At 34.7% G+C, this 144,179-nt stretch overlaps 8 protein-coding genes across 18 annotated transcripts in view; 4 read left to right on the top strand and 4 right to left on the bottom strand.

Moving 5' to 3' along the window:
• The window catches only part of LOC147381623 (heavy metal-associated isoprenylated plant protein 46-like), an 18,544-nt gene extending 2,503 nt beyond the window's left edge, over positions 1-16,041 (top strand). Inside the window, exons 1-4 of one of the 5 annotated variants that reach the window (XR_015174458.1) lie at positions 12,221-12,375; positions 12,489-12,645; positions 12,752-13,007; positions 15,732-15,872. Coding sequence is in view for 4 of the 5 variants with exons in the window: in XM_086430176.1 (XP_086286302.1) it covers positions 12,370-12,375; positions 12,489-12,645; positions 12,752-12,903 (315 nt within the window). In the remaining variant the exon portion in view is untranslated. Of the gene's footprint in view, positions 1-956; positions 1,413-12,220; positions 12,376-12,488; positions 12,646-12,751; positions 13,192-15,731 lie in introns of those variants that run through there. The other 4 variants (XM_086430176.1, XM_086430178.1, XM_086430175.1 and 1 more) reach the window with 4 other exon arrangements.
• Positions 16,042-33,371: 17,330 nt separating this feature from the next.
• Positions 33,372-43,806, top strand: LOC147381622 (heavy metal-associated isoprenylated plant protein 47-like). Of its 2 annotated transcripts, none has more exons than XM_086430173.1 (3): positions 33,372-34,001; positions 34,161-34,236; positions 43,639-43,806. In XM_086430173.1, exons 1-3 carry the CDS (start codon positions 33,996-33,998, stop codon positions 43,803-43,805), a joined length of 249 nt encoding a protein of 82 aa, XP_086286299.1. In that variant the 5' UTR covers positions 33,372-33,995; the 3' UTR covers position 43,806. The 2 variants fall into 2 exon arrangements, with proteins under 2 accessions (XP_086286299.1, XP_086286298.1); XM_086430172.1 differs by lacking the exon at positions 43,639-43,806 and adding an exon at positions 37,630-38,103 and having other exon boundaries at positions 33,455-34,001.
• Positions 43,807-47,655: 3,849 nt separating this feature from the next.
• Positions 47,656-53,153, top strand: LOC147381621 (heavy metal-associated isoprenylated plant protein 47-like). 2 transcript variants are annotated; one of them, XM_086430179.1, is made up of 5 exons: positions 47,656-47,813; positions 47,927-48,083; positions 48,189-48,444; positions 52,659-52,737; positions 52,822-52,962. In XM_086430179.1, the coding sequence occupies exons 1-4, from the start codon at positions 47,808-47,810 to the stop codon at positions 52,669-52,671; spliced, it is 432 nt and encodes a 143-aa protein (XP_086286305.1). In that variant the 5' UTR covers positions 47,656-47,807; the 3' UTR covers positions 52,672-52,737; positions 52,822-52,962. The 2 variants fall into 2 exon arrangements, with proteins under 2 accessions (XP_086286305.1, XP_086286306.1); XM_086430180.1 differs by lacking the exons at positions 47,656-47,813; positions 47,927-48,083; positions 48,189-48,444 and adding an exon at positions 52,291-52,564 and having other exon boundaries at positions 52,822-53,153.
• An 8,093-nt stretch (positions 53,154-61,246) lies between these two features.
• DECOY (decoy) lies at positions 61,247-68,578 on the bottom strand. Its single transcript, XM_086430171.1, has 6 exons — positions 68,275-68,578; positions 68,055-68,120; positions 66,440-66,514; positions 62,058-62,187; positions 61,847-61,972; positions 61,247-61,655 (listed from the first exon to the last, which is right to left on the bottom strand). Exons 1-6 carry the CDS (start codon positions 68,427-68,429, stop codon positions 61,512-61,514), a joined length of 696 nt encoding a protein of 231 aa, XP_086286297.1. The 5' UTR covers positions 68,430-68,578; the 3' UTR covers positions 61,247-61,511.
• Positions 68,579-77,103: 8,525 nt separating this feature from the next.
• LOC147381619 (vacuolar cation/proton exchanger 3-like) lies at positions 77,104-90,273 on the top strand. Of its 3 annotated transcripts, XM_086430166.1 has the most exons (14): positions 79,943-80,014; positions 81,413-81,454; positions 82,859-82,900; positions 83,727-83,987; positions 84,074-84,141; positions 84,232-84,260; positions 85,705-85,895; positions 86,012-86,224; positions 88,143-88,277; positions 88,798-88,914; positions 88,999-89,052; positions 89,443-89,559; positions 89,782-89,878; positions 89,969-90,273. In XM_086430166.1, the coding sequence occupies exons 1-14, from the start codon at positions 79,994-79,996 to the stop codon at positions 89,989-89,991; spliced, it is 1,410 nt and encodes a 469-aa protein (XP_086286292.1). In that variant the 5' UTR covers positions 79,943-79,993; the 3' UTR covers positions 89,992-90,273. The 3 variants fall into 3 exon arrangements, with proteins under 3 accessions (XP_086286293.1, XP_086286292.1, XP_086286294.1); XM_086430167.1 differs by lacking the exons at positions 79,943-80,014; positions 81,413-81,454 and adding an exon at positions 77,104-77,129; XM_086430168.1 differs by lacking the exons at positions 79,943-80,014; positions 82,859-82,900 and having other exon boundaries at positions 81,431-81,454.
• Positions 90,274-91,797: 1,524 nt separating this feature from the next.
• On the bottom strand, positions 91,798-96,243 carry LOC147381618 (putative WD repeat-containing protein C2A9.03). 2 transcript variants are annotated; one of them, XM_086430170.1, is made up of 10 exons: positions 95,991-96,243; positions 95,434-95,642; positions 95,078-95,245; positions 94,901-94,987; positions 93,912-94,046; positions 93,679-93,789; positions 93,486-93,577; positions 93,306-93,411; positions 92,789-92,875; positions 91,798-92,619 (listed from the first exon to the last, which is right to left on the bottom strand). In XM_086430170.1, the coding sequence occupies exons 2-10, from the start codon at positions 95,599-95,601 to the stop codon at positions 92,206-92,208; spliced, it is 1,368 nt and encodes a 455-aa protein (XP_086286296.1). In that variant the 5' UTR covers positions 95,602-95,642; positions 95,991-96,243; the 3' UTR covers positions 91,798-92,205. The 2 variants fall into 2 exon arrangements, with proteins under 2 accessions (XP_086286296.1, XP_086286295.1); XM_086430169.1 differs by having other exon boundaries at positions 95,434-95,628; positions 95,991-96,242.
• A 1,378-nt stretch (positions 96,244-97,621) lies between these two features.
• Positions 97,622-111,014, bottom strand: LOC147381617 (Protein phosphatase 2C family protein). Of its 2 annotated transcripts, none has more exons than XM_086430163.1 (5): positions 110,257-111,014; positions 99,812-100,174; positions 99,590-99,707; positions 99,175-99,398; positions 97,622-98,619 (listed from the first exon to the last, which is right to left on the bottom strand). In XM_086430163.1, exons 1-5 carry the CDS (start codon positions 110,593-110,595, stop codon positions 98,053-98,055), a joined length of 1,611 nt encoding a protein of 536 aa, XP_086286289.1. In that variant the 5' UTR covers positions 110,596-111,014; the 3' UTR covers positions 97,622-98,052. The 2 variants fall into 2 exon arrangements, with proteins under 2 accessions (XP_086286289.1, XP_086286288.1); XM_086430162.1 differs by having other exon boundaries at positions 99,803-100,174; positions 110,257-110,982.
• Positions 111,015-111,864: 850 nt separating this feature from the next.
• Positions 111,865-144,173, bottom strand: LOC147381616 (enhancer of polycomb-like protein 1; the record flags this gene model as incomplete). The annotated part of the gene is made up of 11 exons (XM_086430165.1): positions 111,865-112,664; positions 113,552-113,620; positions 114,135-114,185; positions 114,684-114,731; positions 114,873-114,953; positions 117,781-117,819; positions 118,138-118,203; positions 132,589-132,712; positions 135,459-135,561; positions 135,661-135,790; positions 144,159-144,173. Coding segments are annotated over 11 exons (957 nt in total), but the record flags the coding sequence as incomplete, so codon positions are not given.
• Between the last annotated feature and the right edge of the window lie 6 nt (positions 144,174-144,179).

Genomic DNA, 144,179 nt, shown 5'->3' with positions numbered 1-144,179 from the left:
TGGATAAAATCATGGAAAAATATGAGAAAAAAGAATAAGAGGAGAAGGAGGAAGAAGATGAGAGGAGGGGGAGAGGAAGAAGAAGATGACGAGGAAGAGGGAGGGGGGAGGATGTGGCGATGAAGATGGCGACGACGGCTGTGATGACGGCGACGGTGGCGGCGGTTATGACGACGACGGTGGAGGTAAGTGAGGAAGATGGGAGGAGAACGTCGTGGTAGTGATGGCGGAGGAGGTGAGGGATGGAGAAGAAGGAGAAGAAGAGAGAGAGAAAAGGTGGTCAGAGACAGAGCCGACGGCGATGACAATGACAGCGAGGTTAGTGTAATAGTGGTGGTGGTGGTGGTAGGGAAGAATTGAGGATGGAAAATATGGGTGGATTTCATTTTCCCACCTATATGGGTGGGAAAGTGAAATCCATGATTTAGTGGACTTTTTGAATGGGGTGGAAAATTAATTTCCATTTCCATGTGCAATCAAACACTTGAAAAATGTCATTTTTCATGGAAATTGATTTTCCACCCTATTTTCCATGTGCAATCAAACATACCCTAAACTCACTGAACAATGCTTGACTTTGAATCGAAGTCTACAAAATCACAATCTGAAAAATCAACTTGACCTTTATAATCGTTATCAACCTGGAATAAACATAAACCATCCCATCACATAACCAAATCGTAGATCATTTGCCTCGGGATGCATTAGAAAATTCTTTTTCATATGCATCCCGAGGCAAATGATCTACTGATCTATGAAATTGCATCATGGAATTCCCACAAAGTTAGATTCATGGGATCATACCCCTTTTAAAAGCACACACATTTCAGATATTTCAGCCAATAATAATATATATAAATAAAAAAAATAAAATTAGTTGTTTCTTAAGATGTACGTATAGTACACGTTGACCACAGTTAAAAAGTTAATTTGTGATGAAAGTTTTTGATACACAGATGTGAACTCAGTAATGTTGGATGGAGCGGAGAAAGATCAACTGGTAGTAATTGCAGATGGAGTGGACTCTGTTAAATTAACGTCACGTTTGAAGAAGAATGTTGGACATGCAACTATAATTAGTGTTGGAGAGGTGAAGGAAGAAAAACCGAAGATCAAAGATGAAAAACCGAAGATCAAAGATGAAAATCCAGCGGTTGAACAAATCCTAAACTACTACCAGGATCCATATTCAGTGGTGGTTGAAGATCCAAAACCCAGTCAATGCTGTCAAATGTGAATTTATTTAAAGAGTTAAATTCTATGAGGAGATGGTGAGTTACTGAGTTAAGGTAGTTGAGTTTAATTTAATAGGAGGGTACTTTTAATGAGTTAAAGTTGGATTAGAACTGTTTTAGTGGTCTTTATACGTATAAATCTCTTTGTAATTGATATAAATTTAAAATGAATGGATGTTGAGCTTTTACTTATAGATAGTTTTGATTTCTAACAATCGTAATTCAAATTAGGGATGCCCACCAAATCTAATTCATCATATGTCATTTGGATATATATATATATATATATATGGGAAATGTTCAACACCCTAAGCTTTACCCTACACTTTAACGAATGTGTTTTGTCCTACATGGGTTAGAAGTTTTGGAATGGGCTGATTTTTTGTGAGGATGATCTTCTATGATTTCTATGATTAGAAGATCATCCTCACTAAAAATTAGCCCATTCCGAAATTTTTAGCCCCATGTTTACAAATTGAAAAATCGTGGACTGTCCATTTTTTGTAAACCATTTTTTGATGGGGTTAGAAGTTTTGGAATGAGCTGATTTTTGATGAGGATGATCTCCTCACCATAGAGATCATCCTCACCAAAAATCAGTCTATTTCAAAACTTCTAACCCATGGAGGACAAAACATGTTTGTTAAAGTGTCTAGTAAAGCTTAGGGTGGGGAATGGGACCCATATATATATATATAGAGAGAGAGAGGGAGCGGTTCAGCAGCCACACATGGTGCCACACATTTTTTGTAAATTACTTTTGATGGGGTTACAAGTTTTGGAATAGGTTGATTTTTTGTGAGGATGATCTCTACGGTGAAGAGATCATCCTCACCAAAAATCAGCTTATTTTGAAACGTCTAACCCAAGTTTACAAGTTGAAGAATCGTGGACCATCCAATTTTTGTAAATCACTTTAGTTGAAGAGATCATCTATATATATATATATATATAGAGTCATCCAATCCTGTCCGTTCAGATGGTGGGCTCTCTTATTCTTAATTAGGATCTAACAAATACACAAACAAAGAGGATTAGAAACTAAGTGAGCCAAACAATTCAATAATATAGTTGGATCCACAAGCGCACCCATAAGCTGAACAAGTATGATCTTGAATTATGCACCAATACATTTATTGAGACTTGAGAGTATTTTAATACTTATGGAAGAAATTTTTTGGTACACAAAAATCTGAGATCCACCAATCACATGAGCCCACATCCCTAATTTACAAAATTACTCTTTCAGACTTGACGTTGTACGCACGGGAGAGTTTGTGAACACTGTGACAAAAATTCTGTGAGAAAAAAAAAAACACTTCTTATAAAATGATACATTTTGTAATATTAAAAATCTCATTGACATTTTTTTTATAGTAATTATAGCAGTTATGCATAATCAATTACTACGTACATTAAAAATATTCAATTTGAGAAAACAAAAATAGCCTTGCCTTTTTTCAATAAAGATGAGCATTTAATAAATTTCGAAGGTGTATTTACTATATCTTAACATATATCCTCAGGGCACAAGTTAACAACACCCTTTTATAAAATACATTTTTTTGAATGTTCAAATATCCTTCTTCTTTATATTAAAAGATAAAACGATAAATGCATTTCAAAATAATAAATACCATCTCTCCTTCAAATTGTTTTATCTCTACTAATAAACATTAAGCAAGACCCACTCAAAAGATGATGGCTCACCAAGCATAAATGTAAGAGTAGCACTGGGGTGACATAGGATTTACTGTGATTCTCACAATTCTGACGTGAAGATGTATACATAATCATAGATGATTTTTACTTGTACTGTGAGAACACATATTTATGGTTATGTGCACATCCCATGTCAAACTTGTGAGAATCGCAATAAATATCCTGTGTCATTCCAACATTTCCCTAAATGTAGATACCAACTACTTCGAAATTGGATCCTATAAATAAAATTATAAATATTATTGAGAATATGTAATTTTATCAACAATTTTGGGGCCTAACAATATTAAACAGTCTTTGAAGACTATCAACATCCTTAACAGTAATGTAGTACCACTATTGATTACCCCTTGGATTTCTTATAACCTAATATTGTCTAAGTTAAGATCCCCTTGGATTTCTTATAACCTAAAATTCAAAGTGATAACTTGAGAAGCATATCTAACCACTTAACAAATCCTATAAATTTTCTGGATATTTGATAGGCCTTTGCTACATAAAATCAATTACTTGCTGAAGTTTATTAATTATATGATGCTTAAAATTACAACACAAATTTGAAAGCCTCATTATATTATATATGCATGATTCATTGATTCCTAAAAATTATTTTGGATTTGGTAAGTTTAAGATGTCTAAAATAAATTATTAAACGATGGATCTTTCCTGTTAACATTGCAATCAACAAATAAAATATCATTAAAGAAGACTTCACGAAGAAAACAAAGTGTGGGTCATTGATGTATGGCTTCAACAACATCCAACCGTCAAAGGTCTTCAGTGCGTGGTGACTTTGAAGTTTATTTTGTCTTGTTAGATGACTTGCTATTGGCTTTAGATAAAATCAATTAAATTCTGGAAACTGAGTCAGTTAAATTAGGACTCACGTTTTTACCTATCTTTTGACAAAGTTTTTTAATTTAATTAATAAATCATAAATAATTTGAAAAAATAAAAATAAATAATCAATGAATGTGTCAAATAATGCGTGTATAATTCATGAATTGTTTGAAGAATTACTAATGATGAACCAACCCATCTCAATCGTTCTTACGTCTAGAAATAGTGAGATATCTCTCTAGTTGGGCCAATGGGCCATGGCATGAAGTATGACGACCCTTCAAATTCAAATACCAACTTTATTTAACCTTTCCTTTCCCAAAAAAAAAATATATATATATACTGAATGAATATATTCTTTCATCACGTGAAAGAAAGACATATAGTCTTTATCAGACAGCAAAAAATAACATATATAGTCTTTATCAGAGGGGCCAACCAAACATAAATTCCACAAAAAAGCAAATTACGTGTGACTTGGTGCACATATGAGAGAGAGAGAGAGAGAGAGAAATCTAGTGGTGTAACAACAAAAAAGACACCGAACCCCTCCATAATAGAGAGAGAGAGAGACCGAATCCCTCCAAAAGTGGACTATATATATAATATTTAAAAGAAAAATTGTGGGGGACTACGTTGTCCATTGGTCTCCATGTAGTTACGCCACTGAATGAATCAGAGGTATGATGCCATATGTATTAAAAATAAATAAGAGTGATTGATTAGGCGAAGAGAAAATTGTGTGAGACCATGGGTTGACGAATAAAGACTCTTGTTAAGGAAAAATAATGCTAAGGTGCTGAATCAATAGCACCATGACACGTGTATTGAGAAAAATAATGTTTTAAGATAACATATAGGAAATAGTGAAAAAATATGGGGGGAAAGAATCGACTTTTTGGCACTTATTTTTTTTATGTGCACCCAAGGTAGAGGATTGGAAACCCTCTTCCCACACCTCAACACATACTACATAAGTCACAAATCAAGAAATTAATGTCTAAATCGCTCTTTTTGAAAATTTCTTTGGATTGTGGCTTATGAGGCAAGTATTGAGGTATGGGAGGAGGGTTTTAATCGTCCACCTAGGTGCATACGATCTAGACTAATTTTTTAATTTGTTTTCTTGTGTAGACCCAGGTCAAGGTATTCAATTTGAAAACATAAGAGGGCATTTAAAATATTCAGCAAAATGTGGATACGCTTGATATTTTGCAAAGCTAATTGAGACTTATCTAATAGCATAAATATCTTTATATTCAATTCACAAAATTGTTATTTACACCTTTATGTTTTTTCCTTTTTTGCGGTAACCCTATTTGATTTCCTCCACTAGAAAACCCTATCGACTTGATTACGTAAATATTTTTTTAAACACAAATAATTTATGTATCCCCAAACTAAATACAAAACACCCTTGCACAATTATACCTTTGTTTCTAAAATCAGATCAAATAGTGGTTCAAGTGGGTTGAACAAAATATTATATAAAACTCATTTCAATTCCTGGAAAACCAAACCTATTTTTTGTAGAATCATTCATTTCTTCCATCGGGAGTAATTAATGGTTCAACTAAAACTTGACCAAAACTATAAGATTTTGGAGAGAAAAAAGTATTGTTAACTTTGTGAAAAAAAAATTATTAATGAATTGTATAAGATAAAATTCTTCATTTATTTTATATTATTATTTATAAGAATAATGATTTTCTAATTAGAACATCTTCACTTAGGCAATACTCGATTAATGTGACACGGACACGGAACCATAAATCTTTTTCCTCGACATACACAACTACACATCTTTTATGGGAATGTGCAATTGTGTATCTTGAGAAAAAAGGATCTATGATTTTGCATTTGTGTCACATCAACGAAGTATTGATTGATTGAGTGAAGACTTTCTAATTAGAAAATCAGCACTTTACTTATAAATAAGTGCAAATATTTTTGTAAGTTAAAAATATTAATTAATATAGATTTGTCGACGATACTCACCCTTCTATATTTTATGGAGGAAAAACTTAGGGTATGTTTGATTGCATGGAAAGTCACTTTCTATGGTATTTGAAATTCATGGAAAAATAATTGTGGAAAATAGGTAAGGTTGGAAAATCCAATTTCATTGTTTGGTTTTACTTTGAGAAAATCATGAAAAAAATATAAGAAAAAAGAATAAGAGGAGAAGGAGGAAGAAGATGAGAGGAGGGGGAAAGGAAGAAGAAGATGACGAGGAAAAGGGAGGGGGGAGGATGTGCCGACAGTGGAGGCGGCAACGGCGACGATGGTAAATGAGGAAGATGGGGGGAGAACATGGTGGTGGCGAAGGAGGTGAGGGATGGAGAAGAAGAAGAGAAAGAGAGAGAGAGAGAGAGAGAAGGTGGTCGGAGACGGAGTAAACGATGACGACGATGGTGACAACAGTGACGACGATGGTGACGACAGCAACGACGAGATTAGTGTAATGGTGGTGGTGGTAGGAAAGAATTGGAGATGGAAAATATGGGTGAATTTCATTTTCCCACCCATATGGGTGGGAAAATGAAATTCATGTTTTTGTGGACTTTTTGATTGGGGTGGAAAATGAATTTCCATTTTCATGTGCAATCAAACACTTGAAAAATGTCATTTTCCATGCAAAATTAATTTTTCACCCTATTTTTCATGTACAATCAAACATACCCTTAAATTTTTTACTCAAGGAAAATTGATTCGGATTGAAATCTAGGATTTTATAAATCCCCAATCAACCAATTGGTCCCGCATGTATTGAAGGTCTTATACGACTGGTCAATTAATGGGATTTTGTTAAATCTCATATCATCTCTCTTTATTATGAAAATCACAATACATCTTTTTTTAAAATGTATCCTGAGGCAAATGATCTACTGTTCTATGAAATTGCATCATACGGGGGTCTCTTTCAATTCCCACAAAGTTAGATTCATGGGATCATACCCCTTTTAAAAGCACACACATTTCAGATATTTCAGCCAATAATAATATAAATAAATAAATAAAATAAAATAAAATAAAACTAATTATTTCTTAAGATGTATGTATAGTATACGTTGACCACAATTAAAAAGTTAATTTGTGATGAAAGTTTTTGATACACAGATGTGGACTCAGTAATGTTGGATGGAGCGGAGAAAGATCAACTAGTAGTAATTGGAGATGGAGTGGCCTACATTAAATTAACGTCACGTTTGAAGAAGAATGTTGGACATGCAATTATAATTAGTGTTGGAGAGGTGAAGGAAGAAAAAAAAGAAGAGCAAAGATGAAAATCCAGCAGTTGAACAAATCCTAAACTACTACCAAGATCCATACTACTCATATTCAGTGGTGGTTGAAGATCCAAAATCCAATCAATGCTGTCAAATGTGAATTTTAGAGGAATAGTGCTGTAATATATATAAGTTATACTATTTAAGTTAAATCGTAGATCAAGTTATATCAAATAGTCTGAAAATATTTGTCAAACCGTTTGACAAACAGTAGAGCACCAAACAAAATCCTATATATATAATCATCCAATCCCGTCCATTCAGATCCTGATCGATGGTGGACTTTCTTATTCTTAATTAGGATCTAACAAATACACAAACAAAGAGGATTAGAAGCTAAGTGAGCCATACAATTCAATAATATAGTTGGATCTACCAGTTAATAATTATATTGTCCACCAATATATTGATAGAGACTTGAGAGTGTTTTAATACTTAAGGAAGAAATTTTTTTAGCTCACAAAAATCTGGGATCCACCAATCACATGAGCCCGCCGCATCCCTTATAGGGGTGTTAATGGATAGCCGAAATCCGAATTCGAATTTGAAAAATCGGATATAATAGAAAATTTCGAATATCGGATTCGGATTCGGATGTTATTTTAACATTTGAAAAAATTTCAGATACGAATTCGGATATTACGATATCCGATTTGATAATATCCGCTCCGATATTCATGTTACGCAACAAAAATTATTTATATACATATATGCTCTCGTGTATGCGAGTTTCACAACGATATGGAACTGGAATATTTATCTTCTCTAATCTCTCATCCGTAAATCAGAACGTTTCTAGCAACCGTGGGTTTCCACTGTATAAGCTTCCAGTCACCCTCTTCTCCGGCCGACGAAGATCGAGGTAGGTATTTCCTCTCTCTCTCTCTCTCTCTCTCTCTCTCACAGAGTAAATCTAAACCCCACTTTTTTTCAATCGTTTGAGCTCCGCAACGGCATAACCGCCATCGTCTCCACCATCATCTCCGCCATCGTCTCCGGTCGGCGAGCATCAAGTAGTTTCTTCATCTCTCTCTCTCTCTCTCTCACAGTCTCAGTAAAACCCTATGTATTATTCAAAATTTTCATAAATTTTTTTTCAAAAATCAAAGTTTATTTGATTTTAAAAAAATTTTTTTTTTTTCAGAAATCAAAGCTTATTTGATTTTAAGTCTGAAATACGTTGAAGATTAAAACTTATGAAGTTGAAAAAATTAGGAAAATCGATTTTTTTACATCGAATTAGGATTTTTATCGAATCGGATATCCGATATATTTTTTGAATTCGAATTCGAATATTGGTTAAAGATATCCGATCGGATTCGAATTCGAATTCGGATATCAATATTTTTTTTCGGATTCGAATTCGGATACAGCACTATCCGTTCGGATAGGTATCCGTTGACAGCCCTAATCCCTTATTTACAAAACTACTCTTTGAGACTTGATGTGGTACGCACGGGAGCCTCTATGAGCACTGATAAAATGATATGTTTTATAATATTAAAAATCTCATTGACATTTTTATATATATAGTAATTATAACAGTTATGCATAAGCAATTACTATGTACATTAAAAATATTCAATATGAGAAAATAAAAATAACCTTATCTTTTTCAATAAAGATGAGCATTTAATAAATTTTGGAAGTGTATTTAATATATCTTAATATATATCCTTACGGCACAAGTTAACAATACCTTTTTATAAAATACATTTTGTGATCTTTTTTCTTCGTATTAAAAGATAAAATAATAAATACATTTTAAAGTAATAAATATCATGTCATCTTCAAATTGTTATATCTCTACCGATAACACTAAGCCAGACCACTCAAAAGAAGATGGGCCACCAAGCATTTATCTAACTATCAATTACTTCAAAATTGGATGCTATAAATAAAATTATAAATATTATCAATAATATGTAATTTTATTAACAATTTGAGGCCTAAAAACATTTAATAGTCTTCACACCTTTAACAGACACATCGTACCACTATTAATTACCCCTTGGATTCTTCTAACCCAAGGAATTTAATACTTACTTGCCATTTCACACTTGACAAATACTATTTCATCATTTATATTTTGAAGTTTATTTTGTCATGTTCGATGACTTGGTATTGACTTAGATTAAATCAATTAAAAATCATAATCTGTGTATAATTCATGAATTGTTCGACGAATTAATAATGATGCATATGATGACCCAACCCATCTCAATCGTTCTTACATCTAGAAATAGCGAGATATCTCTCTTGTTGGGCCAATGGGCCATGGCATGAAGTATGACCGCCCTTCAAAATCAAATACCAACTTTATTTAACCTTCCCTTTCCGGGAAAAAAAATATTGAATGAATATGATCACGTGAAAAAAAAAAACATATAGGCCCTGCTAGTTTGCACCTTAGACAAATGCAAACATAAGTGTTTATATTTGTTTGCGGTATGTGAGTGCTTGGATGCTAAAATTCTGGTGGGCCCCACCATAAAGCAATACAAAACTTAATTAAAATTACAACGAAATCTCCACAAAGTATTGCGGAGAAAATACCTCCACAAAAATTTACGTTATGTTAAGTTTCCTCTCTCTCTCTCTCTCTCTCTCTTTCTCTCTCTAACTTCTTAAACTTCTCTCTCTCCGCTCTCTTTGACTTTCCCCAACTTCTTAAACATTTCTCAACGTTAATATAATTATTATTTAAACAAAAAATCATGAGATAGAATCCTACTTGGAGCTAGTTTCTATTTATATTTTAAAATTGTAAAAAAAAAAAAATAATAAATAAATAAAAATAAAATCATTTTTTAAATATGGACGTTTTTTTTTTTAAATATAAGAAAAACGAGCGAGCGGGATAGAATCCTACCTCGTTAATTTATATTTATTTTTAAATTAAAAAAATAATTGTGGGATAATAGTCTTACTTGTATTAATTTATATTTATTTTTTATAAATGAAAAAAATATATTTTTCATTAGATGTAGGGTATTAAAATGAGTTTGGGATGAGTTACATTTAAGCACTATTAATGATAATATTGACATATTTGGGGCAATGGGGTTGCTTTTCAAAATGAAAAATTAGCAAATAGATGTTGGTATCATGTAGTAGATGTTTAAGGTAAATTGTAAGTGATTAAAGAAATTTTGGATTTCTATTATAATCCTGATTTAAAGAGAATAGCATTGTATGACCTATATGAAAATGCTTTGTTTATAATTTTTTGATTTGTTTTAAAGTAATATGTAACTATTTATCATTTTTTTATTTAATCTTAAACAAGGTTTTAAAAAGAAAAATAATTTTTTTTTCAATTTTTTTATTTTTTTATTTTATTTTTATTTATTTTACGTTTACGTGATAATTAAGCAAATGTAAAATTTTTCATTAGACACAATCAAGCACTCTAATTACAAAACTATGTAAATTTCAGTAAACACAAAAATTTTGCAAACACAAAATTTTGTGTTTGTGGTAGTTTACGTTGCAAACAAGCAGGGCCATAATCTTTATCAGACTCAGCAAAAAAGCATATATAGGAGCCAAGCAAACATAAATTCCACAAAAATAATTAGGGTCCTTCCCATACTTCAACCAAATTCCAAAATTTGGTGAGGCCCATGAATAAAGCAAATTACGAGTGACTCGGTGCACATATGTGAGAGAGAGAGAGTTAGTAGTTAATCTAGTGGTGTAACATCCAAATACACCGAACCCCTCCATAATAAACTAACTTCATGAAAAAGATCAAATCAATTAATTAGGACTCATGTTTTTACCTATCTTTTCAATTAGAGCCGTGATAATAGGCCTTGTCACGTGGCATGGTCAATCGACTCCTTAACACGACAAGTTCGAGAATTGTAGATTTATGTGTTTCAAGATACATGATTTGCACCTCCCCTTAAAAAAAATATATTCCGAGGGAGCAGTGTATCCCAAGACATACAGATCTACAATTCCCAACCTTATCTATATAAGGAGTCAATTGAATATACCACCTGGCGAGTTATATTATCAGGACTCTTTCAATTAATGTGAATCAAAAGATTTGCCGGGTTTCACGCTTGACAAATACTACTTTATCATTTATAATTGAAGTTTAGCTCATCCATGACTCTGGCTGGATCAAATCGACAGCTGAGTCGGTTAAATTAGGACTCATATTTTGACCTGTATTTTCACCAAGTTGTTTAATTTAGAGAGTTGCTATTGCCACACCAACTGCATGCAGTTTTGGTCAGGGAGTCGATTGTGTATGCCACCTGGCGAGTCATATTATCAGGACTCTTTCAATTAATGTGAATCGGAAGAATTGCGGTTTCACACTTAACAAATACTACCTTATCATTTATGTTAGAAATTTAACTCGTCCATGACTCTGGCTAGATCAAATCAACAGTTGAGTCGGTTAAAGTAGGACTCAATGTTTTGACCAATCTTTTCACCAAGTTGTTTAATTTAGAGAGTTGCAATTCGTTGGTGATTTACATAGGAATTGGTGTGGTAATAGTAGCTTTCTTAATTTGATTAGCAAATCATATATAATTTGTAAATGATGGTGATTTTTTTTGAGGAATTCTCACATTATTCAGAAAAGGAAAATGTTGAACTGACTTGGTTGGATATTGTGTTCAACACTCTGCAGAATTAGAAGCGTAGGACATTATAATTGTATCTTGAGGAAATAAATCTATGGCTATGTGAGCACTATCAGGTCAGTACAGTGTTGAACACAGTGTCCAATGAAGTCACACGACTCTTCAGAAAATTCATGTATAATTCATGAATTGTTGGAAAAATTACTAACTATGCTTAATGACCCACCACCCAATCTCAATCGTTCTTTCATTAGCGAGACATCTCTAGTTGGGGAGGTCAATGGGCCATGGCATCAAGTATCACTCTTCAAAGTTCAAACACAAGCTTTAGTTAACCCCTCCTTTGCAAGGAAAAAAATATATTGAATGAATGAAAGTAAACATATAGTCTTTTTATAATAGAGGATAACCCCAAAACTTGAAAATTCCACGAAAGTAAGTAGGGTGGTCTTTCGCATGTTTCTAACCAAGTCCAAGGGGTCCATTACTTGGTGACGCCTATAAATAGAGCCAAGGACGTGTGACTCGGTGCACATAGTAAGAGAAGAGAGAGAGAGAGAGAGAGAGAGAGAGACAGAGAGAGAGAGAGAGAGTATAGTTAATCCGGTGTAAGTGTAACATCTAATCCCTCTATAATAAACTATCTTCACCAAGATCGACTGTTTCATTAAGAAGATGAAGGTATGAATTATAAAACACATATGAGCAGGATTCTATATTTATATATGTGTGTGTGAATTATATATGTGCTTGTCTAATTCTAAGTAGTTGATGGTAATATACTTTGGTTGCAGCAAACAATTGTGATGAAAATCTCGATGAATGGCCCAAACTCGAGGTCCAAAGTTGTGAAGATAATCCGTCGGTTGCAGCGACTGATAATGATGAAAGCTCCCATGGATGTCCCAAAGTACAGGAAAAAAGCTCTCAAGATTGCAGTTAGTGTACCTGGTAATTAATAATTAAGAATTTACATATATTTTGAATTGAGTTGACTCAGTGACTCAGTTTATGCAAATGGTGGTTTGACTTTGATAACTACTGTATGGCTTTGCAGGTGTTGAAAAAGCAGAGGTAAAAGGGGATGAAAAGAATCAAATATCAATAACTGGTAATGAAATCGATTCAATAAAGCTAACAAAGTTGATTAGGAAGAAAGTTGGATACACAGAGCTGATTAGTGTGACACTTGTTAAGGATGAAAAGTAGAAGAGTACTGAAGTAGTGACCATGGTTTGGACATCTGGTGTGCCTACTCCTTACTGCTACTATGAGGTTCCCCACTACAATAATAATAATGGTTGCGCTATCATGTGAGTTACTTACTTTCTCCCTACAAGAAATTGATCAAAGCAGTTCCCCACTCAGACTTTTGTTTTGATAAAAAAAGGATTGAATTGGATGTAGTAACTCTGAATTTTTCAAGTCTTTGGAACTTCCATGTGTTCCTACTTGAAGTTAAACAAATAGATGATCTATGGGTTCTCTTGTTTTTTATTTTTATTTTTTATTAAAGTTGTTTTCAAGGTTTTGTTCCCTCTCCAAATAGGATCGTGATTGTCAAATTGACCATCAACATCCTTAACAGCAATATCCTACCACTATTAATTACCCCTTGGATTTCTTATAATCCAATATTGTCTAATTTAAGGTCCCCTTGGAATATATGGCAAATGAGACAAGTCAAGAATTCAAGATAATTTAAGGAAAGATAGTCTCGAGGACTGTATATTTTTGTTTTTTTTAATGACTCAGCGTGTTCCCACCCCTTACGAAGTAGGACTATTCTTTGCGGGAATGAACATTGATCACTCACAAATTTTGCATGTCAATTTCATTTGAAAATAACATAAAAATTCGAAGTGATGACTTGAAAAACATATCTAACCACTTAACAAATTCTATAAATTTTCTCGATATTTGATAGGCCTTTGCTACATAAAAATCAATTACGTGTAGAAGTTTATTGATTATATGATGCTTAAAATTACAACACAAATTTTGAAAGCCTCATTATTATATATGATTCATTGATTCCTAAAATTATTTTGGATTGGTAAGTTTAAGATGTCTAAAATAAATTATTAAACGATGGATCTGTCCTGTCAACATCGCAATTAACAAATAAAATAACTTGAAAGAAGACTTCATGAAGAAAAAAAAGTGTGGGTCGTTGATGTATGGCTTCAACATATATGATTCATTGATTCTAAAAATTATTTTGGATTTGGTAAGTTTAAGATGTCTAAAATAAATTATTAACAATGGATCTGTCCGTCAACATCGCAATTAACAAATAAATAACTTGAAAGAAGACTTCATGAAGAAAAAAAAGTGTGGGTCGTTGATGTATGGCTTCAACATATATGATTCATTGATTCCTAAAAATTATTTTGGATTTGGTAAGTTTAAGATGTCTAAAATAAATTATTAAACGATGGATCTGTCCTGTCAACATCGCAATTAACAAATAAAATAACTTGAAAGAAGACTTCATGAAGAAAAAAAAGTGTGGGTCGTTGATGTATGGCTTCAACATATATGATTCATTGATTCCTAAAAATTATTTTGGATTTGGTAAGTTTAAGATGTCTAAAATAAATTATTAAACGATGGATCTGTCCTGTCAACATCGCAATTAACAAATAAAATAACTTGAAAGAAGACTTCATGAAGAAAAAAAAGTGTGGGTCGTTGATGTATGGCTTCAACATCCAACCGTCTAAGGTCTTCAGCGCGTGGTGACTTTGAATACTTGCGGTTTCACACTTGACAAATACTATTTCATCATTTATATTTTGAAGTTTATTTTGAATTGTTAGATGACTTGCTATTGGCTTAGATAAAATCAATTAAATTCTGGAAACTGAGTCAGTTAAATTAGGATTCACGTTTTTACCTATCTTTTGACAAAGTTTTTTAATTTAATTAACAAATCATAAATAATTGGAAAAAAATATAATCAATGAATGAGTCAAATAATCCGTGTATAATTCATGAATTGTTTGAAGAATTACTAATGATGCATATGATGAATCAACCCATCTCAATCATTTTTACGTCTATAAATAGCGATAGATCTCTCTAGTTGGACGAATGGTCCATGGCATGAAGTATGATGACCCTTCAAAATCAAATACCAACTTTATTCAAACTTCCCATTCCAGGAAAAAAATATTGAATGAATATCTTCTTGTTGGAATTTAGAGGGTTGAACTGGAAAACCCTTTAATATTCATTTAATTGCAACCATATGGTAAATCAATCTATTAACCATATGGTATTTAAATCCCATGTTTGCTTTATGCTTTTTACTTTATACTTTATGCTTTTTACTTTATTGCTTTATGTTTAGTTGATAGTTTTGATTTTGCCTTGAGTAATTTTTAGTTTCACATCGATTAGGAGAAGAATTGATTTGCAATTCTTAAATAGTTGTGTTTCTAATAGCTTTAAAGTGGATAGAAGTAGTGGGCGGGAGGGTCCAAGAGGAAAACCCATGGTTCTAATTGGAATTTGGATCCACCCATGATTGTCGTATACCTCAGTTTGTCTCATTCAAGATATGAATTGATCACACATGATGTCTCCAATCAAATTGATTGGTAGGCTGTTCAAATGAAACTAAACTCATCACTGAACAATGCTTGACTTGGAATCGAAGTCTACAAAATCACAATCTGAAAAATCAACTTGATCTTTATAATCGTTATCAACCTGGAATAAACATAAACCATGCCAATCACATAATCAAATCGTAGATCATTTGCCTTGGGATGCATTAGAAAATTCTTTTTCAAATGCATCCCGAGGCAAATGATCTACTTTCTATGAAATTGCATCGTGGAATTCCCACAAAGTTAGATTCATGGGATCATTACCCCTTTAAAAGCACACATATTTCAGATATTTCAGCCAATAATAATAATATATAAAATAAAATAAAATAAAAAACTAATTGTTTCTTAAGATGTACGTATAGTATACGTTGACAACAGTTAAAAAGTTAATTTGTGATGAAAGTTTTTGATACACAGATGTGGACTCAATAATGTTGGATGGAGCGGAGAAAGATCAACTGGTAGTAATTGGAGATGGAGTGGACTCCGTTAAATTAACGTCACATTTGAGGAAGAATGTTGGACATGCAATTATAATTAGTGTTGGAGAGGTGAAGGAAGAAAAAAACAAGAACAAAGATGAAACTCCAGCGGTTGAACAAGTCCGAAACTACTAACCAGATCCATACTACCCATATTCAGTGGTGGTTGAAGATCCAAAACCCAGTCAATGCTGTCAAATGTGAATTTTATTTGTTCTTATTGAAACAGTTAAATTCTACCAGGAGACCGAGGAGTTACTGAATTAAGGTAGTTGAGTTTAATTTAATAGGAGGGTACTTTAATGAGTTAAAGTTGGATTAGAACCGTTTTTAGTGGTCTTTATACGTATAAATCAAATCTCTTTGTATTGATATAAATTTAAAATGAATGGATGTTGAGCTTTACTTGTAGATAGTTTTGATTTCTAACAATCGTAATTCAAATGAGGGATGCCCACCAAATCTAATTCATCATATGTCATTTGGATTATATATATATAATATATATATATATATATATATAGGGAAATGTTCTCTATGATATATATATGGTGAGGATGATCTCTATGATTAGAAGATCATCCTCCCCAAAAATCAGCCCATTCCGAAATGTTTAACCTCATGTTTACACGTTGAAAAAATCGTGGACCGTCCATTTTTTGTAAATCATTTTTGATGGGGTTAGAAGTTTTGGAATGATCTGATTTTTGGTGAGGATGATCTCCTCACCATAGAAATCATCCTCAACAAAAATCAGTCCATTCCAAAACTTCTAACCCATGTAAGACAAAACATGTTTGTTAAAGTGTGTGGTAAAACTTAGGGTGCCGAACGGGACCCATATATATATATAAACTTAGGGTGCCGAACGGGACCCATATATATATATATATATGGGAAATGTTCAGCACCCTAAGTTTTACCCTACACTTTTACAAACGTTTTTTGTCCTACATGGGTTAGAAGTTTTGGAATGGGCTGATTTTTGGTGAGGATGATCTCTATGGTGAGGAGATCATCCTCACCAAAAATCAGCTCATTCCAAACTTCTAACCCCATCAAAATGATTTAACAAAAATGGACGGTCCACGATTTTTCAACTTGTAAACATGGGGCTAAACATTTCGGAATGGGCTGATTTTTGGGGAGGATGATCTTCTAATCATAGAGATCATCCTCACCAAAAATCAGCTCATTCCAATACTTCTAACCCATGTAGGACAAAAAACGTTTGTTAAAGTGTGTGGTAAAACTTAGGGTGCTGAACAATACCCTATATATATATATAGGGTCCCGTTCGGCACCCTAAGTTTTACCACACACTTTAACAAACGCGTTTTGTCTTACATGGGTTAGAAGTTTCGGAATGAGCTGATTTTTGGTGAGGATTATCTCTATGGTGAGGAGATCATCCTCACCAAAAATCAGCTCATTCCAAAACTTCTAACCCCATCAAAATTGATTTACAAAAAAGGGACGGTCCACGATTTTTCAACATGTAAACATGGGCTAAACATTTCGGAATGGGCTGATTTTTGGGAGGATGATCTTCTAATCATAGAGATCATCCTCACCAAAAATCAGCTCATTCCAAAACTTCTAACCCATGTAGGACAAAAAACGTTTGTTAAAGTGTGTGGTAAAAACTTAGGGTGCTGAACATTTCCCATATATATATAGGGGACGTTCACAGCCCTAAAGTTTGCCAAGTTTGGTGCCAAACATTTTTCAAAACAGGAGTTAGAAGCTTTGGAATGAGCTGATTTTTTGTGAGGATGATCTCTATGATGAGGAGATCATCCTCACCAAAAATCAGCCTATTCCAAAACTTCTAACCCCATCAAAAGTGATTTATAAAAATTGGACGGTTCACGATTTTTCAACTTGTAAACTAGGCTTAGAAGTTTCAAAATGAGCTGATTTTTTGTGAGGATGATCTCTTCACCATAGAGATCATCCTCACAAAAATCAGCCTATTCCAAAACTTTCTAACCCCATCAAATGTGATGTACAAAAAATGTTTGGCACCAAACTTGGCAAACTTTAGGGTTGCCGAACCGCTCCCATATATATATATATATATGGGGGCGGATCGTGGGATGTCTCAAAAAACGTCTGAGAAACAGATGCGTGGGCTTCGTTGGATTTTGGGATTCTAACGGTCTGGATCGCGTATTCAAGCAAGTGTGGGACAGCTGGGACGTCTCAAGTTTGCTTTAATTTTATTTGAGGTATTTTCAAATACCTCCTTCCATTTTTATTATTATTATTGAAACTCTCATTCTCTCTCACACACGTCTCCTGGTCTATACTGAAATCACAGAGAAACGAACAAAGCCCACGTTCTCACAACTCTCTCTCTCTCTCTCTCGATCTCGATCTCGATCTACGGCTTCAAAGAACCGCCCCTTATAAAATTTTCATTTTCTTCAATTTCTATTGAAGGATTACCCATCAAAGCTTCATCTTCATCTTCATCAGTGGGTTGGATTTCAAAGTCTTGATCTTGATTAGGACTGTTGGGATGGGCATGTAGCCATTTTGGGTCAAATATTGTTTGTAGCTTTGACATGCAGAATATGAATTGTGACTTAAAACTCTTATGCATTGTTCTACTTTTCTTTCAATTTGTGTTGATTTCTTTCTGTTAGGAAAGGTGGTTGGTCTGTTCTGTTGGACTGATTACTTGTACAGGGCAGTACCCATCGCGTCGAACTGAGTTAACCCTTAGAACAACTAAGGCAATTTCAACTACATTGAGAAAACATGCATCTCGTGTGATTGAACCCACGACCTTCAACTTGAGTAAAATAATCACTAGTGTTCTATATATAAATCAATTTAATCTAAGAGTAGTGTTGGTGTTTCCTAGTTTGAGTGAAATAATTGATCTAGAAATAATTAAATATAAAATTGTTCTACCCTAAGAGCAAGATCAGAAGTATGAAATCATATAAAGTAAAGAATTTATTTCTAAATAGATGAATTGAGGCATTTGTAGTACTTGCCATCATAAACGAAGGATATCGAATATGTATCTACGTTTTGCGTTTGACCGTGTCTACGTGCCAAGATCTGAATTGAGAATGGAAAAAATTCTAAGCCCCAATATCACAATAAACTCAACTGAGCTTTTCCAATTCTAAAAAATATCGAACCAAAGATAAACAATCTCTCAAAACAATGGAAGATGGTGGATAGCATTCAATATGACTGCAATCTCATCAAAAGAAACAGATCTTCTTCTAGTAGTACTGCCTCTATCTCCACTCATTCTTCCTGCAAATTCAGAGAAGCCAACAAATGGGCTCATTGGTGTTGATGGTGCAGAATTTAACGACACCACTGACTGGGGTGGAGTAAATGATGCTGGAGCAAGAATTGTTAACGTTAGATCTTCTGATGTTAAATTTGAAGCCTGAAATGTTAACACCTGAAATTTTCAAAAGCAATGCACAACTAAGAAAGAAGTTATCAAATATTGACAAACAATTTTAAATACCCACATCAAGTAATCTCACTGCCTTTTCTCTCTAATGATCTTCACAGGGGCTATTATAGATGTAGCACATCAAAAGGTTGTTCAACAGAAAAGCAAATTAAGAGATGCATAATAGATGCTCCACTACTCATCATCACTTACTCCTCAAGGCATAACCATCAAGACCCTGATCACGTCCATCCCAATAGTCTAAATCAAGAACAAAACTTTGAAACCCAACCCACTGATGAAGATGAAGAAGAAGCTTTGATGGGTAATCCTTCAAAAGAAATTGAAGAAAATGGAAATTTTATAGGGGGCGGTTCTTTAAAGTCGGAGAGAGAGAGAGTTGTGAGAGTGTGGGCTTCAATCGTTTCTCTGTGATTTGTGTGAGAGAGAATGAAAATGAGAGTTAATTTTAGAGAATGAGAGAGCTTCAATAATAAAAAAAAGATGGAAGGAGGTATTTGAAAATACCTCAAATAAAATTAAAGCAAACTTGAGACGTCTCAGCTGTCCCGCACTTGCTTAAATAGGCGATCCAGACCGTTAGACCCCCAAAATCCAACGAAGCCCATGCATCTGTTTCTTAGACGTTTTTTGAGACGTCCCACGATCCGCCCCCTATATATATATATATATGGTCCCGTTCAATGGCAAACATTTTTTCAAAACATGGGTTAGAGGTCTTGGAATTGGCTGATTTTTGGTGACGATGATCTCTACGGTGAGGAGATCATCCTCACCAAAAATCAGCTCATTCCAAAACTTCTAGCCCCAGTTTACTAGTTGAAAAATCGTGGACCGTCCATTTTTTGCAAACCATTTTTGATGGGGTTAGAAGTTTTGGAATGAGCGTATTTTTGGTGATGATGATCTCCTCACCGTAGAGATCATCCTCACCAAAAATCAGCCCATTCCAAAACCTCTAACCCATGTTTTGAAAAATGTGTTTGCCAAAATGTTTGCCATTGAACGCTACCCATATTGCGACTCACCGTTTGTCTTATATGGGCAAAAATGTTAGGAATGAACTGATTTTTTGTGAGGATGATCTTTGTGATGAGGGGATCATCTTGACAAAAAATCATCCCATTCCAAAACTTCTAACCCCATCAAAATTGATTTACAAAAATTGGACGATCTAAAATTTTTCAATTTGTAAACATGGGGCTAGAAGTTTCATAATGAGCTAATTTTTGGCAAGGATGATCTCCTCACCATAGAGATCATCCTCACAAAAAAATCAGCCCATTCCAAACATTTTTGCCCATATAAGACAAAACAGTGTGTCACAATGTGAGTCGTAATAGGGGTATACGAACCCGACCCATATATATATATATGGGAAATGTTCAACACCCTAAGCTTTACCCTACACTTTAACGAACGTGTTTTGCCTTACATGGGTTAGAAGTTTTGAAATTGGCTGATTTTTGGTGAGAATGATCTCTATAATTAGAAGATCATCCTCATCAAAAATCAGCCCATTCTGAAATTTTTAGCCCCATATTTACAAGTTGAAAAATCGTGGACCGTCCATTTTTTGTAAACCATTTTTGATGGGGTTAGAAGTTTTGGAATGAGTTGATTTTTGGTGAGGATGATCTCCTCACCATAGAGATCATCCTCATAAAAAATCAATCTATTCCAAAACTTCTAACCCATGTAAGATAAAACACGTTTGTTAAAGTGTAGGGTAAAGCTTAAGGTGGGAAATGAGACCCATATATATATATATATATATATATAGGGTCCCGTTCGGCACCCTAAGTTTTACCACACACTTTAACAAACGCGTTTTGTCCTACATGGGTTAGAAGTTTTGGAATGGGCTGATTTTTGGTGAGGATGATCTCTATGGTGAGGAGATCATCCTCACCAAAAATCAGCGCATTCCAAAACTTCTAACCCCATCAAAAATGGTTTACAAAAAAGGACGGTCCACGATTTTTCACGTGTAAACATGGGGCTAAACATTTCAGAATGGGCTGATTTTTGGGGAGGATGATCTTCTAATCATAGAGATCATCCTCACAAAAAAAACAGCCCATTCCAAAACTTCTAACCCATGTAGGACAAAAACGTTTGTTAAAGTGTGTGGTAAAACTTAGGGTGCTGAACATTTCCCATATATATATATATATGGGTAGCGTTCAAGGGCAAACTTTTTAGCAAACTTTTTGGCAAAACATTTTTTCAAATATGGGTTAGAGGTTTTGGAATGGGCTGATTTTGGTGAGGATGATCTCTACGGTGAGTAGATCATCCTCACCAAAAATCAGCCCATTCCAAAACTTCTAACCCATGTTTACCAGCTGAAAAATTGTGGACCGTCCATTTTTTATAAACTGTTTTTGATGGGGTTAGAAGTTTTGGAATGGGCTGATTTTTGGTGATGATGATCTCCTCACCGTAGAGATCATCCTTACCAAAAATCAGCCCATTCCAAAACCTCTAACTCATGTTTTGAAAAATGTTTTGCCAAAAGTTTGCTAAAAAGTTGGCCATTGATATATATATATATATATAGGGAAATGTTCAGCACCCTAAGTTTTACCACACACTTTAACAAACGTTTTTTGTCCTACATGGGTTAGAAGTTTTGGAATGGGCTGATTTTTGGTGAGGATGATCTCTATGATTAGACGATCATCCTCCCAAAAATCAGCCCATTCCGAAATGTTTAGCCCCATGTTTACACGTTGAAAAATCGTGGGCCGTCAATTTTTTGTAAATCAATTTTGATGGGGTTAGAAGTTTTGGAATGAGCTGATTTTTGGTGAGGATGATCTCCTCACCATAGAGATCATTCTCACCAAAAATCAGCTCATTCCGAAACTTCTAACCCATGTAAGACAAAACGCATTTGTTAAAGTGTGTGGTAAAACTTAGGGTGCCGAACGGGACCCATATATATATATATATATAGGGAGCGGTTAAGCAGCCACACATGGTGCCACACATCTTTTGTAAATTACTTTTGATGGGGTCATAAGTTTTGGAATAAGCTGATTTTTAGTGAGGATGATCTCTACGGTGAAGAGATCATCCTCACCAAAAATCAGTTCATTTTAAAACTTCTAACTCAAGTTTACAAATTGAAGAATCGTGGACTATCCAATTTTTGTAAATTACTTTAGTTGAAGAGATCATCTATATATATATATATATATAGAGTCATCCAAGCCCGTCCATTGAGATCCTGATCAGATGGTGGGCTCTCTTATTCTTAATTAAGATCTAACAAATACACAAACAAAGAGGATTAGAAACTAAGTGAGCCATACAAGTCAATAATATGGGTGGATCCACAAGCGCACCCATAAGCTGAACAAGTAAGGCCTTGAATTATGCACCAATACATTTATTGAGACTTGAGAGTATTTTAATACTTATGGAAGAAATTTTTTGGTACACAAAAATCTGAGATCCACCAATCACATGAGCCCACATCCCTAATTTACAAATTACTCTTTCAAACTTGACGTTGTACGCACGGGAGAGTTTGTGAACACTGTGACAAAAATTCTGTGAGAAAAAAAACACTTCTTATAAAAATTTCTGCCGCCATTTTTTTTTAATAAAAAATAAACGTAGAATCAGGAGAATTCAGAGCATTATGTTGAGACGGAGATCGAGCGACTAGAGAGAGAGAGAGAGAGAGATAAGAGAGAGTTGTAAGTATAACTGTAGTCTATGTAGGAGAAATGCAACTGTTAAAAGGGAAAGTGAAGGACCAGCCGTAAATTAACAGATATTTCGGTGATTTAGACATACCCTCCGCATTTTGATGAAAATTTGAGATACCCCCTTGTTTTGAAACTGATCACATACCCCTTGACTTTGAAATACTCTACAAGCCTAATGAAAACGAGACCTAAACGCCCTCACATCTTCATCTATTAACAAAAAAATCATCTTTGTTCTCTCTCCCCAAATCCAACCATTTTCAAGCTCTAAAGCGATTCTTTTTTTCCTCGTTTCTTCAACCTTAAGATCATATTTCTTTCAACACTCAATAGGTAAAATAAAAAATATGTAGATATTTTACGAGATAAGTATTGATTTGGTAGAAATTTGATTTAGATAAGTATATTAGTAAGAGTAGTATTTGTAAATTGTTAGGATTATGACTTTTTATTTATAAAAGAAAGTAATTCCTTTATTAATTAATAAATAATATTTATTTTAATTATTTTTTTACATAATTCTTAGTGTGTTGAATACTTGAGATTGTCATTTCTCTCATTTGAGTGGACACATTAGGAATTAAGTTCCTAATAAGTTTCATTTTGTATATATATCCTCGTCATTATGAATGTTTTGGTGTTATCTCTCGACAGACTTAATTTGGTAGCTTATATGTTTTAGAAGTTTTATTAATTTACTCAATCAAGGTCCCGCTTGAACTCCAATTACCGTCCAAAAAAAAAAAAAACTCAAAGATTTTCTATCAGAAGTTTAAAAGAGTAAAAATAATTTTCCCTGAAAGTTCACAAGCTAGACAGATTAAAAATGATGTTTTTGTCTAGGGGGGTGAAGATGAAGGCACTTATGTCTTTTTTTAGTTAGTTTTCTTGTGTAGACCGAGGTCAAAGTATTCAGTTTGAAAACATAAGAGGGCATCTAAAATATTCAGCAAAAGGTGGATGCGCTTGATATTTTGCAAAGCTAATTGAGACTTATCTAATAGCATAAATATCTTTTTAAATATTGGTTGTTATGATATTTACTTCTTGGGAAAGTTTCATAAAAACAATAATAAACAAATAATCATGCAAGTATGATAGTCAAAAACTAAGCCGGATCAATATTTTAAAAATCCAATCGAATATTTGTCGGATTGGTTGAATCACAATTGAACCCTTGTTCAATTTGATTGCGTTTATTAAAAAAATTAAAAATATACATAATTTTTTTAAATTACCTATAAGAGAACAATACTCTCAAAAAGTGGTGGTTCATTAGTTGGATTGATTTTATTGCAAAATCGATCAGACCACTGGTTTGATCCAATTTTTAAAATACTTGGTAATGGTGAAAACATGATTCAGATATGGGAAATCAAAATAATGGGGATAATTAAGGTTTTGTTGATTGATTGGTCATATTGGGAAATTGAAGTGTGCTTATACAGAAGGTCATTTGTGTTATTAAAATTATTGAGGATATAAATATAATTTTGAGATATAAACCACCTTGTATGTTGTCTTACTCTTCAGTGGAGTGAGTGGGAGGAATAATATTAATTTACGAAGTGGTTGCAGGATATTTATGTCGAATAGGATCTCTCTCCGGGTGCACCCCTATCCGCGTTTAAGCTGTTGTTATGTTATTTAGAAAGGAAAAAAAAAAAAGTTATGGCTACATTGGATATATATCATTTCTTTAACTAAAAACATTGGTCCGTTGCGTGTGTGTGTATATATATATATTAAGTTTTTTTCAAGAAGAATTGTGATAATCTGATTTATCTATGTGACATACTCAATCGACACCCTTGATTTGACATGTTCAAGAATTATAAATAAACAATTACACTCTCTTATAAAAATATTATGTCCCGAGAGAACCATATATCCCGAGGAGTGTAGATCTAAGATTCTTAAACGAGTCACGTTAGGAGTGTCAATTGAGTATGCACGTGGGTAAGTCAAATTATCATGACTCTTTCAAGAATTATCACCGATAACTCACAAAACTCTCTGAATAAGGATAAATCGATTAAATCAATAGATTGAACAGTTAGTTAATGATTTATCAGTTAAGTGGAATATAGTAACATTTTTTAATTTTTCTCCTTTAAAATTTTATTTTCTCTAATATTCAAATCTTAAGTATAAAATATAATTTTTTTTTTGTACACTCCCTTAACATTCTTTTATTTTTTATTTTTATATTCCTATGAAATTTTTTCTCAAATTTATCGGTATCAATTCAGAAGAACCCCAGCCCAATAATTACCAAATTAACTCAAACTTTTGTTATTATGCTTGTAACATAAAATTGTTTTGAAGAGAAATAGATCCATATTTGAAAACCCAACAAGAGGTCTGAAATTCTCACTTAGTGAGCCTCGACTGAAATCGTTCATAAGCTGAGTTAAGTCGCCGAGTAAGTAGTTGCTTTGAGTTTAAGGGATCATTAATTAACTAATTGGTGTTGGTTGGCGAGAGATTTTCTGAGGTGGGGGCACTTTAATTATGTTGTTTGAAAAATGAAAAATGAAAAGACAGTTGCGTCGGTTTGGAAGTTTTTTGCTTTGTGAACTTAAGAGAAACTCTCCTTTCTTTTTACAGCTGGAAAAGTAATTATAGAGCAGATTCCCCATAGCACTTTCAAATGGGTCCAATGAGAGAATAGAGAGAAATGTGGTTTCTTTCTTTTTGTTTTAAGGCCAGGAATGGTGTATAAGGTCGTACGGATCTTTGTTGCTCAAAGAAACCTTTCCTCCTTCTAGGATACTTACCTTTATTTTTTTCCTTAATTTATGGGGATATATAGACAGACTTATACAAAGGTGTAAAGGTTTGTATTTGTACATGCGAGCTCAACTGTGCATCCACTCTTTCATATACCCATCACTTTTAGTTAGCTTTACTTTAGGCCCTGTTTGAAAAACATAGAATACACTATGTGGGAGGAAATTCTCTAAGTTGACATGGAAATGATGTGTAGCACCTTGAGATCCTAGTAAAAATAAATAAATAAAAAAATTGAAGAAGTTAAAAGTATGGACTACCACAAGCATAATTCCAATATTGAGGCCAAGATCAATTCCCTTAATGTTCTTGGAGCAGTTGCATAACGTACACACATATAGTTAACCCATCATTCATGGTGAGAATCAATTACAAGTTATCCTTAGAAAAACTATTATAAAAGGAAGACAATGCTATGTTGGTAAAAGAGATAAACTCACCCCAAACTCGAAATCTTGATAGTGATCTCCTTTTGATTCTTGAAAAAAGTTTTAAATCTTGGAGGTTTTCCTACATCAAGACCTTCTGACAATCAAGTTAGCAGAAATAAACAAAGGGTGAGTTCAAAAATGAATTGAAAAGTCCTTTACCTGTGTCATTTCTTCTATATTTATAAATGGGGAAAGTTTTAATTCATTTGATAACTTCTGTCAAGATTCGAATTAATCCTTTTTTCATTTATTTATCTTTCCTTAACTGTAAAGATCGCTTTAACCGAGTGATTTAACGTTTTTACGTGTCATTCTAGCTGAGTCATATTTTGGACTCAAGGGAGTTGACACGTAGGGGTTTCAGAGGGAATCACTCATTTGTCAAATGAATTATCCTAACTCTTAATATACTACACGTGTCTACCTGACCCACTTTCCTCAAGAATTAACGGTCACATGATCCCGTCCTATTGGTCCGTGTAATCAACAAATATAATTATACACCCACCCTATTGGTCCATGTAATCAACAAGTATGTTATTTTTTTTTGTAGATTATATTCCATCACACTTGAATAGCTTGGGTGTAGGAGGATCTTTTGTAAGTAAACCCCTTGCTTTTGATGAACTCAGAAGGAAGTAGTGGAGATATAACTGTGAATCTTAAGAGGCAATGGGCGGGCTCAAGTTTGGTTTGGTCACATACTAACCTGATCCTAAAGAGGCTAGTTGTACCTTAGACCATCCCTAAATCGTTGTTGAGTCTAAATCAGCTAAGCGGGCACTAAAATGTAAAAAATGTTATTCATATATTTGTTATAAATTCATATATCCAACTATATACATATATAAAACACACACACACACACACACATATATAAGAATCGGGATCCGTATACTCAAAAAAAGTGATTCAAATTTTCACACACGATCCTGATCATGTATTTGTGAGATCTAATATATTGGTTGGGATAAAAAATGTCTCCCAAGAATAAATCGTGGATCTCTAAGATAAATCTCAACCGTTAGATCTCTCGAATACACTTCAGGATAGACTGTGCGTATATGAGTTCACTTTTTCATGTGTCTACGAACCCCAATCCTATATAAAATATAAAAATGGGTTGGACTAATCATTATTAGGTCTTAACTTGACCCAGATTTAATGTGCTAGAACATTTTTAGCCCAACCCAACCTTTGTTAGTTTAAGATAAAGGTCAACACCCTTATTTTTAGGATAGGGTGAAACTTTTAGCAGGACAAGAGGTTCAATTGATGACCTAAGAGATGATGAAGATTTATTTCTCATGGACATGGTTGATCTAGATCTCATATCATAATATATCAAATGAAATCTTTATTTGATCCCAAATCCTCAATCTAAATCCTAAATTATAAAGTTGGAATGGATTTTTGGTTTGATCGTACCCATTGACAATTAAAGACTACCAAGGGACATACTGTAGAAGCTTTAAACCCCCCCTCTTTTTTCTTTTTTTGTTGCTAGGCAAGCAATGTGATTACAAGTCAACCTGAAGGTGAGTTCAACCAGATTTGAACCTAGGTCGTGGTATCAACTCCACATGTAACCAATTTAGGTAAGTTGGCCTGACACATACTTGTCGTAGCTTTAACCTCACTTGTTAATTACCTGACAGAAACAGTACTCTTGACCCACCAAATGTTGGGTAGAATGTCTTAATTCTTGTTTGGGCTTGGGCTTCAAGAGAAGAAAAATAATAATTAAAGGATAACTTTTCCAAAACGGAATGGGTTTGGGTAAAGTCGTATAGGGCTTTTCTGTTTTGGGAAAGGGGGAAATGTTTTCTCGATTCTGTTTTATTAGATCTCTAGGCTGTAATTTCAAAGAATATAGCGTGGTTAAATTCTCGATCTGAACGGTGGACTTCGGCACACTGCCAAACCACCTAAATTCTTAGGTTTATGTGTGAATTCTCTTTTCTCTTTCCTGCGTCATTTTTCACACCAATTTGACACAAAGACTTTGTTAGACACATTCATTCAGACCTACAAGACTTGATGTACCACCATTTGTTTAAGCACTTGAATACAACTTTCATAATCATTCAAGACATGGACCTTTTTTTCCACAAAATTCACTTTATGTCTTTATCATTCATAATGAGAGAAGGGTTAGTATTGTTCCTTCCATTAGGCACACTCATACACATAAACTTAAAATTGGGTCCGTTTGGCCAAAAATCACGTTATATATTCTGAATAGGATTTTACTTGATCTTGTCGTGATAATCCTGGGTCAGCTTGACTTTCATGTTCTTTGTCTGACATTGATCTTGATATAAGTTTAATCTTTATATTGTTTGTCTAACATTGGTACAAGTCTATTCTCATGTGATAAATATTTCAAATTCAAAATTTATATTAAATTGTAGAGTGTTGATAACTGACTTAGGCATGATGCAACTCAATTGACTTATTTAACATAACAGGCTAGGAAATCATAGATGTGCTTTCCTTGAGATACATAACTACAGTTCCCCATAAAAAGGTGTCGTTTTGTATTTTGGGGAGTGCACATCTATGATTTCCGAGTCTGTCATGTCAGGTAAATCGATTGAGTATGCCACATGTTTAAGTCAGATGATCACGATTCTAAATTGTAATTTCAAAATAAAATCTTAATAGAAAAACTTATATTCTAAATAAAATTAAAAATATTTAATCATCGTGGTCTTTTAAAATCTCTGCACATTGCCTCTGAGATTTACATAACCTAAAGAAAAGAATGTAAATAAAGAATCGGTCCCATTAATCTTCGTAGAGGTGCTTGTGCAAAGAAGGTTTTGCACGTCCATGTGACACTGGTGGATGTAGAACAAAATACTTTTAAGACCTCTAATACAAAATACTTATAAAAGTGGGAGTTCTGCGACCATCTTTCTCCCAAAGTCTTTGACCAAGAAAAAAAAGTAGTAATCCAGTTTTGCTTAACTTAATCTAAGCCTGCATGAGGTGTGAAGATACTCATCATGTACAAGATGGTTTCCCATCAAAATTGGTCAAGGGAACATACATACATAAATCACTTGGCAAGCTAAATAAAAACACACACACACACACACACAAAATTGATTGAAGGGAGAACATCACTTCGTCCAACAAGAAGGTTTCTATGAATGTGGTGTGTGTTTTCTAAATAATTAAAATAAGCAAACCAGAAATTAAATTGATAAAGATATCCATTGAAAAAAAACTGGATTTTTGGATTCCCAAATACCTCTTAAATCGTTAAATCCATACAAATTCCATCTTTCAAGTTCAAGCTCTGACTATAGAGAAAAAGATAACCCACACATCCAAATAGAGAAAAATGTACATTCACACATATAGAGAGAGAGAACTTGACGAGTTCGGTTGAGAGAAAATAGAAATAAAATGTTTTTTTTTCTTTTAATCTGAAATTTTTTTTTTCTAAACTTGGGAGAGAGGAATCCTGGTATTTTTGTGAAACAAACTGAATTTTTATGGATATTACATCTTACACAGCACCTTAAATATCGTCTCTTGACAGAAACACAAGATATTACTGGAACTATATATGGTAACCTCTAATTCAGAGTATATATGCAGATTATAAAGGGTGATGTTGATGGAACCTTGTGGAAATGTATCTACTATCTACAAGGTTCAACCAAATTTAACTGCAGACTACTCGGCAAGAAAATGTGCCTCGTCACAACAGATTTCTTTTGTGATATTGAATTCCATTTTTTCATATATATATAATAATAATAATAATAATAATAATTATTATTATTACTTGAAGTTGTAGCCCACCCCAATTTGAGATTAAATAAGAGGAGGGGTGGGGGTTCCATATCCCCCAATTATAGCCAATAAAAATAAATAAATAAATATTGCATGATTGGGAAGTCATCACTCTGTCTCAAGATATTTAATTTGAAAAAGAAAGAAAGTTTTATATCTCAAATATTTCAAGACTTGGTAAATTTGGCACAGGTTAGCATAGCGTAACGATAGAATGAACTGAGCACCCCATTCCATTTCTTCTCCTAATGACTAATAGTAATAAGTAATAACTAATAAGCAGTGATAACAATAGACAACAAGGAGTAATATCCCACAAGTTTAAAACATAGACTTAGGTGCTGTTTGTTAAACTAAAAAAAAAAGTGTTGAAGAGCATTAAGTGCTGAAATTTATAAGTGTTGAATTTAAATGTTAAAAAAGTTATTTGTTTAGATGCAAAATCATGTTTGTTACATATTGTTGAAATTGGTAAATTGTCTTTTTTACCTTTACAATCATATTATACCTTGTTTGCATGTTTCAAATCCCTATTTCTTATTAAATACAATAAAAATATATTATTTCTTATAAAATTAAAGTACAATTTATTTTTAAATAATAAGTATACTCAAATTTTCAATTTATAAATAATAATTTTTATTTCTAAAAGTCCACAAATTTCAAATTAAAAAAATAATGCCATACAAGTCACCAAAATTTGAAATCAACATTGAAAGAACTTAATTTGGAATCTATAATTTTCGATGGAAATGAAGGATGTGTAATTATAAAAGCACCCATCGAATTAATAAGGACAATCCACACCATAACCAATTTTTATTTTATTTTATATAGGTTAAAGTTTTTTGAATGAACCAATTTTTGGTGAGGATGATCTATATGGTGTAGAGATCATACTCACCAAATATCAGCCCATTCTGAAATTTCTAATCACGTCAAAACTAGTTTTCAAAAAAAATAAAAAAAAGACGATTTACAATTCTTGAACTTGTTTTGATGGAGTTAGAAGTTTCAAGATGGGTAGATTTTTGGTGAGGATGATCTCCTCATTGTAGAGATCATCCTCACTAAATAGTTGTAGACGAGGGATTTCGTCATTACGATGACCATATCTACAATGGTTTGGAGTCGCCACCATTCATATTATAAGTAGGTGTGAATGGTCACCCGATGTGTATTTTTGAAAAAGTAACATTTTTGACGTTTTAGCGACTCTCGATGGATAGGAACTAATCGAACATTTAGATTCGGGATAAGCGGCTCGGTTGGAGAAAAGGGAAGGTGTTAGGCACCCTTTTCTCCCCACTAAAAAGTGGTAACCTCAACTAACTCGGTTATTTTTTATTTAAAAAAAGTGTGAAAGATAATGTGTCACGTGGGTGCATTTGTACCCTAGATAGGGGTTCATTTTCGGCTTGATCATAGGGTCATTCCATTGATGGAAATGACCCTTATAGACCTTTAGCCTTGGGGTCCATTCATCCTAAAAAATAAAATGAAGGGGAGAGGGGTGATAGAAGAGGGAGGAGGAGGAGGGTATTTGTAGATGTTGAGGAGTTATTTTAGGGATATAATGGGGTGAAGTGAAGAAAAAATGGTAGAATGGTTATGAGTTTGAGAGAGAAGTGGGTGTAATTTAGAGGAGATTGGAGGGTATTTAGGGAAGGGGGGTTAAATAGATGAGTTTTGACCCAAATGGTTTGGATCCTACCCAACCCTTTGGGTGGAGTGTTTGGTGAGGTGAGTTTAAGATGGTGGTTGTGATTAAATGGTATTTGATTTAAGAGAATGGAGGATTTAAAGAGGTGGTTGATGATATTTTGGGAGGGTGAAGGAGATGATGCCATGTGTTAAAGTGGGTGGAAATGAAGGGTTGGGATCGGTTGATGGGAGAGGTTGAGTGTTTGACTTGAGAGGATGGTGTAGGTCTAGGTTGTAGATGTAGGTTTGTAGGGACTGATGAGGGGTAGATTAGGGGAGGTATAGGTAGGGGTGTGGGTAGATGTGTTTGATTTGAGAGAAAGGTGATGGGTTGATGTGTGGTAGATGAGATTTAAATAAAATTAATGGGGTAGGTAGTTGGGTAAGGGAGGTGCGATGGGGTGATGACATGTGTCATCTTTTGATGATAAAAGAGTGATTGGTTGATGTGGGTTGTGGTTTATGGGTTAGGGTTGTGGGTTAGATAATGAATTGGATATGGTTAGTGATTTGTGGCTTTGTAGTGTTGGGCTTGGGTTTTAGAAATGGTTTTGGATTTTAGGGATGGTTGAGGCGGAGCGGTGGTAGTAGAGGAGGGGTAGGCATCCCAAGTCTCACATTTTTAATTTTTAATTTTTTAGATTTTTGCAATCATTAGTTTGATAAAAAAATGTCACGTGTTGGCGAATCGGGCTTTTTAGGCCCGTTGGTGAAATTTATGAAAAATTTGGCGTTTTTGATTTTGGAAGCGGAGCGGTGAATATTGGGAAAACGTAAGGTAGGCCGAGTCCTTTTGGTAGGCCTCCTAAACCATTGAGAGGTCTTAGAGGCCTCAGGTTGGTAAAAATGTCACTTTTCAACGACTTGGGCCCTTAAGGCCCGTTGGCCCATTTATTTGGAAAATCGATATTTTTGGGCCCTTTCGAGAAGTGGCCCGTTCAAATTGAGGTGTCTACAATAGCAACTCATTCTAAAACTTTTAATCCATATAAAACAAAATAATTTGGTCATGGTGTAGGTTTATTAATTTGTGGGGTGCTTATACACTTATTTACGGGATATAAGAGATAATATCCTTTTAATTATAAGGGCATATTTGTATATGCCTAAAAAAATGAAGGGCATATTTATCAATGTTAAAAAAAAATGAAGTGTTTACAATTTTAGCACATTTTTTCAGTATCAAGATAGTACTGATTTTTTTTTTTTTTTCACTTATTTTCAACAATAAGGACTGAAAATATGAAGTAAACAAATGTGTTATTTTGACAAAAATTACTAATTTTTTTTTTATAGCAATAAATACTAAAAAATAGCCCAAACAAACATCGTCTTAATTTTTATTCTAAAACAAGTTCCACCGGTGAACATTAACAAGTCTATTTATACTTAGAGAAACACAATAGTAAAAGGTCTTACAAGACATAAATATTGTAATAGAAATAGGATGGCTTTGTTATTAGGTTGGTAAATATGGCAGCGGGCGCACCACTATATATCCCACCCTCGAAGCGTAGGAACTTTAATTAATTCCTTTAACGTGTCTTGATCGGTACAACCATACGGAAATTTCCAACTTATAAAAAGTCTTGTTGACTTGAGCTGGACTGCATGCACCAATCCATGTTTACTCAACCCACGCCCCCATTGTCCCCCATATTTACTAGAGGCCTCCCTTCCCCCTATCTGTTTAACTTCAGATGAATGAATAAAGAGTCGTGATAATCAGACTTAGCCCATGGCATACTCAATCGGCTTATCTGACATGGTAGGCTCAGAAATCGTATATGTACTTTTCTCGGGATTCAAAACTGCATCTTTTTATGGAGAACCATAGTTTTGTATCCCAAAGAAAGTACATCTACGATTTTCAAGTCTGTCATGTTAGATAAGTAAAGTAAGTTGCATCTTGCCTAAGTCAGATTATCAGCACTCATAAATTAATAGATTTCGAACAAAATTATCGTGCGGTAGAGTTGATGATCAGTCCAACTTCGAAGCGAGTAGGCTCCTCCTCCTTGTGTTAGGACATGTTTCACACCCCTACCTCCGCTTCTAAGCTTTTTCTTATTGCTTTCAACTCAATTCCTTAGCGGTCTCATCTCCAGCCTTTGGTGGGACCTAACATTGTTTGATTCTCATAGCTAGTCAATTATTCACACAATTTTCCACGGCCTTAGAAGGTGGGTAGAATCTTCTCTCTCTCTATAAATATCATAGGTTTCTATTGTTTCTTCTCATACACTAGAAGAAAATCTTCCACCTTAGAGATCAAGGACTAGGAGAATATGAAGGTTTGTTTGTTCTATTGTTGTTAATCTTTGAAGTTTGTGTTATTTGGTGTATGAGGTTGGAGGTGATGATCTCATCATATTTGATTTTATATTTTGGAGAGATTATAGTTAAGAAATAAGTAGTAAATAATTAACAGTGTCATGATTGTGGTTGTGCAGCAAAAGATTGTACTGAAGGTTGATATGCCTTGCCAGAAATGCCGTACCAAGGCCCTCAAGATCGTTTCAAAGTTTGGTTCGTCTTTAATCATCATCAAAAAGACAAAAACTTGTTTCTTTGTGATTGTTCTATTAATGAAGTTGCTACAGAATTCCCCCACCCCCCAGTCGTGATAATCTGACTTAAGCACTTGACATACTCAATCGACACCCTTGACATGACAGGTTTGGAAATCATAGTTGTACTCTTCTCGGGATACAAAACTGCACCTTTTTATGAGGAATCGTAGTTCTATATCCCGAGGATAGTATATCTACGATTTTCAAGCCTGTCACTTCAGGGGTGTCGATTGAGTATGAGATGTGCCCAAGTCAGATTATCACTGACTCTTCTCCCCAGCCGACTGACATAGTCATTTTCGTGAACCCGGCATGCATGCATGGTGTTCCTCAATCCTAATTCATCAGCTTTGCTGTTTTTTAATTTGATTTTTATGAAAACGTTTTCTTTATGACTTGGCCTTTTTCATTCTCTTTTAATAATCTTATATATATATATATTATATATATATATATATATATATATTATATATATATATATATATATATATATATATATATATGGGTCCCGTTCGCCACCCTTAGTTTTACCACACACTTTAACAAACGCGTTTTGTCTTACATGGGTTAGAAGTTTCGGAATGAGCTGATTTTTGGTGAGGATGATCTCTATGGTGAGGAGATCATCCTCACCAAAATCAGCTCATTCAAAACTTCTAACCCCATCAAAATTGATTTACAAAAATGGACGGTCCACGATTTTTCAACGTGTAAACATGGGGCTAAACATTTCGGAATGGGCTGATTTTTGGGGAGGATGATCTTCTAATCATAGAGATCATCCTCACCAAAAAATCGGCTCATTCCAAAACTTCTAACCCATGTAGGACAAAAAACGTTTGTTAAAGTGTGTGGTAAAACTTAGGGTGCTGAACATTTCCCTATATATATATAGGGGAAATGTTCAGCACCCTAAGTTTTACCACACACTTTAACAAACGTTTTTTGTCCTACATGGGTTAGTAGTTTTTGGAAATGAGCCGATTTTTGGTGAGGATGATCTATGATTAGAAGATCATCCTCCCCAAAAATCAGCCCATTCCGAAATGTTTAGCCCCATGTTTACACGTTGAAAAATCGTGGACCGTCCATTTTTTGTAAATCAATTTTGATGGGGTTAGAAGTTTTGGAATGAGCTGATTTTGGTGAGGATGATCTCCTCACCATAGAGATCATCCTCACAAAAATCAGCTCATTCCGAAACTTCTAACCCATGTAAGACAAAACACGTTTGTTAAAGTGTGTGGTAAAACTAAGGGTGGCGAACGGGACCCATATATATATATGGGTCAGGTTCAAGGGCCATATGAGAAAACATATGTAAAAACTTTCGTTTTTAATAAAATTTTAAAATATGGGTTAGAAATTTTGGATTGAGCTGATTTTTTGTGAGGATGATCTCTATGATGGGAAGATCATCCAAAAAAAAAAAAAAAATCAGCCAATCTGAAACTTCTAACCCCATTAAAAGTGATTTAGAATGTTGACTATCGATTTTTTTACCAATTTTATTACTAATTTGTAAATCACTTTTGATGGATTTAGAAGTTTCTGATTGAGCTGATTTTTTGTGAGGATGATCTTTTCATCATAGTGACCATCCTTGCAAAAAATCAGCTCAATCCAAAACCTCTAACTCTTATTTTGAAAAACGAAAGTTTTTTCATATGTTTTCTCATATGGCCTTGAACCGCCCTATATATATATATATATATATATATATATATATATATATATATATATATATATTAAAATTTTAGTTCTTACTTACATATATTTAAAAATATAAAAGAAATAACAAACACAAAATGTAAAATGAGAAGAAATTAATCAAGTTACGTCCTTGGAGGCAATCAATCTTCTTCCCAATAACAAGCAACTCCATCTCCCTCCCCCTCAAATATATTTGGTTGAGAAATTTATCAAAAGATGATCCACTTTTGACGAAATTCTGATTTCGAATCTGTATTCATTTTAATTCCCAAAACGTGAAGTGCAAGATGATTTTTAAAGTGACAATCTCATAGATATTTTTTCCAAAGTGACAATTTCATTGGTTTTTATAATGTTAATCTCTCTAAAAGTAGTAAACTTGCAAGATTGGTACTTTTATAACTAGCGAGATTGTCACTTTGGAAAAAAAATACCTGTGAGATTGTCATTTGAAAAGTCTACGATCTCACACTCTGTATTTTTGAGAATTAAAATTAACAAAGAGCTGAAATCGAAATTTTTTCTTGTTCAACTCACGAAATGGTTATTTACACCTTTTCCCCCCCTTTTTGATCGGCAATCCTATTTGTTTTTGTCAATTAGAAAACCCTATTGACTTGATTACGTAAATATTTTTATAAACTCAAATAATTTCTCAGTGTCCCCAAACTAGATACAATACACCCATGCACAATTATACCTTTGTTTCTAAAACTAGATCAAATAATGATTCAAGTGGGTTGAATAAAATGTTATATAAAACTCATATCAATTCTTGGAAAACCAAACTTATTTTTTTGCAAAGTCATTCTTTTCTTTTATCGGGAGTAATTAATGGTTCAACTAAAAACTTGATCAAAATTATAAGATTTTGGAAAGGTTCCATTTTTAAGATAGGATTTTTGAGAAAAAAAAGTATTGTTAACTTTGTGAAAAAATATTATTAATGAATTGTAAAAGATAAAATTCTTCATTTATTTTGTACTATTATTTATAAGAATAACGATTTTCTAATTGGAAAGTCTTCACTAAGTCAATATAATTTTAGACAAATATACACTTGTGGAAGTTTTCGACCTAGACATTAATGGAATTGGGTACAGACCGCAAGGTCCATGACCATGCCAGCTAGGTGGTTGTCGTATACCTCAGTTTGTCTTATTCAAGATATGAATTGATCACACAAGATGTCTCTGATCAACTTGATTGGTGGGCTGTCCAAATGAAACTAAACTCACTGAACAATGCTTGACTTGGAATCGAAGTCTACAAAATCACAATCTGAAAAATCAACTTGACTTTTATAATCGTTATCAACCTGGAATAAACATAAACCATCCCATCACATAACCAAATCGTAGATCATTTGCCTCGGGATGCATTAGAAAATTCTTTTTCAAATGCATCCCGAGGCAAATGATCTACTGTTCTATGAAATTGCATCGTGGAATTCCCACAAAGTTAGATTCATGGGATCATTACCCCTTTAAAAGCACACATATTTCAGATGTTTCAGCCAATAATAATATATATAAATAAAATAAAATAAAAAACTAATTGTTTCTTAAGATGTACGTATAGTATACGTTGACAACAGTTAAAAAGTTAATTTGTGATGAAAGTTTTTGATACACAGATGTGGACTCAATAATGTTGGATGGAGCGGAGAAAGATCAACTGGTAGTAATTGGAGATGGAGTGGACTCCGTTAAATTAACGTCACGTTTGAAGAAGAATGTTGGACATGCAACTATAATTAGTGTTGGAGAGGTGAAGGAAGAAAAACCGAAGATCAAAGATGAAAATCCGAAGATCAAAGATGAAAATCCAGCGGTTGAACAAATCCTAAACTACTACCAGGATCCATACTACCCATGTTCAGTGGTGGTTGAAGATCCAAAACCCAGTCAATGCTGTCAAATGTGAATTTATTTAAAGAGTTAAATTCTATCAGGGGATGGTGAGTTACTGAGTTAAGGTAGTTGAGTTTAATTTAATAGCAGGGTACTTTTAATGAGTTAAAATTGGATTAGAACCGTTTTAGTGGTCTTTATACCTATAAATCTCTTTGTAATTGATATAAATTTAAAATGAATGGATGTTGAGCTTTTACTTATAGATAGTTTTGATTTCTAACAATCGTAATTCAAATGAGGGATGCCCACCAAATCTAATTCATCGTATGTCATTTGGATATATATATATATATATATATATATATATATGGGAAATGTTCAACACCCTAAGCTTTACCCTACACTTTAACGAACGTGTTTTGTCCTACATGGACTAGAAGTTTTGGAATGAACTGATTTTTAGTGAGGATGATCTCTATGATTAGAAGATCATCCTCACAAAAAATCAGTTCATTCCAAAACTTCTAACCCATGTAGGACAAAACACATTTGTTAAAATGTAGAGTAAAGCTTAGGGTAGGGAATGAGACCCATATATATATATATATATATACACATGGTGCCATACATTTTTTGTAAAGTACTTTTGATGGGGTTACAAGTTTTGGAATAGGCTGATTTTTTGTGAGGATGATCTCTACGGTGAAGAGATCATCCTCACCAAAAATCAGCTCATTTTGAAATTTCTAACCCAAGTTTACAAGTTGAAGAATTGTGGATCATCCAATTTTTGTAAATCACTTTAGTTGAAGAGATCATCTATATATATATAGAGTCATCCAATCCCGTCCGTTCAGATCCTGATCAGATGTTGGGCTCTCTTATTCTTAATTAGGATCTAACAAATACACAAACAAAGAGGATTAGAAACTAAGTGAGCCATCCAATTCAATAATATAGTTGGATCCACAAGCGCACCCATAAGCTGAACAAGTATGGCCTTGAATTATGCACCAATACATTTATTGAGACTTGAGAGTATTTTAATACTTATGGAAGAAATTTTTTGGTACACAAAAATCTGATATCCACCAATCACATGAGCCCACATCCCTAATTTACAAAATTACTCTTTCAGACTTGACGTTGTACGCACGGGAGAGTTTGTGAACATTGTGACAAAAATTCTGTGAGAAAAAAAAACACTTCTTATAAAATGATACATTTTGTAATATTAAAAATCTCATTGACATTTTTTTATAATAATTATAGCAGTTATGCATAAGCAATTATTACGTACATTAAAAATATTCAATATGAGAAAACAAAAATAGCCTTGCCTTTTTTCAATAAAGATGAGCATTTAGTAAATTTTGGAGGTGTATTTCCTATATCTTGACATATATCCTCAGGGCACAAATTAACAGCATCCTTTTATAAAATACATTTTTTTGAATGTTCAAATATCCTTCTTCTTTATATTAAAAGATAAAACGATAAATGCATTTCAAAGTATAATAAATACCATCTCTCCTTCAAATTGTTTTATCTCTACTAATAAACATTAAGCGAGACCCACTCAAAAGATGATGGCTCACCAAGCATAAATGTAAGAGTAGTGCTGGGGTGACACAGGATTTACTGTGATTCTCACAATTCTAACGTGGAGATGCATACATGACCGTAGATAATTTTTTCTTGTACTACAAGGAAACACATTTATGATTATGTGCACATCCTACGTCAAACTTGTGGGAATCGCAATAAATACCTTGTGTCATTCCAACAATTTCCTAAATGTAACTACCAACTGCTTCTTAATTGGATGCTATAAATAAAAATATAAATATTATCGAGAATATGTAATTTTATCAACAATTTGAGGGCCTAACAATATTAAACAGTCTTTGAAGACCATCAACATCCTTAACAGCAATGTCGTACCACTAATAATTACCCCTTGGATTTCTTATAACCCAATATTGTCTAAGTTAAGATCCCCTTGGAAAATATGGCAAATGAGACAAGTCAAGAATTCAAGATGCCTTAAGGAAAGATAGCCATGAGGGCTGTATATTTTTATTTTTTGTAATGACTCAGGGTGTTCCCATCCCTTACGAATGCATGTCAATTTTATTTGAAAATGACATAAAAATTCAAAGTTATAACTTGAGAAGTATATCTAACCACTTAACAAATTCTATAAATTTTCTCGATATTTGATAAGCCTTTGCTACATAAAATCAATTACTTGCTGAAGTTTATTAATTATATGATGCTTAAAATTACAACACAAATTTTGAAAGCCTCATTATATTATATATGATTCATTGATTCCTAAAAATTATTTTGGATTTGATAAGTTTAAGATGTCTAAAATAAATTATTAAACGATGGATCTGTCCTGTCAACATTGCAATTAACAAATAAAATAACTTTAAAGAAGACTTCACGAAGAAAAAAAAGTGTGGGTCGTTGATGTATGGCTTCAACATCCAACCGTCACAGGTCTTCGGCGCGTGGTGACTTTGAATACTTGCCGTTTCACACTTGACAAATACTATTTCATCATTTATATATTTTGAAGTTTATTTTGTCTTGTTAGATGACTTGCTATTGGCTTAGATAAAATCAATTAAATTCTGGAAACTGAGTCAGTTAAATTAGGACTCACGTTTTTACCTATCTTTTGACAAAGTTTTTTAATTTAATTAATAAATCATAAATAATTAGAAGAAGAAAAAAAAATCAATGAATGTGTCAAATAATGCATGTATAATTCATGAATTGTTTGAAGAATTACTAATGATGCATATGATGAACCAACCCACTCAATCGTTCTTACGTCTAGAAATAGTGAGATATCTCTCTAGTTGGGCCATTGGGCCATGGCATGAAGTATGACGACCCTTCAAATTCAAATACCAACTTTATTTAATCTTTCCTTTCCACAAAAAAACATATGTTGAATGAATATCTTCTTTTATCACGTGAAGGAAAGACATCAGACAGCAAAAAATAACATATATAGTCTTTATCAGAGGGGCCAACCAAAAATAAATTCCACAAGTCCTTCCCATATTTCTAATCAAATTTCCATAAATCAAATAACGTGTGACTCGGTGCACATATGAGAGAGAGAGAGAGAGAGAGAGAGAGAGAGAGGTGTAACAACCTAAAAGACACCGGACCCCTCCATAATAGAGAGAGAGAGAGAGACCTAATCCTTCCATAATAGATTAACTACATGAAAAAGATCAAATCAATTAATTAAGACTCATGTAGTATATATATATATATATATATATATAGTATTTAAAAGAAAAATTGTGGGGGCTACGTTGTCCATTGGTCTCCATGTAGTTACACCGCTGAATGAATCAGAGTGATTGATTAGGCGAAGAGAAAATTGTGGGAGACCATGGGTTGACGAATAAAGACTCTTGTTAAGGAAAAATAATGCTAAGGTGCTGAATCAATGGCACCATGACACGTGTATTAAGAAAAATAGTGTTTTAAGATAACATACAGGAAATAGTGGAAAAACATGGGGGAAAGAATCGACTTTGTGGCACTTATTTTTTTTATATGCACCCAAGGTGAAGGATTGGAAACCCTCTTCCCACACCTCAACACATACTACTTAAGTCACAAATCAAAAAATTAATGTCTAAATCGCTCTTTTTGAAAATTTCTTTGGATTGTGACTTATGTGGTAAGTATTGAGGTATGGGAGGAGGGTTTCAATCGTCCACCCTAGGTGCATACGATCTGGACTATTTTTTTGATTGGTTTTCTTGTGTAGACCCAGGTCAAGGTATTCAGTTTGAAAACATAAGAGGGCATCTAAAATATTCAGCAAAATGTGGATACGCTTGATATTTTGCAAAGCTAATTGAGACTTCTGTAATAGCATAAATATCTTTATATTCAATTCACAAAATTGTTATTTACACCTTTTTTTTTTTTCGCGGTAACCCTATTTGTTTTCCTCAACTAGAAAACCCTATCGACTTGATTACGTAAATATTTTTATAAACACAAATAATTTCTGTATCCCCAAACTAAATACAAAACACCCATGCACAATTATACCTTTGTTTCTAAAACCAGATCAAATAGTGGTTCAAGTGGGTTGAACAAAATATTATATAAAACTCATTTCAATTCCTGGAAAACCAAACCTATTTTTTGCAAAATCATTCATTTCTTCCATCGGGAGTAATTAATGGTTCAACTAAAACTTGATCAAAACTATAAGATTTTGGAAAAGTTCCATTTTTAAGATAGGATTTTTGAGAGAAAAAAGTATTGTTAACTTTGTGAAAAAAAAAATATTAATGAATTGTAAAAGATAAAATTCTTCATTTATTTTATATTATTATTTATAAGAATAATGATTTTCTAATTAGAACATCTTCACTTAGGCAATACTCGATTAATGTGGCACAGACACGGAACCATAAATCTTTTTCCTCGACATACACAACTACACATCTTTTATGGGAATGTGCAATTGTGTATCTTGAGAAAAAATGATCTATGATTTTGCATTTGTGTCACATCAACGAAGTATTGATTGAGTGAAGACTTTCTAATTAGAAAATCAGCACTTTACTTATAAATAAGTGCAAATATTTTTGTAAGTTTAAAATATTAATTAATATAGATCTGTCGACAATACTCACCCTTCTATATTTTATGGAGGAAAAACTTAGGGTATGTTTGATTGCATGGAAAGACACTTTCTATGGTATTTGAAATTCATGGAAAAATAATTGTGAAAAATAGGTAGGGTTGGAAAATCAAATTCTATTGTTTGATTTTACTTTGAGAAAATCATGGAAAAAATATAAGAAAAAAGAATAAGAGGAGAAGGAGGAAGAAGATGAGAGGAGGGGGAAAGGAAGAAGAAGATGACGAGGAAAAGGGAGGGGGGAGGATGTGGCGACGGCGACGATGGTAAATGAGGAATATGGGGGGAAAACGTGGTGGTGGCGAAGGAGGTGAGGGATGGAGAAGAAAAAGAAGAGAGAGAGAAAGAGAAGGTGGTCGGAGACGGAGCCGATGACGACGGTGATGGTGACAACAGCGACGGTGATGGTGACGACAGCAACGACGAGATTAATGTAATGGTGATGGTAGGAAAGAATTGGAGATGGAAAATATTGGTGAATTTCATTTTCCCACCCATATGGGTGGGAAAGTGAAATCCATGTTTTTGTGGATTTTTTAATTGGGGTGAAAAATGAATTTTCATTTTCATGTGAAATCAAACACTTGAAAAATATCATTTTCCATGCAAAATTAATTTTTCACCCTATTTTCCATGTGCAATCAAACATACTCCTAAATTTTTTGCTCAAGGAAAATTGATTCGGATTGAAATCTAGGATTTTACAAATCCCCAATCAACCAATTGGTCCCGCATGTATTGAAGGTCTTATACGACTGGTCAATTAATGGGATTTTGTTAAATCTCATATCATCTTTCTTTATTATGAAAATCACAATACATCTTTTTTTTTTTAAATGTATCATGAGGCAAATGATCTACTGTTCTATGAAATTGCATCACACGGGGGGTCTCTTTCAATTCCCACAAAGTTAGATTCATGGGATCATACCCCTTTTAAAAGCACTCACATTTCAGATATTTCAACCAATAATAATATATATATATATATAAAAAAAAAAAAAAAAAAACTAATTGTTTCTTAAGATGTATGTATAGCATACGTTGACCACAGTTAAAAAGTTAATTTGTGATGAAAGTTTTTGATACACAGATGTGGACTCGGTAATGTTGGATGGAGCGGAGAAAGATCAACTGGTAGTAATTGGAGATGGAGTGGACTCCGTTAAATTAACGTCACGTTTGAAGAAGAATGTTGGACATGCAATTATAATTAGTGTTGGAGAGGTGAAGGAAGAAAAAAAAGAAGAGCAAAGATGAAAATCCAGCAGTTGAACAAATCCTAAACTACTACCAAGATCCGTACTACTCATATTCAATGGTGGTTGAAGATCTAAAACCCAGTCAATGCTGTCAAATGTGAATTTTAAAGGGATGTCGCTGTAATATATATAAGTTATACTATTTAAGTTAAATCGCATCGATATTTAGTCGCGTCCGTCAGGTCGCATTATATCAAACGGTCCGAAAATATTTGTCAAACTGTTTGGCAAATAGTAGGGCACTGAACAGGACCCTATGTATATAATCATCCAAGCCCATCCATTCAGATCCTGATCGATGGTGGACTCTCTTATTCTTAATTAGGATCTAACAAATACACAAACAAAGAGGATTAGAAGCTAAGTGAGCCACACAATTCAATAATATAGTTGGATCCACCAGTTAATAATTATAATTATCCACCAATGTATTGATAGAGACTTGAGAGTATTTTAATACCTATGGAAGAAAATTTTTTAGCTCACAAAAATCTGGGATCCACCAATCACATGAGCCCGCAGCCCTTATTTACGAAACTACTCTTTGAGACTTGATGTTGTACGCAAGGGAGCCTCTATGAGCACTGTGATAAAATGATATGTTTTATAATATTAAAAATCTCATTGACATTTTTATAGATAGTAATTATAACAGTTATGCATAAGCAATTATTATGTACATTAAAAATATTCAATATGAGAAAATAAAAATAACCTTACCTTTTTCAATAAAGATGAGCATTTAATAAATTTTGGAAGTGTATTTAATATATCTTAACATATATCCTTAGGGCACAAGTTAACAACACCCTTTTATAAAATACATTTTGTGATCTTTCTTCTTCATATTAAAAGATAAAATAATAAATACATTTTAAAATAATAAATATCATATCATCTTCAAATTGTTATATCTCTACCGATAAACACAAAGCCAGACCACTCAAAAGATGATGGTCCCCAAGCATTTAACTAACTATCAACTGCTTCTAAATTGGATGCTATAAATAAATTTATAAATGTTATCGATAATATGTAATTTTATCAACAATTTGGGGCCTAAAAACATTTAACAGTTTTCACACCTTTAACAGACATATCGTACTATTAATTACCCCTTGGATTCTTCTACCCAATATTGGCTACCACTATAAATTACCCCTTGGATTCGTCTAACCCAATATTAATTACCCCTTGGATTCTTCTAACCCAATATTGGCTACCACTAAGTTAGACAAAACAAAGTTAAGGTCTAGACAAGTCAAGAACTCAAGATAACTTAAGGAAAGATACCCATGAGGACCTTATATTTTTATTTTATATCTTCATTTTTTAAAATATGACTCAGGGTCTTTCCAATTCCCACCCCTTACGAAATAGAATTATTCCTTGATATTGACCACTCATAAATCTTACATATTAATTTTATTCAAAAATGACATATAGAATTTCAAAGTGATGACTTGAAAAACATACCTAATCACTCTTATCATCTCAATTATTCTCTTATGTGACCCCTTCGTTATCCTTACAACATATATAAATTTCCAGGTGTTTGGTTGCCACTTAACGATTTTATAAATTTTCTCGATATTTGATAGGCCTTTGCTACATAAAATCAATTACATGCAAAAGTTTATTATGATGCTTAAAATTACAATTCAAAATTAGAAAGCCTCGTCATATTATATATGATTCATTGATTCCTAATAATTATTTTGGATTTGGTAAGTTTAAGAACGTTGGATCTGTCCAGTCAACATTGCAATCAATCAATAAAATAACCTTAAAGAAGACTTTTAAAAAGAAAAAAAAAATTTATTAGGGTAGTTAAGTTTGGTCCCTACTATCCGATTATTATTATTATTTATTAAAACAATCGTCAAAGGTCTTCAGCGCATGGTGACTAATTATGAGGGACCAGTCCAGGACCAAGGAATTTAATTCTTACTTGCCATTTCACACTTGACAAATACTATTTCATCATTTATATTTTGAAGTTTATTTTGTCATGTTCGATGACTTGGTATTAGCTAGATTAAATCAATTAAAAATCAATAAATGTATCAAATAATCCGTGTATAATTCATGAATTGTTCGAAGAATTAATAATGATGCATATGATGACCCAACCCATCTCAATCGTTCTTACATCTAGAAATAGCGAGATATCTCTCTTGTTGGGCCAATGGGCCATGGCATGAAGGATGACGACCCTTCAAAATCAAATACCTATTTTATTTAACCTTCCCTTTCCAGGAAAAAAATATTGAATGAATATCCTCTTTCATCACGTGAAAAAAAAACATAAATCTTTATCAGACTCAGCAAAAAAGCATATATAGGAGCCAAGCAAACATAAGTTCCACAAAAATAATTAGGGTCCTTCCCATACTTCAACCAAATTCCAAAATTTGGTGAGGCCCATGAATAAAGCAAATTACGAGTGACTCAGTGCACATATGTGAGAGAGAGAGAGAGAGAGAGTAAGAAGTTAATCTAGTGGTGTAACATCCAAATACACCGAACGCCTCCATAATAAACTAACTTCATGAAAAAGATCAAATCAATTAATTAGGACTCATGTTTTTACCTATCTTTTCAATTAGAGTCGTAATAATAGGCCTTGTCACGTGGCATGGTCAATCGATTCCTTAACATGACAAGTTCGAGAATTGTAGACTTATGTATTTCAAGATACACGATTTCACTTCCCCATAAAAAAAAAGTATATTTCGATGGAACAGTGTATCCCAAGACATACAGATCTACAATTCCCAACCTTGTCCATGTAAGGAGTCAATTGAATATACCACCTGGCGAGTTATATTATCAGGACTCTTTCAATTAATGTGAATCAGAAAATTTGCCGGGTTTCACGCTTGACAAATACTACTTTATCATTTATATTTGAAGTTTAGCTCATCCATGACTCTGGCTGGATCAAATCAACAGCTGAGTCGGTTAAATTAGGACTCATGTTTTGACCTGTCTTTTCACCAAGTAGTTTAATTTAGAGAGTTGCTATTGCCACACCAACTGTCAGGGAGTCGATTGAGTATGCCACAGGACTCTTTCAATTAATGTGAATCGGAAGAGTTGCGGTTTCACACTTAACAAATACTACCCAATCATTTATGTTAGAAATTTGACTCGTCCATGACTCTGGCTAGATCAAATCAACAGCGGAGTCGGTTAAAGTAGGACTCAATGTTTTGACCAATCTTTTCACCAAGTTGTGTAATTTAGAGAGTTGCAATTCGTTGGTGATTTACATAGGAATTGGTGTGGTAATAGTAGCTTTCTTGATTTGATTAGCAAATCATATATAATTTGTAAATGATGGTGATTTTTTTTGAGGAATTCTCACATTATTCAGAAAAGGAAAATGTTGAACTGACTTGGTTGGTTATTGTGTTCAACACTCTGCAGAATTAGAAGCGTAGGACATTTTAATTGTATCTTGAGGAAATAAATCTATGGCTATGTGGGCACTATCAGGTCAGTACAGTGTTGAACACAGTGTCCAATGAAGTCACACGACTCTTCAGAAAATCCATGTATAATTCATGAATTGTTGGAAAAATTACTAACTATGCTTAATGACCCACCACCCAATCTCAATCGTTCTTTCATTAGCGAGACATCTCTAGTTGGGGGGGTCAATGGGCCATGGCATCAAGTATGACTCTTCAAAGTTCAAACACAAGCTTTAGTTAACCCCTCCTTTACAGGAAAAAAAATATTGAATGAATGAAAGTAAACATATAGTCTTTTTATAATAGAGGATAACCCCAAAACTTGAAAATTCCAACCAAGTCCAAGGGGTCCATTACTTGGTGACGCCTATAAATAGAGCCAAGGACGTGTGACTAGGTGCACATAGTAAGAGAGAAAGAGAGAGAGAGAGAGAGAGAGTATAGTTAATCCGGTGTAAGTGTAACATCTAATCCCTCTATAATAAACTATCTTCACCAAGATCGACTGTTCCATTAAGAAGATGAAGGTATGAATTATAAAACATATATGAGCAGGATTCTATATTTATATATGTGTGTGTGAATTATATATATGCTTGTCTAATTCTAAATAGTTGATGGTAATATACTTTGGTTGCAGCAAACAATTGTGATGAAAATCTCGATGAATGGCCCAAACTCGAGGTCCAAAGTTGTGAAGATAATCCGTCGGTTGCAGCGACTGATAATGATGAAAGCTCCCATGGATGTCCCAAAGTACAGGAAAAAAGCTCTCAAGATTGCAGTTAGTGTACCTGGTAATTAATAATTAAGAATATACATATATTTTGAATTGCGTTGACTCAGTGAGTCAGTCGATGCAAATGGTGTTTGACTTTGATAACTACTGTATGGCTTTGCAGGTGTTGAAAAAGCAGAGGTAAAAGGGGATGAAAAGAACCAAATATCAATAACTGGTAATGAAATCGATTCAACAAAGCTAACAAAGTTGATTAGGAAGAAAGTTGGATACGCAGAGCTGATTAGTGTGACACCTGTTAAGGATGAAGAGAAGAAGAGTACTGAAGTAGCGACCATGGTTTGGACATCTGGTGTGCCTACTCCTTACTGCTACTATGAGGTTCCCCACTGCAATAATAATAATGGTTGCACTATCATGTGAGTTACTTACTTTCTCCCTACAAGAAATTGATCAAAGCAGTTCCCCACTCCAAGACTTTTGTTTTCATAAAAAAGGATTGAATTGGATGTAGTAACTCTGAATTTTTCAAGTCTTTGGAACTTCCATGTGTTCCTACTTGAAGTTAAACAAATAGATGATCTATGGGTTCTCTTGTTTTTTATTTTTTTTATTGAAGTTGTTTTTCAAGGTTTTGTCCCCTCTCCAAATAGGATCGTGAGGGCAAATTGACGTAACAGAAAGTACAAGAAACCCTGTTTTGATTGTCCTCGAAATTGATGCCCTGTTCTCCATGTGTAAAAGACAGAACAAGAAAAGAAAAGAAAAAACCATGATATGATGCCACCCCAACAAGCTTGTATAGGACAAATTTCTTACTTTGATTTTTTTTCCCTTTTTTTTTTATTTGAAAAAAACCTTATTTTTCATCTTTGAATTTTTATTTTAAATTTGAGAGTTTAGTAATCGTCCATTTTCAATATCTTGAATCAAGATCAAAAATAATATATTTTTTTTAAATTTCTTTTAGATCCGAGATTTTTTCCATAAAATATAGAAGACTAGTGCTGGGTTGCGACTATGGTAATCCAAGTGGGCCCAATGACACTTATTAAGATATCAGTGTAAGACTAGCTTTTTCTCTTTATATTTCTTGTTGAGAAGTGATGCTTGTCGAGATCAAAGAAAAACATTATAAAAAAAATGATTATACATATATTTCCCTTTATATTTCTCTGTATGTAATGCTAAGGTGCTAAACAAATGGCATGATGACAAGTGTATTGAGAAAAATCGTGTTTTAGGATAACATACCGGAAATAGTGGGAAAACGTGGGGAGTGGATCGACTTTGGTAATTATTTGTTTTTATATGCACCCAAGGTGGAGGATTAGAAACCCTCCTCCCACACCTCAGCACATGCAAATCAAGAAATTAATGTCTAAAATCACTTTTTCAAAAAATTTCCTTGAATTATGGCTTATGTGGCAAGTATTGAGGTATGGGAGGAGGATTTCAATCATCCACCCTAGGTGCATACTATACCATTTTTTTTTAAAGGGTAAACTCGACTCTTGAATCCACGACCTAGAAGTTGCTTTGTAATATGTCAAATTAATTGAGCTATGGGTTTAAGCCTGAGCCCTTGTGACACTTACTTCCTTTAGATCCCTGTAGTTCAGTTAGACAATTGAGAGAGTGCCACTTGGTATAAACACCAAAATTCCTTTGTTGAAGTGTTAAGTAACTAACTTATACTCAGTTTCTCTATTTAAATGGAATCTAACCGTAGATCAATTATATTGCCCTATATTGAATTTAAAAGATCCAAAACAAAACCTAAAAATTAAATGTCATCAAGGGTGAGACTAACCTAAACGATTACAGCTAATAGTGGATTTGAAACTATAAGCATGAACATTTATGACTGGCAACGTAGTCTGACCAAAAGAGAAAATCTGTAACCTGAAACATGGTTTGAGAATCTCCATCAATGGATGAGAGGAAATCTAAGGAGTAGTAAGTAAAATGGATTAACATAAAATTAAACCAAAACAGACTCCCTTGATAAACCCCCCTTTTTTTTTAATCTTGGAAAATGCTAAAGGAATGTTTGGATATTCCCTTATATACGTACGTTGCTCCCATTACAAAGACACTCAAATGGAATAAATCCTTAAGGCTAGCTTGTCTAACTTAAAGTTGTACTCTAGATTTCATCGTCTTGAGATTTGATCATGTTTTTGGGTCACCAAATATTCCTCGCTGAAAAAGGCTTACAAGTCAAAGTCAAGCATGTCGGGTGCAGACAATAGCATCTCTTACTAATACATAAATAAAAGTCAAGCACGTGGGATGATCGATCAAGAAAAAGTGAGCATTCCTGGTCAACTAAATTTCTTATATTAGAGTTTATTTTCGATTAGAACTCAAGTATTTTCTTATATATAAATTATATTAAGGATACATGTAATCTTATAAAAAAATGGATTAGGTTGCCAACTTAAAATAAGTTGACGATGAATATAGAAGATTAACCCTAAAAAAAGAGAGGAAACGATTACAAAATCATTAAGTCAGACCATCTCAATAGATAATCCACCAAATAAAAAAAAAAGTGTAGATCCATTCAAAAGTTTATGTGATATTAAAAATCATAACGAAAAACTTTGTAAAATTATACATTTCTTTTATGATTTCTATCAATCCATCATTTTCAACCATACATTAATCCCTAGTACAAAAACCTTTGGCTTATCATCTAAATTTCCATCATAATTTACATCCAAAATTCCATTTTATTCTTGAGTTTTGAAGTATGAAAAAGTAAAATGAAATCCTAAGGCATGAAAGGAAACGGTAAAAATTTGTTTTGAAGTACTAAGAAATTTATATTATTCAAGAGGTTGAAGATGCCCAATTCACGTGTTGTACGGACTGGTTTGACCCTTGGGTGAGAGTGATTTGGATTTGCCCAACCAGTCAACCGGGTCATTGACATGTCCGAATTTTAAACCATTGATTTTTATTTTATTTTTTTAGTTGGTAATATCTTAGAGACCTAAAATAAGAGAGTTTCCATTCGCACACCAACTTTTGTTAATATCATACTTATTCTTATGTAAATCACCAAAGAATTGCATACAATTGGTGTAAGAATAACAACTCTGTAAAATAATAATAGTGTATTAAGAGTTGTGTTGGAGTGACCTTAATATTGGACCTCATATCAAACATTATAATGTGATAGTGAATGGGAACCATAGATATTTTTTCACTCATATCTCAAGAAAAGTATTTATGGTTCCTATACACTTTCACGTTAGGGGTGTGATATTCAACTTTATTGTCTTATAGAACGAATAAAGAACAGAGTAATTTTGGAGTGACTTCAATATTGTTTCTCATATCTCACTTTCTGACATGGAAGTGTATAAGAAACATGAATGCTTTTCATCGAGATAAAAGGGAAAAGTCATATGAGGTACAATCTTGAGGTCATTGTTCTAAAGGAAAATAATTCTTTTAAATATGTCACTTGTCATTTCTTCTATTTGATTATTTGACTTTGTCAACATACAACCGTGGAAGCTCTTCACGCCTTGAACGCGTGACGACTTTGTTCAAGCCCTCAAAGACTTGTGCATTCATACTTTGACCCCAAAAAATACTGTCTGGTCTTTTACATCTTTATTAAAGTTATGAGTCGTTCATTGGTTGGCTTGATTATCACTACAGTCACAGGGCTGAGTCTTGAACTTTGTCTAATACATACAAATGTAATATGAGGAAGAGTTAGGTTAGCGCATAATAGACTTGCGGGGTCTACATTGACTACCACGTTTTACCAAATAACACATGATCTGACATCTAGGGTTCATGGTCACTGATCTCCTAAATTTAAAAATTAAAATTAATTTCAATAATGAAAATTTAACTTATTTTAGATCTTTGAAATTTTGTGATTCTTTTTTTTTTTTTTTGCATAAAAAAAAAAAAAAAAATCAAAAAGATAGAAAGGGAGCATAAATGTCTCATACTTAGACATTTATAAAAAAAAAAAAAAAAAAAAGATTAAAATTAAGTGATAGTAATTTAATATATGGTAATATATAATCTTTCATAAGATAAGATATGATATGCATCTTTCTTAAAATTACATAAATTGATATTAGGAGGAACCGATCTATCTTTCTAGAAGAAAGGACAAACCGCGTTTAATTTAAATTAAATAGCCAGAGACAATTTAGAAGTTGTAGGCGACCCATGGGCCCAACCCGCGTTTAATTTAATTATGACCAAACTATTGAAAGATGAAACTCCAACTTACTTTTATCTCCCTACTACTTTCCTTGCTGTTTTTCCTCGGACAAAAATATTGAATGAATCTCATCAAAAGCAAGTTCATGGAACTTGAAGAAGAAGAAGAAGTCATGTTGTTTTCAAATAAAGGCCTATAAATATAGCAGAGTACATGTCATATACTCAAACAAAACTCTCTCTTTCTCTTCCTCTTCCTCTTCCTATCCCTCTCTTAAGAAACAGAGACAGACAGACAGACAGACATATTCACCAAGTCCTTTGATAAATAAGATGAAGGTATGAATTACAAAAACATATATAATAATATAGTTTATAAATTATTTTAGAATTTTATGCTTATTTTTCGTGTAAATCTTTAATTTTGTTGCAGCAAACGATTGTGATAAAGATCTCAATGAATGGCCCAAAGTCCAGGACCAAAGCTATGAAGATTGCAGTTGGTTTAGCAGGTAAAATTAAGAAACCAAATTAGATTACATATTTCAAAATTGAGTTTAGATTGTTTGCAAATTAATTTGGTAATGATGATGTAGGCGTTGAAAAAGCAGAGATTCAAGGTCAAGATAAGAACCAAATAGCTGTTACTGGTGATGGGATCGATTCAACAGAGCTAACAATGTTGATTAGAAAGAAAGTTGGACACACAGAACTGGTTAGTGTGACACCAATTGCGGAAAAGAAAGAGGAGAAGAAGAGTGAAGCAGCACCACATATACCTATAGTTTGGACCACACCTTACCAATTTAGTGTGCCTTCTGAATACTACCATCATCATGAGGACATTCACCATCCCAATACTAATGATAATGATAGTTGTACTATCATGTGATGAGTTAATTCGTCAAATCAATTCAAATCAAAACTATATATGGGTTATCATGGAGGGGATTTATTCATTCATTCATTCATTCAAGGTTTCTGGTTGGTTCTAATTACTTGGCTTTTTTCCTTTTTAATTAAGTCCTTGTAATCCTAATCCTATAGCTAGTGCCAGTGGAAGATAAACAAATATTATGACTTAAGCCACATGAATTCATCAGTTTCATGATTTCTAAATTCCAACCATTTTACAACTTAAAAAAGGGGTCCGGTCCCTCTCCCTCCCTAAAACATTTATTTGTTCCTTTTACTAATAAATAATATTCTTCTACCTATTGAAAAAAAAAAAAAAAAAAAAAGCTATCTATCTTTTGTAAAGATAAATAATGTTTGAGGCTCTCCATCAAATGAATAGCCATGCCTAAATTAAATTAATCCCCTGCTCTGGCATGGCCTGGCCTGGCCTGGCCTGTAGAAAACTTTGTTTTTTCTCCCATCTCAGCAGTATGTCACATTAATTGTGATTCATCAAACAAGGTCCAACGATAAGTAATAATTGAAGTTGCTTTGAATTTTCTCATCAAACGTAATTCCCTATGAGTTAATTAATTGGGAAAATTACTTAAAGGACCCTGGCAAAAGGGCTCTTTCTAGTTAGTTCTTAAGTTTTAGGAGCTACGTGTGTAATCCAATAAAAAGTGTTGAGTTCCACAATAAATAAAAAGTGGTGGGCTAGCCAACAATGAGGAATCATTAAGAATAAAAACTGTACTATATTTACTATCAAATTATTGCCCAAAATTTAAGAACTATCTAGAAATAAATCTCTCTACCAGAGTCCTTTAAGTAATTTTTCCTAACTAATTACTACTATTTGACTTTTATTGTTTTCCTAAATAATCCTATCAATCACAAATCGAGAGATTCTATTGCCATGCCAAACATATGCTAATGCCACCCCACTACATATGTAAATCACCAAGAATTAGCACACATCTTTGGGTGGCATTAGCAAAAGTTGTTGTGGCAATAGAAGCTCTCTTACAAATATACTTCAATTAGTATTATTAGAAAGACACTAATAAATGGTAAGCAAAAGGTTTCTTACTTTTGCTACTTTTTCTCTTGGAGAATGAGTTTGATATAATTCATGGAGCAGATATTCACAAATCTTATTATAGGCCTATAAATGAAATATATTTATATAATAAAATACAATTATATGACCCACAATTGCCACGGTTTTGTCAGGTATAACTTACTCATCTAGCTCTAATTATATAAGGATAAACATCTTATTGAGTTACAATTTTTGTGGGGGCTACTTTATTGTTTTTACTTTTTATCCCTCTAATTTTATTATATTTTCTCTTTTATCCTTTTAACCCAATTTTTTTTTTTATTAATATTTTTTACTTTCCTTAACCTCAATTTTTTTAATAATACTTATTCTACGTAGTAAAGATTTTTTGCCTTACAAAGGGGTTGTTTTGCTCAAATAGATTACCACATTAATCCAACAATCTAATCCTTTAAATTACATTAAAAAAAACTCAAAAATTCAAAAATAATGATAATAATATATATATATATATATATATATATTTTTAAATTTAATCCAAGGTTTTAAAAATGAATAGCTACCAAATTTCCACATAATTCTTAAACTTAAAATAAAATTCAATAGTGAAAAATAATATTTTTTGAAAAAGAAAATTCAAAGTTCATAGAATTTTGTCCTCTACAACCTTGAACTATCAAATTATGTTTTTAAATGCCACAAAGTGTATCCAAGGACCCTTAGTAAGGGTGAAAATCCTTATTAATTAACTTAGTAAAGCTAGTTGGACTCATTATAAAAAGATATATTATCAAATCTATAATAAATGGAAGCCACCCACCAAGTTAAATATTCACATGTACCTCCTCCAAAAGATCCTATAAGATAAGTTGACGTGAAAGGCACTTCACAAGGCTTACACAAGGTGACATCAAACATTTGTATTTGTGATATAACAATTTGTTGCCTCTAACTCACACCAAACTCTTTAGAATTCTCCTTCTCTCTCAATCTAAGACAAAATAAAATAAAATAATAGGATAAACATGATTTTTTTGTGTGTGTGCATTTTGAGTACTTCATTTTTACTTATATATATATATATATATATATATATAAATAATAAATTATAGGATAAACATGATTTTTTGTATGTGTATTTTCAGTACTTCATTTTTACCTTTATATATATATATATATATATATATATATATATATATATATATATATATATATAATAAATTATAGGATAAACATGATTTTTTGTGTGTGTATTTTCAGTACTTCATTTTTACCTTTTTATATATATATATATATATATATATAATAAATTATAGGATAAACATGATTTTTTGTGTGTGCATTTTCAGTACTTCATTTTTACTTATATATATATATATATATATATATATATATATATATATTAATTTACTGATTTACGCCTATCATGACCATCTAATTACTCTATGTGCTCCACTGAGACTTAAATACATGGGCTGTTGCTAGGAAATTAAGGAGTGATTCTACTCGGTATAGATAGTAAATACTTGGGAAATATCTTGGTTTGGATGAGCCTTGTTTGGGACGTTTTCAAAAGAGAAACATTTATTAATATGAAATAAAAATTTCATGTAATGCCACATAACTACTTCAACTCTAATTTTCATGATGAATAAGAATTCTATTAAGGGTTTTTTTTTTTTTTTTTTCAAATTCTATTAGATGTGGATGTGGTATATTGTTTTGTTGTGTATATTAGGGATTGGGATGGAACTCCCTTGTTATCTTTGTTTTGATTGTTTGGATAACAAGATTGACTGTCTAATATATAAAAGAAATTATTCGAAGTCAAGATTGGCTTAATCCGTTCTTCAGACAAAAATGCACTAATTAATTAGACATTTGTTAAGTTTCCATTAATTCGTGTTTAAATTCTATGATCTTATTAGTGTATTTATATTGAAAGAATCCCATCAATTCTATTGGTTAACTTACAAGGAATAATTCTCCACCATACATTACACATAACAAACATGCAGGCCAAGAAGATCTTCTAGGCAGGATCCATCATATAGTGTGATTGCAAGGAGACTTAGCCTGTTGACCTGATTCGACAAGTTTATCCTTAGCTTCTATATTGTCACTTCTTTCCTCTTGATTTCCTTTGAGTAGTTGGAAAGATATGAGATGTACGCATCTTGTAATTATGCGATGGTGTGCAATTGATATTATTGTAAGTTTCAATCAAGTAGGACCATCCCTCATGTAAGGAAAGTGGACATGATTTTGAAATTTTTGGCATTTGTCTACATAGAATTCACCCTTGTTGAGGCTTAGATATATCCATCCGATTCATTAATTGAGCTTTGAATGGGTTGCTAGTTTAAAAGTCATTTCTCTTATGATGTGATCTTAGCCACAATTATATTTGCAACATTATTCCTTATGGTGTCTCCTTAATTATATATATGGATATAAATTTGTTGGATTGAGTTAGTATCAATATTGGTGACTGGTGAGTGTGGTGTCCCAGTAGTTTAGTTCAGTTTAGATGAATTTGTAGAATAGACACTAACTTTGTCCCTACGTATCCATCCTTTTGTCTTCTAGGAGTGACTTTGTTCCATTTCTCAAGGCTGTAGTGAAATATCACAACTTTATTATGGCAGCATGGTTTTAAAACTCATTTTGACATCTCGTTTGATACGTTTGACTTGTCTATGTATCTTGTTGGTGGACCATACCGAGACGAATTGGACAAGATTTTAAACCATGTATGGCAGGCAGACCATGCACGCTAGAAAGTAGATAATGAGGTGCCTCACATGATTCTCACATTTTCTTTGCATAGCTGATTGGGTGTCCCACCCATGTGTTGATCAAGACAATTTATACTATGTATTGGGACTCAAATTTTCAAGGGCTAGTGAACTAGTAAAAAAATATTCCCCATACGATAAAATTTCTATCCTACTCTTCACCATTGATTGAGATTCTATCTACTTCAACCTTTAAAAAAGCCTTAAGATCAAGATCGGAATTTTGAAGCTAGTGATTATGGAATTTTATATGGAGAAATCAAAAGTTTTCTACTAGGATTAAAATAAGATTGAAAATTTTGGATTGAAGATGAGGTTCAATAGATTAAAAATAATTTATCAAAGAGGTTGAAGAGTTTGATGAACTAGTTTTGGGAAGAAAAAACAAAGGGTTTTAATTTATAGGTTGAAAATAATGACATTGAGTGTTAATCAGTAGATACCTGAGAATCGAACAAAATAAAGATTGATCGAGGCTTGTGTTGATCACAATGTCCTTAAGATAATTTTGTTCTCACAGTTTGGTGCCCACGGATCAATGAACAATTGTCTCCCAAGATACAACAATCACATTTGCAGAGGCAACACTTCAATCTACACGTCTAGTGAACCAAACACTAAGTTTGTACTTTCAAGGAATGTTGACGAGAAATCAGAATGTAAGTTAAAATAAAAGAGAATAGAAAATTTTTGAATAAAAAAACTAAGGTTGAAATAGCTTATTTATAGAATAATAAGAGACATGATGTCTCTTGAAAATAGAAGGTTCTAAGAGACATGATGTCTCTTAGAAAATGAAATGTGTCTCATAAGAAACAACCTAAAAACCAAAAGAAGTGTCCTTACTGGATGAACAGGTGCTCACGGAAAACGTGATAGGAATTAAGTAAGGGGTGTACCTTTCAAAAGAAAATTCAAATTAAGCCCAAGCCCAACACATAAATTAACAAAAAGGCCTGTGGCTCACACCCACATGAAATCAAATTGTCAAAATTTGCACCCTCCTGTGCATACACATCATATGCGTAAACATGTATTAAGGAATTTTTGGACCAATGGTTTAAGTCCTTCTTGAACCAATGGGCCCCTTGCCCGTGCGTGGGCTTATCTAAGTCTCTTTCTCATATTTACTTAAGTGATATGGGAAGTTCTGTATAAAAACAAGACAATTTTCTTATTCCTATCCGATGTGAAATTAAGGAGTTTCATTAATAAACTCAATACTTCTACAAACCACATATAACAAACCATGGCTAGTAGAGATTGTTTGGAGCTGATTTTTTATTCACTCAAAAACGATTTTTGATAACTAAATAAATAAAATTATTCTCTTCAATGAGAAGAATAAATTTTCAAGTGGTCTCGCCTCAAATAAAGTATGAGACCCACTTAAATCGCAACTCAAATAGACCCACTTGGTCACAAAAATCTGGAAAAATACTACAGATTTTTCCAACATTGAGATCATTTTTTATTAATTTATAAGAAAATAAAGAGGTCAAGGGTGTTATGGTTTGTAGTAGTCAGCAAGGAATATTGTTAATCATTAATCCACAAATTTTCATAGGTAAACTAATTTTTCAAAGGGTATTTCTTTATCTTAACTGGTGAAAGGATGTAATCAATGACAAAGAGATTTCTCTTTATAGTGGAATTGGTGTAGATCCGTGGACATACCTCAATCTTGAGGGAGTCACGAAAATCTGTGTTTCTTTGTGTGCTCGTGTTGGTTTATTTCCTTTATATTTTTCTTGGATCGATTTCTGTACAAAGTAGGGCATGTCACCAATTTGAAAACATAGTGACTTATCTCAAATATTAAGCAAAACATGGAAGGATGTCATTGTCACTAAAAATAGTGTTGAATGGTGAAATTGGGTTAATGTGGAAGACCTCAGTATCTGGGATTAAAAAAAAACCATATACAAGAATACTTGTAGGACATATGTATATGTGTGTGATGAAATATGAACTAATGTATATATATAAGTTGGAATTCACCCTTAATTTATTGTTTCTAATTTTTTTTTTTTTAAATGAAAATTGGAGGCTTGGAAATAAATATGGAACAAAAGTAGATTGATAAATAATGAAAAATTAAATGAAATTCACAAGAGGAGGAAGAAGTGATGATGTTTAGATAGATATATTGCACCTGAAATCAGTGCTGCCTTGTCTATTTGTTGTTGGGTGGGTGTCTGCATGACTCCCCTGATGCCAACTAGGAAGAGTAAAAACACTCTTTGACAATCTTCTTAGATGGCATCCAGGGAGCCAGGCAAACATTAATTTACATCCAACACTCACTTACAAAACCTTTAATGAGCTCCACTCCACAACCTATTAAAAAAAAACTATTTTATTATTCACATATACATTGCCTTGGTACAAAATTTAAAACAGAATGTAACTTAAAAGATTACCAATTCATGAACTATAAAACCCTTGAAATGATAAACTTGATAGGATTACAAAGAGCTACTTCTGCATAGACCATGTTTAAGGTATAAGCTTATAAACTCACATATAATATAAGAAAATGGTAAATTTAGAGGCAAAGTTAAATTTGGAGCTGAAGATGACCAAGGCCTAAAAGTAGCAGAGAAGTTACAAGAAGAAGTTGAGATACCCATCTTAGATGGTCAAGTTTTCTTTTATACCACTTTCATCTCTCATTCCAAAGTTGTGACTTTCATCTCTCATTCCAAAGTTGTGAGTGTTTGTTTTGTTTTGTTTTTAGTATATGTATATATATATATGTATATATATTTTGTTTTTAGTATATGTATATATATATATATATATATATATATATACATATATATATATATAGATATATAGAGGTGACAAAAACAGGGCTTTGCTAAGAGGACGACCACAAAGCTTCAATCTAACAAATAGTTTACTGATAGAGCCGAAGCAGCCTGGATTTTGCAGGAAAAACAAATTTGGATTTTTCCTCGGACTCCCTCATTGGAAAAGGTGATATATTTGTTTTTTATTTTTGTAATTTTTATATTCGTGAATAGTAATTTGGATTTTGGACGGTTAGCAGTTTCTTTCCCCTTACAGACGGCGACAAAAGGCATTGCACAAAATAAAGTCAGTATTGCCGTTAGTAGACTAACGGATTCTGTAACGGCCGTTTCAATAATCATTTGTTTTGTAGCTTCAACCGTTGGCAGGACTCAGGAGTGGCACACCTATCGTATAGATTGCTTGATTAATATAACCGGGCGTAGATTCCAACTTAACGGTAGATTTTTTTTTTCCTGATTTGGTGAATATTTTATTCTCAAATTTGATGACATGCCTCTATTGGAAAATGCTGAAGCTACGTTCAAATTTTCATCATGTCAAACAACATTGCTCAGGTGGATGTGTAAACAATTTTTGATGGGATTAAAAGTTTCAGATTGCTTGGACTGATTTTGTTTGATCCCGCGGACTGTCTTATATTAGTTATAAGTTTCAGATTGGGCAGACTTTTGTGAGGATGACCTCTATGATAAGGAGATCCTCTTTACAAAAATATCAACCCAATTTGAAACTTCTAACCCTATTAAAAGTGGACCTCGATTTGGTACCTTTAATTTGTAAATCACTTTTTATGAGATTAGAAATTTCAGATTAGATTAATTTTTTGTGATAATAATGTCACTAAGATCACCCTCCCAAAAAATCAACCCAATCCAAAAGTTTTAAGTCTCATAAGACAAATTTTGACTCCCTGTTGTTGGCTGTGGAACAAGACCCGTATATGGTGAGATCATCATCCCAAAATATCAATCCAATCTAAAACTTCTAACCCCATCAAAAGTTATTTAGAGTTATGAACCATTATTTTTTTTATTATTAATTTGTAAATCACTTTTGATGGGGTTAAAAGTTTTGGATTGGGCTGATTTTTTTTTGTAAGGATGATCACAACATAAAGATCCTAAAAAAAAAATCAGCCCAATCTGACTCTCTTAAATCAAATTGGACAAATTTTACCACTCAACCTTACCCTATACATACATCCTCATAGATTAATGTTGGAGTGACCTCAGTGGGAGGGACATCATCTTGATGAAGTGGCTCGCACATGCCTATAGATGCCTTTTCTCCAAGATACGATCTACGGACATGCGCGAGCAACCACATCAAGGTGTCCCCCATTGAGGTCACTCCAGCACGACTCATCCTCAAGTGATTGTAGGGTAGTATCGAATGGCAAATTCTTGCAGAGGACTAATTTCTCAAATAATTGCAGAACGCTTGAAAACAAGCTGATATGTGATAAATTGCTTTTATTCAACAACAATACACTCCTATCTGAACCATGAAAGGAACATTTAATCAAAAATTGGATTTCCCGAAAAACCCAAGACATTTCACAGTTTAATTTAGACACGGTTATGATCTCCATGCTTATGTCTAGAACGGAAGAACAAGCTTTCTTTGCAAACAAACGTTGTAGTGCAAAACAATGGTTCTCAAAATGCTAATGAAAGCTTGGAGAATGGGAATAATAATAAAAGTCTCAGCTGATGATCATTTTGTTGAGGAAAGCAGCTTGCTCTGGAAAATACTCCATTAATTCATCCTTGGTCACCCAGACATAATCCTCACACTTCTTGATCTGATACTTGTTGGTACTAATTACTTGAGACTTGAAAAAGAATCGCTGACAGAAGAAAAAAAATTCAGAAAATACAACTATTTGCTAAGATAGATACTCAAAACCATACAAGCCAATAAGGTAAATAGGAATTAACAAGTAAAGTACGCACTTCTGCAACACCACAAAGGTACGAATGCTTCTTGTTTGCAACCCATAACACTTACAAAGGAAGGTAGGGTTAAAACAAAAAATACCTTTAAAGGTTGAAGTCCAGACACATCCTCTGTTGGCTGTATAACCATATGAGCAAAAGGAGCATTCCCAACAAAGTACGTGTGAGAGAGGTCTCCAATAACAGCTTTCAATGCTGACTCTGCACACTGCAAATCAAGGATTTAAAATTGGGTATCCAGAAGCTACAAATTCAGGAAAAAAAAAAACAAAAAACAAAATTATGAGTATTACCTTACGCATTGTCCCTTCATCTTCATAAACCTTTTCAGGAAAATGCCAAACAGGCTTTCCTGCAGGAGATTCATACGTGCTACCATACAGGAGGAGATAGAGTCTTCTATCAAGTGCTCTCTGCAATGACCTTAAAGAAAGAAGTAATAAACTATTATTATATATATATCATTGTCGATTACTAGAAAATTTTCCTAAAAGGGGGTAACAAAAAGGTCCATATGCCTTCAAATTTTCCTAAAAGGGGTAAACTAAAAGGTCCATATTTCAAAACATACAAGTGTTCCTTTAGTACAAATGCAAGCCTAATTTATTGAACTCCATTAGCACCATGAATATCTAAGATAATCGGTTATGTTTGGACATAATATGGCCTAGGTGTCCAAAAAATGCTAAGAAAAAACTAAAGCACTAAACTTGAGTGCACTCTATCACTATTGCCGGAGAGAACATGATGCCACTTCCCTAGCTGGAAGACTATTATAATCTACACCTGATCCCAATTATTTGGGACAGTAGCATGAATCATATTTTGCCATTTATCTCTATAATGAACCCTATCTACAATCAAGGTGTGTTCCTTCAAATGTTTTCTTGCTACCACCAATGCCATTTCCGGTCTTCCTCTTGCCCTTCTAGATTCTTCAACTTGCACCAAAATCCACCTCCTTATTGATTCTATTACTGGCTTCTTCACAATTGCTAAAATCTTCTCAAAAAACTTTCCCTCATTTTATGTCCAAGTAATGCAATTCCTAGTTCCCTAGAACAAACCCATTTCCAAATTTGTCTTTCCCAGGCTTACCACTCATCCATCTCAACATCCTCAGCTCATCCATGCTCATTCTATGAAGATATCAACAAATAATGAAATTGGTAATTAACACGTTGCACATGGCAACTAATGGAGGTTGTGCAACATAAAATGTTACTTGATACCAAGATGCACATTTAGCTCCAGATGAAATATGACCTTCACTCATTTCTTATCAATCTACAAACCTAGTGAGTCAGACTTCAGACAACATAATATCATTCAAACTTTCCAAAATGTTTTTTTTTTTTTTTTTTTTTTGGGGGGGGGGGGGGGGGGGTTAGGTGCCAAATATAAAGCTACTGAGTCACCAAAGGTAGCAAATCCTGGTATTGAAATTCCCTATAGACAAGAACCAAGTAAATAACAATCTCATGAATTGTTTAAAGTACTGTCTTGAGCAACATTTTAGCATCAATAACTTAAGCTTCAAGTGGTTTATAAAGGCTTACCCAATCAAGTCTTGAGCCTCAAGGATTGTAGTATGAGGCACACGCGAGGCCCCGACTATTCAGGTACACACAAGTTGAACATGTAAAAAATTATTTGTTTATAATCTCTCTGTTCTCCTTAAATAGTTTTCCTTTTTTTAATCTTTTATTGTCTCCAGCAACACCGATAAAAATGATGATTTAGATCATCTTCTCTCTTGTTTTCACTGATAACTAAAATTCGAAGTTTACGTGAGATGTACAATGATTCCTGAGATTGAGATCAATGGACTCTTAAACAATTGTTCAATTCATTGCCTGCCATTATTGTCAATATCGCCATGCTTGCTACAAGTATCATATAATTATTGGTTGATCAATAGAGGAACAATACCACATTTTCCACATACATTGGGAATTTGAACTTAAAAATAAATAAATAAATGATACAAGAACAAGTAATAAAAACCTTCAAATGATAAAAGGTGAATGTCTGCTTAATGTACATCACATAATGAAAAGCTATTATTCTAAAAATATTGCCTCGAGAAAAGTGATTTTATTACAAATCATTATAAGAAGATAGAAAGTAACTAAAAGAGTGAGTGAGAGAGAGAGAGAGAACAGAGATTGTCATATATCTCTTTCAAATAATCTGATCTTAGAACTCAAAGGGTCTATTTGGCCGCAATAAAAATTGTTTTACATACCTTGAATAAGATTCTCCTTTACCTATGATGGGAAATCCTAAGCTAGATTAGCTTATACATTGTTTGTCTGAAGTTGATGCTGACATGAGTCTAGTCTTCATGATATCTGTCTAACTCTAAAGTTAGCTAACTATTATGATGTATTCAATAATTCAAATTCAAATTTCTTATAGAATTTTAACCCTCAAAATAAGTATTACAATACAATCTTAATACAAAAACTTAATTACCAATTACAATTAAGAAATTTTTCATGAAACTCAAGTTTTCATCTAATCTTTTTCAAAGTATTATAACTTCTTGTGGAAGCCATCTAAGTTTTTCTTCCTACACTTCAAATGGTGGTAAAAAAAAAAAAAAAATCTATATGAACTCAAAACCGACCACTTTCTTGATAGGTCTACACCCCACAATTCAACTTGTAGAATAACCTGATTTACCTCTTTACTCCATCGAATCCAAACTGTAGAGGTGATTTCGTGTTACCTCTTACAACTCAACTCCCTCTAATCGTCTCATGTCCTTCACTCCCTCCGATCAGCGATGGTGATACCGGTGTAGTATCTACCAAAAACTCTCCAATGATAAAGTCACCTCCTTAGTTAATCAGTAATGACCCTCTAATTTCTTGAACCCCCTCTCTTCTGGGCCGCCTCTATTTATAGTTCTTTCTGAGAAATCACATCGAATAAGGAATCTCCTTGAGATCCCTGATCTTTAGGGATCTCCAGCAAGGATCCCTTACCTTTAGGAGAGGATACTGAGAAGGGAAAGATTCTCTCGAACTCTACTATCCATTCCCTTGATTCCTAGGATCTTCCTTGAAATGAAGGGATCTGAGTTGATTCGAAGACAACTTAGAAGTCTACCCTGCTCGGTTTATATACTGGGTAAAACTGACATTCGAACTTTGCCCTTCAAACGAGTTGGGCGTCCTGGGTACCACTTAGGAGAAAATCAGTTAGTTTTGATCTCCTACTAATCTAATATCTGGACACGTGTAGGGTCCAGATGCCTTATTGATTTGACCCTCTACACAAACAAAATTCATCAATTTAAAATCAAATTATCACTAGAGAAACTAAGATAAATTAAAAAAGAAAACCAAAACATAAAAAAATTCAAATCCCCATCACAATTCAAAAGTTCTACATAAAAGTATGATAAAAAAAAATTATAATCCGATTTAATTGAAAATCATCAAAACCCAATTGCACAAAACAATCAATTTTTTCTCAAAAAACAAAAAAAGTTGCAGAAAAATAAACAAGCTAACATCTAAAAATGGAAAAGAAAGATTAAAATAAAACAAGAAAAATCTTTGCACCCAACTGAATTGAAATAAATCCTATAAAAAACCATCTCCTAAAAATCTATATTTTATTCTTAAACTCTCAAAAAAGTGGAGTATAAAACAATATCTATTATTATTTGCAATTAAAAATAAAATATCTAAAGTGTAAATAACTAAGTCGAACCTCAACTGAGTCCATGGCGTCAAGTTTTTCCTTTTTTTTTATTTATAGATTATATATATAGGGGAATGCTAACATCCAAGACCTCATGAGGACGTTAGCATTGTCCACACTCTTTTTCCAATAATACCCCTCCTAATTTTGTCTTTTAGTGAAAAAGACAAGGACATGTTAGTCTTTTACCCAATAAATACATTTATTATGCCATTAATAAATGCATTTATTATGTTGGTATTGATTGCCAAAGCATTTGCTATAAAAAAGATATTCAATTCAAAATACTTAAATGCTCATAGTATTTATTATGTAAACAAGCATGTATTGTGTAAGAGAACACATTTTTCTTTTTCACTAAAAGATAAAACGGGGAGGGGCATTATTGAAAAAAAATTTGTTGGACAATGCTAATGTCCCCATGAAGTCTTAGACGTTAGCATTCCCCATATATAGAAAGAGAGAGAGAGAGAGACATCGAAACCTTCTTTTTTTATTATTCATAATAATTTGAGATTCAACCAGAGTAAAATTAAGGATAGAAACATGGGAGAGGGGAATCCCGACTTTTGGTGGGAATCCCCTTTCCGGCTTTTTTTAGGTTGTGCTCTCCTTATTGAGAATCCGCTAACTTAGTTTACTATTCTAAACTGTATGACAAACACAAAATTTGTTGATAACATCTCCTACACCGAGATCTGGATGGTATAACCGGGGAGACAAACACAACCAACTAGACAACTGAGACAATGAAGTAACAAACTTCTTGGAAGAATCACCCACTGAGCATGGCACTAGTGTCTTTCATAGTGAGTCATGTCCTCTTCCAAAAGAGTTGGAAGTTCCATTAACTATTATAACTTCATGTTAAAAGTAATAGTTTAGAAAGGATTCTAACATCAAAAGGAACTTGTATAATGACACACTATCACAAACAACATATAAAGCTACTTTGTACCTTCTATCATTAGTCTCATCTGCTTCAGTGACTCGTGGAGCTGGTACATAGTCTATTTGGTAATCACCTTTTCCCCTGGGTTACAAGAGTAGCCAATGTTAAAAATCCTCAAATGAAACTAATATACCAAACAAGATTTCACAAGCCATTGAAATGCAAATAACCTAGATAACACGCATGCAAGTAATCACCAAAAATAACTAAGTGAATCAAGAATTGAATTCCGGGTTGAGGAAGATAACCATAAAGCTCACGTAACATATATCACAAGATGATGTATGCTACCCAAAAGTGCTGAAAGTTACGTGAGTCTAATGACTTTAAGCTTGTAATTGGAATCTAGACTAAAAAAATTACCAGATCCTTCGATTCATTTGAGAAAATTTTGCCAATCCTAGTACTTCTAGTTCTAACCATAGTAACCCAGTTTGGATTTGATGATCATTTGACGGGGGTCAATTCAGATAAATCCTAGAAAGGTTCAAAGAAAAAAAAATCAGGAAAATTTCGGGATCAACCTCCCTAAAACCCTCATCTTGAACTAAGGTTAGAAGGCAGGGGAGGAGCTAGGATTTTGCTCATGTGGGGGCAACCAAGAGTAGAAAAAAAATTAGTGGGACAATTAAGAGTGAAGAAAATAGTTGTGGGGGCAACTAAGAGTGAATTTTTTTTGTAGGGGCAATAGTGGCAAATTTCTTTATCTACCGCTAAAATCTATCGCAATAGCACATTAATCCATAGAATTTGAAAACTCTTGTGGGGGCAAGTGCCCCCACTCTAAATCCGCCCCTATTAGAAGGTTGAAGAAGATAGAATCTTGAGGTTGAAGAGTAAATTTTACTCTAATGGTTGAAGATGGCTTTAAGGAAAACTAACGACTCTTATTTTGAAAATTTTGACGATTTGACGATCGATTTGGCAGTCCCTTATTTGATGATTTTTTTTCAATTTTTTAAAAAAATTCACAAATTTGGTGTCAATGCTTCTACCATGCTTGATCTTCATGTTCTCTCTTAAAGTTCTTCAATAATCATATTTACACAAGAGGATCCTAAGGGGGTGTACCATTCCCAAAGCTTCACACACAAAAGATAGAATTTGGAACTATAACTAATGCTCACAAAGGTGTAGATGATGACGGTGGTGGGCCTCTGGCTATGAAAAGGCCTCCAAAAACAGCTCAAAGTAGCTACAAAAAGTTGCACTTCCACATTAGCTCGAGTACACCAGTTAAAGATATCATGAGATCTTTGTTCTTGGTACCTCCCTCTCCTGGAAACATTAGGCTCATTTTATCATCTCCATAAAAATTTCATCCCCCCTTTCTTTTGTTTAACCCTATTCAAATAATTGATGTGCTTGGTATATGAATTCTTCGGTCCCCTTCATTATTCCAATCTAACTAATATCATGAAGATTACTAATCAAAAAAATAATAATAATAAAAAATAGTATCATGAAGATAATCAAACTCAAACTGAAATCAACTTATCATAAACTAATTAAGACAACAAGAACTTAGAACAGAAATGAAATTGTAAAGCTTCACTAAATACATTAGGCGGCTTAGAAATATCAATAGATAAATTTTTAAAAAAAAAATAACTAAATTTACCTAGCATCAGATTTTCCTAAGACCTCATCAGGATATTTCCGCCGATATTGCTGTCCCCATCGAAACCTAAACAACACATTTCAATATCAGCTATTGTACATTCAATAACAATTTGAAGACAATTGAATCAGTTGTGTTAATAATTTCTTTAGATAAACAATGAACTTAAGCCCTAATTGTTTTACTAAAGTATATAATAATTATAGAGAGAGAGACTTACGAAAATTCTTGAAATGCATAGACAACTGGATCGATCTTTGGGATAACGACTGGTAATCTTTCAAATAACACAGCTGCCACGATCTTATCAGGATTAGATGTGCAGAACCTTCTAGTTGTTCTTAGAGATTGAGACAACAATGTGAGCCTCTGCATTTCTCGAAACAAAACTCTACCTCTTTATGGATTTCGCTTCAATTTATCTCCCGATTTGGGTTTTGATGATTCGCAAAATCGCCCAAAATAGATTTTGAGACATTTTTCGAGGGGCTTATACAAGATTTAACAGCAGGCAATGGAAGCAGGCTCATATCCTTTTTACCCCTTACAAGTAGGTCTTAAAACGGGTCGGGTTCAGACCGGATACGTGTTTACCCATATCTATATCCGAATTTTTTATTCGAGTCTAAATCCGGATCTGAATCCGACTAGCTCAAATCATATCCGAATTTTTTTTTACTTTCAATAAAATCATATCTGGAGGATCCGAGCCGTCCGAATTAATTGATTCGGATCGGTCGGTCGAATAATTTCAAAGTAATTTGAACCCAAGATCACTTCTTTTTTGAAGAGAAGTTTTGACTACTTCACCTGATACTTATTTGTTAATGAATGATAAATTAAAAAATATAGCATATAATATATAAAATAATTTATCATTCGGATATAGATAGATATAGGGATGGATTTGTATCCGACACGGGTCAAAGGATGTCAATCCATGTCCAACCCATATTTTAATTTGGATATACTAGAAAGAACCAAACCCACTAAAAATCAGATTTGATTCCCCTAGATTTTGGATAAAATCCAACCCATTTTAAACCCTACTCCCAAGAAAGAAATATTTGAGAAAGTCCTCCATGTTGAGATTGATGAAGACAATGGGGAACTACAAAGTAGTAGAGAATTATCTTTTGATGATTCATATCAGAGTTAGGATTTGTTTGCAAACAAACTTGGCCATAGGATTTTCAAGCAGAACACTTTAGCAACTAGCAGCGCACACACGCATGCACACATATATGCATGGGAAATGTTCAGCACCCTAAGTTTTACCACACACTTTAACAAACGTTTTTTGTCCTACATGGGTTAGAAGTTTTGGAATGAGCTGATTTTTGGTGAGGATGATCTCTATGATTAGAAGATCATCCTCCCCAAAAATCAGCCCATTCCGAAATGTTTAGCCCCATGTTTACACGTTGAAAAATCGTGGACCGTCCATTTTTTGTAAATCAATTTTGATGGGGTTAGAAGTTTTGGAATGAGCTGATTTTTGGTGAGGATGATCTCCTCACCATAGAGATCATCCTCACCAAAAATCAGCTCATTCCGAAACTTCTAACCCATGTAAGACAAAACGCGTTTGTTAAAGTGTGTGGTAAAACTAAGGGTGGCGAACGGGACCCTATATGCATATATACATATACATAGGGCTGACTCAACCACAACGCAACTTAGACCGTTGCCTAAGGCCACATTTGAGATGGTCCCCCGAAAATATTATTTTAATAACCTTTTTTAAGAATCCAACACCAACGTGATGGATATTTAAAAGAGAAAGAAAAAAAGATCTCCTTTTACAAGACCCCAACATTGATAGTTTCCCATAAAAATGAAAACCAACCTTTCTTAATTAGTCTTCCCACCCCCACTGTTCCCAATAATTTTTTTTTTTTGTTTTGTTTGTAGGGGGCCGAGGTGGGGGTTTAATTAATTTATGATGGAGGTTCCCAAATGTTGTGTGTGATGGTTGAGAGACATGATCATACATCACAGTAAAGTAATAGTGTGGTTGAGCTCTGTTCCAGTATTTCCACATATAAGAAGGTAAGAGTGATCAGGGTAGGATGTTGTGTTGGTTGGACCTGTGACTGGCGAGGTTAAGAGGAATGGATATGGCAGCCTCAGTAGTAAAGAAGTTGAGAGGTTCAAGGCATGACCTTCACATTGTCTCCAATTGGAGCATTTTTGTCGATAATTGCGTTCTGGATATGAGATTTCTTGCCGATATCGATTAGGACACTACCTTTTGCAGCTAGACACCTCTTTTCTGCATCAGTCTGCTGCAAACAACATACAATGATGAGTTTTAGGTTAATTCAAACCATAAAACTTCCCCTCAGATTGAAACATGGACGTCCTACCACATTCAAAATTTGTGGGTTTCATTTAAAATGAGTTACCTCATAATAATCTACTCCCATCAATAATGTGTCTTCTGATGCATGATCGGAGCCCAACCATGGAATGGTGAATCTTGCAGCTCTATATAGAGAAGAGTGGAAAAATTAGATAGTTTCTATGAAATGTATAAATACATAAAAATAAAAAATAAAAAAAGTAAGAAAAAATAAGAAGTTGTTAGGCTAAGAAAAATTAGTAAGATCAAAACTTAAAACTCTCATTAAAATCTTTTTAGATGTAAAGAAGAGGAACAAGAAATATGAGAGAGAGAGAGAGAGAGAGAGAGAGAGAGAAAGAGAAAGAGGAAGAAATGACTTCCATAAGCTATGGGGTGTGTGCAAAGAGAATCATGTTTACTAAAGTGTGTGTGTTGAGTAAGTGGGTACATGGAGTATATCTGTTGGGAGACTTGCCCCATGGCTTACCATCAAACAGGCAATGGGGTAGTGGAATTATTGTTCTTATGAAGGAATGCTGCATGGATTTAAGTTTAACCGCACACAATATGATCTAATCTATTGATTATGAGATAGACCAGTTGTTGGCTTCGAAGTTGATGGATGTGCATGATGTACCTCTTGATGGGGTTTCTCATTTTTAATTTTTCAACATGTTTTCTCAGCCTTACAACCTTTCATGTTTTCTCGTTTTGTAAGGTGTTTTATTGGAAGAGATTTAGTTTTGCGACCTATCTTTGTGAGTGTTCAAAGTGGGTTGGCAGAACGAAGACTGTTTCACAAGAACCGATTAAAGGGCATAGTAGGGCTTAAAAATCATCCATTTTCAACGGGGGGCTTTTAAATACATCAATAACTTAATGCATATTTTTTAATTCTAGACTTGGTTATTTTGGCGGCTTCAACATTGGCACCGATCAATCTTTGATTTTTATTTTAGAATTCTAGTGTGTCCACTTCAACCCCATCGGTCTTATATATCTTGCTTCCTGCAGAAAACTATAGACCCGTTCAAGTACTGTGACATTATCACTACCACAACCCACAAAAGCTTGAGGGGGCTTGGGTGTCATGTCTGTGTTCTTTCGAAGTGAGGTCGTATGGCACAAGGAGTGCTAATCCACAAGCAAGCCTGTAAAAATGATCGTACACCACAAATGTAGCAAGTAAACAAGATAACAGGACAACACAAGGCAAAGTCCAGAGGTAATTTTGTTGATATAATATTAATTACACGGCGTAACACGTTATAAAAGTATAAATGTGTGTTACAAGCACTAGATGATCCTATAGCACGCGAAACTCCACGTAGCTTGGCTTGAGGACCTCAGTCAACGTGAATGTAGGCCAAGGATTGGGAAACACTAGACACCCTTCCTACAATGTGTATAATATTCATTTCCTAGGTTTCTAAAAGGAAATATAAAAAATGGAAGCCGATCATACTCCCTTATTACTAAAATGCCACTAAGCTAACAGATATGCCCTGGCATGGGGCTGATATGGCTTCATAGTGAACCTTACATAGTATTACATGAGTGTTCCCAAGTGACTCTGGGGCGAGCTTACACCTAACTCTAGGTGATAGAATTTATGGCCGTCACACTAGGACTGGCATGATCTTCAACAGGAAGAGCCCTAAGCCTGTCAAGAAAAGTCAACCCGAGGATGTTGTGTATGACTTGAGGACAATATCAACTTTGCCATTTTTCCGTCCCTCCAAGGTGGCCCACACAATCACTAGATTGGTGCATTAGCGGTTGCGTTAAAACAGGCCATGACTCCAGGGTTCAAGGCTTTTGCCAAACAAGTCAAGGCCAATGTTGTTGCACTTGGAAACTACCTGATAAGCAAGGGATACAAGCTTGTCATTGGTGGGACTGAGAATCACCTTGTTTTATGGGACCTTCGATCTCTTGGCTTGATTGGTGAGAGAATGACCTCAGTTTCTTGAATTTGATGTATGCAGACATGAAATTTGAATTTTCTTGAACTTTTTTCCCAATGTTTGGTTGCAGGCAACAAAGTTGAGAAACTTTGCGACCTATGCAACATCACCATGAACAAAAATGTTGTGTTTGGGGACAGTAATGCATTAGCTCCTGGAAGTGTTCGAATTGGAAAGTACCAACTTTCTGAGCAACGTAGCATTGTTTAAATGTTTTTGAGAAGTGTGTGCATTGTAATTACATGTAATCCACCTAAAAGTTTCTCACTTTGTTTGGCGCCATAGTGACAAAAACTAGAGAAATGCTAAATGGACACAATTTTTGGCGCACGCCCTTGACGCCCTCTTACGTGTTGGCTCACTGCCCAACAAACGTTTGACATGTGGTGCGAATGACATCAACAATAGAGAGAGCTTCTCTCTTGCATGTTGTCCACATAATTCCATAATTCCATGGATCATCTAGAAAGAAATATATTGATTGAACTTATTTTACTTGTTTTGTTAACAGTGCAGTTTGACTATTTGAGCAGCAATCATCAAATGTAACTATCACCTCAGATAAGGAAGACTCGGAAAGGGGCTTTACAGCTGTTGTTTTCTTACCGTTAGAACAAGGGTTGGTCTGTGTCACTGTAGATTAGCAGTTTCTATTCTATTCCTCGATACAATCTCCGGAAGAAACGTTTGGGTTAAATTTTAGCAGAAGGCTTGTAGGTTACAATGAAGAGATTATGGATATGAAGTTTTTGGGTGAGGAGGAAAAGTTTCTTGTAGTGGCTACAAATCTGGAACAGGTATTGTTTTATAAAATTCATTCATGTGTTGGTATTGGTGAAATTAATATGATACTGGGTAGATTTTTGGCCTTGGAGATCGTTTTGATGGACCCTCAAATTGTTGGTCTGATCCTTCTATGTGCAGGATGGATGTGTTTGAGCATTCCTGACCTAAGTATTGCCATGTGCAGGTGCGTGTGCATGACCTTGCATCCATGTCATGTTCCTATGTGTTGGCTGGCAATACTGAAATTGTATTATTCTGGAAGAACACTTCTTGTAACTAGAAGTAAGGACAATAGTGTGAGTCTCTCTCTTTCATCTCCTCTCGCAAGGCATTCATAGTTGGTGTATTTAATCATTTCCAATTGCTTTTTGAGTGTTTTCAATTACATATGCCACATGGTACAACTCAAAAAGCAAACTGGACAATTATACCGGTTGATTACTGTTGGTAATTGTGATTGGAGAAAACATGATCAAGATATATTTTCTTATTCTTATGCTTATCTTCCAAACAACTTTTTTTTTTTTCTGGAGTGGTGACCATATAGGTGAGACTTGTTCCCTTCTTTAATTGATTTATCGTGTTTATTATCTTCTATAAATTACAAGTGAGATTATGGGAACATGAAAGTAGGTGCTGTATTGGGGTTGGTACTGGTCATATGGGAGCTATTGCCTTTTCAAATAAACGGAAGAATTTCATCGTTAGTGGTAGTAGGTGAGCACTGAGGGACAAACTATTTGTTCCTGAATCTGGTTGTTGCTTGTAATCGATCCATTCTTTTGTTTTGATTTTTTTACAATTATGCTGAAGTTCTATCACATGGAAGAATGAGCTATGTCTTTCTTGAATGGTTTCTGCTTACATTCATGCGTTTAAATCTTAGTTGGCGTTTTCATTTCAGATCTTATAGTTCAATTGATGGGTTGGACTTGGAGGTGTGTACCGATTTTAATTACAGGAAAAACAATAATTGGTGTAGACACTACAGCAAGACAATAATTCCACAAAAATAGGAATTTGAGGAGAGAATTTACAATGGGGTGGGGTGGGGGCTGGGCTGGCATATCAAATTTTTTTTTTTTTAACAAAATTACATATACCGACGGACTTACAAAATCTATCGGTATAACATATAGAGACAACAAATAATACTGTTGGTAAAGATGTAAACAACTAATGAAAAACAAATTTCCACATTAAATTTTCTCCATAAAATAAGGGATACGGCGACGGTAATTTTATTATGCCATTGCTAAAACAAATACCGACGCAACCAACTCTAACGGATGCCGACGAAAAACCTATCCGTCGATATAATATTCTATGACAGAATTGTGAGGATTTAGCAACGGATTTAACCGTCAGTATAAGTCTCTTTTCTAGTAATGTGTGTGTGCAAATAGCGCCACCCTTATTTATTTTTATTTATTTATTAGGAATGCATTCAAATTGGCATTCGTGTAATCCAAAGGCGGAGCCAGAGGATAGATAAGACAACTACCCCCTCAATTTAGGTCCCTTGATTATTTGATATGCCCTTATGTTTTCAAATTCGTGGTATGCCCCCTGAATTTTTTTTCTCTCCCGTTAAAATTTTAAACTCATAGCATGCCCCCACAATTTTTTTCTCCCTCCCCTAAATTTTTTATGCATATTTGAGATACCCCTTATGTGTTCCCTTTAACCTCGTTGCCACTCAATTTTTTCCCTCCATCTCCGATTTTTTTTGACCGATTAGTTGCACACCATCTATTACCAATTGCACTTCATCACTTAAAAATTCCCCTTTGTACTTCATTTGGATGATTACATTCCAAAAATAATTAAAAAATGTTGCACTTCTTTTTTTAAATATTGTTTGTTTTCCCTAACTATGCCCAAAGAAATTATTGCTAGGTAGTAATTTTTGCAAGAAATATATTTTTCATTTTAGAACCATGTTTACAAAGTTATATTCTCTTGAAATACACATGTTCAGATTAAATTCTAAACAAAAATTAGAAAATCAATGCCTTAATTAAGTTGAAGCCAAAGAGAACATGAACAAAATCAATCACAAAACATGATCAAAATAGACCACAAGCAAAAAATACAAAACTACAAGTTAAAATAAAACTTAAACCCTAAAAAGTTAGGTATTGTAATGCAAGCAGTAGGTTAAAATAGGGTTTATAAAAAAAAATAAATAAAATAAAAAGATTTTTAAGATTGGTGTGCAACCAAACAATTAGTGGTGTGCAACTAGTCAGTCCAATATATTTTTTGGTGAATATTTTGACATATTTCAAACTAATGGTATGTCCCTTTTGTCCTTGATACCTCCTCCTCCTCCCCCCCCCCCCTTCCCTTTTTTTTGGGTGGGGGGAGTGATTTAGACATTCCTACTCATTTTAATGAGTATCTGAGATATCTTATATCTTTAAATTAATGACATGAAAACAATGAGAGTTGCATAATGACCAAGGCATCCCTCCAAAAAGGTAGAAGTCTTAAGCTCAAACCCCATAGTTGACCACCTAAAATGACTTTCTTGTCTTGTTATAGTTCTGGGTATTACATGTACCAAAGGGATTTGGGTGAGATATGGTGCTAAAAGAGACCAATTGCTTCACCCCTACTAGTCGGGCCTACGAGTTCAAAACCCCCCATCATAAAAAACAAAAACAAATAAATTACTGATGACATGCCTCTTTGATTTGTTCTTATTTAATAGACTAACAAAAAAGTAACTTAAATAATCTCATTTTCAATCTAACCAAAATCTTAATCATCTTCAAATTTTTTAATGTCAATAGCAAATTAATTTTAATTTATTTGACTTCATCTTTATCCGATTGTTGTAAATGTCTCCTTAATCTCTTGGAGAGAACACTAAAATTCTTTATGAATAAATCTCATCATCTTCTACTTCAAAGATCCTATCTCATTCTTAAGACTGAAGATTAAGATTGAATTTTAGGATAACAAAATTTATCAAAGGGATTGAAGATGATTAACCTATCCTTAAAAATATGTATTTTTTTTAAATATTTTTATTTATATTAAAAAAGATAATAATAAAAAATAAAAATAAAAATTGGATCATTCATTAGTCAAACATTTTTTTTTTTAAATACCTTTGCTATATTTATATATAGAAATGGATAATACCATGTTCGTGAACGTTTCGTTAAAAAATTAAAAAAAATTAAAAATAAAAAAAAGGGTTATTCCCTTGTTCTTGAGATTTGAATATTGACAAAAATTAAATTTCGAGAGTAAAAATAAAAATATTATCATATTCCTAGATTAATTGATTTAACGGGTTATTCCCTTATTCCAGAGAATTTTGTGACTATGGATTAATAGTAAAAAAAAGTGACGGTTTATTAGTCGAAAATCCTATAAGATCATTGGTTTGATCTGATTTTTAAAACAGTATTCCAAAAGTCGAACGCTAAAACTTTGATCGTTGGATCATGAGTCAATCAACGGACTCATTTTAAGAGTTTTACAAAGAACTATTTTGCAAATTTCTTTGTTTTAGAGAGATTGGGTTTTGACTTGTGGATTGTAAATTGTAAGGTGTGGTATATTTTTAATTTGTTGAGTTAATGGAATGAGCAGTTATAGTTATGTCAGTTATTTTTGCAAGAGGCAGAGAGACCACGAGAAAAACTGGTGGGAGTCGGTTGAGTTACTTAAAAATCGGTAACATATATGGAGATTGCGTATTCTTCTCTTCAGTTAATCTCCGTGTTTGTTTCCGAATAATATTCTCTCTCCTTTAGGCTTTAGGAGACAAAGAAGAAATTTGTTAAGTTTTTTTTTTTTTTCTTTTGGTAGATGTAGATGTTGATGAAACCCTGCAAACCTTATCATTGTTAATCATCATTGGTTCGTGTTTTTTTTTTTTTTTTTTGTTGATTCTCTTGTTCCCCCTGAATGTAGGAAACAAGAGATTATCTCATCATGAATCCTAACTGTTTACAGGTTTGTGCAAGATTACTTTTCGTTTTTTTTTTTTTTTGGTCTTTAAGAAGAAATAATATTTTTCGTTCTTTTATCAATAATAATAATATTATTATTATTTTTCTCTGATAAGTTTCAATATAAACCTAAAGTCAATGGGGATTACTGTTAGTATGAAAAGAGGAGCGGGTTATTTCTAGTTTGGTTTGTTGTTTTTTTTTTTTTTTTTCTTACAGTGCTTCTCAACATGAATTTGGTTATATTCATAGTGATACAATTCTCTGATCTTTTGAAAAAGTTACAATTAATTCACGATTCTTTCAATCCTTGATTTATTAATTCCGACATATTTGCGAAGCTTTGAAAAGATATATTTTTATGTTATATTTAATATGAAAATTTATAAATTTCTTTAATATAGGAAAAATACTTTTTTTTTTTTTTTTTGCATTATCCATAAGCAGTAGTATATTTTTAATTTTCCTGATTCTTTTTACCAACTTTTGCCCAATTGATTGTTATTTTTCCATGATTTGAGGGAACTATCAGTTCTTTTGGAATGATTGTCTGTTGGTCAAACATTTTTTTTTTTAAATACCTTTGCTATATTTATATATAGAAATGGATAATACCATGTTCGTGAACGTTTCGTTAAAAAATTAAAAAAAATTAAAAATAAAAAAAAAGGGTTATTCCCTTGTTCTTGAGATTTGAATATTGACAAAAATTAAATTTCGAGAGTAAAAATAAAAATATTATCATATTCCTAGATTAATTGATTTAACGGGTTATTCCCTTATTCCAGAGAATTTTGTGACTATGGATTAATAGTAAAAAAAAGTGACGGTTTATTAGTCGAAAATCCTATAAGATCATTGGTTTGATCTGATTTTTAAAACAGTATTCCAAAAGTCGAACGCTAAAACTTTGATCGTTGGATCATGAGTCAATCAACGGACTCATTTTAAGAGTTTTACAAAGAACTGTTTTGCAAATTTCTTTGTTTTAGAGAGATTGGGTTTTGACTTGTGGATTGTAAATTGTAAGGTGTGGTATATTTTTAATTTGTTGAGTTAATGGAATGAGCAGTTATAGTTATGTCAGTTATTTTTGCAAGAGGCAGAGAGACCACGAGAAAAACTGGTGGGAGTCGGTTGAGTTACTTAAAAATCGGTAACATATATGGAGATTGCGTATTCTTCTCTTCAGTTAATCTCCGTGTTTGTTTCCGAATAATATTCTCTCTCCTTTAGGCTTTAGGAGACAAAGAAGAAATTTGTTAAGTTTTTTTTTTTTTTTCTTTTGGTAGATGTAGATGTTGATGAAACCCTGCAAACCTTATCATTGTTAATCATCATTGGTTCGTGTTTTTTTTTTTTTTTTTGTTGATTCTCTTGTTCCCCCTGAATGTAGGAAACAAGAGATTATCTCATCATGAATCCTAACTGTTTACAAGTTTGTGCAAGATTACTTTTCGTTTTTTTTTTTTTTTTTTTGGTCTTTAAGAAGAAATAATATTTTTCGTTCTTTTATCAATAATAATAATATTATTATTATTTTTCTCTGATAAGTTTCAATATAAACCTAAAGTCAATGGGGATTACTGTTAGTATGAAAAGAGGAGCGGGTTATTTCTAGTTTGGTTTGTTGTTGTTTTTTTTTTTTTTTCTTACAGTGCTACTCAACATGAATTTGGTTATATTCATAGTGATACAATTCTCTGATCTTTTGAAAAAAGTTACAATTAATTCACGATTCTTTCAATCCTTGATTTATTAATTCCGACATATTTGCGAAGCTTTGAAAAGATATATTTTTATGTTATATTTAATATGAAAATTTATAAATTTCTTTAATATAGGAAAAATACCTTTTTTTTTTTTTTTCATTATCCATAAGCAGTAGTATATTTTTAATTTTCCTGATTCTTTTTACCAACTTTTGCCCAATTGATTGTTATTTTTCCATGATTTGAGGGAACTATCAGTTCTTTTGGAATGATTGTCTGTTCGTCAAACATTTTTTTTTTAAAAATACCTTTGCTATATTTATATATAGAAATGGATAATACCATGTTCGTGAACGTTTCGTTAAAAAATTAAAAAAAATTAAAAAAATTAAAAAAATTAAAAAAAAAAAGGGTTATTCCCTTGTTCTTGAGATTTGAATATTGACAAAAATTAAATTTCGAGAGTAAAATAAAAATATTATCATATTCCTAGATTAATTGATTTAACGGGTTATTCCCTTATTCCAGAGAATTTTGTGACTATGGATTAATAGTAAAAAAAAGTGACGGTTTATTAGTCGAAAATCCTATAAGATCATTGGTTTGATCTGATTTTTAAAACAGTATTCCAAAAGTCGAAAGCTAAAACTTTGATCGTTGGATCATGAGTCAATCAACGGACTCATTTTAAGAGTTTTACAAAGAACTGTTTTGCAAATTTCTTTGTTTTAGAGAGATTGGGTTTTGACTTGTGGATTGTAAATTGTAAGGTGTGGTATATTTTTAATTTGTTGAGTTAATGGAATGAGCAGTTATAGTTATGTCAGTTATTTTTGCAAGAGGCAGAGAGACCACGAGAAAAACTGGTGGGAGTCGGTTGAGTTACTTAAAAATCGGTAACATATATGGAGATTGCGTATTCTTCTCTTCAGTTAATCTCCGTGTTTGTTTCCGAATAATATTCTCTCTCCTTTAGGCTTTAGGAGACAAAGAAGAAATTTGTTAAGTTTTTTTTTTTTTTCTTTTGGTAGATGTAGATGTTGATGAAACCCTGCAAACCTTATCATTGTTAATCATCATTGGTTCGTGTTTTTTTTTTTTTTTTTGTTGATTCTCTTGTTCCCCCTGAATGTAGGAAACAAGAGATTATCTCATCATGAATCCTAACTGTTTACAGGTTTGTGCAAGATTACTTTTCGTTTTTTTTTTTTTTTTTTTTGGTCTTTAAGAAGAAATAATATTTTTCGTTCTTTTATCAATAATAATAATATTATTATTATTTTTCTCTGATAAGTTTCAATATAAACCTAAAGTCAATGGGGATTACTGTTAGTATGAAAAGAGGAGCGGGTTATTTCTAGTTTGGTTTTGTTGTTTTTTTTTTTTTTTTCTTACAGTGCTTCTCAACATGAATTTGGTTATATTCATAGTGATACAATTCTCTGATCTTTTGAAAAAGTTACAATTAATTCACGATTCTTTCAATCCTTGATTTATTAATTCCGACATATTTGCGAAGCTTTGAAAAGATATATTTTTATGTTATATTTAATATGAAAATTTATAAATTTCTTTAATATAGGAAAAATACTTTTTTTTTTTTTTTTTCATTATCCATAAGCAGTAGTATATTTTTAATTTTCCTGATTCTTTTTACCAACTTTTGCCCAATTGATTGTTATTTTTCCATGATTTGAGGGAACTATCAGTTCTTTTAGAATGATTGTCTGTTGGTCAAACATTTTTTTTTTTAAATACCTTTGCTATATTTATATATAGAAATGGATAATACCATGTTCGTGAACGTTTCGTTAAAAAATTAAAAAAAATTAAAAAAATTAAAAAAAAAAAGGGTTATTCCCTTGTTCTTGAGATTTGAATATTGACAAAAATTAAATTTCGAGAGTAAAAATAAAAATATTATCATATTCCTAGATTAATTGATTTAACGGGTTATTCCCTTATTCCAGAGAATTTTGTGACTATGGATTAATAGTAAAAAAAAGTGACGGTTTATTAGTCGAAAATCCTATAAGATCATTGGTTTGATCTGATTTTTAAAACAGTATTCCAAAAGTCAAAAGCTAAAACTTTGATCGTTGGATCATGAGTCAATCAACGGACTCATTTTAAGAGTTTTACAAAGAACTGTTTTGCAAATTTCTTTGTTTTAGAGAGATTGGGTTTTGACTTGTGGATTGTAAATTGTAAGGTGTGGTATATTTTTAATTTGTTGAGTTAATGGAATGAGCAGTTATAGTTATGTCAGTTATTTTTGCAAGAGGCAGAGAGACCACGAGAAAAACTGGTGGGAGTCGGTTGAGTTACTTAAAAATCGGTAACATATATGGAGATTGCGTATTCTTCTCTTCAGTTAATCTCCGTGTTTGTTTCCGAATAATATTCTCTCTCCTTTAGGCTTTAGGAGACAAAGAAGAAATTTGTTAAGTTTTTTTTTTTTTCTTTTGGTAGATGTAGATGTTGATGAAACCCTGCAAACCTTATCATTGTTAATCATCATTGGTTCGTGTTTTTTTTTTTTTTTTGTTGATTCTCTTGTTCCCCCTGAATGTAGGAAACAAGAGATTATCTCATCATGAATCCTAACTGTTTACAGGTTTGTGCAAGATTACTTTTCGTTTTTTTTTTTTTTTTTGGTCTTTAAGAAGAAATAATATTTTTCGTTCTTTTATCAATAATAATAATAATATTATTATTTTTCTCTGATAAGTTTCAATATAAACCTAAAGTCAATGGGGATTACTGTTAGTATGAAAAGAGGAGCGGGTTATTTCTAGTTTGGTTTGTTGTTATTTTTTTTTTTTTTTCTTACAGTGCTTCTCAACATGAATTGGGTTATATTCATAGTGATACAATTCTCTGATCTTTTGAAAAAGTTACAATTAATTCACGATTCTTTCAATCCTTGATTTATTAATTCCGACATATTTGCGAAGCTTTGAAAAGATATATTTTTATGTTATATTTAATATGAAAATTTATAAATTTCTTTAATATAGGAAAAATACTTTTTTTTTTTTTTTTTTTTTGCATTATCCATAAGCAGTAGTATATTTTTATTTTTCCTGATTCTTTTTACCAACTTTTGCCCAATTGATTGTTATTTTTCCATGATTTGAGGGAACTATCAGTTCTTTTGGAATGATTGTCTGTTGGTCAAACATTTTTTTTTTTAAATACCTTTGCTATATTTATATATAGAAATGGATAATACCATGTTCGTGAACGTTTCGTTAAAAAATTAAAAAAAATTAAAAAATTAAAAAAAAAAAAGGGTTATTCCCTTGTTCTTGAGATTTGAATATTGACAAAAATTAAATTTCGAGAGTAAAAATAAAAATATTATCATATTCCTAGATTAATTGATTTAACGGGTTATTCCCTTATTCCAGAGAATTTTGTGACTATGGATTAATAGTAAAAAAAAGTGACGGTTTATTAGTCGAAAATCCTATAAGATCATTGGTTTGATCTGATTTTTAAAACAGTATTCCAAAAGTCGAAAGCTAAAACTTTGATCGTTGGATCATGAGTCAATCAACGGACTCATTTTAAGAGTTTTACAAAGAATTGTTTTGCAAATTTCTTTGTTTTAGAGAGATTGGGTTTTGACTTGTGGATTGTAAATTGTAAGGTGTGGTATATTTTTAATTTGTTGAGTTAATGGAATGAGCAGTTATAGTTATGTCAGTTATTTTTGCAAGAGGCAGAGAGACCACGAGAAAAACTGGTGGGAGTCGGTTGAGTTACTTAAAAATCGGTAACATATATGGAGATTGCGTATTCTTCTCTTCAGTTAATCTCCGTGTTTGTTTCCGAATAATATTCTCTCTCCTTTAGGCTTTAGGAGACAAAGAAGAAATTTGTTAAGTTTTTTTTTTTTTTCTTTTGGTAGATGTAGATGTTGATGAAACCCTGCAAACCTTATCATTGTTAATCATCATTGGTTCGTGTTTTTTTTTTTTTTTTTTGTTGATTCTCTTGTTCCCCCTGAATGTAGGAAACAAGAGATTATCTCATCATGAATCCTAACTGTTTACAGGTTTGTGCAAGATTACTTTTCGTTTTTTTTTTTTTTTTTTGGTCTTTAAGACGAAATAATATTTTTCGTTCTTTTATCAATAATAATAATATTATTATTATTTTTCTCTGATAAGTTTCAATATAAACCTAAAGTCAATGGGGATTACTGTTAGTATGAAAAGAGGAGCGGGTTATTTCTAGTTTGGTTTGTTGTTGTTTTTTTTTTTTTTTTTCTTACAGTGCTTCTCAACATGAATTTGGTTATATTCATAGTGATACAATTCTCTGATTTTTTGAAAAGGTTACAATTAATTCACGATTCTTTCAATCCTTGATTTATTAATTCCGACATATTTGCGAAGCTTTGAAAAGATATATTTTTATGTTATATTTAATATGAAAATTTATAAATTTCTTTAATATAGGAAAAATACTTTTTTTTTTTATTTTTTATTTTTGCGTTATCCATAAGCAGTAGTATATATTTATTTTTCCTGATTCTTTTTACCAACTTTTGCCCAATTGATTGTTATTTTTCCATGATTTGAGGGAATTATCAATTCTTTTGGAATGATTGTCTGTTGGTTGGAATCCACTCCACTCCCACTACCATATTTGAAGAGAGTTTTCCATTCACTTGTATTAAATTTATTTTATGGTGTATGAACATGTGCATTAGGTTAAGCATTCTACGCATCTCATCTCACTTCAACTGCTATCCTTCCTTCCATAAGAAGTTGGAACCTTACTTTGTAATCCAATTTGTGGGATGTAAATCCAATACATTGCCTTTATTAATTCATTATTGGATAATATTTATGTTACGGAATGTTGTTGATGTACAGATGGGATCACCCGACACAATATCGGTACTTGAATTTGAGGATGAGAGCCTAGTCAGCCCTGTAGCAACTTCTAGAACGACAGATTCTCAGGATACAATTTATAATAGTACATTTCAGGGTTCTTCGCAAGTTTGTTGTACTAAATTTATTATGAATAAAATAGTCAGAAGCATAAAGATCGTAATCTTTTCATCCAAAATCAACTTACTTTTGCCATTCGGCCCTATAGCAATATTAGTCCATTATCTAACTGGCCATCATGTGAGTTTTCACTTCTCTATATGATATCTTCGGCATCATATTATCTTACATGCATGTTTAGATTTATTTCTTTAGATGGATTGCAGGGATGGGTTTTTTTGTTCTGCTTATTGGGTATAACACCTTTGGCTGAGCGTTTGGGTTTCACTACAGAGTAACAACTTTTAATCTTGTAATGTTTTTCATTTTTCAATCATGCAGCTTGACAAGCACCTAATACGGCTTTGTTTTCCCTTTAATGTAGGCAACTATCCTTTTTCACTGGAGCTACAGGTAAATTTTGGTGTTATATGCTAGTTTTAATAGATGACCTCCAAATCTTGAGTTTGAATCCCCCCTTAGGGGCTACTCTCAGGGATTTATCCCAGAAATTACCTGGTGCATGTGTGTGTGTGGAGGGGACTGCATGTGCCCCGAGGATTTTTCTAAGAGGCCAGGAGTTCTTGGTTCCAAAAAAAAAAAAAAAAAATCTTTTTAATTTTTAGTTAAATTGCCCAGTGAAGTTGATTATTGTAGACAAGCAGATGGTCAATTCGCAAACTTCATATTTTTTGTAATGACATTAAGTGGTGCGTGTTTAGGTAAAATATGCAAATCATACGAAAGGGAATTCCAAGGAACTAGAAGCACCATACTGAACAAAGCCACTCAACTGTCGTATTCAAGTAGTGTTTTCAAACACCAAGGCATGAGGAGTAACCCTCAGTTCCTCACAACTTTAATTGATAGATAATTAAATACACAAATTAATAAATAGAAAATTAAAAAAATAAATAAAAAGTTCAGTATATGAATACAAATTCCAAATTTGTCAAAATCAAATTAAAAATGAACCAAATCAATAGTTTCATGTAGCCAACTTTACACTTTTTAATCCCTCAAACAAAAAGCAGCACATAAAGGGAAGTGTAACAACCACTCTTAACTTAAAAACATAAAAGTAAGAATAAAAGAAGCAGCAAAGGAGTAAGTTCAACATATAAAGCAATAAAAATAAGAAAGAAACATAAAATAGTGGAAGAAGAAGAAGAAGAGCCAAAGATTGGAATAGTTGCAAATCCTCACGACTTATGGACATTATGTCATAACATGAATAACTTCACAATTGTTAGGATTATTATGTAGTTATACTACCAAAATAGAGGGGGAAAATTTTGACACATCCCCATAAGGCGTGTACTTGGTCAAGAAGCACCAAAAAGGTGTATGCCTCCCTTAAGGTCCAAGCATTATCAACAGCTCTTTGAGTAAGACAAAACCTTTGAGGGAAAATGGCCTTTTCTTAAACATTCAAGGCCTCTTTCGAGAGCCTTGCTTCAAGGATTAAGCCTCCGACAACTTTTAAAACATTGGTTATGATAGATGACCTTCAAAAACGGAGGTCTTATGATCCAAAATTTTCTACAGATAGTTATCAAACAAATTTTCTTCGTGTAAGTAAGCATTACCAAGATGATACCAATGGATCCGATAAAGGGGGTCAGTTATTCTTAACGAATATATAGCTTAGGCACCCACCTTCTCTTTTCTTGAAGTAAATGTTTGTCATACATGTCTCTCAACAGTTCATTAATTTAGGGCATATATCATTTGATTTTTCCTTGTTCTCAGACTATATTAGATAATAATAACTATTATTATTATTATTATTCAAATTTTTTATGTTCATCTATTATACATATTGGATTATTTATGCTGTATGAATTGGAACATGCAGTTGGGGGTCTTCTAAATGCTACTTTTGGAAATGCAACGGAGTTGATTATATCAATTTATGCACTGAAAAATGGAATGACCCGCATTGTCCAGCAGTCATTACTAGGCTCAATTTTGTCTAACATGTTGCTAGTTCTTGGGTGTGCATTCTTCAGTGGAGGGATTAATAAGAAGGAGCAGGTTTTTAACAAGGTACGTAGGTGCATAAGATAAAACATTCTTAATAAACTTGTTTTTTTTTTTATTATTATTAATTTTGCCTCTTTTCTTTGATGAAAAATTTGGAATGCTTATACCTTTATGGGCAGGCAACTGCTGTAATGAACTCAGGATTACTATTGATGGCAGTTATGGGACTAACTTTTCCAGCTGCACTCCACTTCACACACACTGAGGCTCATTTTGGGAAGTCAGAATTAGCTCTTTCAAGGTTTAGCAGTTGCATTATGCTTGTGGCATATGCTGCCTATCTTTTTTTTCAGCTGAGGACTCACAAGGTTTTATACACCTCTGTTGATGAGGTTGGTTACTTCAGAAGCATACCATGTTTTATTTTTAAGCTTTGACATAGATTTGCTATTATTATAAACCACCGATACTCTTATCTTATGTGATCTCCATCATATAGCTAATCACAAGTAAGACTTTGTTGCTTGATGGAAAGCTTTTGTATATGGTCATACTTGATGCCAGAGCAAAAACTTTAGGTTTAATATTCAGTGCAGCTAGCCAATGCAACTCCAATTTAGGTCCATTCCTAGCAAATAGAATTACTTCTAGTTCCCTATTTTTTGCTAAAAATAAATTATATTCCCTTTCTTAAACTGCGCTTTGAGTGAACAAGCATTTGACCAACAGTTTAATCAAAGCTTCGTCTAGGCAACCAACACGCTTAACCAGGATCCTTAATGCTTAGGCCAACCCCAAGGCAGGCGCTTGCTTGGGTGTTGGATGCAATTTAACATAGTGTACACGGCCATTTAGAAAGAAATACCTGAAGTGAACATTTTTGTTACCTTGGTGCTGTGATCCATAAGGCTGGTGAGATCGAGGAGGATGTTTTCCATAGAATCAGAGCTTTCTAATTAAAAAGCGGAGTGTTCTTATGAACTGCTATGTGACCGACGCATCCCAATTAATAAAAAATTTGTAAGACGGCAGTAAGAACAAGAATGCCTTATGGAGTTGAATGTTGGGTAATCAAGAAATAACATGTTCATGGATTGAGCATTATAGAGATGAGGACATTGAAATGGATGATTGGAACAGTTAAGAAAGATTTAGAAATCTATGCATTGGTGAAAAATCAGTAGTAGTCCCAATAGGTGATAGACTAAAGGTATCAGTTGAGATGGTTTAGTCATGTGCAACAAAGGATAATTAGAGCCCCACTTAGAAGGAATGTGCAAGTTGAAGGCTCTACAAGACTGAGAGGGAAGCCTAAGATAGTGTGGATTGAGGTAATGGGCAGATATAACACTAGAATTTACATGGCCTTAGACAAAATTGAACAAAGGTGCATGATTCATTCAACTGATCTTAAATTGTATCTTGGTTAAGGCTTTATTGATGATGAAGATGATGCATGTTCTATTTACTAGTAGAACTCTCATAAGCTTATATATAAATAATTCCATTACCTTATTTTCAACCAATTTCTCTCCTTTATTCATGTTTTGAATCCTGCACAATCACATTTTGAAGTCATTGCTATCATATTTTGAAACCCTGGCTCACTCATTTTTTTATGATTAGGACTTTAGGAGGGACTGTTCTAAAATAGAAACAATCCTCTCTCGTAGGAGACAGGTTGTTTGTGAGACTCAAAACCATTCAGCCCCTCCTTTTTTTTTCCCAATCTTTGATTGGCAGAGAACCCACGAACAAAAGAATTTCCCTTTTAATTTTAGAAAATAAATAAATGAATTGCAGCTTAAGCTTCACCTAAGCATCACCCCATGTGAAGGGACCCCTATCTCCTTGGTGTTGCCTAACACTTTGACTACATAATTATGGAAAAACTAGATTATTCCAATATTTATGGTTTGTTTAAAGTTATTTCACATTTTAATTCTTTACAAAATCTAATGTTGAAATTATACATCAGCTTCTTGGTCTCCTGGTGATGTAGTTTTAGAGCAGCATGTACGATGTTTCTTTGATGATGGAGATATTAATCATGGGAAAGATATTTTGTCTCATTGTTGAAAGTAAGGTTTGGTGCATGAGAGGAGGGAGAAGAAGAATTAATCTTATTGTATTGTAGACCTATATAAAACTGGAATCTAGTTCAAAACTGTAACTACATGGCTTAGTGACTTGTCTTCTATAATATGCAGTCATTTTACTCTTATAAAAAAATAGATACTTTCTCATAATGTTAGTCCATTTGTTTTGCTTATTCATATGGATTTTTTGTGGCAAATGGCATGAACTTAGGGTGGAAGTCAAATAGAAGGGAGCTCCGATGATGACGAAGTTCCAGAGATATCTAAATGGGAATCAATAATATGGCTTGCAATTTTGACTACTTGGATTTCAGTCCTCTCAGAGTACCTAGTTGATGCCATACAGGTAATGGGGCCTTATTAACATTGTTTTTCACACTTGATTGATTATATTATAATATCCAGTGACATTTCTATTGTTATATTTTTCAATTGGATAAGGATGAATATGTCTTAAGTAACAAAGTTGATACTTGGTATTTCCTTATTGCTTGATGCATCTATTATTTCTTAGCTTTGTTGCAAACAATGCTTAAAAACAGGGTAGATGTATTTTATTGGTAAATTTCGGGCTTCAACATCTTCAAGAAGGACCTAGTTCTTGTGTTTATTTCCTTCTTTTGGTCTTGTTTACTTTTTTATTTGATGTAAAATTTTCAATTATTTATGCAATAAAGATCTATTTTACTCCAGCCTAGAAAGTCATAAGACTTGCTTCTTCTTTTTTAATTAAAGGTTTTATCTTATTGGAAGAAAGAAACAAAGATTTAGCTAAGACTGATATTTTTGATACTTTACTTTTTTTATGTTTATACATGTTCTTATTCTTACACTATATTACTCACGATACATTGTTCTTTTTGGAGGGAGCATCTATTGCATGGAAAATTCCAGTTGCATTTATTAGTGTCATTTTGCTTCCAATTGTGGGGAATGCTGCAGAGCATGCAAGCGCTATTATGTTTGCTATGAAAGACAAGCTAGTAAGTGTTTTTATATCTGGAATCCTCTAAAATCTTATTTGGTTTTCTATTATCTCATTATGGTTTACTCAAATTTCTGTGTAGGACATTTCTTTGGGAGTTGCAATAGGATCTTCAACACAGATATCTATGTTTGGGGTGGGTAATAAAACATTTGGTGTTTAATTCCATTGCCAATGGTGGGCTGATTGATTCCCTTGCATTATTAATTGTTATTTTTTGAGTCACTGCATACAATTTTTTTTTCCAGGTATTATGAATGTAACAATTTATGCTAGCAATGTTTCTTTAACCTTTATTATTCCACGGAAACAAAGCATTATGAAGCCTTTGGTTGTTTTTTTTTTTTTTTTTCTCTTTTTTTAATATTGAATCCTTCAGTTTTTTATGCAAAGAAAGTTAAAATTTTCTACCCCTCTTTTGATGAGCCTTTGACTTGTAGACATAATAAAAAGTGTTGGTCGTTTGTGCATTTCCATGTCATTCAATTCCTAGTATAATTGATTAATGTGGTTATTGTGGTTGCAGATTCCATTTTGTGTGGTTGTAGGGTGGATCATGGGGCGCCCAATGGACTTAAATTTTCAAATTTTTGAGACAGTCACGCTTTTTATAACTGTTTTAGTTGTAGCATTCTTGGTGCAGGTTCGTTTTTTGAAGATTAAGAGAAATTATTTGTACTTTTCTTTTGCGAAATACAATGCCAAAGTAGGCTTTTTCTGCAAATTCTGTTGGTTGATCATATAGCATTTTTCGTTACAAGGAGATTGTTTTGACTTTTCAAATCTAAAACCTTTGATTTTTTCCCCTCGACATTGTGGGTTTCTTATTGTTCACGTGTCTTATATTTAATGTGTCTACTTACAGGAAGGAACTTCAAATTATTTGAAAGGTTTATTGTTGGTATTATGCTATTTGATTGTAGCTGGAAGTTTTTTCGTGCACGTAGACCCTAATTCTGTTGGTGAGTCCTTTTCCTTGTGAAAGGTATTTCATATAAATCTATTTCAAATATGTGCCAATGCCATTAAGATCTGAAAGTATGGTTTTGCAGAGGATAAGCCTACCAAAATTTAGTCAACAAGGAAGAGCCATGGATTCATGATGCAGTGGACCTTAATGATTTATTATCCATAATTCCATTGTATAGTATGCAGCCATTCCATTTTTTGTTTCCAACTTCCAATATAGTGATCTTCAGTGTCTTATTATTTCATGCGGCGGCATTGTCATATCTGTGTCTGTCTTTCCTTTGGCCCAAAACTGTGAAGAGAAGATGGCCGACTGTACATCACATTATAGTTTCAACGTTCAGGTAGGAAGTTCTCTTGTAATAAACCATTTTGTTTTCTTTCGTTAGTTTTTTTTAGTGCAAACTTTGTTTGGTACATACCTTTTCCATGCTTTGCCCCTGTTGGCTGGACTTGGGACATCTCAGTATACTCACCGAGGAAGTCACACACACACACACACCAGATACGAAGATGGCCTACTGGTAAATAAGAATATACATTGTGACATGGTAGAAGCGCCAGAAAAATCAGACTTAGATACCCTAAGTAATCCCTCTATGTAGTTTGTAGTTTGTAGTTTATACTATACTCTCAAAATCTTTACAATTTCTTTACACGAATTTTATGTGAAAAGTATTAAAAATACTTTGTAGCTGTTTTAAGGAACTTAATTATACAAGCTTCTGGGGAGAACAATAGTGGATGCCAGTAGGGTAAATCCAACGGGGAGGAAAGAAGCAATAAAGCTTCAATAACTTTCTGGGTAAAATTTTAAGAGCTTTTAGGTAGTAAAGGTGTTGCAGGTGGAGTTAACCCTTTCCAATAGTCTATGTTCAAACAAGGGTTTGGCAAAAGTAACAATGCATTACTTGAAAGAAAAAAGCGTTAAACAATGCATTACTTGAAAGAAAAAAGCATCAAACAAATTCATTGATTCAAAATACAAGAATATACAAATTCTAACATCCAATGCTTCGTGAGAAAGTCTTCAAAAGAATTTCCTCGTCCATTAATTACTGTATGCAAAAGCTCAATCAATGACCACCATCGATAAGGAGACAATGGAGCAACATCAAACACACATCAAGCACCATCTTCAACAACTTGATTTTCTAAAAATGTTTTTAAAATACATTTATTATTGTCTATTAATTAAAAGATAATTTGACTATCATACAATAAATATATTAACAGAAAATTTCATTTAATAAGAGTCATTCTAAATTGACTTCCTTTGACACTACTCTCAACACTGCACTGATGTGGCAGCGTGTAGATTTTTTCCTTTCAATAAATGTATATGCAACCCACTCCAGTTACAGCAAAATAGAGTAGAGTTGGGATCCACGATATCTCCACTTTATTGTCTTTCCAACCCCCACCTTCAATTATATCCCTCCAAATTTTATTATATTTTCCTTTTTACCCTTTTTTTTTTTTTTTTTCTTTTTTAATAAAAATTAATATCCCTCTACTTTTACTATTGTTCCTCTTTAACCCCTTTAACCCAAAAAAGGATCTCTATGTTGTAAAATATTTTTATAAAACAAAAATATAATTATATAAAGACAAAAACCCTATTTTATATATTAAAAGATAAAATAATAAATGAACTACTAAGACATGATAAATAAATAAAAATCATATTGTTCGCATGAAACATTCCACCTAACCCATATTTATAAGGACTTTTCTAACCTCAACTCACAGTTGATATGCCCCCATCAAACAAACGGTGGAGATAACGAGGAAAAGACTCAAAATTACCTAGAGATCAATACATATTTTTCTAGGGAATACCTAACATCTCAACAGTCTGTTTGATGGGGAACCTCAACCCTAGTTGGAGGATAGAGTTTTCCAACATATATAAAAATAGGTACCAAATAAACTTATAAACCAATATTTAAAAGTATAGATAGCAAACTAGCTCCACATGAAGATAGTAATGGTAGTCATTTTACCCTTGACTGTCTCTTCTGCTCATCTCACGATTGCATTTTCTTCTATAACCCCCTTCCTTTTTTTTATAGACATTTTAAAGATAACCACATAGGGGTAAATATCCAACATTATTGAAGACCAAAAAAAAAATAATAATAATAACGAGAGCCAGACCAGACCAAGCTTCATAATAGCTGAGAATTTTACCACTCTTGTTGTTTCTACTTGTAACATGAGATATGTCAACCTGTGCTCGCCAAATACACAAGTATTGTTGCCATATCCATAGTCGTCACAGGATTTGTGGGTTGATTATGTAGCTTTAAGGTATATCTCAAAATAAAGAGTCAAGATATGAGTAGTTCCGGCACCGACCATACTGAAGGAGGCTACCGTATGTACGGTCCCAAACTCCAATGAAGAGGGACTCTGTGTCTGGACTGAAAGCCACACCAGAGATCTCACCAAAAAAGTCAATCTCTTGCTGCTTCTCATACCCATTCTTTGCATCAAAGACATGCACAAAATCGGCAGGCTCTGCCATCGCCAAAAACTGCCCATCAGAGGTGAAGCGGATCGATCGAATGGCTCCAAGGTTACCCTTGAGGATAGCAACAGATTTTGAGAGGTTCCGAACATCCCAAATGCGGCAAGTCTTGTCCTGGTTTCCAGTGGCGAATGTACGGCCATCGGGGTGCCATGCAGATGCAAATGAAAAATCTAAGTGTCCACAAAGAGGTGTCACCGTCTGCAATGCCAAAATCTCAAAGTTAGTTTACCAATAAAAATAAAAATAAAAAAGTTAGTTTTTTTTTCCCACCATTTTTGATAATCAAAACTCCTTTTCTTCTTTTGTGGTTTGATTTAATCATAAAGTACTTCAGAAACCAAAAAAGAAAAAACAGGAAGGCACGTACCTTTCCAGTGAAGGAGTCCACCAGTATTCCATCAGGATTATCTCCCACAATGACAAGGAGCTTACCATCAGGACTCAGAGAAGTGTGCTGTAACCAGAAAAGAATCCATAAAATATAGAATCATAAATCCAGAGGATAGTGATGAGTTTTTTTCTGGTTAATAATGGAGCCCTAAAAGATACTACTGCTATTTCTTACAGCGACAGCGTATGAAAATTCATATCCCTGTCAATCCTCTATAATGCAAGATGTTCATGTAACTATTTTTTTTATTTTTATTTTTTGCATGTACCTCATGAATCTTGATATTTATGATTATCATGCAAAGACATGGCTTTAGATAAAATTGGAAGAAAGTTGATGTTGACGATACCATGCTTTAATTGCAAAACATGTTTAATTTTAAAATAAAAAGGTGTACATGAAACATACCCATGCCTGTATGCAAATCCACATCCCTAGCTATATTTCAAATCATACAAATCCAAATAACAATCAATCAATATAAGAGAATTACATTTACAGGCCACGGAAAGCGGAAATGCTTTAACAGCTGAAATTTGTCCGCATCAAAGTCTCTAACTCCGCAGTCATTATTTGAAGCCATGAAGTGCACAGAACCACTGAGTGAAATTTCAAGCTAAGTTAGCCTCCATGCGTGAAGAGAAAGACTTCCAAAGGAAAAGAAACAACATACCTTGGACTGTCATAAATCTCAATAGCATTTGTTATTGCATTGTCATCATAGGTTATCTTTGAACAAAAGCTAACTCCAGGTCTATCTAAATACTGCATTTTCACAAGTGAAGATGAATTTCTCAGTCTTTTTTGCTTTTGTGCATTCATGTGTTTTTAAACTAGATCTATACAAAGAAAAGAACTAATGTTACCTTGCAAATAAGTTCACCCTGAAATCCACCAGCCACTAGCAACTTATCTTTGACCACCAATGTACTCACTTGGGTCTGAGTAAATCCTTCCAAAAGACTTCCAGGGTGTTTCTATTATGATCATACAAAATGTAGCCTCAATCAATACAAAATTCTTAGGTGATCAAGTTTCAACCACATTAAATTTATAAGTGCACTATAGATGGTCAATACAGAAGTCGTGAAAAATGCACCTCGCATGGTGCCACATGTCGAGAAAAGTTGAGAACTTCGAACTTCTTTCGAGTTAATGAAGACCAATGAATGACAGAAATTTTTGACATGAGATACACATCATGCTTCGATGTAGCCCAAACCAAATTCCTCAGCTGCAAAGTCAAACAATAAACATATAAGTTAGTCCCATAATATGCATCAAACCCAAGCTGCAAAAAGCTAACAACTAATTACGCGTATGCTTCAAAATCCAGCACAATAAAATATTTTCGAAATTCCCTATATGAACAGTGATATGATGATAAACCCACATATGATACACATTGCGCATTTGACTTGGAATCCATATCCAATTAATAGCATGTTATGGCACATGATGGAACAGAACACCAAAAAATAGGATTCACGTGGATAACCCCATATATTCTGGGCATAGCCTGGATGGTGATGAATTTTTTTTCTAAAATTCATTTCATTAACAAACATTTTTCAGTGAACCACAGGGAGAGATTCTCAGTGCATACATACCATGCGTGCATGATTAATTACACATTGAGGGCCTTTAACTAGGTTAGACTCTAACAATATACTCCTCAAGATAAAAAGTTGCAGATGTTTCCTTCAATTCAGTATTTTTAGGCCATCTGAAAAAAGAGGAATGGATTTTTTTTATGGCATAGAAAGCAACATGGCTTCTCAAGTTTCCATCTACCATACCACATATATTGTACATAGTATCTTTGGAGGAGAGATATTTCTTCTGAGCATAGCATGAGGCAACTTAAGATATACGTACTTCAATTGAGTTTGCAGTGGAGAGTTTGAGATATTAAAAACTACATATATATCTATATATATATATATTGCATCTGTTGCTTGGAAGGAGAGGAGGGAGACCAGTTCAAAGTATTGCCTTGGATGAATAATCACCATTTTATCCTTACTAAGCTTGTGCAGAAGTGTAACTAGATGATACAACCATGAAGAGAACTTAACATCAACTTACCTGGAAATGAAGGATGGTTGATTTCACAGATCTTGTATTGCGCAGGAATTCATAATACATGCCCCCTTTCTTTGTGGGTTTGCATTCCTAATTACAATAACAATAATAATAAAAAAAATCATCATTAACTAACATTAGAGGAGTTTGATATTGGCAGCAAAGAAAAGATGTTTTTACCCTCTCTGAGCCTTGTCCAGATTGTGGAATGTTTTCATAGTTCTTGTACTGTTGTAGCCTTGTTTGCCTGTGCTTATCCCTAGTGATGCTTAATTTATTCCAAGGGATTCCTTGAATATCTTTTCCTTTTCTAGCTTGTGCCGCACAAGTATCTGTTATCTTATGACTCTGCCAAGGGACACCAAAAAATAATTCCCAGTAAACATATTACATTTCTTTGAAGAAGAAAAAATACAATGGAAATAGAAGAATAATTTTTCAAACATGTTGGATTAGATTGGATGGGATTGATCATAAAAAAAATAATAATAATAATTTAAGTACAATTTGGCACTGCAAGAGAGTGTATGACGGACCAAGTAGTGGTGATATTCATCATAATCATCATCATCTGATTCGGAGTTGTCGCCACCCATTCCTCCTCTACCAACAAATTCTTCATCAGCCATGTCATCATCTGCATCAGCCATTTCATAATCATCTTCCATGTACTCCATATCATCTCCTTGGTGGTATTGGGCCATGCACCGCTCCCCCGCAACCTCTAACTCCTAAGGCAAATAAACTTCACAAATCAAGATATTAAAATGGAACTCTAAAAAACCCCAATCATCTATATACATGTTCCAACTCACACGCACAAACTAAACCAATTCAGATTTCAGAAGCGCAATCGCATCATTGATCATACATACAGTGAAGGAAAAATAATAATTAAATAACATAAAATCAAACCTTAGAATTGTTTAATCCGAACCAAATCTTAAGGTCGCTTTTATAAATCAAATCAAAAGCATATAATTATTTTCCATAATTAAACAGATACCCTAAAAATCAAACTTCAAAACCCTAGAATTATGAAAATCGACGAAAAAAACAGAAAAAAAGAGAAAGATCTTTGAAGTTCTCTAACCTTTCTGAGGAAGAGATCGAGCTTCTTCGATCTTCAGATCTCGATCAGGATCTCGCCTGCATCTGAGATCGACCAAAATCAGAAAAAACCTAAAAGGGGAGAGATCAAAACGTTTCCAGGCGACATCGAAAATATATTTCCGGCAAAATGTGACGCACAAGATGTGTTATTTTTCTTCTCTTTTTTACTCTTTTCGTTGTTTTTCTCAACAGAAGGGTCTGTTTGTCTGTCTGCCTGCCTGCCCGGTGAGTGTGGATAATAAATTGGAAAATTACTTAGGAATATAGCGGAGGGATTTCTTTCTAATTAGTTCTCAAGTTTTAGGACTTCTCTTAATAGTTCATTTAGCAAAACTTTCTTTTCTAATCGTTATCTAAACCCCATTCACCACATTTATCTCGATTGAATATCCTAACCGTTCAATCTCAACTTTTTTCATATTAAAAAAACTTGAATTTTAGACATCCCCATGAAATTTTGGAGACTCCATTCCTTGGTAAAGAATTTAATAAAGGGAGAAGTCATTTTCAAAGCCTTTTTTAAGGACATGTAAAAAAAAATTTTAATTATTTTCAATTTTTTCCTTTATTTTTGAATGAAATCAATCAAGGATGATTCTTCTAATTTGAAATCATCTAGACAAGTTGCTATTTCAAATTGAGTGGATTTTACTGGTATTGGATTCACCAATTTTTATTGTCGAGTCGACATTTTCTAAAAATTGTCAGATAAAAAATAATGACCTCAACAATAAAAATATTGACTAAACAATAAATAAAAAGTGGTGAACTCAGACAATTGAAGATATAATGGACTCCTAAATTCTTAAAATTTTGATTGAATGACTTACAATGTGAAAGTGCTGCAATTCATTTGTAAAAGTTAATCAACTCCAACTCTTAAATTCTTAAGAAATTCCAATAAATGATTTGAAACATATAAAAATGTAGCAAACCAATTAAGCCCCACACATTGCCTTGTCTAACTACTAATAGCTTGAGACAATCAAGTACTTTGTTCTTAGAAGTGTCCAGATCTTAATTTTGAATACAGTTTTTTTTTAATCTAGTTATTTTATAATCCTTAATTTTCTAATACAATATTGAGAGAGTTCTAACTTAGAATTTGCGTCCCTCTTTTTATCCACCTAAACCACATCTATACTATTATAATGAGAGAAGGCATACCACATCTATACTATTATAATGAGAGAAGGCATAGTTGCGCAGCTCAACACCAAAATTTGGATTCCAAAATGTTCTCAACTTAACATTTAAGCTTAATATGATTAAAAGTCGTGCTAGAGTATCTCAAGTTTATCGCACCCTCCCTTAATTTAAATTAGAAATAAACCCTTCAAAGATATGTGCATTTGCACATGCCCCCTTCTAGTAGTCTATTAATAATCTATACACCACCATGTCCATGACATGAACATAAACAATTAAGTATAAAATACATTAAATGATAAATGAAATTTTCTCTATTACTGAATATATAAGTATCATTTTCCATGCTTATTAGATACCTCTCCGCCATTTTAGCGATGTTATCATAGAAGCAGTATCCCAATAAAAAAAATATCAACTAATATTACAAAAGTACAAAAGAGTAACATAATTATTTCAAAATTTCCACAGAATAATTTTTTTTTTTCTTCGAACTATTCTATTGTATGATTGATTTGTTTTATATAAAAAAAAGGCAGCAATGCTTTTCCTGAAGCATGCTGCATTAGAATTTAGATGACTATAGTAGGAAATCACTACCCACCCCCCTTGAGAAAAGGAAGAATGTTCTAAGAGTTGCTCTATTGGGGCAAAGATCAACAGTTACTATATTCACGATGCAACGTGCAACATAAATTATGAAATGTCATCCTCAAAAGGACATAAAAAGTGTAAAAAATTATTCCAGGCCCACAAAGTATACTCAATAACACACATGAAATTGACCGAAAGCTCAGCTTTGATGATGATAATAGCCCACCAATGCAAGATTGAATGGATGGCAGATTGTTGTCTCTGCATACTATGACTATCAAGGTGGGGTTGAACATGTTTCACAACCACTTTCTCCAAGTGGCTGCCTTCTTATCGCCAGACAAGAATCTGGGTATATTTAGTAGACTATTAACCCGGGTAACACCTTCTAGGGCCGACCACTCCTCGTCTTCGGCTGTTGAAATGCATTCAGCAAGGCTCCTGGTAGATTGACACCTCTCAGGACGCTTTTCCTCCATTGACTCGGAAACAGGTACAATTTCATCAGAGCTTCGGAGTGCGCAAGAGTTTTGAAGAAAAACAGGACTATGAGCCAAATCACCAACCAGATATGAACCCTGCTCATTCCCATCTGTTTTTTCTCTTTCCTTCCAAGTTGAAATCGTGGGTTCCACCAACTCCTCACGTCTCCCTTCTAAAGCATTCTCCTCCTCCTGAACTTGATTGACTGCAGAAGGATGTTCCAAAAAGAGACAAACAACAGCACAATCATCACTTTTTGATGTTGGGAACTTGAGCCTCCATGCTCGAACGGCACAGTCTACAAGAGCTCTGGCAGCTGTTGCATTACTTGGGGCTGATGCCACTATATCTATGACTTCTTTGTTCGACAGAACATCCCAGACCTGCATAAAAGTCTAGCTCTTCAATTTGAACACTGAAAATTAAAAGATCTAGACTTATAAACTCCAACTAAGAATTGATTCAGCATAGCTAATAGATGGATACTGCAGAAGGTTGATCAGCAACAGAAAAAATGTAGAAATTAAGTACAGAAGCCTATATGGTAAGCCAAAGCATCAATGAGATCAAGAGCATCTATTCAACGAAACCAATTGCATATTCCTATGTTGATATAACAATAAAAAAATTAAGACAATCCTTCTGCATAAAAAATCAGTGTATCTCATCACAAAAGGTAGGTTGTGATGGAGAATGATTTATTTAGTATATAATATATCAATGAGGATCTTCTACATTAGAAGTATTAATAATTACTTAGAATCTTCATTAAGTTATTTTTTATATATTGGTTGTTGATGTAATATCTATAAATAACCTATTAGGGTTCATGTAATAATCACCCAAGAATTATCAATCAAGCATAATGATTATCAATAAAGTTCATTCTCTTCAATTACACCAACAATTAATTTAAATGAAAAGAGGAGAAAAAATACCCCATCAGTGGCTAGAACAATGAACTCATCTCTCCCTGTCAAATGATGATAATAAACATCTGGAACAGAAATCAAACCAAAATCCTTGAGACAGAAGTCTCCAAATGCTCTAGCCATTGCTAAGCCAGGTGAGTCATTGTTGGGCAACCATACACGTGGAACCTCCGGCTCATCCGGTAAAGCAAAGACCCTTCCTTTGCATCGATGAATCCTAGCAGCTTCCCCTACATATAACAAGCATGATGTTCTTTTCATGGGCAACCACATTTCATTTAAAGAAAAGAAATGCATGAAAGCTGAGCAGTAAGTAGCTGTGAATTTATGTCGTCATACTAATCTACAGGAGCCTTTTTTGATACAAGACAGAAGAAAACTAAAGGAACTAGTAGGAGAAGATACAGCAAAGGAAGCATACGTGGAAGATTGGGCTTCAAATCCACGGTCAATTGTACAGCAATCAAACAGTTGTCTTTATCTCTCGTTCCCAGTACTGCCCTCGAGTCTCCAACATTTGCGATTACGAGATCTTGACCCTAGAGAATCAAATGTTGCATATCTTGCATTGATCTCAAATTGGTGAGAGGAGGTAAGATAAAAAGTCATTTAAGAGCATCATATAAATAGTTACCCGCTTTACCATAGTGACCGCTGTAGTTCCACTGCAGAAACAATCTATTGTTGGATGCAGCTTTAATTCTTTATCCATTAACTTAAAAGCCTTCAACAAAGACTGTTTCAATGGCAGATACATCTGTGGGAGCTTCACATTTTCATCATCTAAGGACTCACACCACTCATCATCCATGCTAAAAGATGCTGTTTCCTCAGAATCCAACGTCACAACCACATTGCTCTTCCGGTCATTACTGGAATTTGCTTTCCATTGGGAGCACAGCTTAAGAGGAAGGGAATCTCGAACTCTCTTGGCAACCATATGACCGTAAGGACCATGACCATCGAATACTCCACAGAAAATTGTATCATTTTCTGAACTGAAATTCTGAAGTGATGAACCCAGACAAATCAATATTTACTGATGACACACACACACACACACACACACACACACATATACATGCATAAGCAGTTGCACTAATTCCAACAGCATAACCATGAATATATTGCAGTCGCAGAAGTGCAGTCCGAGCACTAAAACAAAAATAGATATAAATCTAGTCCTATGTTGATATAACAATAAAAAAAATTAAGACACTATGAGCATACTTGAGTGCAGGAATTTCATGGCCAATCGCCGGCAAGGGTTAACCCTCAATTGAGGAAAAACACCTATAAACAGTTTTGCCTTTTGACCACAAAATAGTGTAAGATGCACAAAACCATGGGTTGACCGTGACCCACATTCCCTAACCTGCTCCATCCAAACAAGAAGTTAAGTTCATTTACAACGTTAGGTCTCATGAGGCCAGACCAAACCATGCAGCCAAACACCACTTGAGCAAAGGAGATGACTTGACTAAACCACCATAACAGAATATGCAAAGAAAGCAAACACTTTTCCCTTAGTATATGAGATTCTTCTGTGTTATGTGAGTGAGGTGCAAAGTAGGAAAACTAAGTTCTAAACTGCCAGCCCATTCTAGTTCATCAACACCAGTAGTGACCAGTAGTGACCATAGGCTTTGGAACCAAATAGTTACATTGGCTTCTTGTAATGCAAGTGCCATTCTGGACAGAGAATCGCAGGGAGGAGCCGGGATTTTATTTACGTGGGGGCAACTAAGACCCTTATAAAATTTAAAAAAAATTGTGGGAGAAATTGTAGCGGACTTTGTTTTTCACTGCTACAACATATAAGTAGCAAAGGTGTTGGCTAATAGGATGAAAGAGGTGATTGAAGGTTTGATAGAGCCGGAGCAAGGAGATTTTGTGAAAGGGGGGGACAAATCTTGGATGGCGTCTTAATAGCAAACGAGTGCATTAATTTCAGGAAAGATTTGATAAATCAGATCTAGTGTGTAAGATCGACATCCACAAGGCCTATGATCATGTGAATTGGGCAATCTAAGATATTTGAAGCAGTAAACGGGGTTTGGGGATATTTGGATAGAGTGGATAATGAAGTGCGTAACCTCAAACTCTTTTTTGATCCTCGTTAATGGAAGTCATATTGGTTTCTAAAGGAGCTTGCATGGCTCTAGGCAAGTGTTGCTAAATTTATCCCGTCCGCTATTTCATATGTGATTACGGGTCGAACCAAAACAAAATACTTTTTCTTGGTAGGTGTGATCCGTTGGACATAGATCCAATTTTTCAATTTTTTGGATTCTTTAGAATTTTTTTTTCCCGTTCCTGGTGGTATCAAGATGCCGCTGTGCCAGGATATCTTATCCGTCTCTCCAGGAAAATGGATATCCCCAGAAAATATTTTCAGTTCAAGCCTTTTTTTTTTTCTTTCCACTCGAACTAATCCGCCCACTCGGCTTTTTATATTTAAAGTTATTTGTGTATCTACTCCAATGATACTATTGTTCCGTACCATTATGGAAGAAGATCCGGGTAAGATATGCACCTCCTCGGGAATGAAAAAAAATCGATCGATTTTCAGTTGGTCTTTTGACCTCTCCCCTATGTTGTTTGTGTTGGTTGTGGAAGTGTTGGGCCGATTTTTTAAAAGGGCAAATAGTCTTGGGGAGATTTCCAACTTCACGATGGGAGCAAATGATTCCAACGTGTCTTTTCTACGATTTGTTGAAGATGCGGTGATCTTTTTGGATGCGTCTAACGATAAGGTGAGGTACTTGAGGGGGATTCTTTGTTAATTTGAACGAGTTTCATACTTAAGGATAAATTTTAGAAAAAGTAAATTGTTTCAGGTTGGGGGTGACGTGGGGGTTTCTAGGTGGGTAACAATGTTTGGTTGTCAAAGAGATGTTCTCCTAACATCGTATATAGGATTGCCTAGGAGCAAGTCAATCTGGGATTCGGTGGTCGAACGGATGGAAGGGAAACTAAAATCTTGGAAAGCCAGGTATTTGTCCAAAGGTGGGGGGACCACTCTAATCAAAAGTATGCTAACTAGCATCCTGGTTACTACCTACCTTTGTTTACTATCCCTAAGAGTGTGGAGGGATTAGAAAAATTGATAAGGGACTTTTTGTGGCATGATAAGAATGGGTTGAAAAATTTTCATTGGATAAATTAGAAAGTGGTTTGTCAGTTGAAAAAGGATGGGGGTTAAGGCATAAGGGGTTTTAGAGTTTCCAATGGGGGCGCTGTTAGGTAAGTGGTTGTGGAGGTTTGGAGTGGAAACCTCTAATCTTTGGACGATGATAGTTAGATCAATATGGGAAAAATTGAAATGGTTGGGAGAGTGGGAAGGTCAAAGTGTCTTATGGGTGTAGCATGTGGAAAGGGATAACGAAAGTTGGGTCGGAGTTTAAGAAGTGGGAGAAATTCAAAGTGGGTAAGGGTGACAAGATCATATTTTGGGAGGATTGGTGGTGTGGTGACTCATCTCTCTGCTCTCGTTTTCCATGTCTCTACAACCTTTTTTTGAAAAAAGGATTGCCATGTGTTGCATTCTTGAACTTTGAGAGAATCGAACCCGTAAGAGACCTTGGTTTCAAGAGGCGCTTCAATGAGTGGGAAATTCAAGACCTTCAAGAGCTTACGTCTCAGCTTGATCAAACTCATTGGGTGGTCATAAAAGATGATGGAAGGGAGTGGACTCGTACTAAGGTCCTAAACTTTACTGTTAGTTCCTTCGCCTTAGGATGTCCTTATCTACCACTCCTTTGAATTTTCCTTTTAAATTCATATGGGATCTGAAAGCCCCCTCACGAGTTTGTTTCTTCATTTGGCAAGCTACACTTAACAAACTTCCTATTCTTGACCATCTAATTAAGCAGGGATTCATAACTCCAAATTTTTGCCATTTTTGTAACTTGAATAGGGAATCAGTTTGCCATATTTTGATTCATTGTCACTTAGCTCATTGCATTTGGTCTCATTTCTTTAGTCTTTTTAAAATCTTTTGGATAAATCTTATCTCAGTGCTTTCCTTACTGCAAAGTTGATATTCATCCTTGTTTTTGGGGAGAAGGAAAATCCTTTAGAGGTTTCTTCATTTTGCTATTACGTTGGGGATTTTGTTGGAAAGGAATAGGATGATCTTCAAAGGTGTTTTGGCTTCTAGTCGGGATGTTATTTGGAACATTTTGGGGTTGTATTTCTTTTGGTGCAAGTTGTGCCCTGAATTTAAAGGGGTCTTCTTCTAGGACTTCGTTTTTAGATGGGACTCTGTATGTAATAGTTAGGTGTTTTGCTTTGTTGGTCATCTCGACCAACCATAGTATTTATCTTCTTTGCTCAATAAAATTTATAGTTGTCAGCAAAAAAAACAAAAAAATTGTTATAGTTTTTAAAAAAGTTTATGGGGGCAGTACCCCAATTGCCTCTACTGTTAATCCGCCTATTGAATAACTCTATTTTATGAATTTTTTATGTATGTCATTTTTTATCTTTTCCTCTTATTAGACCTTGTAATTACCTTTCAAAGCCTAATTAGGGATTTGTAATTAAATTAATAGTTTTTCTCTGAATTCAATTTGGTATCAGAGCCTACCCCCATCGACCCCTTCTTTCTTGCTACAAACTCCATCGTCCCTCTCCTCCCTTACATCCATCTTCAACACCTCTAGTCTTTAGATTCGTCTTCACCCCTACAGGGGTTTTTTATCACACCACACGATAAAAGTGTTAGAATACACTGCAGCTTAAGGCAATAGCAGAGTTGCTGTCTTTTTTGGTGGCTGTTAAGCCAAATGATGGTCATTGGACCATCCACAGAGACCTGCAGCAACAAGCCCTTGGTTGTTTGACACCTACGTGGCCTACGATAATAGCAGTGGTGTTGTTTGGGATCTACGACAATAGTAATGGTGTTGTTTGGGACTTACAACAACAACAGTGGTGTTGTTTGGGGCCTCGATCACAGCAGTGATGTTGTTTAGGGCCTACGACCATAGCAGTGGTGCTGTGTGGGGGTTCCGATCATAGCAGATTTGCTATTTGGAGGCTGCGATCACAGCAACTTGCTGTTTGAGGGTTGCAACAACAACAAACCTGCTGTTTGGAGACTGCGAGCACAACAACCTTGCTATTAGAGGGTTGCGACAACAACCAACTGTTATTCGGAAATTTTTGGGGCATGTGAAAGCCACTAGAACCTTATTTGAGTATTACAGCAGCCGCAAAACTGCTTCGTGGTGCCATATGATTGAGTTGATGGATGTTCAGATCACCTTCAACAATGTTTGATCATCTTCCACACCACACCTCTTATGATCGTGTATTACCACCTTTAGGGTGTTGCGATCAGTTTCTTATTTGAACTCTCTCCAATCCAAAGCACATCAATTTTTTTGATGGCCTCCGAGACATCTTCCTTCTCGATCACTAGTAATAATGATGGATCGGGCGGTCTTCCCTCTCATTCGATCGACTTTTCAAGTATCCAAATCACCACCTTGAAATTAAATGGTCCTAATTACCTTCTTTGGGCCCAATCAGTTGAAATGTTTTTTGGTGGAAAAGAAAATATCGGGTACCTCACAAGGGCAGATAAACAACTTGCACCAACAGACACCAATTACCCCCAATGGTTTGCTAATGACTCAATAGTCCGTTCTTAACTAGTTACATCTATGCAACCACACATTGCGGCTAGTTTTATATTCTCTAAGACTGCAAAACAAATATGGGATTCTGCAAAGAGTATCTACTCGCAACGTCAAAACAATATCCGGATCTTTAACTTAGAGCGTGAGATTTCCTGTCTCTCACAAGATGACTCTTCAGTTACCACCTATCACAACTACGTGCTTGATGGGAAAAATTCACCTTCAATTCATCATCCTATGTTTAGAAGGACCCTTTTGATGAGGCATTATATGCGTTGATTCTGGATAAGAATTGAGTTTTTCAGTTTCTAGTCGGTCTCCGAGATGAGTTTGAGTATGCGAGAGTTCATTTATTAGGTATGGATCCATTTTCGTCCCTACAGACTGCATATTCTTATGTCTTAGCTGATTAGAGTTGTCGTACAGTTGTCCTGCCCCACTCTTCTGGAGACCACTTTGCAATGCTTGCTCGCATACCTTCTCCACAACCTCCCAACAGATCTCTGCCTACACGTCAACGATATAAATATGATCATTGTGGAAAGTTGGGTCACATGTAAGCCTGTCGCTATGCTCTTCATGATCATCATAGTCAACAATGTCAACTATCTAACTGATCCTCAACTCATGTAATCTCTTAGTCGACTTTTGATCAGGCTCTCCCTTCAGCTATTACCTCATCCTCGGAGTCAGTATCTGTCCTAGACTACGCTTGAAAGGTTCAGGAAATTCTTCATTCAGATAGAGACTTCATCTTAGCCAGTTTCTACTTTCGCTTACTCAAGTACCTTTGCATATTTGCACACAATGTTTCTACCACTTACTCACCATGGATCATTGATTCTGGGGCCTCAGATAACATGACTAGTATGTCCTCCCTGTTCCAAACCTATAGTACTTGTTTTAGTCATCGCAAGATTCACCTTGTTGATGGTTATTTATCTTCTATCGTTGGTCAAGGTCATTTTTCTGTTACACCTTCTCTAGCATTATCTAATACACTGCATGTTCCTCAACTTACTAATCTTATCTTTGTTAGTAACATTACCAAACATTTGAACTGCAATGTAATCTTTTATCCCTCTCATTGTATCTTTCAGGATTTGGAGTCGAAAAAGACAATTGCCACTGGACGTGAAGTGAATGGCTTGTATCTTTTGGATGCATTTGTTTTACCTAGCACCCATTCTATTTCTCAGTTTAGTAATAATAGTCAGTCTAATAAGGTTCTTGCAATGCTTTGGCACTTACACTTAGGTCATATTTCCTTTGAATATTTGAAACACATGTTCCCTACTTTATTTAATAATACCAATTCGCTTGATTTTTCTTGTGAAACTTGTCAATTAGTTAAACATGTTCGTTCTCATTATCCTATTAGTATAAATATTATTGCACCTACTATGTTTGACCTAATTCATTCTGATGTGTGGAATCCTTCTCCCGTAACATCTACTCTTGATTTTCACTATTTTGTCATGTTCATCGATGACCACAGTCGTACCACTTGAGTCTATCTTATGAAACACAAGAGTGAAGTATATATAATCTTCAAGCAATTTCTTGCTATGATTCATACCCAGTTTGATCGTACCGTCAAGACTTTCCGTTCTGATCATAGTACAAAATACACTTATAGTGAGGTTTTAAAACTTTATTTAAAGTCGGGTATTGAGTATCAAATGTACAATATTAAGACTCTTCAACAGAATGGTCAATCAGAAAAGAAAAATCATCTTATTCTAGAGTTAGCCTGTGCCTTCTGTATTGGCATAAACATGCCATAATTCTATTGGGTCAATGCAATTCTTACCGTCATTTACCTTATTAATTGGACCCCTTCTCGAGTTCTTCATTTTGCCACTCCCTTCTCTAAGCTCCATCCGCATCGTCCATTATTTCTGTTTCCTCCACGTGTGTTTGAGTGTGTTTGTTTTGTTCAAATTCTTGATCAAACTCGTACTAAACTTGATCCTAAGGCTATTAAATATATTTTTTTTGTTATTCCTCTACCCAAAAAGGCTACCGTTGTTATCACCCTCCCTCTCGAAGGCGTTTTATTTCTCAGGATGTCTCTTTCTTTGAGTATACCCCATACTACATTGGGTCAGTTGGCATTCAGTTGAAGTGGTTTCCTCTAGATTATCTTGATGATAATGACCCATCTCCCTTGTTATTTCCCCTTCCCATGCATGTTCCTCCTTCTCCATCTCCTATCAGTTAGTCACTTTCTCATTTGCAAGTTTACTCTCGACGGCCACACACTCCTCCCATCATTTCTATGTCAAACCAACTTGTTTCCTCGCCTCCAACTCCGCCTCCTACTGTCCATTGTGATTATCATCCTATTGCCACTCGCAAGGGTAAGCGCATGTGTACTTATCCCATATTTAATTATGTATCTGATTTCACTCTCTCACCCTCCTATCAGAGTTTTCTTGATTTTGTTTCCGTTGTTTTTCTTCCTAATAGTAATGCAGATGTTATTGCTCATCTTGAGTGGCGAGCAACTATGATGGATGAATTGAATGCTAGTGAAAAAACTTAGACTTGGGAACTAGTTCCTCTTCCGCTTGAAAGGAAGGTTGGAAGTTGCCGATGGGTGTTTGCCATTAAGCATAATCCTGACGGTTCTATTACTCATTATAAGGCCCATCTAATGGCCAAAGGTTATGCTTAAACTTATGGGATTGATTACCAGGAGACATTTGCTCCCATTGCCAAAATGACCACCATCCGCATTCTTTTTTCTGTTGCTACTATCCGAGGATAGCCCCTCTTTCAGTTAGATGTCAAGAATGTGTTTCTTAATGGTGATATTCAGGAAAAGGTCTATATGGTTCAACATCTTGGTTTTCTTACAACAACCTCCTTTGGCCATGTCTGTCATCTCTGTCGTTCTCTCTATGGTCTAAAGCAATCTCCTCACGCATGGTCTAAGAGATTTACTAAGGTAATGCTTCAGTTTAATTTCCATCAAAATTCTGCTAATCATACCCTTTTTCTATGTCACTCCCAGGAAAAAACTGTCACTCTGATTGTTTATGTGGATAATATTATCCTTACTAGAGATGATGACGACAACGACATTGTAGAGGTAAAATCCCACTTAAGACGTCAATTTGATATTAAGGACCTTGGGCATCTTCGTTATTTTTTGGGCATTGAGGTTGCACGGTCCCATTCTCGTATCTTTATTTCTCAGCGTAAATATGTCCTTGATTTACTTAGTGACTTTGGTCAGCTTGGTTCTCGTCCCGCCAATACTCCTATCGAACATAATCACCAGTTGATTGATTCTGAGGGGGAATGTTTGCCAGATATTAGTCAATATCAACGTCTTGTGGGAAAGTTGATCTATTTGGCTATGACTCGTCCCGACATTGCCTATGTTGTTAGTGTTATAAGTCAGTTTATGCATTCTCCTCTCACATCTCATCTTATTAATGTCTATCGTATTCTTAGATATCTTAAGGGATATCCTGGTCGAGGTATTTTATTCAGTAATCATGGTCATCTTCGCGTTGAGGCATGGACTAATGCAGATTATGTTGGTTCAGTGACTGATAAACGGTCAACTTTTGGGAACTGTACTAAAGTTGGTGGTAACTTGATAACTTGGCGCAGAAAAATGCAAGATGTGGTTTCTTGGTCAAGTGCTGAGTCTATGGCACTTTGATTGTGTAAGTTATTGTAGCTCAAGACCTTACTAGATGATCTGTGTTTTCCCGTGACAGCCCCCTTCTCACTATATTGTGATAACAAATCAACTATTGTCATAGTAGCAAATTTGGTTCAACGCGACAAAACGAAGCATATCGAAGTTGATAGACATTTAATTAAACAAAAGATTATTTCTAGGCTAATTTGTACTCCTTTTGTTCCTACATCTCAGCAATTTGCTAATATTCTTACTAAAGGTGTTAGCAAAAACGCCTTTCAAGGTGTCTTGTCCAAGTTGGGCGTTACTGATATCCATGCACCAACTTGAGGGGTAGTGTTGAATAACTCTATTTAATGTGTTTTTTATGTCTTTGTCCTTTTTTGTCTTTTCCTCTTATTAGACCTTGTAATTACCTTTAAAAGTCTAATTAGGACTTCGTAATTAAATTAATCAAGTTTTTCTCTCAATTCAATTACGCCCCTAGAGAAGACACTAATGTAGACAACACCAAAGATTCAAGCTAATATCATATTGTGACAACAAACTGGCACCAACATGACGATGAATGAAAACCTAGTTTTGTGTGTCCCCCTTGCAATATCTTCTCTATGGAGGTTCATTTGATACTGGTTTTTCAAGGTAGTGATGGTAGCAACACCAAAACATTTAATAAGCTACATAAAACATGCATTGATTTTGTTGAAGGATGTCAACTTGTGAAATGATGACCATGTTAATGCAAACAGGTAAAAACTGAGTGCACACACTTGATGAGTTTTTATTTTATTTTCTTTGATGAGTACAATTCATCATGTTGGTAATTGATCTCAACTAGCTGAAACACGTTAATAACAAATACATGATAGAAAGAAAAAAAAAGAGAAGCAAAATAACAAGTCTTTTCAATGTTGAACTTGAACTTGTACAAGGTATGCTAAGTCACCATAAGTGTTTCCAACAATCTCAAAGACATACTCCAAGGGTGTTCCTAAAGAGGCCTTAATAACATGTCCTAAGCCAAAAAGAAGTGGGCATGCACTAAGGGCATACACTTGGTGGACTGGGGTAAGAAACATGTATTCCCCCCAACTCAATAGGGAGCAAACTCCTTCGCCACAAAGCATAGAATCTAATAATTGCCAGAAATCTGTGAGGGAATCAAATATTATTGACTCATCATCGTCAAAAAGTCCATGATTGTAGTGATAACACAGACCTGGGTTCATGACCATACCTTCATAGAGATTGCATATGCACATTTCACTACAATCTTGATTGCCTTTCGTTTCCAATATATATATATATATTTTAAAAACATTCCTTCTCAAGTCGAGTATATTTTCTCTTATAGAAGCAAGCAGCATATATCTTCTCCCTATCCTTTTCATAGAAAAAGGATTGAAGTCTAAACTACCTCTTCTCTTGCAAGCAAGCAAGCAATTGCAAACAAGATTTGATTTTAACTGTGGCCTCAGTCAGTTTGAGAAATTCCAGAAAAAAGAAAATAGAGAAATACTGAAGTTAATTGGTAGTAAAATTAAAATTGTTTTTTTTTTTTTTTTAAATTTATTTCAAAGGTCTTCTTGATGGGAAAAAAAAATAGTATTTTAGAGAATGCTTTGAGAAGTTGAACCTTTTCTCAAGACTCAAGGGGAGATTTGTTGCGTTTTCCAAAAGGAAGCCATACAGAAGAAATAGTGAAGGTAGCTTTTCTAATTTCTATAGAGAAATAAGTGAGTGATTTGTTTTGTATTTGTTGTAGCACTAAGTACTAACCTCCCAGACGAGCATAGCATCTTGATTAATTCCTTTCCTTCCCTGCTGAGTAAACAAACATGCCACGTCACTGCCTCCACTGACGAACATTCTTCCAGGGATTCTATGGAGCTCACGTTCTTCTGCACTCCCTCCGAAGCTTCGATTCTCATCCAAATCTAAGATCCCCCTCTTCTTCTTCTTCTTCTTATTCTTATTCTTATTCTTCTTGTTCCAGTTCCCCGAACAGAGGAGCATCTTAAAGAGAGAAGGAGATGATGCGGTAGTGATAGAGCTAGGGAAGTCCACGGAGTCTAGGGTTACTTCTCTACTCCCTTGGCTCGAATAACACGAACCCATTCGATCGATCGATCGATCCTCTTTATCAATCTATCTAACTACAATATATTATACGATGGTGCTGATGTTGACAAGAGAGTACGAGGAAGACAGATAGTGGCACACAGATGTTGCAGTTTTCAATTTTATTTTTTACATAATATATATGATGATGGTTGTAATGGTATCAGTGAGACGACGATAGAGGAGAGGACAGACCAAGGGACGAGGGTTCTTCAATAGAGTTAGAGAGAGAAAATCTCCAAATGAGGACGGCCTTTTTTTTTTCGGCTTAAAAAGTAAGTAGTGGATATGGTCGTCCGAATCCCACTTTCATCTCCAAATGTGTTATTAGATTAGACTCTTCCCTTTAGTAGTAATAACTTGTCTGTCTGGATTCTGGATTGAATTTTTAATTGACTTCTCTTCTGAGTTCTGAATCTCAATTGAAACCAAGAAACTCGTTTAACTTCACTTATGAGCATGGTTTTAAAACTCAGTTTCGCATCTCGTCCATGCCTAATAAGAGTCATCTCGGTCGAATCTTCCAATACATTTGAGACGTCTCGTCTTTCAAAATTTTCAAAAATGAGCATGAAGTATTAAATCTCATTTTAAAAATTGACTTGTGCATCAATCTCATTCATGCTTGATACCAAGACGACTTGGACGATACGTCTCGATCTCGGACAAGTTTTGAAACCATGGTTGTTAGTAAGTCATATAGGAGTTCTTGAGTTAAGTGGCCTTGATAGACATCCAAATCCAATAGAATTTCAATATTCTCATATTCTATATTTCTTGCTGTTGAAAAGTAGGTCTTGCCTGAAAATGTTATACACATAACTAGAAGTTGAGCATTTGAAGATTAGATAGTAAATTAGATATTTTTGTACTGGGCAGCCAGGGAATTGTTATTTTCTTCAATTTTAGTGGTTAACATCATCTGAATTTTGTGGTTGGAAACTCATCATCTTCTACTTTAGCAGTAAATGCATTAAAGCCACCCTTACCTACCTCCTACTGGACCGATTACTTTTAGTTTGTTATCCTCGGTCTCAACCAAATTACCTTATCAATGTATGCAACAGAAACTAAAAATAATAATAATAATTAATACCTTGAATTAATTAATGGATCAATGACTAAGCATTATCTCAACTTTCTTAAACAGCAATTCAAGGCCCAGTATTATTTTCCTTCTTTTAACATGCAAGAGAGACAACAACGTTTGTAAGCATCTCAGATGTTGCAACTTATATTTACTGTAAAATGGTGACACAAATGGGGTGAAGCAAATGAAAAATCCTATTCTGCTTGTTCGAGTGATTTCCATGATGGATTGCCTTCTTAAGAACAGAAGAACAATCAATCAGTTTATGTTTCCCTCAATCTTCTATAAATTTACCTAGGGATCAGATCAATATAGGTTTCCTAAGGATTAGTTTCCAACTAAAGAATAGCTTCTAATCTCAGTAAATAATTGGATACAGATGCTGGACTCTAGAATTTTCCTTTCTGGAATAATTCCATGTTGCTTTAATGAAGATAAATAATAATAATAATTGTACAATGGGCAAGGAGGCACAGGTCATGGAAGATAAACAAGGAGGAACTCTTCAATTCCCCAAATGACCTGAACAAGCCATACTACCATGCCATGCTTGGTCGTGGAAGTGGTTTTCCCACCTGTGCAGTAGAAAATATTGCCCCAGGCCTCTGAACTTGCTGGTTATCTCTCCATACCATCATCATGAAAGGTTAGTGGTGCTCTTTAGCAGTATTTCTATCTTCCAGAGGGAACTTGCCTGGTTCAGATTCAGTCCATCTGAAGCATTTAAAATATCTAATTAATTGATTCAACCATGAGGTGGTGGAGGCTTGGAATATGAACCAATAGGAGTTCGCATAAGTGGATTCCATCGATCAAACACTATCCGCCCTCCTCGCCCAATCCTTCCACGATAACAATATGGCGGTGCAGAAGAGCCATTTTCAATTGGGGGTTTTGTTGGTGGTATGATGCCTGCAGCAGCCAACTTTTCTGGATCTAAAGGTCTTGTAAACAACAAAACTGGCTCATGTGGACCCTGCATTAATCCCATATTCAACTATTCGAATTAGGCAATGCATTTTCCATGCAGCAAGCCAAAAAAGTGACATGAATAAAAACACAAAAAAACAAATTTCAGAATTATTTGGCAAGTGGGGAGGTCAAAGGCCCTCAAAAGCAATTATCTTTGTCCATACTCTAGAATTTAAGTTTCCTTTTCCATTTAGAAGAAAATGGGAAAAGGAAAAAATAAAAATTAAATAATTTTGCTAAGCTTAAAATTGACAAAAGAGAAATATAACTTGGTTCCACATGCACAGAAGAAAAAATTATAAAATTAATTCTTTTTTTTTTTTTGCTAAGCTTAAGATTGACAAAAGAGAAATATGACTTGGTTTTCTCGTATATGTGTGTGTGTGTGTGTGTGTGTGTGTGTGTGTGTGTGTGTGTGTGTGTGTGTTTGTGTATGTGTGATCATCATCAGCTTGAAGCCATGAAAGGCACACGGGAGCTGTTTTAGTACATGGCTGCCTGTTTGTCCATTTGAGCCGAGAAAACCATCCTCAGTAAAACCATAGCCTGGCAATGCCAAGGATCATGGTGCAAAGCCACTAAAACTTAGCAGTCAATCAACCACTAAAACTTACTGAGCTCAATTTTGAAGGTATACAAAAACAGCATAAAATGCTGCATATATGCCACCCATGGGATTACCTGACATCTAACATGGTTCATGAAAAGTAGTAATCTTATTTTCAGGACTTCAAAGCAAATGGATTAACTGTCTCTTTGTTTTAAGCTTTTTTTAAGTTCATAGCCTACCAGGCTCCAATACAAACTTGTCTAGAAAGAACGGTATTAACCCCATATTGCAAGAAATATTGGAGCAACCAAAGAAGACAAAACATGATATCATATGAATACCTTATACTTCATTTGAATCCGTTGAAGACGAATTTCATTCTCCATAACTTCTCTCTTCTTCTCCTCCCTCTGCAAATCATTACTCTATCAGGCTAACTGTGGATCTCAAGCGAGGTTTTTAGAAAATGGTATAACTGCCAGCAGGCCTTACCATTATTTCTGGTATAACAGTAATGTAATGGCATTACATAACAACAGCCAAACCTATATGTGTGTATTATAGTGGAGTGCTAATGTCCAAGACTTCAGGGGGATGTTAGAAAGCTCCACAACCCTTGATTTTCCATAAATGTCCATAAAAGGCATTTATTATTTTGCCTTTTAGTATAAAAAACATGGTGGCATTGTCTTATGCACTGGTATTTACTGTTATTTTACACACATAACAACCATTATAAACATTGAAAAATGCTGTCATTTTTCAAAAAAGGAACGGTTTCAAGCGGATCTCATAGGAACTGCCATTCATTATTCTAAAACCATGCCCTCAAGTGGTAAATAAGAATCTTCATACCAAGAAATATAAAACAATAAAATTATTAAGAAGGTTTTGAACTTCTTCCAGAAAGAAACAAATACATACCTTAATCAGTGACTCTAGCACTATTTTGGCTTGATACAAATTGTGCCTGACCTGAAGAAAGTGAATCGAACCAACAAAAAAAAAAAAAACCAAGTAGAAGGAAAACATGAGCATTTATATTTAATTCAAAATTATTTTAAGATGACATCTGAAACATACCAATATTCAGAAACAAAATCTTTCTATTGAATTTTAATTTTTTTTTTTTCCCATTTTTGAATTAAACTAGTGACCTCAGAAGAACAACAATTACAACAAGAGCATGTACAAAACCTAGACTAATTTTATATAAGTAAAAACCTACAACAATTTGAAAAAAGCGAAAGAAAGACAAAAGACCCTGCCGTTTAAGAAGCCATGTAAGAACACAAGCACTAATTAGCGGAAAGCACATTTTTGTTTCTATCCTCGTAAATTAACTGAGGTCTGAGCTTGCAATAACCATTTTCAATCACCAAACAGTGATAGTTCAAAAAGAGATTTCGAGTTCATTAAAGGTCAAAATAAGCATGAGGTATAAAAAGGAGTCAAACTGATAATGGTGTTTACCAGGCGTAGCTTTTCAAAAGACTGGACATTGTTTTCCCTCCTTTGCATCTAAATACCAAGGAAACAGTAAGAGCTTGTAAGGGGGCTGATCAATCTGTTGTGCTGGTACTTCAACAAGAAATAAAATTAAAATTTATCCTTTATATGAATAAATATGGGAAGGAATTCAGAAAGAACACCACGACCTACCCTTCTTGTGTGTAGCCGGTGGGCTTTCTCCCTTGGCCTAAATACATTGTACGGATTGGTATCATTAACTGGTGGAGGGGGCTGCATTGACAAAAACAGGTTCAAATTAGCTGGACCATCATGTACATTTGGAAGGAACTATTTCACGGCACTAGACATTTGACATAGGGCATAGATATAATTGAACGGTCAACAAATTTATATTTATGCTTACATACTTCCTCTATGAAACTTTGTCTAACAAAAGAAAATATGTTTTCAACAACTAAAAGGAGAATTACACAATGCAGTGGCATGGACACCGAGTAGTGACAACTGGCATCTCATAATCAACACTGATCATCAGCAATGCACGGGTGAGAAGACAAGGAATGACCAGTCAGGCTTTCTTGTTTTTCTTAAATACCCCAGTTTCTTAGAACCAGTGCATGACCCACATCCATCTAATCCAACAAATTTATAAATAAAAAACTAAAGACGTTTTGATACTTTGAAAAACAAAACTTCGGCCTCAGCCTTTGATTAGAACCACGTTCATGAGCAACTGGCCTGGTACTAATGAAACTTAAGCAAGGGACGGTTTAACTTGTTTTTCTTTTAAATAATCTATGCTACTTAGTGCAGCTCAGCGAAGAACCGAAAGGAAAGGTTTTCATGTTAGACACAAGGGGAACGCAACCTCACATCTTCCAAAGAGATGCATGAACATTTACAGGGATCTGGAAATAACCAAGAGGGAGCAAGGCCAAAAGAGTTTTTCGAATAAAGAAGGGGGAAAGAGTAAGGTCGAGTTCAGTGAACAAAAATCAGGAAGCTTACGGGTAAATCATAAAGAAGAATACTTGGGTTGATGTAACTTCTTAGCAAAGTGTATCTCCCCCATCCCCACTTCCACCCCAAAAATCCCAAAAAAAAATAAAAATTAAAAATTAAAATGGAGAGTTTACAAGGAAACAAGAAATCTAATATATCAAGCCCTAAAATAGACAAAGACCACAATGGATCTATGATAAGATCATTTCTTTACAACATAACGGTATACAAAGTCAACAGACCTTAATCAATGCAACAGGATTTATGGTTACAAAAACTGAAACAGAATGGAAACAGGAAATCCAATGCAACATAATGGAAATAGGAAATCTAAAATATCAAACCCAACTAAAATAGAAAAAGACCACAAGGAATCTACGATAAGATCATTTATTTACAACAGAATGGTAAACAAAGTCAACAGACCTCAACCAATGCAATAGGATTTATGGTACACAAACTGTTGAGGATACTTCTAAGATCTGGTACAAGCCAAACTCTTATAGGGGATTTATCAAAACCATTGAATTCGGAATATGGAAAAGTAGTTCAATAGTCACCATACCATATATCTTATGTAACCATAAATCCTATTGCATTTATGGTTACACAAACCGTTGAGGGTAGTTCTAGATCTGGTCCAAGATGAACTCTTATAGGGGATCTATTGAAACCACTGAATTCGTGATATGGTAAAGTAGCTCTTGGATAGTTACCACATTTCACATCAAATGTAATGCATAGTCATCAAACTCAGCAACTTATTGAAAAAAGATCGTGAAATGTGACTTTTTTCCTTTACAAATTAAACAAAATTCATGTTATCAACCCTAATTTAAGATATGGCGTTATTACTAGCCTCAGACTAACCTATGAGAACCTTTCAAGTAAAAGTTGTTGATCCTTCCTTATACATTGGATCAGCTATAGGTGTCATTACGTTCTCCTTTTTTATCAGTAAAATTCTAGAGGTATCATTACATAAAACTACACATCTAGCTAGTAAAACTATATATCTAATGCAATTTGTAATCACCAAACTTGGCTACTAATTGAAAAAATCACATTTTAGTCATGACATTTCAATAGTTGCAAGTTTAGAAAAGTAAAGACGTTCACAATTAAAACGTGAGGTACACTATTTTTCAAATAAAAAAAGCCACCTGCGTAACTTAAAAAAATGATAAAAAAAATTTAAAAATCCTAATATCTGAACCCATTTCACAAATAAACATGCAATAGGCACATCTTTTATTTGAATGAACATGCATTTTATGACGTGCAAATAAGAACAAAAAACAATTCATAACCAACCAGTATAAAATTTCAATCTTCTTAGACTCTCTCCTAGGTGATGCACTAGAAAGAAGAGATGACCCAGATGAAGATGATGGTGAACATTTTTCTGATCAAGTGTTAAGAGAATGAAGATACTATTGAATTTGATGATTCTGATTGGTTGATGAATATTATCTTCTCAATAAAAAAAGAATATTATCTTGGATTCATGATTGCAATCTTTTAATATCTTTAACATATTAACCTTGAAGATGTTGTGGAACTGTGATTCCTTTTTGTGGATGTACAGATGATATCAATAATAGATTTGGTGATTATTCAGTAGTTTAAATGGGATGTGATGATATAATATGCCTTGATGTTATGTCTGTTAATTTTTATCAATGTCATGCATTGCCTCCTGATATTTTATATCAATGGTCACACTTTTTAGCATGTATAAGTGTGTGGAAAAATATTATCATATTCATTTATTTAGTGTAAATATTAAATAATTGCTCAAAAGATATACTGAAAAATTAGAATGAATGTGTAATGTGTGAAATATACTGTTTCATTTTTTACAAATTTTTACATTATTTTGTTTAATTTCTTAATTTTCCTAAGTTTACCTGATTTCTTTTTCGAATTTTCCCCCTGTCGACTTATTCCTGAACCCCGACATGGTGATGTAACGAGAGAACACAGAAAGATGAACATGATTCTTGGTACAATACGTAATCAGATTATCATATCCATAACCAACATGCAAGAAAAAAAATGTTGCAGATTGGACCATTATCCAGAGTAGAATCACCTGCAATTGACGAAGAATGGGTTTTTGCCGCCGTTCTCGCTGATAAGATAAAGAAAGACAGAAAGAAAATGCATAAGAGTTTAAACACCGCATAAGATATGATTTAAACTTACACTTGTCAAGAAAAGAGTTCATAGATAAACTTAAAAAGGACACAACTGGCTAGTGAATTTAGCTCTCAACTACCCCTATATAGAGATTAACAGAAACCACAAAAACTGTGTAGATCACCACCTTTTGTCACTAGAACTGTCATGTAATATTTATGCACACACATATACCATAACGATAAAAAAATATCCCTGAACTACAAGAACCACAAGTAGGACATCAAATTGTTAAACATTGGACACATACCTTTGCTTTCCAATAGTTATATACAGTCTGGAAAACTGGGTATCGTACGGATTGGGATTGTAGGGCCTGCAGCATAAGGAAACTGTAAATAGTTAGAATAAATGCAAGCTGCTGTCTCTCAAACAGGACAACTTGATAAGGATAGCTTGCTTGGTTGAAGTATAAAGAAAGCATACCACACCATTAAATGTATACTTGATAAACCTAGCTCCTCAATTAAGAGAAGCAACAATTTATGACTTACACCCTCCATCTTTTTGTCAAATTCTTAGGAAAAGAATAAATAACCATGAATTTGGATGTACGAAGTTCAAATGTTCTACTATCAGGAGCTATTTTTCCATGCCCCTTAACTTCACTAGAATCTCTCCCTCAGAATATGCAATCCAATAAGGTTGGTATGTGAGCCAATATAAGAAATTTTATAGAGTTCAACATCTATGACTTTAAATATGTTCATGAACTAGAGGTAACTACTTCATTTCAATAGATTATAATTTAAAATGATATCAAAAGACATCCTACTCTATCAGAAAGAAAATGTTCTTTAGTGAAATCCAACTAATAGTAATAAGAAAATATGATGCCGCCAAAGTAGTGTGCCTGTTAAATCATATGATAGGCAATCAAAGGTAAAGTCACAGCGAACAGATACAGGAAAAAAGTCCAGATTCACAAATCCCATCAGGTTAGATATCACTAACTTCTAGCAGGTATAAATTTTTACACTGCTTTAGAAGCTGTTAGATGCGTTGGAAAGCTATTTCCAAGATATACACCTATTTCACAACTTCTGTGGGGATTCTGATGTTTTAGAGCGTTAAATCTCCATTGAAAAGTTTTGGTAGGGAAGTCAGATTTATTTTGGTATTATTAAGAAAACATTTGTTACAAATATACGGCTAGGATCAGTCTTTTTAAATGACGTATGAGATGAGGCAAGGCATTGCACTCAGTGATAAAATTCTCCAATTTTTTGAAAAAGTCACGATTAATTCCTGATTCTTTCAATCAGAGATTTAATCCAGACTTATTTGCCAAGATTTGAAAAATACACATTTATATTTTTAATTTTGTTCAAAATATATATATATACATTATCCATAAGTAATAGTATATTTTTATTTTTCCCAACTTTGCCAAATCCCAACTTTGGCACTATGGTTGCACTAGCAAAAGACTTGAGGCATGAGGCGTAAGCTAGGTGAGGCGGCACTTCTTAAAACAAAATAAATAATTAAACATCAAATGAATATATAAAAAATAAGATAAAAGAAAACAAAAATCATAGCAAAATCTCAAAAAGTATGAGGATCATAATTTCACATTCCAATGTTTATTATCGAAAGGGAATTTTAGTAAAAAAAATCCACAAGTTCGGTCCCTAAAGCAAACAGCCCCATTTTAATTTTATTATAGCAAACTGAACGTTTTGCTACAATAACTTCAGCATTTTGACGAAAATGCCCTTAACCCACTAAACTCATTTTCTTTTTATCTCTCTCTCTCTCTCTCCAACCCACATCCTTCTCCTCTCTCCACTGATACGAAACAAAAGGGAAAAAAAAAAAAGGTCTTCGTCTTCATCAAAAAGACAGGTTCAATCGAATGAACATGAAGACCTCTCTAAATCTCTTATTTGAATTGATAGTCGCTCGCTCGAACACGAACAACTCTTTTATTTGAATCGATCTTCACAACAAAGTTGATTTGGATCAATCTTCATAGCTCTTTAATTTGAATCGATTGTCACAGCTCTCTGGTTTGAATCGAACACGAACAACCCCCTGGATTTGATTCAAACACGAACAACTCGCCGATTTGAATTGAACACGAACAATCAAGAGTATGGCTCCATCATCACAAATGACCATGAGAAGAAGAGTTCATCCTCTTGTTTCCTTGAACCCTTACCAGGGAAACTGGACCATAAAGGTCCATCTCACGAGCAAAGGAAATTTAAGAGTTGAGTTCATGTCTTTGATTTAGAATTAACAAATCAAGATGTAAGAAATTATGAACTTGGCAGAGTCAACTTTTTCAGTTGAGTTACAAGATCTAAGCATAAATTTTGATTACATAATAACTAAGATGGAAATTTTTTTTTTTTGTGCTAAATGAATAGATTGTATAAAACCAGAAAGAAATCCAAAGGGAAAGACCCTTAATTTACAAAACGAAAGTTAGGGAGAGCAAGGCTACCCATGAAAATTTTCTAAGAACACAAGGGAAGGCTATTAAAATCAGAATACACAGTAGAGGTTTGATGAAGGACTCCAAATTTTGTTGAGTCTGTGACTGTGTTGTTCTCCCGCCAAACATGGTACACTCTCCATGTTAGACTCAAGAGTCTATGCCTAATCAGATCCATCTAAGGCTCCAACAACCAAGGAATATCCGAACCCGAAAGGCATTTCACCAACAATAAAGAATCTGTCTCAATAAAACCTTTTTGGAACTAAGGTTGAGATCCATTAAGGCGTGGAGCAACGATCTACATTCAGCCACCTTGTTCGTTGAGAGCCCAAAAAACCATGCTGCAGCTTGAATGAGATCAACATTCTCATCCCTGATGACACCCCTCCACCTGCCACACCTAGATTACCAGTACAGGCCCCATGAAGGTTTAATTTAACCCATAGCCCATAGCCCTTAATCTGCTAAGCTCGTCAGTTACGTGCTATTTGCAGACTGTTGAAGACGATTGAAGTTGACGCAATTGCAGACAGTTGAAGACGATGCAAATCCACACAAAACCAGAGATGATGGATGAGTTGTTCGATCGCTTCAAAACAATGAGGGTTGTCTAGGTTCGATTAAAAAACAATGAGGGTGGTTCGATTGTTCGATCGAATTTTTTTCGTTCGATAAAACCTATTTTTTGGATGAAGGCATGAAGACAAAGACCCTTTTTTTTTTCCTTCTGTTTCGTATCAGTGGAGAGAGGAGAAGGATGTGGGTTAGAAACCGAGAAAGATAAAAATAAGTTTAGGCCAAGGGCATTTTCATCAAAATGCCAAGGTTACTGTAGCAAAACATCCAGTTTGATATAATAAAATTAAAATGGGACCGTTCGCTTTTGAGACCAATCTTGTGGATTTGTTTGCTAAAATTCCCTTACCCAAATTGAACTTAAAAACTCATAAAAATATTAAAAATAATAAAAAAGCGTAACACAACTCTAAGTTGGAAGGGAAGAACTAGGTTTGGCACAGGAAGAAAAATAGAAGTTTGGAATAAACGAAAAAAGGTGGAAGAAGAAGATGAAGAGCATAAATTGTTGGAGTTGCAAACCTAATAGGACTTGTAAAGATCATGACCAAAATATATGATGTGCATAGGTAAGGAAATTTACGTAAATTAACTGTTATAGGGGACAATTTTATAATTCACAAGGAGTATTATGTAGTGATACAAGTAAAACGTTGGAATAATATAAATAAATTCATCACATTCTCACAAGGCACAAGCCTTAGTCAAGGGTGGCAACATGGTATGCACATTCCTAAATGCGTAATCCTTTTTCAATGCATCTTTGTATAAGACATAAGTCTTTGAGAGAAAAAGGACCTTTCATCGAAGCCCCAAGGTCTTTTCTAAAGCCTCGCCTCGCGTAAACCTTCAATGCATAGGCCTTGAGTTAGTTTCAGGGTTTACTTTTTATAGATAGATGTTCTTAGAACATTATGAGAAGACACTTTTGATGATTGAATAGTATTTGTCTTTTGTTTAATTCCTTAATGAACTGTAGGGAGGTCATACATTAGCACCCTGAATGAAGTTTTTCTAGATTTCCCTCTAAAGAAATCTTAATTCCAATGGTGACCAAAGACTTATCTCTTATAAGGCTAGACCTTCTACCAGTTGCCTACATTAAATGGTATTAAAGTGAGTTCATTTTGAAGGTACCAAAAAAGATTCGATGGCTTAGATTTTACAGATTGTGATGGTCATAGAATATCTTAGAGCATTTCAACCTGAGTTATAGAATGACAGATCATACCATCTTTATGTCCATTATATTTTTATCTATAACAATACATCATAGATTGAGTTATCAACAATCTTCAATGATGAATATCCGATGGAGGATATTGTGCTATTTATGATGATTGGGAGTCACCACCAGTCCTGATTCTTCGTTTTTTTATAAGAAAAATAATTTATTCACAAAGGGAAAAATAGAGGCCAAGGTGGTCGCGGTAAACTAGGGGAAGCCCTAGATACGAGGAAGGGAAAGAATCCATCATGCTTGTTGTGACTACCTAAGGTACAAAAGATTACAGAATAAATAAGGCCTTCGCCATGTCGATAACATGTACACACAGTCTTCACCTAACACCTAAACTACCCACGTAGCCATATAGAGATGGTTTTGTTTGTTACTTGGCATTGATCTTCTTAAGCTGTCGGAGAGAGACACCTCTGGCCAGTTGTAGAGCTCGAGAATAAAGGTAATCATTCTTGTGCGGTAAAAAGAAGTGTCAAACTAAAAGAGATGTTTCTCCCATTATTGAGTACCTTATTTATAGCCCAAACCTTTGTCCTTTAGAGCAATTGGATTGTGCCATTTTCTCATCTCATATTCCTTTTCTTGATTCTGATCCCCCACATAACCATGCTCTTACTTAAGGGAAATAGGGCTACGTCAACACTATTTTGATGCTCAAAATACCCGAAACATGTGGCACTTGTTCTGAGGTCCTTCTCAATGAGTCGTCATGCCACGTCTCGTCTCATATGTCCAATGCATTCTTAGCTAGCGTCGAACCCTCCTTGCAGTAGAGTTGGCACCATAACTTGTGGCTTTGTCTCTTGCTTAACATGTGGAGGAGGCCCACATTGCCTCATCATCCTAACCTCTTGACACAATCTACATTTAGTCCCCTACCCATGAGTAAGGAGGCAATCACGTTTTCATGAGCTCCCTTGAATGGGTAAGATTGGTAAGATTCTTTAACCTGTGTATCAAAAGTCGCCATAACCCTTTCCTTTGGACTATCGTACGGTCTTCACTATTCAAACCCTTAAATACCTTAATGTTGTAATCTTCGGCATCCTCAAATTTCATAAACCATTGATCATTTTAATTTAAATATACGGTCAAAATTTCCTCGTAATCGTCCCCAATAAAGTTTATAAATAAGACGTTAGATTCCATGATGTGCCCATTTCCTTTCAGGCTTTGTGTTGAAGGGAGGTCTCATTGGGTCCTCTTACCTACCAATGTAGCCTCTCCTTCTTTACGATCCCTCTTCTCCATTCTTTTTATGCCCTAGGAGCTTTTCCTTTTACAACCACAACGAGTATGTGAGGGGGAAACCTTCATACATTTTCCATGGTAAAAGCTCCGATCCTATCCCATTTTCCTTCTTGGTTTTTTTTTTTTTTGCTATCTCTAGCTCAGTCGTCGACGTCGGTTAAAGAGAAATCTCTTTCATTATCCCGTCTCCTTCTCTGACGGGAAGTCCTTTCGGTGTTAAATTTCAAACCACCCCCCCCCCCCCCTCTAGCCCCCTATTTTCACATGGCAAGGTGTTTTCATTTCCCCAACATTCACCATCTAAAGACTATTGTCGAACACATGGCAAGTAAGGGCAAGATGCCAAGCAATATGGCGCCAAGTAAAGCCGCCAAACATCACCACCTTTGGATACAACAATATCGACTTGAACACAAAAAGAATTCCCCAGAGCGACAATTTCTTTTCCAACCATTGGGATTTGTTATGTTTCAGTCAAGCCACAAAAGGGCATAAGTAGTGATTCATCAACGACCCCAAAGAGCTCAATCCCGACTACACAACCCATTTACCCTTGGGCCAAGGGGGATATGGCGTCATCTCCTATAATATTTTTATCTCATTCCCACCCTTCCGAGCAATGGGCAAGGTGGGTGACTCATTTGTTTAAGGACGACCACATACTGAAGATGTTGAAACTAGCGGAGATTTATGATGCGTTATGTATTTCAACACATCTCAAAGTTGAAAGGGACCTACCAAGGTTGGTAACATTGGTGTCTAGGTGGTGGTGTAGTATCCACGCCTTTATATGTTTGTGGGGGGGAAGTTACAACCACTTTGGCAGATGTTTATCTTCTATTCAGATTGCCTGTTGTGGGTGACACTTTAAAGGAAGACGTCACCCTTCTTTGAAGAAGAGCGTCTCATAGAGGAAGAGTTGATATTAGCTCAAACCGTTATTTCTAGGGCATGCCCAAGGATGATGGTTTTAAGGAATGCTCATTGTCTCTTAGAGGGTTTAATTTCCTATTAGCTCTTTAGGCACATAATTGAATGTGAATCGCAAGAGAAGGTATAGGAATTTCTCTTCCCCCTAACTATAAAGCTCGTTCAATGTCGTTGGTTGCCCCTTGCACCAATGTTTCTTGGAGGGCTATACCGTCATCTTTCACACCTTGAAGAGGACCTAAAGCTCGCCATCCAAATGAGGTTGTGGGAACATTTCCCAAATTATACTCCACCATCTATCGAGTTCCAATCAACTACTCCAAAAGGAGGGTTATTGTCGAATGGTTCAAAGGCTACGACACAGGTCCCTACAGCTATGTCGAGGGCATGGCAGTGGAGTGGAGTGAGGTCGACGAAGAATCTCTCCGTGTTTTTGGACATTCAAGATGAAGTGAAACATCAACCTTACTTCCCTATTCCCCATGGTATTTTTTTTTTATTGGTCCTATGGTATTGTTCAAGACATAACTTTTGCAAACAAGTTGTGGAAAGATATATCACTCAGAGACTGCCAACTTATGCGCAAATGGCATGTCATTTTTCTGTTTACCACTAACACTAGCTTTTTATTGTCCTTTCTTGGTGGTCGTTGGTTCGTCCAATACCATTTTCCTGACAAATGTGCTTGGAAAAGCTCATTCGACCAAGGCTTACCAAGTTTCATATTTGAACATCCTCATTCATCTGAGGTTATGGTGCACCATCATATAGCATATCAAGTAGACTTCTTTTTGCAAGGGTTCGAGTCCTTTCCTCTTCCCAAGGCAAGAGGTCCTGTCATATGATGGTTGAGGCTTAGAATTTTTTATTGAAGACTGTGGAGTCTTTTAAGAAATTTTTAGAGTCTTCGCCTAAGTGTTTTGTTTTACGGTCTTTAAAGGAATTGGCTTCACCGCCCCGTTGGAAAGTCCCGAAGGCTCCAACCAAGAAAAGAAACGCTTTTGACGCTGAAGATCTTAGTCCCCCTCTTGTCAACTCTAGCAAAAAGGGCAAGGCCCCATTATCATGTTCGACATTACCTTAGGCTTCATCAAGGCGGCATCATTTGGTGAAGAAAGCTACAAGTGGTAAGGAGAGTAAAACTACAAGTGGTAAGGAGTGTCATGGCACTATTGAGGAGGCACCATCTTCTCCTCTTCCATCTTGAAAGACTAGGAAAAGTGCCGTTAAGACTGGTCCTCGACATCAAAAGGGGTCACCCCTGCCTACGCAATTTGAGGACTATTCAACTAACTCGAATTCCTCCCTTGATAAGGCCTCAGCTTCCAAGTCACATAGGTCGCTCGATTATGAGACCTGTGCCACATGAGCAGTTCATGACGATGATGCACATGATCCCGTTGCCGTAGCATACGTATTAGAAAGGCTTAAGAGTACGCATAAGGGACCTAAAACGAAAGCCTTGATGTCGTTGTTAATAAGCTTCTTGACCCCTTACCTTCTTCTTTGGTAAGAGTTAGATTGGTAAATCTATTTTTCTTTTCCTATTACTCTTTATTTATCCCATCTGCTTTTCTTATTTAACAGGAGGCTTCACAAAAGACTCTTGAGGTTTTTTTCATGCAAAGTACACCTTCCATTTCCCGTCATTCTTCTGAAGTCAATCGATCCTCTATAACCCCTCGGAAGAGAAAGTTACCCCGTTGGCGTTCTAATTTGAATGAGAGAAAGGAAAGTTCCTTAGGGGCATCCAAGGACGAAGCATTAGTTGTCCCACCTAATGATTTAGAGGAGGTCGTTCACGATGTAACCGAGGCTCAAATCGTGGATTTAATCCGATCAATGGACAATGGCTAGAACACAAATTCAATTCAAGAGGTACAACAAAAATCTCCTCGCAAGGGTGAGTCGTCTCATGCCAATTTTGATCTCAACACCGATGGTTCGGCCAACAATCCCTAAGAGACTAACACTTCAAGTGCGACTTTAGAGGCCGATGAAGAGGTATGTGTTGAGAAGGTTGGGAGTCCCACGCCGGAGGGGGTTTAGAATCAAACGATGAGAATCACGCCAAGGCTGCCGAGATTGGCCAACCCATAACATGCTTGGGACCAGGCGTCGATGCATTTGTCATGGGTTTCACAATTGCCTCAGTGTTCGTGGGTTTGGATCCAACAATCAAGGAGTGTACCGTGGGTGTTGAAGATCCCATGGCGTCTAGTGAATAGAAGGAAATTGTGATGACTCATGCTGAAGAGGTCATAGAGCCTATATTGGTAACAAGTGAGGGTAACACAAGTGGTGTGAGCACCATAGAAGGTGTTGTCGATAAAGAGTGGGTCCAAGTTATACTTTTTTTAGACCTCGTTCAGCAAACACCAACGCATAAGAATTTGTACCTTACTAAAGCGAAAAGTATCCTTCCAAGTGGTCAATTGGATGTATCAACCTCTTCATCGGAGGTGAGTATCGTGGGATTTAAGGTAGCCACTGAATACAACGGATTGTATAAGGAAATCTATGATAAACATGACCCATATTGCGAGAAACACCATTATTGAGGTATGCTCAGGAGCTCTGTCCCATTTGGTAGCCAACTTTCTCCAAGTGGTAAAGGTCATGCACTCAACTCACGTTATTGTTTTAACGCCTCAGATCTTGAATTTTTGGGGTAGCCAACTCTGGTCTGCAGAGCGTGTTGACTTCAATGTGACTTGGCTCAAAGGGTTGTATGATAACACGATGTGTCTCTTTCACAAACAGACGAGTATGGCTTATGTTTTATCAAAAGTTAAATCTAAGGTAGATGAAAAGAACATGACCCCTGAAGAGGCCGAACATGAGCTTTGTGATTAAGAATCTCGAATTGTGCACATGCATGGCAATATTGTCTATTTGAGGGCTGAGAGAGATGTTCTTGTAGTAGACGTAGAAGTTGTTGAGAGACATCATGCCCATGTTCACCCAACTGATAGTTTTGTGCTAAGCAGACATTTATGATTCCAATTCTCTTAAGTTCATCTTTTGGCATGTACTGCATTATGAGGGTGGTTGCGCCCCCCTTTTCTCTTTTTTTGTGTGTGTGTCCCTATGTATGTTTATCTCTCTCTCGTCTTTTTTAATCCAATGGCAAAGGGTTGTTCACAAGCATGGGTGGACATGTATTAAAATATAAGTATTACAAAGAACATGGTCTCTTACTCATCGATTAGAACCAATCAATAACGAAAGAGAACAATTGAAAGAATACTTTCTCACTCTAACAGATGAGCCCTAAGGGCATAAGACAAGCAAACATAAGATGACTCACTCTTACAAAGTATTGTCATGTAGAACATAGGTACAAAGTAAAATTATGTACTTCTTACAAAATAAAGTGTTATCCTTCTTGAAAAGAAAACAAACAAAGATAGGAGATCGTCATTCATTACGTAGAAAAAGCTCCGCAGATACACGCATAGGTTGTGCTGTCTACAACAAAGAAAGACTTTCCTTAGTGCCTCCAAGTGTGCATCCCATTGCTTACTCTTCACTACTATGTCATCAACGTAATCTTCGACTTCCTTATGCAACATATCACGAAAGATCTTCGTCATCGCACAATGATACGTGGCACTAGCATTTTTAAGCCCAAAAGGCATTATCGTGAAATAAAAATTTCCAACTGGTGTACGAAACATTGTCTTTTTGGCATCTTCTTCCACCATTTTAATCTAGTTGTAGAAGCTATATCCATCCATAAACGAAAAAATTGCGTCCAACAATGGTGTCAACAAGTAGATCGATATTTGGCAAGGGGAAGTCATCCTTAGGGCAAGCCCAATAAAAGTTACGAAAATCCACGCAACAACGTAAATTTTTGTTTTTTTTTCTCAAGTACAATGTTGGCAAATGTCGGGTTTTGAACATGTTTAAAGAAGCCAGCTTCTAAAAGCTTATTGGTATCTTCTTTAATTTTCTCTTCCACTTCTTGTTTTAAGCTACGAGTTGTTTGTTTGACAGGTTTTGCACTCGTGTTCACATTCAATCTATGCACTGCAACTTCAACCCCTAAGCTCGACATTTCGGCATATGTCCATGCAAAGACATCAGAGAAGAACTCTTGCAGTAAGGCTATCAACATGGTTTGATCATGAGGCAAAGTGCAACCAACAAAACTTGGCCGTGACTAATTGTTGGCACCAATATTTATTTCTTCTAACATATATGTCATCGTCTCAACACCCTCCCGTGCATTTAGTGGTTCTTCAATTACTCGTTCCATGTTTTGATCATCTGGGGGAGACCCTTTCAATGTATTTGTAGAAGCCATAGTTATCATTTTCTCTTAGTCTCCCACTTAACCATCATAATTGATAAATAGTCTTCCCACCAGGTAGAGTTGCCCTCATTACACGTCCTTTTTTAGAGTTATCATTTTCTTGAAATACCATGCGCTTGCAAAGAGTTGAGTTGTTGAACTAACTCCACTTTCGGCAACAGGAAAGCATGTTCGTCGCAGCCCTTCTCCCCGAAGCGGCTTTATCATTGAAAAATGTAGCCTCTGTTAGGTACACCTCCTCTAGTGCAAAAGGTCGTTCTGAGGTAGGGATTTTAACTATCCTTCCTTCAATCCAAGCCTTAACATATTGAAGGCATGTCGAGCTCACAGTTCTGTGTCGATGAAGCCTAAGGCGCCCAAGCAATACATGGTGCGTAACATCTGATTCTAGAACATGGAACCTCATCATTCCTCTCGTAGACCCAACTTCCAAATTCACATTTACATAGCCTAGAATCCCGACGCTATATCCATTAAATCCTTGAATATTTGTCTTTAGCTGGGTGATCTTATGGCGTGAGATACCCATTGCATCCAACGTCAAGAGTGGCATCAAGTTTAATGAGGCTCCAATATCACTGAAGCCCCTTTTTAGCTCAAAGTCATTGATAACCGTTGTCACATACAAAGATCGCAAATGGTCGCCACTCTCGGGAATTTCGTATTGCAAAAATGTTATTGCATTCAAATTCCCTTTTACATTTGTGAGAGCGTCGAGTGAGGAATCATTTTGACCATGATTCGAATAAGCCATCGTGGCTAAAGCCAAGGCCACTTCGAGATGTTTTTCCTCTAAAAAGTCAAGTTGGTCAAAGAATTCTTTGATCAAGCTAGTACTTTGTAAATGTTTGGCTATGTTTGTCAACTCGTCACTAATCTCTACCCCTCCTGAAGCCATGAATATGGTATGCGTGGTTTCTGCTACAACTGCACCTTCCGTAGTAGCAGGCAATTGAAGTTCACTCGTAGCCCTTTTCTCAGTGAAGATCCTCTTCATTGCATTACATTCCTTATACGGTGGCCAACAACCTGATGAAAACAACAAAATTTGGGGTGGCCTTTGTCTCTTGGAGAGGGTTCTCTTCTCGTCAAGGGTAAATGGATGGGACCATCTTGTAGCCATGCCTCTAGAAGCTCTTTGACCTCGGCAACGATACAAGGGAAATCGGGAGCTAGAAACAAGTTTATACCCCTCGTCGAGGCATTAGGTTGGGGGATTTGATTTCCTTGTGCAATCGTTTAAATGTGTCTGCAACATAAGCTTGTGGGATAAACCGTTTTTTCCCTATGCGAACGTTCCGACCTCCATTTCCTTCATTACTTTCTAGGTTGACGGACACAACCGTTCGCTTCGCCGGTTCGTGTAACCCCAAAAAACTTGGGATCTGCTAATTCTCCAATAAGGTCCTATATGCCGTCATCATCCTGTTGATGCACATTTCTACCAAGAGTGCCTCCGAGACAAACTTGTGGCAATCCATCATGACACCACAATAGCATCGAACGTATTCCGTTAAATACTCCCCTTGTCTTTGTTGTATCCTTTCTAAGTCAGCCAACGTCATTTGCTCAGTCACATGGAAGAATTTCTTGTAAAAGGTGTCCACCATTTGCAGCCATGAATGTGCAAATGCCAACGACAAGCTACTATACAAAGTGTAAGCCCTTCTGATTAAGGACTAGAGAATTCTTGCAAACGTAGGTTGGCGTTGCCCTCGTGTCCTTCGAGTACCTCTAAGAAGAAAGATATGTGTTTACGCGCATTCCCTACACCATCTTACATTACAAACACCAGATGCAAAGTATCCCTTAGGATAGGGTTGGCATTGCAACTCAATTAGGTAAGGCGGTCTGTGTTCGTACATATTATCTCCCGTAAGGCTACTCCACTCAAGCTCTAGTAGGTGCGTCAGTTCAGTTATAGTAAGGAAATCTCGTGTTTAGTTTGTTGGCATCTTCCTAAGGTTTGCCTCTTCAAGCGAGAAGGCATCTTTTGGTGTGTCATTGTCCCTTGGTAGAATCCCTTCAGGAGCTTGCTCGGTCACAAAAGCCAACGCACCCTGAGGTTCTCTATCTTTACCTCCTGTTGGGTTTCGAGTGACATTGCTTGGCCCATCATCGACGCTTATATCTCGCCTCTTTGACGTGGTTGTTGTATCTGTTGTTGGGGCCTGATCAGCTTGTTTGTGAGGTTCGCTATTACGCTCAACTCTACTGCAAGATATTTCCGTGCATCTTCTAGTAATACAACGCATAATTGCAGATCGACTACTTGAGATTTTTCCCCAACGAAGTCACCAAATGTGACTACACGTCAATAACGTGTATACAAGTAGTCTCTACCTATCACCTAAACTATGCACGTAGCCATACAAAGATGGTTTTAATTGTTACTTTGCATCTGTCTTCTTAAGTTGTCGAAGAGAGACCTTTAGTTGCAGAGCTCAAGAATCGAGGTAATCATTCTTGTGGGGTAAAGAGAAGAGTCAAAACAAAAAAGATGCTTCTCTCATTATTGAGTCTCTTATTTATAGCCCAAACCTTTGGCCTTGGAAGAATTGGATTCTGTCATCTATCTCATCTCATGTTCCTTTTCTTGATTCTGATCACCCACATAACCATGTTCTTCTTTAAGGCAAATAGGGCTTCGTCAGCACTACTTTGATGCTCAAAATACCCGAAACACGTGGCACTTGTTCTGAGGTCCTTCTCAACGAGTCATCATGCCACGCCTTGTCTCATATGTCCAATGCATTCTTAGTTGGCTTCGAACACTCCTTGCAGCAGAGTTGGCACTATAGTTTGTGGCTATTGGCTCTTGCTTAACATGTGGAGGAGGCCCACATTGCCTCATCATCCTAACCTCTTGACGCCATCTACACTCGTATATTGCTAAGCTTCTAAAGAGCATAACTTTTCACTCATACATCAAACATATAAAGCCATCACATGCATTGCAAAACTTGTTCCAAGATCCACAACAACTATTTCACAACTTTATGGAGTTTCTTATATTATGGGCATAAAAACTTCTTTGAAAATTTTCTTATACTAAAAGTTAAAAAAAATATATGGGTATTTTAATTATGAGAAAAAAAATACATATATCACCTTAGATGGTTATCTAGGATTTATTAGTTAGGCCTAAAGTTAGGTTTTAGGATTTTGTTTTTTTATGATTAGATGATATTAGAACATTATAAGAAGATACTTTTGTTGATTGAATGAGGTTCATCTTAGGGTTTGTTTAGTTCACCTATGAATCTTGCTTGGATTAACACCGAAAGAAAAATGTTGAAGTTGATAGTTATCAAAATTACATCTCTATCTTGCATACCATTCTTCCAGCTGCTCACTTAGGATATACCAAGAGAGATTATGAGTGACAGAACAAATCATCCAATTATGTCTTAAGAAACAAAATTCACCAACTTTCTACAAGCTAAACAAGCAACCAATAATGCTTCTATGAATGTCCATGGGGAATTCGATTCCTCAACTCTTTCCTCTTTTATATCCTTTCTCATAATAATTTTTTTTTTTTTTAAAAAAAAATTGTTATTCCCTGAAGGTAGAAAAACACATTTTTATGTACTACAGATAATATTGCATTAAGAATCAAAAGACCAATGACTACACACTTTTTTTATAAGTAAAATTTCATTTTATTAAACAAAGACGGTCAGGGAGACCAACCAAACATAATGACTTCATAATTCCATTACACAAAATATAAAACTTTTTTTTTTTTAATTGAAGAAAAATATAATATTTTTTTTTATAAGTGAAAAAAAAAATATAATACTTTTATCGAGACCTAAGGCTAAATTTATTCATTATGGACAGTTTTGTACCAGAAGCAACCAGCGAAAGAAGAAAATTAACAACTGATATTACAACAAGGACTCTCACTTCATGCCCGGAAATCAAAGTTCACCTCAACTGCAGCATCTAGCTGTAGAATAACAGGAATGGGAGAACCAAGAGTAGGCGTTATGACTCCTGCCCTTTCACGAATCTTATGATCTAAAACCTCTAACTTGAAAAGAAGACTCTCAAACCTGCATTGGGAAGCATATGTACATGATTACCATCAGAAAGAAGCAATGTGAGAAATATTAAATTAGGAAAGGCAGCAAAAAACTGTTCAATGGATTTAAAGAATTTTCAATAACAATCACTGATCAATCAATACGCATACCTTCTACGTAAGTTTCATTATTTATTCAGTCTTGAACACTAAGCTCAGATAGTAAGAATGATAATATGTTTAAAGAATAGTTGATCGGCAACTTGTAGAAAAGTTAAAAGTGACAATGATAATCTATGGTTATAAGTACTTGTGTTTTTAGGCACCAAAGACCGAAGGTCCACAATGAAGTTAGTGATTGGATGTGGTACCTCTTTGGATCGACTACGGCTTCATGCTGACATAAAATTGCAAACACCCAACAAGCATGTTATCCAAATGGGATCCCTAAGATTGGTTCATGGTTATGTTAAACCATAAAAGCTTCTGAAAAATCATGGTGTGCTCCCAAAGGAGATATAGGACCTAAAAGGATCAAGGTCCAATTCGGGTGTAGAAAGCCAGTTTATGAACTTCATTCTGCTTGTTTATAGGCTAAGACCATTCCTAGATTACTTCTACTTACCTGCTTTCACCCTAGAGCTTAAAGTGAAGTACCACCCAACTGGCAGGTCTGTCATTTGAAGGACCAACAGGAGGAATCTTTGGAAAAAAAATACTTTTTAAGAGACATTTGAGATTTTTAGTTCTTGCAGTGTGTAGGTTTAGAGTGTTTTTACCACTAAAAAAATAAAAGGTTTGAGTGTTTGAGAGCTCTTTTTTAATCCAACGGCTCGATTCACATAGGGTTTAAAGGTTTATGGTATAAAACACATTCTATTGAGAACCAGGGAGTTTCATGTCATTTTGATCTACTGAGAGAGTCAGAAGCTCCCCCCTTAGTGGGATTTTGTGAAGTAATAGTTCGCTGTTGAGGATTCAGCGCAATCTCAATCAATCCGCAGTTGGGAAGTCCAATGTCTGCAGCATCCACAGTTGTTGAGTCTTATGTTCACCAGCACCACCAACTTCATCGTGCTTCTCTGGTTGGGAGTCCCTACATTATCAATCCTGTCATCAAATCCATGATCTTCTTTCTCCATTTTTTTAATTTTCTCTTATTTTTGAATGGTGCATGCTCAAAGAGCTGCAGTCAAAGTTTAGCCTAATCTACAAGAGCTGGAGACCACCAACATGGTTCAACCAATTCTTTCAAACAACAACAACAGCAATAATAATAATAATAATTAAAAAGGAGCCCACAAAATATTTCTAAGGTGAATAAGATCAAATATTCGAGAGGACAATATGATTGATCTTGAATGATCCTCATGTTTCTTTTGAGCCTAAGAATTTTCTTCTTATTCAGTAAGCTTTTTTGATAAGTACTTTTTCTTCAAATAAGTAGCATGTTATTTAGTAGGCTTGTAAACACCATTCTTCAAATAAGTTTCTGTAATTTGAAAACACAAATTATTTCCTAGAGATCAAGACTTTGCACCAAAATTCAGGAGCACATTCACAATGCAATGAAAAATGGTTGGTCGATTCTTCCATTTGTCAACACATGAAGAGCATACCAATGTGAGGCACTATATTTTACTTTGTGGCAATGTCCAAGAGAAGAATGGGACTTTTGATGGAACCGACATCCTTCAAAACTTTTGAGTTGTGATTATCAGGTTGCACTTCCAACGAATACGAGTAAAAAGAGATCAGGAAGCAAGTCCCATCCAAGCTACATTTTCAAACCTACTGTTGATTGGGATGTGTAGCCTCAAGCATGATGGAGAGAAGCTCAACAAGCTAGTCATGCTTAAGTTTGTAAGGAGCTAAAGATAACCATTAAACAACCACCTGTTGCAGAGGACACTGAGCACATTTCTAGCTAGACACTTGGTCTAGGCTACCATCATCCATCATAGTAATTAGATTATTGAAGTTGACTGACTAGTAGGATGGAGAGGGGCAATTTTATCCTACACCCATGGTTTGTGAGACCCTGTTTTTGTGTTTTCCTCTTTCTTGTAAGTAAGCTAGAAGTAAAACAGCTGCTGGATCAAATTGTGAGGGACCAAACCCCGGGAGCTGTATGTGTTCTCATTTTAATACATTTTAACAATCTTACAGATTCTTTTTTCTTTTTTTGATAACTGAAAGTTTATTAATAAGGGGACAAGGCGGCCTCAAAGCAAAGAAACAAGACTTCAATCTCCGGCTACAAACATTATCCCACCTAAAAAGAAAATCTTCGGATTCTCCAAGGACTTTTTTTTTCCAATTGATGATTCTCCAAAGACTTGCAAATACAATTATGATGTGTAATGAATAATGGCATTGCCGAGTTAGCATTATCCCTTTAATTTATTTTCTGACTGTGAATGTGAAACTAGGATCTCCTAATATTTATAATGTCAAAGACAACAATGATGCAAAAGCTCAAGTTCTTTCAGTGGAAATATATTGCAGATATTAAACAAATGAGTCCCACAATCTAAAGGATAGAGGATCTTCACACAAACAAAAAAACTAATAGAACGTTTTATCTTTTAATTCTTTAGGCCATTGATTTTTCTGGACTATCAATTGACCGATTGAGGGACGGGCAATGCTTCATTGATAAAGAAATTAAAGGTATTATGTTCGTTTCATTGTAAAATAAGGAATAACTGCCAGTTTGAGGTAGCAGATAAAACAGGCCAACCTAACATCAAATTGATTTAGAATGCTGATGTCACCTTTCAGGCGTAAGCATCTTCCTCTCATTGTTGATCTCTTGAAGCCAATCCTCGTCCTCATTGTCCAGGTCATACTCGACAAATTCTCCAATATCAGCTCGGGCTGCAAATTGTTAGCAAAGTCTAAATTGTATTAGTTAACTTGTACAGTAGATAAATATCCAATTTCCAAAGAGCAACGATTTGTTTAAGAGTAACCAACCTCCCCTTCCTCGCAAATACGATGCTGACTGACTGAAGGTGCAGGAATAATCTCTTTCATATGTATCCACCACAACAAACTGTGGAGTAGGTATTTCAGCCCCATTTTTCCTACTTGGTATTGGATGAACCTATTAGGCAGTAAGCAGACACATCTAGTTCAGAGTTCAGACTTAAGATAAGTAAACTAACTACATTCCATCACAGCACAATTGTTTGTTTAAATTTATCCACAACAAAATACTTTTATTAAAATAAATACCCCCTCAACTTGTGAACATTAGCATTGTCAAAATTACATAATAGAGACCTATAAAAAAAAAGTGATAATTGAAATGCGGGATCACTTACCATCTAAGTTTGGAAGCTCACCTTCCATCTACTGTTTGGAAGGTGTTCTGAAGATTTATGAGGAATTCTTGAAAGTTGCAGTTTATAAAGGGGAACTAGGGCAGAGTAAGAATTTGAGAAGATTAATGGTGCAAGGTAGGAAAATTATGTCATTTGCACCCATTCTTAATTGATTATCACTTTTGTTTTGTTTTGTTTTGGTGAGTAAAATTTTATTGAAGAAAAGAGAGGAGGATGTCAATGAGACCTGTTTACAAAATGATGAAAAACAATAGAAACCCCAAACCAGGTACACACAGTATCCCGTCTACATAAAGATCCTCAAAGAATAACCCTTTGAACATTTCACAACAAAAAAATATAAACCCGAATACCAATAATCACGTCCTGAAAAGCATACTCTTTCCCTTCGGACAACATACAGTTTCTTTCCTTATGTCCCAACATATGGCAAATGGAGTCAGACTCTAAAGGATTCTTTTCTTGGGAGAAACGGTTGTGATCAACCAATTTTCAAATAGAGATAAGACGGAACAAGGAAGAACCCAGGGAGTATGAAATAAGGACAATAAATGAGCCCAAGTCCCATTCACAAAACTGATGATTTTTTCAATTCATCAAAAACTTTGAACATGCAACAAAAATCAACATGAATAATACCCCAGGCAATAATCTGATTGGAAGTAATAATCTCATACAATGTCATTGACCATATAAAGATTTCACCATAAATGAGACTTTATGACACAAGATGGAGATTGTAAGAAAATCTGATTGAGGGAGAGGAACCAAGGAATTGTAGAAGGATTATACAAATAACCGCCTATCAAAACTACATGCGACATCTTCTAGTCCTCATCTAATGACAGAAAGGCAATACGAGATCCAACTAATAAGATCAGCAACTCCTTCGACCTCCCAGTCATTGAATTTTTTTCTAAATCCCAAGCCACCTCCTCCCCGATTTAAACAATGAACTCTTGGATCAACCGCCTCTTTTTTGTGGATATAGGATACAATTCAAGGAACTAAACTTGCAAGAGGTCTGCGCCGCACAAGCCATCCTCCCAAAGCTGAAACTTATCTCCTGTTCCCACCTTAAAAGTAAATCATTTCCAAAATTATGGATTTCCACAATAGGAAGATCTAACCACACCACCCTCCCATCCATTGTAATTCCCTCATATTTTTCTGAAGACACCCATTCTCCAGAGACTCTCCAATTGATTACCATACCTCCAAAACCATTTACCAAATTGAGCATGTTACTATACATAAATTTTAGAAATCCAAGGTCACCTTCCTTCTTAGGTGAGCAAACGAGTTTCCACTTCACCAGGTGGAGCTTGCAACTATTATCTCTATCATTCTACAAGAAATCTCTAATTCATTTGTCTAACGCCCTTCTACATTTTTGGAATTGAGAACAAAGATAGAAAATAGATCGGAATATTGGAAAGGATACTCTTAATCAAATTTATTGGAGAGATACTTTGCTTTCAAAGATCTCAGTCTTCTTCCTAGTCTATTAATAAATGAATCCTACATAGTAGAAGTCCTATATGTTGACCTAACGGAAGGCCCAAGCATTTGACAACACTTTGAACAATATACACCTATTCAATCCCCAAAAAAAGTACTCTTTTTCATATTGAATCTCAGCCCAAACACTACCTCAAAACAACACAAAAAACCACTAAAAAGCCTAACCAACTCACCTGAGGCATCTAGGAACACCACAGTATCATTTGCAAATTGAAAATGAGAAATCTTGGGACCACCCCATTTTTCTTATTTTACTTCAAACTCTTTCTCTCTTCTTTTGATTTCTTTTCAAACCCTTCAACCATTTTCTCTCTTTTTTAATCCGTTTTATACCAACAAAAATGGTGGGGTCCACACATCCAATTTCTAAAATTTCATAATTTTTGTAGAATTATAGAGAGATTTATGTTTGAGGATCTGTTAGCAATATTAGGGGATAATATTGAGGAAATCTACAGCTAACTGATCAATTTTTTCTTATCCCATGATTTTAGGAGATTTGGTAGTCTGTTACCAAATCTGTAGATATAAGTTTCCTGTTTTATAGCTTTCAGTTTTAGGTAGTTCTGTTTTCCTTTCTAGATTAGCTATAAATATCCCTAAAATAGATGAGCATTATCATCTATATATAGAGGGGCCTGTAACCTTCTTTTTAATATAGTGGAATATTACTCTTTCCTTCCACAAACAAGATGGTATCAGAGCAATCCCTGAACCCTAATTCCCTCATATGACCAAATACGGGAAACATAATTCAAGAACTACCGTTTCCCAAATCACCTCCAATCAGGAAAGCCATGGCTTCCAACAATGATAGTAACCTCATGCCCATTACAGGACACAAACTGAATGGGAACAACTATCTCCAATGGTCCCATTCCATAATGATGTTCATATGCGGAAAGGGCAAAGATGATTATCTCACCGGAGATACTGCCAAACCAAACAAGACGGATGAAAAGTTTAAAGTCTGGAATGCTAAGAATAATATGGTCATGTCACGGCTCATTAATTCCATGACAAATGACATTGGAGAAAACTTTCTTCTCTATGGAACAGCAAAGGAGATTTGGGATGCTGCCAAGGAAATATATTCTAACAATGAGAATACATCAGAATTATTTGAGGTGGAAAGTGTTCTTAATGACTTCCGCCAAGGAGAATTAACAGTGACTCAATACTTCAACACTCTCAATCGGTATTGGCAGCAGCTAGACTTATTCAAGGAGCACAATTGGAGCTGTCTGAATGATGGAATCAGGTATAGACAAATAATTGAACAGAAAAGAATATACAAATTTCTGATTGGATTAAATAAGAACCTTAATGAAGTACGAGGAAGAATTTTAGGATCCAAACCACTACCAAATATCCGAGAAGCATTTTCAGAAGTTCGGAGAGAGGAAAGTCGAAAGAAGATCATGATGGGATCTCAAGATTCCGTGACAAATCCTGAGAGTTCAGCACTTGTGGTGAGAGGGAATCCATCCAACAGCAACGATCACAGACCAAAGAAAGGGCGACCATATGTGATCATTGCCGACGTCCTGGTCACACCAAGGACAACTGCTGGAAGATTCACGGCAAACCAGCAGACTGGAGGCCTTCACGGTTTGCCAATGACAAAAAAGGACGAGGCAACTTTGCTTCCATGGATGAACAACCTCCACCCGAACCAACTCCCTTCAGCAAGGAACAGATAGAGATCTTGCAAAAAATGTTCAGCCAATCCTTGCTTGCACCAACTCCCACTATGGTTGGTACCGGATCCTTGGCACAAAAAGGTAATTTTTTAAGTGTTTTAAATGCTAACAAAGAGAGGCTCAGTCCATGGATTATAGACCCAGGAGCTTCTGATCATATGACTGGAGATGAGAAGCTGTTTTCAATTTACACCCCATGCTATAAAAATTTAACTGTGTGAATAGCTGATGGGTCACTCTCAAATGTGGCTGGTACAGGCTCGGTTCAAATTTCAGAGAACATCACTCTTGATTCCGTTCTACTTGTACCAAAATTAAATTGCAATTTACTGTCCATTAGTAAACTCACTCGAGATCTCAACTATGTTACTAAATTTAACTCCAATCTATGTGAATTTCAGGTCTTGGACTCGGGGAAAATGATTGGCAGTGCTAAGATGTGTTCGGGGCTCTATCTTCTAGAGGTTAATGATCCTCCTCAAGGAATAATTCATCAATCAGATTGTTCAGTGTCCAGTAGTCTTGTTTCTTTGTCTGTGAGTCAGTCTAATAATGATAGTGCAATTATGTTATGGCACTATAGGTTAGGTCATCCAAATTTCTTGTATCTTGAGAAGTTGTTTCCTTCATTATTCCATAATAAAAATCCAAATGAATTTCAATGTGAAATCTGTCAATTCTCTAAACATATTCACAATTCTTATCCTAACCGATCCTACAAAGCATCTCAACCTTTTTCCATGATTCATAGTGATATATGGGGTCCTTCTAGGATCAAAAATGTTACTGGTTCTTGCTGGTTCATTTCATTTATTGATGATCACACTAGACTCACATGGATATTCCTCATGAAAGAAAAATCCGAGGCAAACCAGATCTTCAAAACCTTCAATACCATGATCCAAACACAATTCCAAGCAAAAATTCAAATTCTGAAAACTGACAATGCCAAAGAGTATTTCAATTCCAGCCTTAATGATTATCTCATAAGTCATGGTATTGTTCACCAAAGTTCCTGTGTTAACACTCCTCAGCAAAATGGTATTGCCGAAAGAAAAAACTGGCATCTTCTTGATGTGGCTCGGTCTCTTATGTTCTCTACCCATGTACCAAAATATTTCTGGGGTGAAGCCATCCTTACTGCTACATACCTCATAAATAAGATGCCATCTCGGATTCTTAACTTCCAGACTCCCTGTCAAATTCTCCTTCAATCCTTTCCCACTACTCGTCTCATCTCCACCATCCCATTCAAAGTTTTCGGGTGTTCAGCTTTTGTCCATGTCCATCAACAACACCGGGACAAACTTGATCCTAGAGCTCATAAATGTATTTTCCTTGGGTACTCTCCAACTCAAAAAGGATATAAATGCTACTCACCGGTCACTAAACAATTCTATCACTCCACGGATGTCACCTTCTTTGAGCAACAACCCTATTTCCCCAAATCTGATATTCAGTGGGAAACTAATTTTATCCTAGAATATCAACTTTGAGATATTGAAGAATCACCTCATGTCTCTCCTAATTCTGACCAAACATGCCCATCACTAAATCATGAATCACTTCCTCCTCAAAATTTCTCCCTTGAGTCTTCTTACTTCCTAGAACCTCCTTCTCAAGATCAAGCCAACAACACACCTCAAAATCTGGACACTATTCAATCAACAAAGAGTGATGAATTGATTACCTACTCAAGGAGGAGAAAGAACCAAAAGGAAATGGAACAACAAGCATTTCTTGAGCAAACCCAATAGTCTGACTCAAGTCCTAGACCAAGTGAAAATCCACCAGGTAACACTAATCCCGAAACTAATGATGACAGTGACTTTCCTATTGCTGTGAGAAAAGGGGTAAGATCATGCACAAAACATCCGATATACACATTTGTGTCATATGAAGGATTGTCACCGAAGTTCAAAGCTTTTGTTGCCAACCTCAACAACATCCAAGTTCCTAATAATATACAAGAAGCTCTCGGCTCACCAGAATGGAAATCAACAATGTATGAAGAAATTCATGCACTAGAGAAAAATGGAACTTGGGAAATCTCTGACTTACCAACCGAGAAACGCCCAGTAGGCTGCAAATGGATCTTCACAATAAAATATAATAAAGATGGGAGTGTTAATCGGTTCAAGGCACGGCTGGTTGCAAAGGGATTCACCCAATCATATGGAATCGATTATGAGGAGACATTTGCTCCTGTAGCCAAGTTAAACACAGTTCGTTATTATCTTTGGTTGCAAACCTTGACTGGCCTCTCCACCAACTAGATGTCAAGAATGCCTTTCTAAATGAGGACCTAGCTGAAGAAGTGTACATGGAAATTCTCCCCGGATTTGAGACACAAACTACATGCAACAAAGTTTGTAAACTTAGGAGATCTCTATATGGGCTCAAGCAATCTCCAAGAGCTTGGTTTGAAAGATTCACAAAGGTAGTGAAGAAGCATGGCTACTCTCAATGTCAAACGGATCATACACTATTTATTAAACACTCTTCTGCAGGAAAACTTGTTGTCCTCATAGTGTATGTGGATGACATAATCCTAACAGGAGACTATGAAGAGGAAATCCGCACCATCAAAAGTTTACTAGCTGCAGAGTTTGAAATCAAGGACCTTGGTAATCTTAAATATTTCCTAGGTATGGAAATTGCAAGGTCAAGAAAGGGAATCTCTGTCACACAGAGAAAATATGTCCTAGATCTCTTAAAAGAGACTAGAATGCTCGGGTGTAAGCCGGCAGAAACTCCTATGGATCCAACTATCAAACTAGGAGCTAAGGAAAATTGTGCACCCGTGGACAAAGGAAGATACCAAAGATTAGTAGGTAAACTAATATACCTATCTCACACACGACCAGACATTGGATTTGCTGTTAGCATTGTAAGTCAATTCATGAACAATCCAAATGAAGAACACATGGAAGCTGTGTATAGAATCCTGAGATATCTAAAACTAACACCAGGTAGAGGATTATTTTTTGAGAAGAACCAAAGAAGAGATATTGAAGTGTTCAGCGATGCAGATTGGGCAGGATCAGTACAAGACCGAAGATCAACTTCAGGATATTGCACTTTTGTGTGGGGAAATCTGGTCACTTGGAGAAGCAAGAAGCAATCAGTGGTGTCAAGAAGCAGTGCAGAAGCTGAATTCCGGGCAATGGCACACGGTATTTGTGAGGGAATTTGGTTAAAAAGGGTGCTAAAGGAATTAAAAATTTCATATGAAGAACCTATGAAAATGTTCTGTGATAATCAATCAGCAATCAGTATTGCCAAAAATCCAATTCATCATGATAGAACAAAACATGTGGAAATCGATCGGCATTTTATAAAGGAGAAGATAGAGGAAGGAATAATCAAGATGTTGTACGTTCCTAAATGTCTTCAGACAGCAGACATCCTTACCAAGGCTCTACCGAGAAAGGTGTTTGATGATCTAAGTTCCAAGCTGGGGTTAATTAATATTTACCGTCCAGCTTGAGGGGGAGTGTAGAATTATAGAGAGATTTATGTTTGAGGATCTGTTAGCAATATTAGGGGATAATATCGAGGAGATCTACAGCTAACAGATCAGTTTTTTCTTATCCCATGATTTTAGGAGATTTGGTAGTCTGTTACCAAATCTGTAGATATAAGTTTCCTATTTTATAGCTTTCAGTTTTAGGTAGTTCTGTTTTCCTTTCTATATTAGCTGTAAATATCCCTAAAATAGATGAGCATTATCATCTATATATAGAGGGGCCTGTAACCTTCTTTTTAATATAGTGGAATATTACTCTTTCCTTCCACAAACAAGAATTTTACACCCCAAATTCCCAAAATCTGAATAGTATCTATATCTCTGATCTGCAAGTTTCAAAGGGTACAACACTATTGGATGAAAAGTGAATGCAATCAATCAAGGGAAAGTTGATGTTATCTTCATTTCTACTCCAATTTGAGGGGGTGTTGAAGATAATTAATCTGGATCATTTTTAGTCATTAATTTCTATTGAGTAAAGTAGTTTTGGTATGTTGTAGGTTAGATCTCACACTAGCTACGAGTTAGTTTTGCATTTAGTTACTTCTATATGGTTTTCATTTTCAAACCCATATTCTATCTCATCTCAACAACCACCAAGACCAAGATGTCTCAGATGAGTCAACTCAATAATAGTCCTATAAGCAAAAAAGGAAGAATGACGAACCTCCTCTGATACTAGACCAATCACCCTTTAACATTGTTGTTCACAAATTTTGATCACCAGATAAACCCTCATGTCTTGAAGTAAAAACTATTGTGTACAGTTCTGTGAACAGTGCTAAGCGATCAATAGGCCTATGAACATTGTTCAACATTTTATTTTTTTTGATAAATAACATTGTTCAACATTTCAGCCAAAACATTCCAATTTCAGCCGAGACCATAACAAAACATTCCAATTTCATTGCAGTAAAGAACCTCAAATGTTCAATAAACCCTCCGCAATGAGAAAGACCACTGTATCATAGACCTCCAACCATGATTAGGAGACATAATGAGCATAAAAAGAAGACATAAAAAGATAAATTCAAATAAAATGACCAAGGAGATATTTTGATTAAACAAACAAGTAGCAATTTTGCATGGGTGATGGTTTGCAATATCAGAGATAAATACCAGAGAACAGGCAAAACTATGGGTGGAAGTGCAAATTAGAATATGAGAGTATGGGAACAGCAAGAAAAAAGTTTTCTACCCATAATACAGTAAAGAGTAGACAGCAATACATTGTGCCTTAAGTATTATTATTATTATTATTATTATTATAATTTTTCATAGTTATGAAGGGCAGGATAGGAAATATAGAAGTAGCAATGTTGAGAAAACATGAGTGTGAAGAAGCAAAGCAACATGCCAATACATTGTTACCTCAGTTTCGGCGACCTCGGC

The sequence above is a fragment of the Akebia trifoliata genome, unplaced genomic scaffold (genome assembly GCF_017979445.1).
Source record: "Akebia trifoliata isolate Shusen 1 unplaced genomic scaffold, ASM1797944v1 Contig00333, whole genome shotgun sequence".
In the NCBI taxonomy this organism is placed as follows: domain Eukaryota; kingdom Viridiplantae; phylum Streptophyta; class Magnoliopsida; order Ranunculales; family Lardizabalaceae; genus Akebia; species Akebia trifoliata.
This window is presented reverse-complemented; position numbering and strand designations above follow the sequence as displayed.

Coding starts and splice junctions, on each gene's coding strand:
- LOC147381622 (XM_086430172.1), top strand. Junction 34,237..37,629: donor CAAGATCGTTTCAAAGTTTG/GTTCGTCTTTAA, acceptor TTTGATACACAG/ATGTGGACTCAATAATGTTG.
- LOC147381621 (XM_086430179.1), top strand. Junction 48,084..48,188: donor GATTGCAGTTAGTGTACCTG/GTAATTAATAAT, acceptor ATGGCTTTGCAG/GTGTTGAAAAAGCAGAGGTA.
- DECOY (XM_086430171.1), bottom strand. CDS start 68,429: ATGCAGAGGCTCACATTGTTGTCTCAATCTCTAAGAACAACTAGAAGG. Junction 68,121..68,274: donor TATGCATTTCAAGAATTTTC/GTAAGTCTCTCT, acceptor TGTGTTGTTTAG/GTTTCGATGGGGACAGCAAT. Junction 62,188..66,439: donor GATGAGACTAATGATAGAAG/GTACAAAGTAGC, acceptor TCTTTCTTTAAG/GTCATTGCAGAGAGCACTTG.
- LOC147381619 (XM_086430166.1), top strand. CDS start 79,994: ATGAATCCTAACTGTTTACAG. Junction 86,225..88,142: donor TATACACCTCTGTTGATGAG/GTTGGTTACTTC, acceptor GCATGAACTTAG/GGTGGAAGTCAAATAGAAGG. Junction 89,560..89,781: donor TTGTAGCATTCTTGGTGCAG/GTTCGTTTTTTG, acceptor GTCTACTTACAG/GAAGGAACTTCAAATTATTT.
- LOC147381618 (XM_086430170.1), bottom strand. CDS start 95,601: ATGGCCCAATACCACCAAGGAGATGATATGGAGTACATGGAAGATGAT. Junction 94,047..94,900: donor CAACCATCCTTCATTTCCAG/GTAAGTTGATGT, acceptor TTGACTTTGCAG/CTGAGGAATTTGGTTTGGGC. Junction 92,876..93,305: donor GCTTTCCGTGGCCTGTAAAT/GTAATTCTCTTA, acceptor TTCTGGTTACAG/CACACTTCTCTGAGTCCTGA.
- LOC147381617 (XM_086430162.1), bottom strand. CDS start 110,595: ATGGGTTCGTGTTATTCGAGCCAAGGGAGTAGAGAAGTAACCCTAGAC. Junction 99,708..99,802: donor CGGTCACTATGGTAAAGCGG/GTAACTATTTAT, acceptor TTGATTCTCTAG/GGTCAAGATCTCGTAATCGC. Junction 99,399..99,589: donor TTTGAAGCCCAATCTTCCAC/GTATGCTTCCTT, acceptor TGTTATATGTAG/GGGAAGCTGCTAGGATTCAT.